This window comes from Ictalurus punctatus, chromosome 22 (genome assembly GCF_001660625.3).
Source record: "Ictalurus punctatus breed USDA103 chromosome 22, Coco_2.0, whole genome shotgun sequence".
NCBI classification, from domain to species: domain Eukaryota; kingdom Metazoa; phylum Chordata; class Actinopteri; order Siluriformes; family Ictaluridae; genus Ictalurus; species Ictalurus punctatus.
Window position 1 is genome coordinate 15,343,442 of NC_030437.2, and position 104,455 is coordinate 15,447,896.

Here is a 104,455-nt window from a genome sequence, read left to right on the forward strand (position 1 = left end):
GGCACAAGGCAGGGCACAAACACATACACATTCACACACCATTCATACACTACGGACACTTTGGAAATGCCAATCAGCCTACAATGCATGTCTTTGAACTGGGGGAGGAAACCGGAGTACCCGGAGGAAACCCCCGCAACTCGGGGAGAACATACAAACTCTTCACACACAAGGCCACGGTGGGAATCGAACCCCCGACCCTGGAGGTTGCTATATATTTCAACTGTATATTGGGACCTCTGGTGTTCAACCAGTGCAGTTTCATTAGGTGCATAATACAATAAATAAATAAATAGACTGCTGATTTCCACACTGTGAATTGTACATTTCACCGATGCAGATCATCAGATTTCTCTGCATTGAGATGCATTGTGTCACTCCTTCTTCCATAAATGCTAAATAAAAATCTCCTCAGAGAAACCTTTAGGCCTACTATAATAACAATTATATGGTTTATTTGTCATCTCTGTCATAAAAGTACCTGTCCGAAGTTCTTACCATTAGAACGAGCACATTTATACAAACCTGTGATTTGCCTGGCAGCCATAACTACTCTCAGAGCTGTTGTTAAGGAAAATGACAGAAAGTCAATACAGAATCGAGAATTCAACAGTGCTGTGGTATCATAATGTTTATTTGGGAGGGATAATCAGAGACAAACGCAGCTGTTTATCCTGCCACTATTGCAACCTCACCTGATGAGGATGCTGAGGTACAAGTCATTCTAGGTGACTAGGTGACATCAAATTTGCACCCCGGATATAATCTGTTCTACATTGTTGCCCTCTTTCTTCTATTGTACATCTGTTTGGAAATTGTAAAATTCTTATGGCTACAAGATGATTGGTTGAGTGAGTGAATGTTTGTGAACATGGTGCCCTGCGATGGACTGGCATCCCATCCAGCATGTATCCCCTCCCCACAGCCGGTGTTCCCGGATTCACCGTGACCCTGAACAGAATAAAGTGTCTATTATTATTATTATTATTATTATTATTATTATTATTATTATTATTATTCATCCATTTTCCACACTGCTTATCCTACACAGAGTCACAGGGGAGCCTGGAGCCTGCAGCGAACAAGGCTGGGGACACTCTGGAAGGGGTGCCAACCCATCATAGGGCACAATCGCACACACAATTTGGAAATACCAATCAGAATAGAACATGTGTCATTTGGACTGGGGGAGGAAACCGGAGTATCCAGAGGAAATCCCTTCCAGGCACACCACTAAGCCATTATGTCACCTATTACATATTGTTGTTGTTGATGGTGGTGGTGGTGGTGGTGGTGCATAGATTGCAGTGGTGCCTCAACAGGAGATTTGTGAAGAGCTTGGATTCTGATAGGGATTACACACACACACACACACACACACACACACACACACACACACACACACAGAGAGAGAGAGAGAGAGAGAGAGAGAGAGAGAGAGAGAGAGAGAGACAGACAGACAGACAGACAGACAGACAGAGGAATAATCGGACTGTGGATCATGGCTCCTCCCGGGCTGAAAGCAATTGTCGGAGAAAGTAAGTCTTCAGCACAGACGCTTTGAAATCGATCAAGGTTTATTTTTATACATATTTTAAGTTCAGTGAAATGCTTTTGAACTTTATTGTGTTTATTATGGAGCCGGAATGGATTTGGAGTAGTGTTCTGTGCGTTTCTGCGCCATCAGAAACCCCAAATACCCGGACAGACTGTCCTAAAACAATGGGTTATTTATTATATATTTATTATATATAATTCGCATGGCAATAATGGAGACTAAAGTAGCATATTTATTCATTACGTGAAAAATTAATTTTTGATCAATTTTATTTGTAATGCGCATTACGCATCAGCACTATTCTGGTGTATTGAACGTAAAAGTTTGGTTCCTGATGTTTCCTTTCATTATTAACGCGTGCTGTTGTCATTGTTCCTTCGCCATGTCCAGCTGATCAAGCGGATGCACACTCGCACTAATCCGCGTGCGCTGTTGCCAGATTGTTAACTTTTCTCCCGGTTTTAAACCACACAGTGATTAGAGTGGAAAAAATAAGAAGAGAATGCTTTTTAATGCTTACTCGTGGTCGTAGATGTAGATTTCGTGGCATGGCATTCAATTTGAAAATGCACAGTTTGGTGTGGTGATTTGAGGAAAAGCTTTAGTGTTAGGTCTTGAAACAGTAGCTCCAACCTGGCAACTCGGATTAGAAAGAGCTCGGCTGCTTTTTTGCTCCAGTACAACACCCAGAGTAGTGCTGCTGGAATAAGGAATAGGATCATAAATAGGAAATAAAGGAATACTTGTTGAGGTTTGACCCTGACTGGACAAGTATTTACATCAACTGTGCAATATTACTTTCCTATAAACCAGGAGACAACATGATGTGGTGCAAAGACATCATTCTTGTCTACAGTCTTAGAAAAAGGGTACTAAACTGTACTTTTCCTTGTTGCTCTAGTGGTAGACTACACATTTGCACATTTGATCTATTTAATATGTATCTTTAATCTATAAATGTGCATATAGTGGCCTAACTTAAAGCTTTACTTTAAATAGGTCCAATTATGTAGCTGCCCTCTAAGTCTTTTTTAAAATTTGTTTATTTATTTATTTTTTTAAAGGTATATTATATTCACACTTCCAGCTCACAGTTACACATTAAAGGTAAATATAAAAATAAAGGTACTATCTCAGAGACAAGGAAAGGTACAGTTTATTGCCATTTCTTTCTGGAAAAAAAGGGCCCTTTTTTTTGCCATGACTAATTAATTCTAACAGAACAATAATTCACTCTTCTATTCAGAAGAAATAGAAGGTAATTCTCGTTTATTCGTTCTTCATCAATGTCCTCAATGTTTCCTCCTCATCTAAGCATGCTCACTATGCAAAGGCGATTAGACACGGGACAAGTTGCTAGGGCGCGCTGCTCTGGACCTATGTATGATAATATTAACGTTGGGAATTTGGAGAAAGATTTTGTCAGCCTATAGTCCTAACTAGTTTGGTATCATGAGCAACCTTTTCGACTACAATGGCTTTGTGTTATGATCAAATGTTTTATCCTCTAGAAAATAAAAACTGCTTTTTGTATAGTCTTTTATCTTGTCCTAAACACCAAAGTCACTGAAATTTAATTAAATTATCAAGTAATTGCAGCATCATACATGTATTCATTGGAGTACCGTTTGGGGTGTCATTTAGCCCTTGTCATTTAGATTTCGATGATTTAAAACGTTACTTTTTAATCATTTTTGTACATGAAATCTAAAAATAAAATAGAATTGTAGGCCTAACTATTCACACCTATGCTAACCCATCTCATTTCATTACAAGGTTTAACAAAGAAATATGTGCTAAACTAGCATCCATGCTAATGGAATGGGGACATTCATTTTCTTTGATGCTACAATTGGGGTGTCACGGTTGTATTTTCAACAGGATCCTGTTAGTCAATATCACAGTATCATTTACAATAAAATAAAATAAAAAAGATTGAGAGAACTTACTTTAATTTACTTCTTCCCATGATCTTCAGGAAATTCACATGATGCGACATCCTGTCAAACATGTGACTTATATTGAAATATTGCAAATATTTCATTGGGGTGAATGTGCTCAGGTAACATGGTTCAGTGAATGGTGTGGGACATTTTTCATCACCTATAAAGTATGGCTCGTTGACTCAATTAACTTTAATGGGAGCCTTTTATTACTAACTATTTATAATAAGTCACCATGTTGCACAAAACTACAACCATTACACTCTAACAATAACAGTCTTAGGAAGAGACAGACATGAGAAAAAGTCTCACAAAGCTGTTCTTTGTGGAATTTTCTCTGACTTTTCAACACTGGAACAATTCGGTAAAAGGTAATGACATAAGGAATGAAACACTTGTGATAATGCTGCTGGAGAGGCTGATTATTTTCCAATAACAGCTACTGTAACTTCTGTTGTAGAAAATGATTCAGCAGCTTCTGACTAATCGGAATCAAGCATTGAAAATCACTGTGGTATGAGGTTTTTTAATGTCTGATTAATTCCTTATTGGTGTCTAGTCAAAAACCAATAAGACCGTGTGGGGTTCAGAAAGAATTACAACATTTTCATAATCTGAGGTCCTCAGGCACGCCATTAAAATATTTAAATAGCTCTAGGTTTGTAGTCCCCGAAGACAAATAATGACCCTATTAAGCATTTCTGGCTTGCATAGTTTGCTCTCCAAAAATTGGGATGTATCCTGTGGGATAAGATAAGATAAGATAAGATAAGATAAGATAAGATAAGATAAGATAAGATAAGATAAGATGGAGAGCTACTGTATACACAAATTGCTAATGTTTAAGCAACCACACAATTATTTTCTTAATCTGCTTCTTTGTTTTCAGCTATTTTTCCCCGCTAATTCAACCGATTGCATCCTGGATCTTAATGGGCATCTATGCCCTTTCCAGTTTGTTCAGCCAGAACGTGTGGGTTGTAGTTTGAAATGTAACCTAAATGAGTCCCTTAGCTCTTGATATTTGTTCTACCCAAAGAGCACCAGTGGAAATAATTATTTACACAAAAGCAGCAACTCAATGCAGTGCTTTCTTTTGTGTATGTCCATACATATGATTTGCAAAGCAGCAGTGAAATGGTTTCTAGAATTAATCAATATATTTAAAATTGAGGCAGAAATGGAAAAAGAGAGAGAGAGAGAGAGAGAGAGAGAGAGAGAGAACAGAAATAACAGACAGATCTGCAAGAGGATTGGAAAGAGATTAGAGCAGTGATTGTTGTGTCTCTCACAGTGGACTAGATAAGAGGGTTTTTAAAAAAAAAATGATCTCATCTATTTGAAGCATTTTAGTGAGATAAGCACAATGGAAATGAAGGAAACTTCATTCAATGTACAAGTGTTCATGTTTTCTTTCCGTATACCGACACTTTCAAATGCCCTACAATGCAAAGTGCTATCCATAAATGTTGGCCATGTCTCAAAAATGACATTCCATTACATATTATTTCATCACTGTAAATGGCCAATGAATACAATACATTCATTAGTTAAAGAGCTTCATATTGAATCATAGTCAAACAGGCACGGGGCAAACACACACACACACACACACACACACACACACACACACACACACACACACATATATATATATATATATATATATATATATATATATATATATATATATATATATACATATATGAATATAAAGCTTGATGATGTACAAAGATGAACAGTGGCAAGACTTGTGGCAAGACAATGTGAGAGTGTTTGTGGATTGTTTATATACTGCTCCATTATACTTCACTAGTGGTCATTCGTGCTCTGCGTGTAGTTTTAGGAGACCCTGGATGTGACATCATGCAAATATCAGTGTGATAACTGATATTCAATATCCCATTGGTGCATCTAATAAACATGCACTTACAATAATACAACGAACTCCAGAATTATCGACACCTTTTTGGTTTTTTAAATGAGCGAAAACAAATGTGCTAAATGAATAGCACATGCAATCAGTGCCATTTTTAACTTCCTGGCAGATGCAACCAGGTTTTGGGCTAAAGTATCCTACTGTGTTTACTTGTATATATTATAATTTTTTGATTTTGATTATGGTCTCATTTTACCACAAGACACAATTCAAAATAACCGTGCCAGCTGTAATGTTGCAATAATTTCAAAAAAATCGTTTTGTTGTTGTTGTTTTGAGGAAATTAGCATTTTATTATTTGGGTTGAGTGGAAAATATGAATCACTGTGTGTAATGTGTATTTTAAGCAATCAATTTTCCCCATTATCTTGATATGTACCAATATTTTGGGACTTGACGTTATGCTGCTTTAATTTAACACAGCAGCATGTTGGCCTTCTGTATTTTTCCTTAATCTTTGTCTTGTGTTAAACAGATTTAGTATAGAATAGTAGAAGTAATTTCACCTTTAAAATCAAGCAATTCATTATATGTAAGTATTCAAAGAAGAGGTGGAATTGGTGCTGGAATTCAGTCACACTTCAGACTCTGTTCTTCCTCACAGCTGGCATTTCAGTCAAGTGACTTCACACATTGCAAAAGTGTACCTGACACACACACACGCACACAGACACACACACACACACACACACACACACACACACACACACACACACACACACACACACACACACACACACACACACACACACTATATTTAGAGTGTGGCTGATGTGCCCTCATCATCACCTGCTTTCCAAATCACAGCAAAGCTGAAAGATCATCTAATATGAACCTCCCACTTCAGATCTAACATATACGTATGGTTGAGTGCAAAAGTTTGCATACCCTTAGGACAAAATGAAGAAGATAAAGATTTCATTTATAGCAACACTTAATTTTTTAGATGTGCCTTTATTATAACAAATACTATATTTAAGATATTAATGCAGAAGAAAACAACACGACATTTCTGAAATTGGCTTCTCCTTTTCTGAATATGATTAATATTTTCTAATAACTAGTATGGCCACCCTTTACCTTTATAACGGTCTCAAACAGAGTTTTATATCCTGACTACAGCTATTAGATCATCTCAATGGTCAGCACAAAACTAACTAACATACTAACAAAATACCTTCTGCCCATTTCAGCTCATTAACATTGTTGTTTCGTTCAAAAACGGCATCTCTTCAATAAATGTACTTACGTCTATTATTTCGTGCCATTTTGATAGACTGTTAACGTGCAACCTGCATTCTCAGAACTGTGCTTTCCTCTTGCAGAAATTATGAACGATGTCATCAAGAAGGTGAAAACTAAAGGAGAATGGAAGGTAAATTTCTCCTCAAGTGCTGATGGGGGCTTTTTGTAGAAGTACAACACTTCATATACTTTGTCACTTGCAGTGAATTTATTATGTACTGAACAGTCTGTATAATAATGATATGTGTGAGATATGTTCTGTCTCAGGTGCTGGTGGTAGATAAACTGAGCATGAGAATGGTGTCATCCTGCTGCAAAATGACAGATATTTTGTCTGAAGGAATTACAAGTAAGTTACAGATAACAGATACACATACTGTACATGGTACAGCCACTTTACTTGGGAATTTATTTGACTTACAGTAGAACCTGAAATTCCAGATTTATATTTATACAGAACTATTTATATTTTACAATTTATTAAGTAAGGAATAAACCATTTGGGGCATGCTGTTATTGTAAAATAATTAACAACGAGATGGTGTCATGTGACTTGAAGTGGAGCTCCTGTTACAACTCCAAATTTGAGCCTCTAGTTTGCAATAGCATCCTGAAGTGTTTTATTCCTCTTATACAAAGCAGCTTGCGAAAACTAAAATTTTTTTCATATGTTAAAGAATATGTTGTGCTTTTTATCCATTTATAGTTACATTTAATTTTGCGGACGGTAGATGAAACAAGTTATGTTTTCCTGTTATCACTTCTGTTATTACAGCTGTAAACAGGCATTCTCTTTTTTATTTATTATTATTATTATTATTATTTTTTTACCAATCTCTTGAAGAATTAGACAAAAATGCAGCTTGCTATGTTACTGAGTACAGGAAAGTGTAAATTTCTCTATCCTGAAGACTTTCCCGAGGTGGAAAACTTACTTTTACAAAGTCAGAAACTGGAGACTCCTTCCATAGATATCCCTTACAAAAAGTTTCAACATATCAATGATTGTATATATATATATATATATATATATATATATATATATGTATTATACCTAATAATGTATTATAATGAGCGCATGAATATAAACCATTGATTTGAACTACTGTCAGAGCTGCTGTTATAGAAAATTAACCAACACCTTGTGAGTGAAGCAACAACACTGTTTTATAATACAGTTAAACAAAACTGTATATGGTGTTAATGGCATATATACACATTTTTGTAGCAGACTCTGAAACCCCCCCCCCCCCCGAGATTTATCCCTCTCTCTTTGGTGCCTTGGTCCATATTTACATAAAATGGAAGCATTTGTTCTCTACAAAGAGAATAAGACAGAATAAAGATATACACAGGCACCCAAACACACACTTGCAGTATTTCTGGAAGACTAATTGACACCCTATTCCCAGTTGCGATATCAAGTATATTTTTGTTCTTTTTCTTCCTCTGCTGCAGTTGTTGAGGACATCGCTAAACGGCGTGAACCTCTTCCCACTATGGAGGCCATTTATCTTTTAACCCCTTCTGATGAGGTTGTTGTCATCAGTCTCATTGTCTTTAATGAGTTCATCATTAAAAAATCTTAGTGTTTCTTTAGCAGAAATTATTATTATGATGGCGCTTCTCAGAAAACAAATCAGCTTCCAATTTACTGGTGCTGTTTTATAATAATGATCTAATTACACAAACTGTACGTGGAAATAGAAGAAACTATAATGTAGTAACATTATATTTTAATACAATGTGTATACTAATGCGTGACAAATTAAAGGAAAATCTTAAATAACTGCGTGAAGATGCTTCCAGACAGGCACATGCATGATACAGTAAAGCAAATAAAAGTGTAATGTGCCCACACATGTACAGACACTGGCCTGTAGAGATGTGGGAAAAAAAATAGTGATATAGTCAGATGAGTCATCCTTCACCATGCTCTTCACAACAGAACAGTACAGGCCTGATTTCTTGAGGATGACTCTCTGTCCCAATCCACAGGACATGAGTGCTCACTGAATGGGTTGAAGAGGATGAAAAATATGTAAATCATACACTGTGGCCTTCACAGTTGATCAGCTACAGGAGAATTTGGAGCGAAGTGTTAGACAGTGCTCTACAACACTATAATCAAAACATCAAAATATATTTTGTAAGAATGTGTACGTCCCTTGAATACCAAGATGCATCGAAGCAGTTCTGGTGGCTTATGGTGGACCAACACTTTACTACTTTATTGGTTTTTCCTTTAATTTGTCACCTGTCTGTAGCTTCCAGTATAAACTATATAATAGTAGTTAGTTTATTCCATTTCCAGTGTCATAATTCCAATAAATGTTTTTTTTATGATCATGTCTATGATTGGTATTTGTTTTTACAGTCTGTGGAGGGACTCATTAATGATTTCAGAGATCCCCGTGCCCCATCATACAGAGGAGCTCATGTCTTCTTCACAGATGGTGAGTGAAAGGATTGATATGTTTTTGTCAGTATCTACAGTATGTGGTACAATTTCAGTCAGCTCACCTCTCCTCTGAATGTACTTGAGATGAGACAAACTATTTCTCCATAATATTAGGTAAGACATAATCTGAGTGAAAACAATAATAGTTCATCTATTGGTTGGCTAACTTTCCCAGTTGTTTTTGTCTCGCTCGCACACTGAGTTCATACATGAATACATGAATGCCACATGATTAAGCAGTCAGAATAAATCATACAAGAGACATTGACTGATATTTACCACCAAATGTGGTTTCTAATGCAGCTTTGACTGTACTGTGCATTTCTGGAAGGATATACCACTGTGCTTGCAAAGGACTGAAAGTGATGGTAGGATTGGAGAGAAGTTTTTTTAAAGGGGAATTTTTCTACAGCTCTGAAAGTGTAATAAAGAAAGAAAGAGATAAGAAAGAAAGAAAGAAAGAAAGAAAGAAAGTAATATGGAAACAGAGAGGTAATAGTAAGAAACAAAGGAAGAAAGAAACTAACAAACAAGGAAAGAAGAAAGGTAGTAGTAGGAATGAAGGAAAGAAGGAACAAATGAAGAAAAGGTTGACCAAACTCTTGAAAGAAATGGATCCAAGGAAAAAAGAAATACAGAAGTGAAAGAAAAAAAGATAGGAAGAAAGAAAGAAAGAAACAAACAAACAAACAAAAAGAGTGAATGAGCAAGATAAAAAAAGAAAAACAGGTGGGGGAATGAGAAAGGAAATGAAAAAGTCACAGAAAGGAAAGAGAAAGAAAAAAGAAACATGGCTGACATCATTGTAGAGTAGTGTGAGAAGAAAATGAAAAAGAAGTTTGAGGAATAAAAATACAGCACTTGTTCTATAAAGCACCATAATTACAGCTGTTTTTGGGATGTTTGTTTTTTAAATTCTCATCTTTATTAAGATCTTCTTGTGTTCTTTTTTTCAGCAATCCCAGACTCTTTGTTCAGCCTCCTCACCAAATCCCGAGCAGCCAAAGTGATAAAGACTCTGACTGAGATTAACGTCGCCTTCCTGCCCTATGAGTCACAGGTTAGCATCTGTGGTGTGAACGGAGGAGCTCTGATCTCATAATGGAATATTCCAGATGGCTTTTCTTCAATCCTTTGCTGTCATCCTCTATAATAAATCCTGCGACTAGCTGCATGGACTGACCCTAACTTACCCCTAATCCTGCATCCCATTGGCTAACATCCTGCCATCAAACCAGCCAGTGACACAGAGTGGGACTGTGAGAGTGTTTAAATGTGGGACAGATTGTGGTCATGTGACCTGGGACAGGGCAGTGTATTACGAGAGTGTGAGAGGGAAGGAGGGTCAGATTGTTCCACACAGAGGGGGGTTTACTGACCATGCGTTAATCTACTACTGCATTAGAGGATTAGGTTGTACTAGTCCAAACCTGATGACTCTGATGAGCAATAATACATAGACCTAGTGGGGGATTTGAGGGCGGGTGAGTCATTGATGGGGTGGTTGACTAGTGGGGTAAAACTGCAGTACATTCACAAATAACTTGTCTAAGGTAGAAACTGAAGTACGTATATACACAGGGTTTTATGGGAATTACCCGGAGCTTGGAGGGAAAACGCTGCCATTCATCTGTTTTAGTTTAAGATGCAGGAGTGTAGTTTTGATCTTTATTCATTCATTTATTTATTTATTTAACATTTCCAGCCAAAAAAATGTGAGATGGGTAAGAGGACAGGGCATCCAGGAGGACACGCCTGCACAACTGCCAATCATTCCAGATTACTATGTGAATTGGTTCATCTGCCATTTTTATTGGGTACAACAGAAGGCTGCACTTTTGGTGTATTTTTGAGTGATAACTCATAGCAACATATTCCAATGTTAAAATGTTTGAATGAATTTCTACTCAAAATGTGTAAAGGCTGGCAGGTCTTCTAGTCTGGTAGCATATAGACCACTCTTCCATGCACAACATTTTAAGCTTCTTTATATTCTTCGATTTATGCATGTGAGCCGGCCTCTTCAATTCCGACCTCAGGTTTTCAACAGGGTTCAAACTCAGAGACTGAGATGGTCATCGCAAAACACTGATTTTCTGTCCCAGTATTTGTGTATCGTTTGGGGTCATTTATGTTCCCATTGAATTCAATTTTCCGTGTGAATCTGCCATCACTTTTTTTTTTTTTTCGCCGTATTGTAACACTTTACAATATTGTTTAATAGCTCAAAACAACTATGCAGGGACTAAGCAGGAATGAATGAATAACTACTAATGTCTAATGGGTAATTACTCAGTAATTAATAATAAAGTGATGGTTTGGTAGTTCCTTATAAACTAAGCAGTAGCCTAATTACAGAGTCTTAAATAGCTCCTGGAGAACTACTAGCCAATTAATTATTACTTATTAGTTTATTTCATGTGTTTCACTTTACAATATTGTTCTAGATCATTATTACCTTGGGAAGAACACAGACACACTTCAGTCATTATCTAACGCAGTGGTTTTCAAAGTGGGGGCCGCGGCCCCCTTGGGGGCCACCAGGGGGCGCCCGAGGGGCCTCAACAATTTGGTGTGAAAAATAAATAAACACATGATTTTTTTACATGATTTTTTTTTCAGACAACCACACACACACACACACACACACACACACACACACACACACACACACACACACACACAATCAATTCCTAATGTAATGTAATGTAAAGATGTAAGATGTAATTATTAATTAAAAAAAAGGGGATATATTCAGAATTCTGTATTTTTAATGTTTTTTAAAGACATCTTGCAAAAGGGGGCCCTCGGTCAAATGTTAATGCCTTTTGGGGGGCCTTGCCTTGGAAAGGTTGGGAAACCCTGATCTAATGTATACAGATAACTTGCTCAGTCGATAATATTTGGGGGAAAAAACTCAGAGACTATTATATAATACTTTAATACTGAGTAATTACTCAGATTTGTTAAGAGTTAATAATAATGACTCATTTCTGTACTACTCATTCATTCTCATTTAGTCTCTATGCATAGTTTCCTAAAAGTGTTGCCTATGTTTAAGCACAAAATATCGCTAACTGTCATCTTTGAGCTGTAGTCATTTTTTTCACCTTCCTTTGGTAGTTCATTCTAAAAACAAGAAAATCTTTGTTGAGTCAGTTCGGTTTCTCTGTGTAACATTAAAACTATTTACTGACAGAATTCATGCAGGACATGTACATCCATGGACTTTTCTATGTGGTTCTGTAGGTGTTCTCTGTGGACAGAGTCAATGCCTTTCAGGACTTTTACAGCCCTTATAAAGCAGATGTGAAAGACCAGATGCTGGAGCGCTTGGCTGAGCAGATCGCCACCCTCTGTGCCACCCTGAAAGAATATCCAGCTGTCCGATACAGAGGGTAAGCACACATACACACATACACACTCACACTTGTTGCCTGTAATGGTAGTTTAATGGAAAATGTTGTTTCTATGATGAATCGAACAGGTAGGTGAATAGATGAATCTGATTTCATTTTATTCATAAAAGAAGGCCAGCTACTTAGACACAATACTAAGCTAATTTTGACTAGGTTACTTATTAATTTAGCCAATGGCACTATTCCAGCTGTTTGCATTTGACATTAGTTGCTAAGTAGCAAGCTAATCATGCTTGCTAGCGAGCTGTTATATTTGCAAAATCTAAATTGGGTTCAGATGGTTTCTGTTTTCACTCACATTCAAATAGCGCATGTCTTTTGTATCAGCTCAGTGAACTGAATTGGTTTTTGATAACTGTATTGTGTCTAGTTAGTGTAACTGATGGCCTGGGTGTGGGTGTGTGTGCGTGTGTGTCCTTTCTCAGAGAGTATAAAGACAGCGCCATTCTGGCTCAGATGCTGCAGGACAAACTGGATGGCTACAAAGCTGATGATCCCACTATGGGTGAGGTGAGTCAGGGAAATTAAAAGAGCCATTATCCTACCACACCAGAACAAATTTGCCCGACATTATGCATATTAACTCTGCTGGAACAAATGGAGTGAGTCAGTTCAGTCTAATCTCTCGATCAATCTCTCATTTTGTAGTCAACCTCTCTTCTATATCTCTTTATCTCTCAGGGACCAGATAAAGCCCGCTCTCAGCTTCTGATTCTGGACAGAGGATTTGATCCTGTCTCTCCAGTGTTACACGAGCTCACCTTCCAGGCCATGGCCTATGACCTGCTGCCCATCGAAAATGATGTCTACAAGTAAACTATCATCCTTATAAAGTCGTTTATAATGCTTCAAGGCAAGGTCATTGTTTTACTAAGAAATGAGGTGATTAGTACACATGTTTCTGTGTGTCTCTGTATCAGATATGAGACATCTGGAATGGGAGACACTCGTATGAAGGAAGTGTTGCTTGATGAAGATGATGACCTGTGGGTCACGCTCAGGCACAAACACATCGCTGAAGTCTCCACGTAAGTCTGAATGTCAGTGCATGAAGCTTGATGGGAGCGTGATGGGAATAAATGAAGCATCCATATTATAATCGCTCTCATTCTCAGCAGCAGCTCATGACCATGGAATTTAGTGGGGAGGGATGCCATTAATAATGACATAGCTTCAAACAAAATTAAGTCGAGAGGCTATCACACTTATACTACAGGCTACTATCTTGTGGATTTTAAGAGTGACCCCATAATACGGTCATCCGGCATACAGTCAAGCAGCTCAAGTGGTTTTAGATGTACCTTTGTTTAACTGTTCAATACGGCAGTGTTTCCTGTCATCAGTGAGGATAATATCATTGACCAGGGTTGCCAGGTTTCAGCAAAGTGTTAGTCTCAAAAATCACACAAAGACTTCATGTCTAAATAATTTAGGCATTGAAATAATAAGACACATTTTTCATACATCTGATGTACGAATCTTATGCAGTCCATAATACCCTTTCCTTCACATTTTCAATATCTTATAATACAAATTGTTCTGTACATCACAGACACATTGTCTGCACTTAAACTTTGCCTCTGCTTGCAGAAATGTAGATTTAATGCTGATTATCTGCTATAAAACAAGATCTATTTAAACTAGCTTAGAGTATTTTTAAACTAGCTGTTTTTAAATTAACAATATGGCCTGGTACTAGCATTTCTATCATTAACTGTCCTGTCTACAGATTCTCCTCCTAGCATGGAGCAGCGTGATTCCTTCCCCAGTGGGCTTCTATTAGTATTTGTTGTAGTTCCCATTTTGACCACTAGGTGCTATAATAACTCTATGGAAGCTAAATAATGTGTACATGGACTTATATCTGTCAAATTAAGACTTTTTTTTTGGGAATTACCCGGAGCTTGGGGGGAAAACGCTGCCACTCATCTGTTTTAGTTTAAGATGCAGGAGTGTAGTTTTGATCTTTATTCATTTATTTATTTAACATTTCCAGCCAAAAAAATGTGAGATGGGGAAGAGGACAGGGCATCCAGGAGGACACGCCTGCACAACTGCCAATCATTCCAGATTACTATGTGAATTTACTTTTTTTTTTTTTAAAAAAAATCATTGGATTCTATATATATGGGGCATGGTGGCTTAGTGGTTGCACATTTTCCTCACACCTCTGGGAATGAGGGTTTGAATCCTACCTCCGTAATGTGTGCGTGGCGTTTGCGTGTTCTCCCTGTGTTTTGGGGTTGCCCTCCGTGTACTATGGTTTCTTCCCCCATTCCAAAGATATGCACTGTAGGTTGAGTGAATGGGTTTCAGTGTGTGAATGGGTGTGCGATTGTGCCCTGTGAAGGGTTGACACCCTGCCCAGTGTATTCCCTGCCTTATGACTCATGTTCCCCTAGGATAGGCTCCCCTGCGACTTTGCGAAGGATAAGCTGTACAGAAAATATATAGATGGATGGACAACTGCCATAAATGGTAGGGCAAATCCCTTATGGATGAGTCACCTCTGCTCATTCTTTCTGTCTGTTTCCTACTCACAGGGCTGTGACAAAATCGCTAAAGGACTTCTCTTCTAGTAAAAAGATGAACACCGGAGAGAAGGTACACCAGCTACTCTTTCTTACACATCTACAGCCACTCTTTTTCAGTTGCCACACTTTGTTTAACCTTTTGTGTGCATTATAGACCACCCTAAAGGAGCTGAGCCAGATGCTGAAGAAGATGCCGCAGTATCAGAAAGAACTGAGCAAGGTAGAGCAATGTTCTTCTAAGCAGCAGTTCTTAAAAGGTACAAATATATAGTATCTAGGTGAGGTTATCCACTGAAGCAAGGGTGAAACTCTTTAGTGTATCCATGTGGCACCAGCCACAGCAGTAGAAAGTGAGCCACAGGTGCAGCTGCACCAAGCAGACGTAAAACATCAGGAGGAATCAGACAGGTCTGATGTTCTGTCTCCTCTCTGCAGTACTCTACTCACCTGCACTTGGCAGAAGACTGTATGAAGCAGTACCAGGGCACAGTAGACAAACTCTGCCGCGTGGAGCAGGTAGAGCTACTCAGCCACTCACACTCTCTCTCTCTCGCTCTCTCTCTCTCTCTCTCTCTCTCTCTCTCTCTCTCTCTCTCTCTCTCTCTCTCTCTCTCTCTCTCTCACTCACTCACTCACTCAAAGCACTGACTGGCACAAGACACAGAAGACTAAAGAACATAATATATTTGGAATTCTCACTCCATCATTAAGTGTAAAGCACATTTTCACCACAGGAACTTTTTCACAAGCTCAGGAATATTAGGTACATTTCCATCAGAGTAACCAGGGCTGAATTTAGTTCCTGGAACAGAGTTTTATGATTCTTTTTAGTTTCCCAGGAACAGAACATCACTGATTTGTCACATGCAAGCTTTGTATTATATAAATGTCGTACACTGTAATGTACTCGACACGTAAAAACTTTGTTTATGTTTGTAGACCTTTTCTTAACGTTTATGGGCCGACAGGCAAAGCAGACCTTTCTGAATGCTTTTACTTTTTAAAATGGCAAAGTAATGAATCAAGAAGGGTTTTATGTACCTGCTTTTAGTGGCATGACAAAAAAAGGCAAAAATTGCTTTATGGTTGTGTAGCTGGTTTAAAAAAACAAACCCAAAACCCCTCTCCACAGCCATTTAGCAATTAATGCAGGCTTTACTTTTTTTTTTTGAAGAGTCAAATATATTGGCGTTTCAGAGACAACAATGCACCACAAACAGATAAACAGAATAAAGTCACCTTTAAAATTTCTTGCCCAATTTTGCTGCTGCAGAAAAAAAAAACACGTAAAATAATTGTTTGATTTTGAAATGAGATGGTTGGACTTAACGCATAATGTGACATTTAGTGCCATTGTGACCAAAGACAGACGACGACAAGGTTCTGGCAGTTTTGTTAAAGTGAGCTCTGCTATGACTCTCATCTAAAAGAATAGGATTATGCAAAACTCACAGGACAGCTACTAATACAGTAGTTGCAACAGTGAAACATAAACGTTTAATGAATATAAAACATTTGCATGATTTAAAATAACGTTAATTCATTAACCACACAATATATCCATATGTGCTAATGGATGATTAAAATACCCTTATTACTAGAGATGCACAGATGAGGCTATTTTTCCCGTTGTCGGCTATCGGCCGATAGTTTAAAAACATTCGATGATCAGGATTATATCCTGTGCATCAAAAGAGGGCAGGAAAACACATTGAATTCCTGCTGTGTGTAAAGAAGATGTCTCTTGTAACCTCTGCACTGATATAAAGTTTACACTGGAAGTGAGCAGCAGTGAAGCGGGAGTTTCAGCGTCGAGTCAAATCCCCCCCATAACCCCCTCCCCCCGTGCTAAATTAAAGCACCAGTACACCGTTGAAAGATTTCAATGAATATCAGTTGACAAAAAAAGTATATATTGCACAGAAAAATATATTTGCAGAGTAGTATATTTCATATCCAGTTAATGTTAATATATAAAAAAAAGTTGATATTATATATGACCAGTTTGATGTTCAGTGTTGAAGAAGAAATGCTTTTGTTTGTGGTGAGTGAATGTGAAGACTAACAGGAGGTTTTTACAATTAGTCAATGTTAATATGAATTAATAACATTAGAGTAATGTGTTTTGTGTTTATGAGACCAGATACTGTGAAACAGCTTGTTGAAATGGAGAGACTAAAGATTTTATTTGCATTTCTTACAGAATTATTTTTATCATTATTAATTTATAAGAAGGCATAAAAGGCAGAACTATCGGGCTTGGTTATCGGTATCGGCCGGTACCACTCTGCATAATTGGTTATCGTATCGGCTGAGAAATTTAGTATCGGTGCATCTCTACTTATGACCTCAAGCTCACTTTGAAGAATGGGTACTCCATGTGGTCCTCTTTTTCCCAGTCATAAATGGCTCCAAAGTCCTCTTCACCCATTAAAGTGCTTTCTCTAGATATGCTACTGTAGATGCTACTGTTATACCTATCTGGCTTGTTTATTTTCATGTGATTTACTGCAAGAGCCCGGATTGTGCTGTATGATGGAAAAAACAGAACGTAGTAGTCTTCTTTAATCGCAGGTCTATCATTAGAGAATCATCATTGTATAATCCAACATGGAGAACAGGTTATCACAGTCTGTTATACAATTCATCCAACATCTTATATAAAAAAAAATCTCTGGCAGGACTTGGCCATGGGTGCAGACGCAGAAGGAGAGAAGCTCAAAGATCCAATGAGAGCGATCGTGCCAATCCTCCTGGACTCTAACATCACCATCTTCGACAAGATCCGTATCATTCTCCTCTACATCTTCCTCAAAAATGGTTAGAGTCCTATTTTCAGGCTACAAATCTCATTTCCTGTATGAATGGCCTTAGTAATGCTGAGCATCAATCAAAACTGACTGTGCTTACATGCACATCAATAGTCTGATATTAATTGGCAATATTCTAATTAGTATCGAGTCATGTAAACGCAGCAATCCGATTGCCAGATTCAGGTTAAGACAATATTCGGATTCTCACCCCTGGAATACACCTGTTTTAATTTGAAATGTGTTGCATGTAAACACCTTATTCAGAAAATCCACTGATAGGAGATATATGCGCATGCGCAGTCAGCAAGGAATTGTGGATAGCAACGGCAGCATCTTGAATCTCTCCGCGGGAAAGGAAAAGCACATGTGCAGATTGGCATACTTACAACAACCATGTATACACTAATATTCCGATGCCTGTACACATATAAACGTTGTATTCGGAATACGGCTGCAACCCGAATATAGATGGGAATTTAAATGGAATTTGATGTGCATGTAGACGTAATCATTGTCAACAATTTAATTGCTTGCCATAGTTCACATCATACCTGGTTATTTGTGGTGTTTCTGTATGTAAATATGTGTGTGTGTGTGTGTGTGTGTGTGTGTGTGTGTGTGTGTGGTAGGTGTAACTGAGGAGAACCTTTGTAAACTTCTGCAGCATGCGCAGATCCCTCCAGAGGACAGCGACATCATCTCGAACATGGCTCATTTGGGAGTGCCAGTCATCTCGGAAGTGAGTCTGACCCACTCTAGCTTTATTAAACATAAATAATTTTTTAATAATACTTGTCTACATACCTTTTGTGCACAGGAGGATTAACTAGAAGCAGGTCAGTCAGGGCTGAAACATCTCTACCTGGCAGGTTTCCATGTCAACTTTTCTGGGCCGCAATGCCAGCTAGTATTCTGGGAGGCATATTTGTTGCCATGGAGAAGTATGACGATGTCATACAAAGGTGGCTAATTGTGGTGTAGTGTCCGTGGTTGTTCTTCCTACCAAGATGGTGCACCTGGATGTCACAGATACAGATACTGCTCTACTGGCTGAAATCTCCCTTACTGTAGCTATGCTACTAACATGAACGTCACACAGAATCAAACAGCTAGATGTCTTGCTTATGAATGAACTCATTAGTTCATTGTTAAATGCAAAAACAAGATAGCCACCTAGCCTAGCACTGTGACTTGTAAGGGTTACACCATTGTTGGGATTTTAATGAGCTGGTCAAGCAGCAGCTTCACATTATGATATACTGACACCACCATTTTGATTGGTCTGAAGGTTGTTGTTTTTTTTTTTTTTAATAGCAGCAGCTCTGAGAGTAGTTTAGTCTCTAAGGCTAATCACATGTTTATACTATTGTGCTCGCTCTAATACATCGTCGTTTCTATAGTAACAATTTACACAGGGACTGTGATGTGGTGTTGTTGATGTGGTGTAGTTTTCTCCAAGTATGATGTGTCATTCTTGGAGAAATATAAAAATGATAGGGTCAGCAAATTGCTGTTGTATGAGAGGAATAAAACACTGCTTACGTATCATCCTGCGGAAAATTATTTCAGCAAAATTAACAAACAAACACAGGATTAGCAGACAGCCCAGTACATGTGGTAAACGTAAAATACGACATAGTAGTAAATCTGGTATGCATCACACTACAGTCCATTATATAACATCTTATATATATATATATATATATATATATATATATATATATATATATATATATATATATATATATATATAGCTTTGACTGGTGCTGAGGGCATGAAAAGGTACTGAGATCACTGCATCTCATTGTTTTTTTTTTTTTTTGTTTTTTTTTTTAAGCAATCCACAACACGGAAGAAGAAAGCTGATCGTAAGGAAAGAATCAGCGAACAGACCTACCAGCTCTCCAGATGGACTCCTCTGGTGAAAGACATCATGGAGGTACATCTGCAGCCTCACAAATTTGAAACATGACTCAAAATGCATATTTATAATATGGTGGCTTAGTAGTTAGCACGTTTTCCTCACACCTCTGGGGTTGGGGGGCTCGATTCCTGGGGTTCAGGGGTTTCCTCCAGGTACTCCGGTTTCCTTCCCCAGTCCAAAGACATGTGTTGTATTCTGATTGGCATTTCTAAATTATCCATAGCATTTTAATGTGTGTACAGTTGTGCTCTGAGATTGGTTGGCACCCCGTCCAGGGTGTCCCCCACCTTATGCCCTAATTTCCGTGGGATAGGCTCCAGGCTTTCCTGCATAGGATTAAGAAAAGCGGTATAGAAAATGGATGGATTTCCATGCCCTATTTTTATAATGTTTAACCATTATTACAGGATGCTATTGAAGACAAACTGGATCCGAAGCAATATCCATACATCTCTACACGTACAGCCTCGTGCAAAACCACAACCGCTACCAGGTAAGATTAAATTACACATATACACACATAGAAGCACAGAAACACACTTTTTTTCCCTGATGCTATCCTTCTCTCGAATGCAGTGCACGGTATGGAAACTGGCACAAGAATAAAAGCCCAGGAGAAATGCGAACAGGTCCTCGGGTCCTCGTCTTCATCATCGGGGGCGTGACCTACAGTGAAATGCGCTGTGCCTATGAGGTCACACAGGCCAATGGCAAATGGGAGGCTCTGATTGGTGAGATCTGTAGTAGAGACTCAGTGCTCGAGTGAATGTGACACGTGTATGCTCTCTGAACTTAAAATGTCAAGAACTACTGCTAAAGTAAAGAGCAATGAGAAAGTGCTGATCCTTTCTGTGACCGAGCATAACAGCAGATCATTTCAAATCTCTGTATTTCTCAAGTGCTCATATTTGCCCTTACGACCTGCGTGATATAAGAAAAGGAAAGGGTAAGAGTGAGTGTCTTGGCAAGAGAAGTATTGTTTTGGCTGATATTTTTATTTACTCGAATTCAAGACTGGTGCAGAGGTTTTGTGGAAAACAATTAATTTTTATTGCTCAGAAAGATTTTTTTATAGTAGCTATAGACAGTCTTTCCCTCGTCCCTCGACGGTGAAGCGGTCGATGAAACCACCAGACTCTTTTCTCTTACAGTAAACAATAAACAAAAAAAAAAAACTTTGGAGTTCAAACATCATACAACCTTTCTGTCTTCACAGGTTCTACACACATCATCACCCCCAATAATTATTTAAAGGAGTTGCAGCACCCAGACTTCCTGGACCCTAACGCAGCTCCAGAGGACCAGGTCACTGCTGAAGACTGAGATATTTTGCAAGCTACACTACATCCTTAGAAGCAGTTAGCCCCTTGATCCTTTATTAGACCTTATCAACTGATATGGAGCTGGTGCATAATTTTGTCCAAAAGAAAAAAGAAAAGCACAAAGGTCCCCCCCCCCCCCCCATCACATTCCAGTGATGTTCAAGATCATCCATAAATCCATTTTCTATACCGCTTATCCTACACAGTTTCACGGGGAGCCTGGAGCCTATCCCAGGGAGCTCCGGGCACAAGGTGGGGGGGGGTTCAAGGTCACTTAATGAGAAATCCAATGTAGCGCCAGAATGCAAGTCAGACAGACTAAAGGAATTAAGTATTGCTGCTCTTAAGATAGAGATCCAGCAAGGGTGAATCCTGCGCTCCATTTACAGGAATTTGGAATGGTGTAATTCTGTGCATTCGAGCTACAAAGTGGGAAAGAGACAGAGAAATCTCTGTTGTTTGGCTTTTCTTAACATCAATGTAATCAGCTAATTATATATATTTACCTCATCAAAACAGCTAATTGTTTGGTCAGTGTGACAAATATAACTCAAATATAAGCAAATATATCTGTATGTCGATTAATCTAAGGCAAATACTTGTATATATAGTATAATTCATTGCAGTTTTTTTTTTTAAAGTGCTATTTTGTTTACTGTTGATGCTGTGAGCAGCCATGGTGATACGATGTCATGTCATGCCCTGAACTCGGGGTTGAGGAGACCATCCCGTGTTTCTGAGAACTAACTTGGAGTTAAAAATTCCAAGAGGTTTAGTTGAACGCAACAATCATCCCAATGCACCACTATTAGAACGTTGTTAAACGGCATTGTGGGTAATGTAAGAAACAATTAGCCAAAAAGTTGTAAAAGCCAGCTCAGAATTGCATTAAATAAATCATGGACAGACGTCATTCAGGGTGGATTTTCTTCTTCTTCCTCCAGCACTATGTCAGTGAGAAAGAGGTATAAATGTCCAACTCAGAGACACACTCCCTTCTGGGGACATAAATAATATTTCAATTTCATTTATGTTCGCTAAAAAGTTTCACAGTCATTCCAGTTTAGAATGCAGTACTATGGTGATTTATTTTTTTTCATAGCTTGTGTAGATTTTCTGTAAGAACATCTATTCTATCACCATCTATAAGAGAGATGTATTCCTGCTGCTTCTGATGATCAGGTCTCCAGCAGACTTTAATTAAAAACCCTGTGTTTATAGATACAGAGCTGCAGAAACGTGTACACTCTCGCTTGATATCTGACATTTATTAAATAGATCTGTAATATGGCTGTGTATTAAAAAAAGCTCTCAAAGGCAAATTGGACAGTGTAGATCTGCCACTCAATGTTTTTCATACACTTACATAACTTGTCACGTAGGGTGAATCAATACTACCTCCACTTTAATCTCGATATAACAATTCAGCTAAATATATCCGTGTGATGAGGTGAGCAATCGTGCATCAGCTGAGTTACTGTGTAGATGAGGAACATGAGTAGATGTCTAGCATTGTTGAATTATATAATTGATAGAATAGTTTTGAATTCAATTGGTGAATTTTGGGTCTGTACATGATCCAGTATATGAGGAAAAACACCTAAAATATGAATAAATTAAATAAAAACAATTTGGAATTATATAGGAAATTGTTCTGTTTTTTTAGTATGTATTAACAGAATTATTTTATAGTTATTTGTTATCATGCATTTCTTGGGATACACTTTTAGTTCACCTTCAGGTTAAATCTTCAGGTTCATTGATTGTGAGTTTGAATACATTTTTTTTCTGTGGTCTCCAGTACCTGTCTTGTATATTTTGTGACAGTGTTAAATGATGTGATGCATTGTGTTTCTATGTCCATCTCAATTCTTACATTTAACACATTATTAATCTTCCGTGATGGTGTTTGTTGAAAGTTTGTTTCTTATTTGCTCTAGTTTATTTCTCTTCCTCAAACATCTGTCACATGATCTGCTTTCCCTTTTGTTGATATTGTCGTTATTTATTCAACCCAAGAAAAGGAATGGAAATGATTATTATCTGTACACAAAGGCAGTGAGAGAAATATCTTCTCAAAGCAATGTGAAACAGATGTCTAATAAAAATGTGTGTTTGTGTGTAGATATGTGTTTAGTTGTTTGTGAGCACTAGATGTCCCCATAATGAGAAGAATACTAAAGAATACTTATTTTTTTCCAGAAATGAAAAGGAAGGGGGGGGGGGGGGGGGGGTTGATTCAAAAGATCTTGAGGTACTGGTATTGAGTTAGATTAGGGTTTGCCAAGATTGAGGGTTGTACTACTGTTAGGTTTATGCTTGGGCTTGGGTTTTTAAATATTAGGCTATGGTTGGGTGAGGGTAAGGGTAAGGGTTGGGATAGATTTAGGATTGGTTAGACTTTCTTGCATTATGACTGGATTTGAGTTAGGATAATAGTTTTAATGATAAAGCTTAGAATTTGGGTTTGGGTAGAGCTTTGCACTACAGGTTTGGGCATGGGCTTGCTTACAGTTAGGGCTAAACTAGGGTTAAGGTTTGCCTAGAATTACAGTAAGGCATAAATAAAACACATCAGTTGAAATACAGTAAAACAAGGTTTATTTTTTCTCTCTCTCTCTCTCTCTCTCTCTTTATGTGTGTGTTTAGTTGTGTCTCTTTTTCTACAACTATTTTGCTCGGTTCTATTTGGTAGAAACAGCAGTGTTGTGTAATTGCTCATATTTAGACACAGGGGGGCACCAAGAACCCATCCAGACCTGCAACACTTCGAGCTAACGTTCACTAACTCTGAGTGCTTAATCCATATCAGGTTTGTTGTGGATCCAGAGCCTATCCCGGGAATACTGGGTGTGAGGTGGGGATACACCCTGGATGGAAGGCAGTCCACTGAGTTAATATTCTGGGTTAATTCTACAAAGCATCATAACAACAACAACAACAACAACAACAACAACAACAATAATAATAATAATAATAATAATAATAATAATAATTCAAATATAGACCACAGACCTCAGTAGGTTAGGTATTAAATCCTTTAATTCATATTTGCAAAGTGCCATAATTCATGAACATTTCAAGCAACAGTAGAATACTGAATCTAACTGCACACTTATTACTGAGTTGTCAGTTCAGAAACTAAAGCCTAATATTCTTAAAGCCAAACCAGTTATAATATCACCTACATCCCACTGAATTAATTATTTTACTCACCTTCTTTTAAGTTTCAGTCAAACATTGCAAAAAAAGCAGATCATCTATTTAATGGATTGCACTGTGTGCATGATGCAACAGTTCTACCCTATTAGATAACGTTTTAATTACATCCATGAACCAAGATCATGTTTTGATAAAGCTATTGAAATCATGATATCATAACATGATACCATAATAGTAAATACAAAAGACTTAATTAAGGTAATTAAAATCATATATATATATATATATATATATATATATATATATATATATATATATATATATATATATATATATATATATATATATACACACACATAGCTTCAATAATACTCTGCATGTTTATATAGGGCTATTTGGGGGATATGACATGCATGTATATCAACAAAACTAAATCATTATTCTTAGTGAATTATATCTCTGATGTCAAAAATACTGATATAAACATCTCAATAATCTTATCATCATCATCCTATCAAATCATTCTAAAAATAGATCTGTCAATACGGTGAGCAGCATGGCAAAGCCTTTGAGGCTAATTAATGATTGTTAGAGATAAACAAGAGCTAGGGCTAGAAAGGGTAAGAGAAGAAGAGAGGAAGAAATTGAGTATTGAATCGCACTACAAATATTTTCTCTTATTATAATTCTTTTCTTTCATTGACTAGTCAAACTGGTGGATAAACAGCCTATAGGTTTGTCTGATACCTGTGCATTGCCAAAATATTCAAAATATTGCTTGTAAATTAAAGATGTATACAAGCATCATTCTATGACTAATGGAGGACCGTAAGGGCTCTTTACTACATGAACAAGGGCTAAACTGTCACCCATTTTGTCACGTTCACCAACTTTCCCATTCTCACCAAACAGTATGGCCTTGTCATTCTCCAGTAAGTCATAGAACCATGGATACATGGTTTGGGCAAGTCCTCATGAAGATTCAGAACATATCCTGATAGTGTACCTCCCAGACAATAACTAAATAAATATTGCCCGTAGTTGAGGATAAAAAAATCCCTCAATATTGTGATATTGTACTCTATTGAGGGTGAGAATTACTCAAACTCACCAATATGGGCTGTGATGAAGTCATTTTAAACTCTGGTGAAGGTACACAGAGAAATTTAATGAAAGAAGTAGTCTCTTGACTTGCGTTCAACTATGCTTGCACAATCACTTCCTTCACCCAATGGGCTAACCTGTCTTCAGATAGAGGAGCCCCTTAATGGTACTCCCTAAAGTGCAATAACACCAGGGAACTTCATTTCCATACAGTGCTTGAGAGTCCGCACTGAATACAGGGCTAGCTTGGGAACATTCATCATCAAGACCAGATATGTTGCTTATTAATATACCGCTGTGTCAATATTTTTCATATCACACACATTTCTAACATTGTTTCCCCTAAACGTGCAGTTTATAGTGTTTGAAAGTGCTTACAGACCTGTAATATTCAAATAATTTCATAAGATACATCAGAAAAGCTGTCATTTCCAAAGTTTCTATGCAATAGAACTGGAGTTTTTCTTAATTTCAGACTTTAACCTTTATCTGGCCCAGAAATAAGCTCCGCCCCCAGGTACAACAGAGCTCCTCAGTCAGAATTCCTTATAATCAGCAGTTCAACATATGTAAATGTTACCCCACGGGGTGGGGCCGGTTTGGAGGAATTGTAAAATCTGTCAATGTTTACATTGCAATTGCAGTTCAAGTTGAAGACAGCAGAGGGCTCCAAACATTACGAAATGCTCCTTTAAGTACGTACAGGACGTTGTACCATTATTCTAGAGCAGTATAAATTAATCACTTTTAAGTATTAGGTCATGATATGTGATTAGTTGTAGGGTCTGCATGAGAAATGATTTTCAAGCTAACAGTGTTCTTCAGCTTTTCTTCAGCCTAGCGTGTTTTGCCATTTAGACATCCAAAGTGCTATAAACTCCCCATCATTATTTAAAATATGGGCCAGAGAGTGAAATGAGGGCAAGCCACCAGCCACCCATATTGCTCATACTCAGACAAAGTGGATTTTAAGCACTATCCATTAGCTCTCTCCATCTATCTCTGGTCTGCACTGGGATGTCCTTGAGCACAGGGCAGAGACAAGTCATTTCAAGCTTTCATTTTACTGCTGCTTCACGAGATGGATTTTAATAATCAACCTAAAACCTCAGAGCTTGTCCCATTATCATATCCTACTTCATAAACACGCACAAATCCTGGATGCCTGGTGGGACACAAATACAGAATGCAAGCAAAGCAGGACCTCATTTCTGTGACCCTGAAAAAGTCTGTTTAATAAGCAGGCAATGTGATTGGGTAAGATGAAAGATATTTTTTCCTTGTGGGACTCCAGCTTGGCCAACTCGTGTATATGTCCTTACTATCCACCGGTGTCCACATATATTAAGGTGCAATGTCTGCGTAGCTTTATGTAATGTTTCTTACACCTCTTATAGGGCAACATTAAAGTCGGCAATCAGGAAGTCAATGTAGTCCTTCTCTTTTGTCTTAAAGGCCTCGGCAATGACACGTGCAGCGTCTCGATGCTCCATGCCTTTGAGAGACATGCCATTGACCTCCAGGATCACCTGACCTACCTGCAACTGCCCACATAGATGAGCCGAGCCCCCTTTCTGAGAGAGAGAGAGAGAGAGAGAGAGAGAGAGAGAGAGAGAGAGAGAGAGAGAGAGAGAGAGAGAATAAAATAGTTACATTTTTTTATTATTTTATTTTTTTATTTTTATTTATTTACAGTTACTCTAACATTTTCCAAATGTACAACCTTTAAAATAGTTTTATTTATTTATTTATTAATAATTATATATTTGTTATTGTAATTATGTAGTTTTATTATTATTATTATTATTATTATTATTATTATTATTATTATTATTATATGTGGAAACATCTGTCACTTGGCTCTTGGCTTTGAAGAAGTTTTTACGTCAGCTGATGCTTTTCAGAATAAATTGTTTAAGACCATTGAGCTGCTGAATTCTCAAATCTGATTGGTCAGAAGGTCTTTATTTCTGTTTATATTAATGCCCTCACTCTAATACGTTGTTTTCTATAGTAACAGTTTACACAGGGATATGTATGGTGGACACTCAATGTAATCTTAGACTCAAATTTAATAAACACATTTAAAAATTTTAAAGGACAATGTCCTTTATTTTAAATGTCATGTTAAAAGAACAATGTTTAATCATTGATATGACATTTTCTGTAAGGAGATGTTTAAGATAAGATAAAAAAAAAAAAACTAAGATAAACTTTATTAAGCACACACTGGGAAATTCCCTCGTTACAGCAGCTCAATTACACAAAAAACAGATAACAATACACATTAAAAAGGATTAGAATATATATATATATATATATATATATATATATATATATATATATATATATATATATATATATAGGAATAGAACACCTCAATGTATGTACAGATGAATACAAATATGAATATATGCAGATGAGTAACACCTCGTTTATATACAGATAAGTCATAAATGGATTATTGCTCAGTTAACAGTAGAGGTTGAGCGACAAATAGTAATAAGTTAATAAATGTTCATATTGCAGAAATATTGTGAACATGTTGGCTGATGATGCAAAAACAACTAGCAGTGCTACATTGTGTTGTTTTTTGCATTAAAGAGTCTGACTGCTGTAGGGATGAAGGACCTGCGGGAGCGTTCTTTCTTATGCTGAGGGTGCAGTAGTCTGCTGCTGAAGGAGCTGCTCAGAAACACCAATGTCTCATACAGGAGGTCAGAGGAATTGCCCATTGACACCAGCTTGGCTAACATCCTCCTCTCCCCCACCACCTCTATGCTGTCCAACAGGCAGACCAGGACAGAGCTAGCTCTCTTAACCAGTTTGTTAAGACATTTCCTGTCCCTCTCTGTGCTCCTGACTCACCAGGAGACTACTGCATAGAAGATAGCAGATACTACTACAGTGTCAAAGAATGATTTTAGCACACACCAAAATACCTCAGTCTCCTCAGCAAGTGGAGACGACTTTGGCCTTTTTTATACAGGAAATCTGGACCAGTCCAGTTTATTGTTTAGGTGAACACCCAGGAATTTGTACATCTCCACACTCTTGATGTCAACACCCTGGATGTGCACCGGTGTAGACCGGGGTGGCTTCCTACAGAGGTTGACCATCATCTCCTTTGTCTTGCTGGCATTGAGGCAATGGTAGTTTAACTTGCACAAGTTGACAAAGTCAGCGATGACCTTCCGGAACTCCTGATCGTTCTCCTCTGATACTCGTCCAACAATGACAGTATCATCAGAGAACTTCTGCATGTGGCAGCTGCTAGTATTATGACCGAAGTCCACTGTGTACAGGGTGAAGAGAAAGGGAGCGAGCACTGTATCCTGTGGTGCTCCCATGCTGCTAACCACCACATCCGACATACAGTTCTGGAGCCTCACATACTGTGGTCTGTCAATGAAATAGATGGTGATCCATGCAGCCAGATGGTGGTCAACAACAGCTCCCAAAAGCTTACCCCTAAGTAGTGACGGCTGAATTGTATTGAAAGCACTGAACAAAACATGATCCTCACAATGCTCCCAGTATTCTCCAGGAGTATTAGTGATCTGTGCATTACATAAATAATGGTGTCATCAACACCAATGCCTGGTCGGTAAGCGAACTGTAGGGGGTCTATCTCTAGGCTCACGAGGGTCCGCAGCTGTTGCAGTACAATCCTCTCCATGGACTTCATCAGGTGAGAAGTTAAGGCTACCGGTCTGAAGTGGTTGGGCTCCTTAGGATGTGCAATTTTGCGTACTGGAACCAAACAGGAAGTCTTCCACAGTACTGGAACTTACTCCAGTCTGACGCTCAGGTTAAAGATGCGCAGGATGACCTCACTGAGCTGAGTCTTTAAGCAGTCTGTAGCTGATTCCATCAGGGCCCAGGGCCTTTCTAGCGTTGATCTGCTTTAGCTCATTCTTCACCTGATTGACTTTCAGAGAGAGACTGCAGGAGGAAGTTATTGATGTTGATTATTACTGTTGAGTGGGATGGGGATCAGGGGTGTGAAACCTCCTTGAGTGAGGGATGGTGAGCGGTGGAGAGGTGTGAACTGTGTGATGCTGATGTCTAAGAAGCTCTGAGGTGTGAATTGGATGATGCCGATATCTTTGAAGCCTGAGGATGGAGGAGGAGGTGCCCAGTGGCCTAAAAGGGAAGGGTTGAGTCACTGACAGGTCTGAGGTCTGGTAGGAGGCCGGGAGGAGATGGAGCCGAATCTAATATATTAAAAAACAGATTTAATTCATTGGCCCTGTCATGGTCACCGGATACAAGGCCCCTCCCACTGTCTTGGTTCTGACCTGAGATTGTTTTCAGTCCCCTCCAGACCTCCCTCTTGTTGTTCTGTTGAAGGCGCTCCTCCTTTTTCCTGTAGCTGTCTTTTCCTTTCCTTATCTCCCCTCTGAGCTGTTTTTGAACCCTCCTCAGCTCATCTTTGTCCCCCACTCTGAACAGTCTCCTTTTTTCATTTAGCAGGGCTTTGAGCTCAGGAGTCATCCAGGGTTTGTTGTTGGAAAACATGAACCTTCTTGTTAGGCACGGTGTTCTCCACACTGAAATTAATGTAGTCCGTTACACAGTGAGCGAGACCGTCAATATAATCCCCGTGCGAACTACATAGCATCTCCCAGTCCTTGGACTCAAAACAGTCTCTTAGTGCCTCACTAGTCTCCTCAGAGCATTTTCTCACATACCTTGTGATTGGAGGATGTTTATTCACCAAAGGTATGTAGACAGGCAGCAGATGGACCAGGTTGTGATCTGAGCAGCCGAGCAGGGAAGGGGTGAAGAGCTGTATGCATATTTTGTGCTTGCATACAGCAGATACAATATTTTATTGCCCCTAGTGTGGCATTTAACATACTGGGTGAAGGTGGGGAGAGTCGAGGACAGGCAAGCATGATTAAAGTCCCCGGAGATGAGAAGGAAGGAATGTGGGTGCGATGTCTGCGGCTGTGACACAACAGTGTGTAGCAGCTCACATGCCACTGCATCATCAGTCGCAGGGTGGGAGGAGGGTGTAGACAGTTATCACCATGACATGCGAGAACTCCCTTAGCAGGTAACATGGCCGCATGCTAACTGCTAGCAACTCAATATCCCTAGTTCACCGCTGCTCTTTAACCCTGAAATGCCCAGGGTTACACCATCTCTCATTCTCAAACATCGCTATTCCCCCACCCTTCCTCTTACCGCTCTCCTTTGCTCTCCTGTCCACTCTCACAAGTTGAAATCCATCCAGTGTGACCAAAGAATCCATACTGAGTTCATTCAACCACGTCTCTGTGAAGCACATGATGCTACACTCCCGGTACACCCTCTGCAGCCTTCCATAAATATAACATTTATGGAAGGAGTCTCCAGTGTCAGTGCTGTGTAATGATGTTTTCCTCTACATAAGGAAGTTTTTAGGACAGATGAAAAAATCGTGAGGCAACAACTGTTACGTAAGTGATAAGAAGAACTTGTTTTGAAGATGTTCCACATTGTAAATATAAATAGATGCATTTTATAATATTTCTTTAATACATAAAGATTGTAATTGTTGCTCTGGTATAAGAGGAATAAAACACTTCAGGATATGTTGTTATAGGAAAATTATCAACTCTAGAGTGGTAACATCACGTTATCCTGTCACTGATTATTTTCCTATAACACTACCATCTGTGTGTTTTATTACTTAAAAAAAAAAAATGATATAGCGTAGTATAAACTAAGAAGATTTAGTTTAAACTCTGCTGTGAAGATATTAACACAGTCACATTGTCAACGATCTCACTGAACATTAAATGTAATTCCGATGTCTCATGAACAATAAGTTTTGACTAACACTGAGGAAGCAGATAAAACATTCTCACTCATACAGACAGGACAAGTGTAACCTTCTCACCATAAAGACAAGCACAAACTTCACAGCCCTGTCCTCCATTGCTCATCCGAGTGTGACCTTATCACTGAACACAGTGTGAGTGAGCCCTAGGGTCGGACAGTTATCAACATTTCATAGCTGAATGAGTAATTTAGTCGACCAGGTTTTGTCTTCTGGAGGCACTTTTGTCCTGGTCAGAGTCGTGCTGGATCTGGAGGCTATCCCAGGAACACTGGGGTGCAAGGCGCAAATACACCCTGGATGTGCCACCATTGCTTTGCACCATGGGCACACACATTCACACACTCTTTAATATACAGCAGAATGCAAGTGCATAAAATAACTCATTTATTTTGGAGTAATTCAATAATCATCATTACTACTCCAGGCAGCGGTCAAATCACAGGCAGACAACATTAACCACGAGCATGGGTTCAAATCAGAAAGTTATACCAGAAACAAAGGCCAGGAAACAAGAAGCAATGCTCAGAAATGCACCACACCATCGACAAGACTTTGCAACAAGACAAAGACACCAGAGGGTATAAATAGATGAACTAATTAAAGGACGAACTCAGAACACTTGGACACAATCAGGCAATCACCAGTGATACCAAAGACAGGGGCATAGTCAAGACTCAAATCAAAACAAAGGCATGTGTTAATGAAAAAAAAAAAAGCTCATAGCAGGAAATCCAAACAAATCATTAGAACAGCCAGAAACGATTTTCAAGAGATCACAAGTTCAAATCCTGAGAATGCCACAGCCATCTGTGGAGCCAATGGAGGGTGGGAGGGATGCAATACCCTTTCCCTGTCAATCACAGTGACACTAGCCAATTGTTAAGCATCTGTGAGCTTGTGTATGCAGAAGAGGGCAGATAGAGCTTTCCTCAAAGTGTGTTACACTGCCCTGTGATGCAGCAGTTCAAAAAGATATGGTTGGCTGGTTTCACGTGTCTCTGAAGAACCATGTGTTGGTCTTCACCCTCCTGAGATGGTAGCTGTCTTATGATTGGGGAAAGCTGACTTGTGGGTGGGAATGGGTAGGTAACCAAATTGGCCACCAAAAGATGGAAAAAACAAACATTCTCCTCGTGCTGAATACTAACAGGAGGAATTCCTGACACACTTATTCACAACTAAGTGCAATTTAGCTACACTATATGACCAGAAGTATATGCACACCTGATCATCACGCCAATATATAAGCCTTCTCCAAACTGTTGCCACAATGTTAGAAGTACATAAGTGTATAGGATGTCTAAGAGGCCCAAACCTGTTCCAGCATGACAGTGCCCCTGTGCATAAAGCAAGGTTCATTAAGACATGGTTTGCCAAGATTAGAGTGGAAGAACTCTAGTGGCCTGCAAAGAGCCCTGACCTCAACCAAACTAAACTCACTTAGGTTGAATTGGAACGCTGGATGCGTGATAGCCATCCTCGCGCATCATCAGTGCCTGAACTCACTAATGCTCTTGTGGCTGAATGGGCAAATCCCCACAGCCATGCTCCAAAGTCTAATGGAAAGGTTTCCCAGAAGATTTGAGGTTATTATAATATAATAAAGGAGGGACTAAATCTGGAATGGGATGTTGAACAAGCAAATATGGCTTTGAAGGTCCAGTGTCCACAAACTTTTGGCATTTGTTGCGTGCCATGTCTAAGCCTTTAAATCTCTGATGTGGAGAGACCTCAGGCCACCTTCCAGTCTTGTTAGAGCAACAGCCTTTGAGGAGGTGTCATTGACTGGATACCACCACATTCACACTTATCTATGATGTATTGGCCCTGGTGTAATCAGTTTGCTGTGCAGTGACCTTGACTAGTGCAAAAGTGGTTTTGTCGCACCCATTGTTCTTGGGGAGGATTTCAGTATCTTCCACTAGCTGGTGGTTAACCACTGCTGTCGACCACTGGTCTCTCCATTGTTCCATTGTTCTGTCAGGTAAAATGTGTCAGTAATTACACGTAGAGGTTGATGGGATTTGAGTCAGTGTTGTATATCTCATTGTGTACTTGGCCACAATGTTTTATTTTTTCTAAGAGTTTATTAGTTGCAAACTGCCTTCTCAGTAAGATTACATGAATAATTGCAAGTGTAAGCAACCACTGGAGTTGTGTAGGTCAGAGCACACCTGATATTATGCACATCAGGTTGTGCAGCTGGACTACTGCTGTGTGTGAGCAGATCTGGCCCACACTGGAAAGCAGTTTCCAGCCATACAATAGCAAAGTGCTAATGCTGAAGTCTGAAAAGTTGAAGTGGCTGCACTCCATGTGGTGTTACCCAAACGCATGATCAATCCAAGGAACGCTGGAGCTGTGAGACGGCACAGCTATCTACTTCTGTTAATTTCTGTAATTAATAAGTGAATGAATTAATTACATCACTGATAGCAAGAGGTTCACTGCTATCACAGCTCCACAATCTGCCAAAGCTTTTCAACACTCCTACAGGAGGAAATGAATTGGAACATTAACCTCATGGCCCAGAAGTTTTACATATGTTTGAGTCCAATTTCCCACAATGTCGTCATGTTTGACATGCGACACATAAGTGGGTGAATAAGAGTCTCTCACAAGAAGCCCTACAGCTCTGTGCCGTGTTCTAATCAGGAAAATGGCATCTTGAGAGCTTGTCGTTTGGGTTCGACACTACATTCAGCACTGATGAAACTCACAGCAATCAAAGAGCAGATTAATTGTAATGCTAATCTTTTTTTCAGCACATTAAACTTGAAACTTGTCTGTGTAAAAAAAAAAGGGTTCCTTCATACAACATTCTTTCTTCTTCTTCAACTTTGTTATAATAATAATAATAATAATAATAATAATAATAATAATAATAATAATAGATGCAGCCCTTCATTTGGAGTCCAAACATGTAAAAGTGGTTTAAATGGAAACTATTACATTATATATTTATGAAAAAAGTACATTGAATAATCCACATAAACAAAATAAAGGATGGTATGGTGTGAATTAGGTTGCTGTTTATTTTTTTATTGCTACTTTTGCAGTTTCAAATAAAAAAAATAAAAATTTATATGTAAAATCTTTGTTCACTTTAAGTCAAAAATGTCATAGGTGATATGACGGGAAAAAAACCCATTACACCAGACTTCAAGCTTTTTCACAAAAAGTAGCAACTTTCACAGCATTTAAGGAATGATCTTTTATTTTGGATGTTCCACAATTGCCAGTCAATAATTAATAAAAATTGTAATCATTGGCAAACTGCTGTGGTATATGAGGAATAAAAGTATGAGTCTGTAACTTCAGGGTGGTAAAATCTCAGCACATTGTCACACATTTCCTGTGACATTCTTTCTATTACTTACATATTGTCATAACACATATTCCAAAAGTCAGTTTTGGAAAGTCTTTATATATTTATATATATTTATGTGGTAGAGCGGGTTGTCCACTAATCGTAGGGTTGGCGGTTCGATTCCTGGCCCACATGACTCCACATACCAAAGTGTCCTTGGGCAAGACACTGAACCCCAAATTGCTCCCGATGGAAATTTAGCGCCTTGCATGGCAGCTCTGCTACCATTGATGTGTGTGAGTGTGCGTGTGAATGGGTGAGTGAGACACAGTGTAAAGCGCTTTGGATAAAAGCGCTATATAAGTGCAGGCCATTTACCATTTATATAAAGAAACTGCAAGGGAGAAAAATCACAAACTTGTTTACCCCCCCCCCCCCCCCCTCTCTCTCTCTCTCTCTCTCTCTCTCACACACACACACACACACACACACAAACACACAGAAAAACATCAAACATATCAGTCCCTGACTTTAGAATATGCTCATTCATATTTTACCACCAGGGACAACTGGTATAAATGTGATAACAAGGTCTCTCTTTCCATCTCCTCTAGACTTTCAAAGATTTTTTTTTTTTTTTTTTAAAAAAGGTCCTCAATACAACATTTCATTTTTGGCACATTCGTTGCTGTTAACAAATATCTCACAGTGGCTTATTTTTTATTTTTTATTTTGTGGAACCAAGTGCAAGAGCACCACCAATGGTCTCAAGAAAAAACACACAGAACGCTATGAACATGAGGCTGGGGCTGATTTCTTTCAAGCCCACACTGTAGATTGATACAGCCTATCAGTGACAGTCACGTCAAACGATTAAACAGAGTCAAACGCCCCCTTTCAGCTAATGTATAATTGGGGTGATATTTTTTCAGCCTCCTTCACTGACACATCCATAACATTAAAACAGATGTAAAATGCAGTTGTAGGTTTATTAAATACAACGGAGGTGGATTATTTATTCACTCTTACTTTTTTCCCATCAAAATGCCTTTGGAAGAGAAACTAAATGTAGATAGACTAAGCATTAACTACTAACATTGTCCAATCAAAGTACAAATTGCCCAACAGGACAGACGACAGAACGGTACATGCTTTTTGGTTTGAACAGAAGGGTTACAGAGCAATGGACTTAAATAAATAAATAAATAAATAAATAAATAAATAAATAAATAAATTTTAAAAAATGAGCAACTAACAGCCTATCTGTTTTTAAGTGCTTGTGGAATAGTTTGCTCCACATCAGTCTTATAATTCCATCTACATGTCTGAATCTCTCACAATATAAAGCTGTGGACAGACCTATCAGTTTCATTGTCTAGCTACTGATGGATATTATTATTATTATTATTATTATTATTATTATTATTATTATTATTATTATTATTATATTTATGAACATAGAAAAACAAGAATGTTAAAGAGACATCCAAAAGTGTTTTATTGCAGGCAGAAGCCTATTACTTCCAGAGGTCAAAGAGGTAAAGTTAATACTAAAGCAGTTAAAAGCCCGTAGCACAAATGATCTGTAGGCTATTAATCGCATGACTAATTGGCTAACAGGCAGTTATACGAGCAATGCTGTTCCACTGACCCACAGCTTAAGTGTCCACCAGAAAATTGCTTTTTAAGAGGACCTTAATGTCTCATAGCACCGTTCCGGCTGAGCTTGTCCGTCTGATGGTTGGTTAAACAGACGCTTTCATCTCATTACTGCCGTCTTAGAGTTTAGGAGTTAAAACTGTCTCAGCTTTCATTTAACATATGTTGCTCTTACAGAAAGGTCTTCCTCATGGGGATGAAAACGATGCTGTTAAAAAAACATATTTTTACATGGAGGTTCGACCATGTCAGTGGTGCTGCTGATACACACCTGTATAGTTGCAATGCGTGGAAGAGGTTGTCTAGTGTTGGCGCCACCTTCCACAGCAATGCCCAGTGTATTAACGCTCTTGGACACCCGTACCAATGTAGGCCCAGACAGCCCTGACTACAACACACAGAGAGGAAGAGACAGAGAAAAATACATGAATAATGAAAGTGTAAAATCTACTCAAACACCTATGATCTACCAGTCCTGCTATTACACTGGATTGCTTTTAATTCAAAAATAATAATTAGGAGCAGAGCGAAGGGGTTAAGTTCAGGACAAACCTGCTGTCTTCTGTATTTTCAAACCCAATTTATTTCTCCATGGTTCTGAGCACTACAACGTTTGACACTGGAAGCTTTCTCAAGCTTTTCCAACTGAAGTTCAGATGTATGTTTTTTTTTTGTTTGTTTTTGTTTTTTTAAAGGAGTCATTGCCGAATCGCTCCGAGTAAAGCATCACACAGCATATACACAATACTGTGAGACTCACCACTCATAATGTATGAAATGTAGATAATATTCTGTAGATCATTATGTTTGTGTCTGTTGTTGTAATGTTGTTGCAGAAGAACAAGTAAGAATTTCATGACATATTTTACACTGTACTTGTGCACATAATAACACGTCAGACGTTTGAAACATAAAGAAGCACTGAAATAAAAAAAAAAAAGAGAATAAAGGGAGGAAAAAAAGCCAATGGTCTGGTTTCTTGGTGCAATGTTTGTCTCATTGTAAGCAAGACAGTCCTGTTTTATTTTGCAACCTGCACAAGCTTTCAGTTTTCAATTTCAAAGATTTACACTGTACAAATGCAGCACAAACATAAACAGAAATACTTTATACGTTTTTTTTTTATTTAATGATTTTATAGTGAGATATTTCTTTTCAAAATCTCTTTAAAATACTTTGAATTTCCTGCAGACCGGATGTTGTTTTTTTTTTTTTTTTTTGTCTTGTTAACGTTTTCTAAATTTTAAAACCTAAAACCTATCCTCAACGAGTCCTTGAGGTGGAAAAAAATCCCGATCTTCAGAATGTTTTTCAGATTATTCATTTTGTTTGGCTTTCTTTCCAATGTCAGCAAATGTGATACAGAGAGGCTAGTTTAGTGCAGAAAATAAGGCAATGTCTAAAACTAACAGATTTAAAACCTTGGCGTCTTTAGTCTATATTCATTTGAAAACAGAATATCCAACATTTCTTTCAACATTTTCAACTTTTTCTCCAATTTCCAATACTTTGAAAGTACATTATTTGAAGAAATTCATTTAGCAGAACCTTGCTGGCTAACCAATCAGGCAAAGAAACAATGACTATGTTTACATGGACAGCAGGAATCTAATTATTGACCTTATTCTGAATAAGACAATATTCTGATTAAGGTGTTTACATGAGTCGCTTTTAGAATACTCCGGTCATGTTCCCGTTTTACATGTTATAGAACATAGAGCAATAAACAGCACACGTCATTACATCACCGTGCCACGCCGTCTGACGTTCCCTCCACAATTTCACGTATCAACATACAGTTCGTCTTCGTTATGGTACCGTGTACAGTTTTGGGTGTTTTTATTTAACTTTTTTACGAACGCTTTAAGTGCAGTTAATTATTTGTCATGCTGTACGTGCAAATAGACGACTGCTTGAAGTCGTTGGCTGCATCCCAAACCGCATACTTACCTACTATATAGTAGCCGAGATACATGTATTTCTCCTGCTACAGGCCTATAGTAGGCAAGTACGCGGTTTGGGACGCAGCCGTGCTCTCTTGTTTGCCGTAAAACGGTTGAGCGCTGCCGTGTGTGTACGTGCCTGTCGCAAAATGCGGTGAAAACTCTCACACGATGTTAATAGTGTGATTAAGGTGTGTACATGTCTGTAATACAGAAATACTTTTTTTAATGTGACTAAAACAGGAGTACTCCACACGTCTTAATTCGATTTGTGTGTACTTCGAGTATGACCTTAATCGGATTAAGGTAATTAAAAATTACTGTTTACTTGGTAGTTTCTTATTCAGAGTATTGTCTTAATCGGGTTAATAGTGGATTATTGTCGTCCATGTAAACGCACTGAATGTTCATCTGGACATTTCTACGTTCAATTCAATTTCATTTGTATTGGGGTTTTAACAATAGATGCTGTCCCAATACAGTTTTACAGAAATCTGGATGTAGTTTTATCCATGTGTAATTTAGATCTGTAACGACTCAAGGAAACCCATCCTGATCTGGGTGATACCTGATAGTGGGATTATAAATCATTACTCTTCTGTATTCTCTAACATCAAACAGTACTAAGTATGCTGAAAGGACATTCAGTATGAGCAGATTGTGAATAAAAGCCATATGCATCATAGTAACGATGCAGGTGTTTTTACAGTCATCACTATCACTGTTCCATTATCTCCCCAGCTCATTTCCTGTTTCTAAATGTGTAGTGAAATAGATATCTGTATTACTTGCCCATGTTGAGCGCTCTGGTCCTCACCTGGTGATTAGGAATCTTTACTGCTCTCTCTGCCCCGTGCGGCTCTCCTGATGCATTGTGGGATACGGCTTTACCAGGCCGAGGACTGCTGTCCTTACACATTCCCCCTGCCTCCGCAATGTCCACGCCGCTGTCCTCACTCAGGGTCTGTCCACTGTCTGAGAGCTGGGATAGAGTAGCCCCTGACAACACACACACACACACACACACACACACACACACACACACACACACACACACACACACACACACACACACACACACACAGATAAGACAATAGCTGTACATACAATGAAAGCTTACAAAACAGTTTCAAACACTTACAAGAAAATAAAAGAGAAATAAAAGTGCAGGCACACATTACACTCCCACACGTCAATGAATATAGACACAAATCCATAAACACACAAGCATCGATGCACAAATTTAATTACACACGTTTTAGAAGTAAATTTACCCTGTCTTCACACATTTTGACTCCAAAGAGCAAATAAAATTGCCCCTTCTATTTAACCCATATGTTGTGTTCACTACTAAGCAATTCTTATTCAATCAGGACATCTGATTTAGAGTTGTAGTAATACAATAGTAAAATATTACTGAAAAATGCCTATCTTCATCTCAGTAATTGAATATGTAACAATATTGAGGCCAAAGACACCAAAGCATAATCTATTTTTAAAAAGCTAAAAATACAATACAATGTTCACAACATAACCTATAATAAAAGTTACTTGACTAAAGTTTGATCAGAAGCTTTGTAATGCTCCTCTCACCTCGTGGTTGGATCCGTGTCTTCTCCTCCATAGTCTCCTGCTCAAGGTTGAGTCTGTGGTGGCAAGCCATTCTGGGGCTCATATCGGGTGCGGAAATCGTGACCTCGGGTTTTTCCGGGCTGCAAGGTGGCGGTGCAGGTATACGCAAGGAGGGCGAGAGGGACGGAGAAGAGCGAGCTGATCGGCTGGGAGTCGGAGTCGCAGCTCTCGAGCGACTTGCAGATTCCAGATGGGGTGGCAACATGGCCGCCTGCTTGCTCATCAGAAACTGGACGAGGTCTTTGGCTGGCGGTTCAACTGAAGGTCCGGAGCGATGGAGAGAACATGGAGAGCAGCGATGGAGGGAGCAGGGTGGAGGAGAACGATGGGAGACACAGGGGGAGGAACTGTGGTGGACAGTGCATGGGGAAGTGTGAGCTGAGCAGGACGAGTGCATGTGTGGGTCGATGTGGTTAAGAGTATGACGTTCCTGCTGCATCCTGCAGGGGGTTGTAAAGAGCAGGTTGGATTGGCACAGTTTAGATGTAGGGCGTTTGAGCTGGACCTTCGGACTTCCGTGTCCGGGTGGAGGTGGGGGTCTGAAATTAGGTGGAGACTCGATACGAGCTTGCACTTCATCCTGAAATGGTATTAGAATGTGCAAAATTCATATTCATATTCTGGAAGAACCAATGAAATTAAACTTCCTGTAAAACACCATTGCAGACACACAGGGGCCTGAATTATGTAGCAGGATTAATGTTTTAATCAACAAGCTATGAGCTTAGGTTAATGTTACTCAGGATTTCTGCCTTCTGACTGTAGCTAACTCTTGCCATGGTAACATGGTACCGCACATTTAATCTGCTCTGGGGTTCAAATTCAGGATCACAGAAGTTGCTTGGCTTTCCCTGATTACTTTTTATATCAGAGATACTATCTTGCATGTTTACCACCTTCTGGGTGTGATATTGCAAATTCCATTCACAGCTGTTGCTCTCACTTTTTCTCAACCTTAAAGTTTTTTTTAAAAATGTGGAATAAAACATATTCCTTTTGATGCTGAGAATCTCAGTACACATACACCTTTTTACCTACTCTGGCCATAAAAAGGCACATCTACAGAATAGTACGTAGCCTAAACTATATTTATCGACTAATTACCAGTAATAAATCATCAGTCAATCATTAAAGGCTTGGCTTATCTTCTAATAGGATTCTCAGGAGTGATTTGTGTTATAAACAGCATTATTATTCCAGCCACTTGTCCTGAAGCTATTTTACTTGAATGTTCAGGTATTACCACCTGTTACCATTTGAGTGATTTGTACATAACGTGTAGTAACATCACACTTACACAGTGGTGTATAAGAACATGTATAAACATTAATCAAAACCTCTCACAATGCGGCTGAATGCAGACCTGCTACTGTAGAGGAGTGATGCGTGGTCATGCCAGGGTCTTTTTTATCCTTTCAGAAACCATTTATCTAAGGTAGAAACTGGACATACAGTCTCATCTGTGAGTGTTGGAACAGCAAGGACATTTTTTTTTTTTGCGATACACTGAAGACATTTGGATTTGAGATCAAAAGATGAATATTAGACGATAGATGGGAATTTCACCTTCCATGTCCTGATATTTACATCTAGATGTGTTAAACAACTTAGAACATGGCACATTTTAGGTGAGCAAAAGTATAGGAATAGGAAGTCTTAAAGTAAACGAACATCAATAACACTTAATATTTAGTTGCATCTCCCTTGCTTGCAATAACTGCATCATGCAGTGATTCACAGACCTCGCCAAACTGCTCAATTCTTCTTTTGTGATAATTTTTCAGGCTTGAAGCACAGTTCCTTTAAATTGTTGCTTGTTTCAAGGGGTTTCCCACTTTGGTCTCCTTTTCAGGAAGTGAAATGCATACTCAATTGGGTTAAGGTCTGGTGATTGACTTGGCCAATCTAAAACCTTTTTCCAGTGATGAAGACTTTTGTTGTGTTGGCAGCGTATCATTGGCTTGCTGCATGATTAAGTTCCAGCCAATTAGATTGGATGGATTTTTCTGTAGACTTCTGAATTCATTCTGCTGCTACCATCACGAGTTACATCATCAGTATAGATTAGTGAGCCTGTTCCAGAAGCAGCCATGCACGCCCAAGCCATTACGCTACATCCACCATGCTTGACCGATGAGCTTCTATGTTTTGGATCATGAGCAGATCCTTTCTTTCTACACACTTTGGTCTTTCCATCACTTTGGTAGAGGTTAATCTTGGTTCCACTTGGTTTGGTAGAGGTTAATCTTGGTAACTTTTTTGGCTCATCTATGTATTCCTTTGTGAATTTCAGTCTGGCCGTTTGATTCCTACTGCTGACGAGTGGTTTGCATCTTGTGGAATGGCCTCTATATTTATGCCCTCAAAGTCTTCGTTGAACAGTAGATTGTGATACCTTCACCCCTGGCCTGTGGACGTTGATGATGTCACTGACTGTTGTTTTTTGGTTTTTCTTCACAGCTCTTACAATGTTTCTGTCATAAACTGTTGTCGTTTTCCTTGGCCGATCTGTTCCAAGTCGGGTTGTTAGTATACCAATGGTTTCTTTTTTTTTTCAGGACATTCCAATTTGTTGTATTGTCTATGCCCAATGCATCTGCAATGACTCTGATTTTTTCCCCTCTTTTCTCAGCTTCAAAATGACTTGCTTTTCTCCCCTAGGCATCTATATGGTCTTCATGTTGGTTTATCCTTTTTAACACAAAATGCGATCTTCACTGGAAAATCCCAGGGCCCAAACCAAGAGTAGACATTCAGAGCTATTAATTGTTTAAACACTGAATATAACAGGGCACATTTGATCAAGAAGAAACACCTGTCAGTCACATGTTATCGATCACTTGAACAATGGGTGAGGTCAAACGGAAAGTGCCATTTTCTAAGTTGTTTAACAGATCTTGATGTAAATATCAGGAAACGAAAGCTGAATTTCTGATCTATGGTCTCATGTTCATTTTTGATCTGAAACCCAAATGTCTATTTGATATATATCTATTTTATATATTTAGCTTCATTGTAGGCCTCATTTGGATAAAAAAAAAGTGCCATTTTGGGGTATTTTTGGCCAAAATTATTATCTTAACTACATACTTTTCAAATGGTAGCAAGTCAAACATATGCTGATTGATTTAATTTCACATTAATAAACTAAAAACCATTCTCCATTTACATACACAGAAAACAAAGCTACACCCTTCAAATATTACTAACATGAGATGGTGGAAAGGGGCGGAGCTTCCATGGGGTCAGATAATATCAAGTTCAAAGCATTTGCACAATGGTCAGTTGTTCTAGATTCATACTGTCATCTGCTCTTTTTTATTGGGAGCAAAAGAAAACCTACTGCATATTTTTCAATAATAACTTGTAGCGTACTCTGATTTAAATGGATTCAAATGGATTTTGCGTACAGGTCAGCAAGTCTGCTGCATGCAGTAGGCAAGGAAGGAACCTGTTAATCACTTGTAAAAGTTGTAAAGTCGTTGGCTTTAATGTAAACGCTGTTGCGATTTTCTGTCAACCAACTCATTCGCCGTGATCGGTCCTCGCTAACAATCACAAGGGGTTCTGGGTAAAAGATTGCTGCTGAGTCCACTTTGATACAGGCTTCGCCACAGATTGCATTAAGGGTGCTCATAAGCATCCTTCTGAAGCGTAAAATGAGAAATGGGACACCCTACGGCCTCGAAGACCTCATAGACATGTGTAAAGAAGTATATTAAGGCTGCAAGTGTGCCATTTGGTACAGGACATATGTGGAGCCTGGTTTAATTGCCTGGTTTAAGATCATAGACATGCCTTTGTTTACAGCATCCTCTAAAACCCTGCTGTGGACTGTGACAGCGATTTGAGTAAAATCCTCAATTAAACTCTGCATTTGCTTCGACATCACTCTCCCGAGTCCCAATTTTTACAGCTCCTGTTGTGCATTTCAGATGTGTTTTCATTCACAATCTGTTACAGCTCAACGCTAACCTGTCAAATGCACTGAATCCTGACTGGTGCATTAAACGGACAATGTAATTACAGGAGTACGTGTTAGACCATAGGGAAACCATCCTGACATTTCAGAGGTTGATATTTCATTTCAAAATGTCACCACAATATGAAATTTACTCATAATGCGCTGCTGTCCGGTATCCTTAATATTGGTATGCATAAAGTGTAGTTACAACTACGAGCGCATGAGTGAAATGAATGATCCTGAAAGCAAGTAGATGAAAGTACTTTATTGTGAATACTTCACACATTTAGAGCTTTTCCGTATCAGTTACGTGGTGTGAGACACGTGTCTTTGAACTGGAATTAGATAGAATGCTTTTGAGGTATATTCAAATATTAAATTTTTTTTAATCGTTTGCTATTTTCGATTACATTCTAATAATTTCACAATGATATTGTTTAAGGCAAAGGTGGAAAACGCAGGTACTAATGTGTAATGGTTTCCTCAGCTGGCTTTGTCATGCATGATGGCTTTCAGTGACAGCTCTCTCTCTCTCTCTCATACTGTACTCACCAAAGCTATTTCCGGTAGGGAGTTAAAAGCCCCCGCAGGTCCTGCCTCCACGCTTCCATCCATCCTGCACTCATTCTGCAAAAGCACAAATCATTTGCGTCATCCTACGAACAATTCAGCGGTACTCATACAACATCAGTCTCAAAGAATTCTAACTTACCTTTGCGATCCTTATATCACTGAAACCTGCAATACCAAAATGAGCCGTCTAACAAACTCACAATGTATGCACTGTGATTTGAGAGCATTCCGACCATTCCCTGCCAGTTAACCCTTTTTCACCATGAAAAGCATCAGAAAATTGTTTTTGCATTTCTTGATGTATTTGAATAACAATGTTTTTTTTCCTTCAATTTTTCCTAGACTTACTGAAAGCTATTCTATCAGATGGTTAATTAGACTATGTATGTTTTGGTACATAAGGAACTTTAGTAAATAAAACACTTAAGGGGAAGTTCGTTTCCATTTTCACTTACATTATAGAAGCTATAAACAGTAGCTCTATCCCCAGCCTTCCTTTTTCTTTCCCTCGACATCAATAAGAGCAAAAAAAAATGTCATATTACCAAGAAACCTCAAACTCCTCAATATCTTGAAACCTTAAGGAACCTCTGACTGTTACAAAGCACTGACACTGGAGACTCCCTCCAAAAATACTAACGAACTTCTCCTCGTCACCATATCTACTTTTTACACACTGTCAGAGTTGCTGTTATAGAAAATTAATCGACACCTTCTGACCAATCGGATACAGTACAAGAAATCAACAGAACTGCAACGGTGGAGTACATTTTTCAAGTACATGTACTTTATCAGAGGATTTTCATTTTGGGAAACTTTTACTTCATTACATTTTAATGTGTAATATCTTACTTTTTACTCCATATGCCGATCCACGCTACTTTAAAGTGAATACATAAATTGGATTAGGCATTCAACAACTGTATCCCCATGGTTCTTGCGAGAGTTTCTGCAGAGTACGGGTTACTGGCTAGATATTTCTACAGTAGCGTATTTGAGCCCCAAAGATGGCAGGAGTCTATCACCCTTGTCCTTATCTAAAAAATATATATTTTTAAGCACTGACGAGCAAAAGCGATGTCAACGTGTCATTGTCAAATATCTTCTATACTGACCACAGCAGAGTCACCACACCACATCAAACTTAAGAAAACACGTTGAGGTAAGCCAATTTTTAATATTATTTCATTCATAATGCGTCTTTACCTGTTACATGGTGCTTATTAGTTACAGCACACACATACACACACTTACTGATATTGTGCACTGTAGTTTTTCTTAATAAAAAGGAAAATTTGCTAAACCTGCATAATGTCTGTATATAACTCCCTAACTGCCTCACTGTTTGCTTGCAACAATAGAAAACTTCCTTCTTAAAAAGGTAGGAGATGCGCAGGAGAATGGAACATTGAATTACATCCATTATTCAGATGTAGTTCTCATAGATCAGTAGTTTTTGATAAAGATTTGATACTTGAGTACGTTCAAAAGCAAGAACATTTGTAATTTTACTCAAGTAGTAATATAAGAGGAGGACTTTTACAAAAGTACAGGAACGGTGCACTTCGTCCACCACTGCAGAATTGTGATATAATTTTTTTTTTTTTTTTAAATTAAATCCTAATTATTTTACTCAAAATAATGCAAGTTAAATTTTAACAAGTTTGTCTTAATATATGGACAGTCACCTGACAATTTCAGTGTAGCAGTATAATCACTATATGCTAGTTTTGTCCATATTGTGCAGCCTTAAAACTAACTACCCCAAATCACCATAAAATACCCCATACCTTGTTGTTGTTGTTAAAGAAACGTTTGTGAAAAGCTTAAAATGTGTTCCAGTGTAGCAAGAAAAAGGAGCTGTTAGTCTAATTACTTGACATTCACGTGGAAAGAATTTACAACCCAGAATAATGACTAGCAGACATTGTCAACTCAGACAATTAACCAGCAAGAGCATGAGACATGAATATCAAAGTCCAAATAAAGCACACAGGACGTCATTCGAGTGCCCCTTATGCCACCAGAAAAGCATAGCAAATGCACGCTCAGGAAAGTTAAAACCCATTTGATTACAATGTGAAGAAGAACTAAAGAAAAAAACAAATACTTAATGCTTTTTACATTTCCCTGTTTACATTTTTTCTGTGTGCGTGCCTCTTTAGAATAACTCAAGTGTCCTAAATAATGTACAGTAAAAGCACCTGAATTTTCCTTGCAGTACATCATGCTGCTACAGCATCAGAAGCATGGCACCTTTGACATGTTAGAAACCAAACCAATCAGAGAGAAGGTCAAAACTATCTAGAGGATTTATCCACACACATAGTGACAGACAGATGGGCAGATACACACATATATACACACATATACACACACACACACACACACACACACACACACACACACACACACACAACAAAGCAGAAATGAATCAGCCAAATACTTGGCACACACATACAGACAAGGTTCACTGGGCTAACACACACACACACACACACACACACACACACACACACACACACACACACACACTTGCCTTAGCATAGCCCATTGCCGAAGCAGTCAGCTGGCAGGCAGTTGGGACATGACCCTCAGGATGAGAGCTGCAGATGGCTTTGGCGTGGTGCAGCAGGCCCAGGCCTCCATGTCTCACCCTCCAAGCCTCCATCTCATGGAGAACGACCTGGCCATCAAAACGCTCCAGATCCTGAGGAGCAATAAGAGCACGCACCTCTGCCAGCAAGGTAAGCTGAGGAGTACACAAGAAAACACGCACAGTTACACACATCACAAGCAATCAAACAGCACAACACATAAAACCCTCGGTGCTAAATTTACATTTAAACTTCATTCAATTTCTGGATGCAGCTGTCCGTCTCATTAAACAGAATTTTCTCCACAAAGGAAGACATCATGTTTTGTAGCACCAGTCTCATTCCATGTTATATCTTCGAGCATGCTGTGTGTCACATTATTTTCATCGATTTGAATTGCTGCTGTAGTTCTTGTTAGTATCAGTCAGTGTACTTTATGGTTCCTGAATGAAGAACAGCAGTTTACTTGGTATTGAACACAACTTGACTAGGGTTGGGGGAATCATTTCGAAGCTACTTAGCTAACTAAGCCTGACTAGCATGTTATCCACATAAGCTAGCTAGAGACAATTGTTTTCAATTAGCTTACATTAGCAAGGTACCCTAACAAAGTGATTTCTAGAAATTTCCAAATGGAACTATGAACACAAATGTGCATATTAACTATTAGACAAGTATTTTTAAACATACAGCTTGATTGGAGGAACTGCTGAGTCCTAAATGGAATCCAGGTCTACTGAAGGTTGAATAGAATAATGGGATTGTCCATAAAAATACATGCATTGCATGATTCTTAATGAGACAGTCTATATCTCATCTCATTACTGTGCAAATGCTGCAAAAAAAAAAAAAAAAAAGCTAGGTAGATAGGTTCACATGGACCTGAATAAACATGGCAACATTGAATCCAGTAATCCATCCATCCATCCATTCATTTTCTTTACCACTTATCCTTACTGGGTTGCAAGGAACCTGGAGCCTATCCCAGAGGACATGGGGCACAAGGCGAGTGACACTCTGGACAGGGTGCCAATCCATCGCAGGGCACAATCACACATACATTCACACACCCATTCATACACTATGGAGCCTTTTGGACATGCTAATCAGCCTACAATGCATGTATATGGACTGGGGAAGGAAACCGGAGTACCTGGAGGAAGCCCCCGAATCACGGGGAGAACATGCAAGCTCCTCACATAGGTCCATGTCAGAAATAGAACCTTCAACCCTGGAAGTGTGAGGTGCTAACCACTAAGCCACCGTGATACTGTAAATGTTTATTCAACTTTGTAAAAGCAAAGTTTTTTTTATTATAAGCAAATTTTCCAAAGCAACTAGCAGGTTAGTGTAAGTGCTGAAACAACAGATGCTTACAAATAATAAAACCACAAGACGGGCACCTGTAAAATGTGTCAAAGTGCGTTCATCATTCTCACTAGTCATAAACTCAGAACTATTTCTAGCAACGCTTCTGTTTCATGTCTCATTCAGCACTTTTGCCAACGCTCTGTTGGAATCCAGACCCCCCCCTCGTTGTTAGTTCTAGACTTAACCTTGGCGTGTGTGTTGAAGAGCTCGAACAGGGCCATTGCGAGAGGCTCCACGCCAATGTGGCCACACTGGTACTCCTGGATGTAGTAGGTCATGGTCTGGTTCTCTGTCTCGGTCAGCAGCAGATACGCCTGCTCCTCCAGAGAACTCCGAGCCCCTATATGTCCTGATGCCAGCGCCGATGACGACAGGCCCTTCCAACACACAAAGAGAAGACATGTCAAATCAGGCTGAGGTTCTGTAGCAGCATATAACTGGAATCCACCATTCAAAATAAACAAGGTTTATATTAATATTCTCGTTCTAATATGTTATTGTTTGTATAGTAACAGCTAATACGAGGATTTCAAAAAACAGATTTAAAAAAAGTGTTGATATGTTCACATTTTCTGTGAGGAGATGTTAACATTTATGGAAGGAGTCTCCAGTGTCAGCGCTTCATAACAGTCAGAGGTAAAGCTGTAACTAAGTTTTCTCTCATGGGAAAATCTTTGTTCACTAAAAATGAATAAAAAAGCATGTCATTGAGTAAAGGCGAGTACTTTGGTGCATGCTTTAATTTGAAAAAGATCAACTTTGTTTTACTGATTTGTTGCTCATTACTCTTTACATAACATTATTTCCCTTTCTATATGCATGTGATACAGTGCAATATGCCTCTCAGCAACTTTATATTGCTATGTTGAGTCACTATAACAGTATTATGATTACTTGAAGCACATCTGATCAAACAGCTGCTTTAGTGAAATGAAGTGTGTGTTCAGATCAGTGTGTAGGCTTTAGTAAAACACAGCAAACAGATCCTGGATCAGGTGTATGGACAGACTTCTGAGGTCTCTCCACTCAACCCGAGCTAATATTAAGTACCACAAGCCCTGGGGAATGAAAGGTCTCTATGAGTCACTCTGTGGCACTCATTCACTCGCTCTCTTCCTCTGCTTCGGTGTGTCATTAACCCACTGTCCACTGCCTCTGCACAGAAACGCAAGTCTCACGCCTTCTCCTCTTTGACATCCTCCTTAATCAGAAGTACATTAGAACCAGCCGCAGGCCGAGACACACAGAGAGAGAGTGCTTTCTCATTCTCTGGCTCTTTATGTCTCCTAGTGTTGCTGTTATTAGAAAAAGCAAGAGGGAGCAACTGAAACTATCTTTAGCAACAAAGCAGAGGAATAACTTGTACCGGAAAAATATGTCAGACATCAAACTACATCTAAAGAAATAAAACTGCAAGTGGAAAAGGTTGGCTTTGATGTTTTTATTAATTAAACTTGTGTCCCCATAGCCTTGCCCTCTAGACTCCATTCCACCACAACACAATCCATCTTCAAAGTAAAATCTCTTTGAATACTTTAACATTCCTTTTCATTTCGTTTTCTCCTAATTCAATTGGAGGAATTCTTCTTACAAATAGTGCAGGTATGATGTAAAGGGTACAAAGGACTGACAGAGAAGGGTACTGCTTTTACTCAGCTCACAAAAATCCCTCCTCATTCAATTCCCCAGTGAAACAGCACCCGATCCAGACGTCAGCGCTCAGCTGGAATCAAGGCTAAGTAAGGTCTAATAACCCATCTTCTGTCATACCAGTGCGTGAAACATTCCAGTGTAATCCCAGAGCAGATGTGCACTGACCACAGGCCCATCAAAGCCCTGTCTCATGGGGGTCGTTCTTCGCACTCCAAACTATAAATGAATAAATGAATGCTGCTATGATAAATGCAAAGTGCAATCCTGACACTCATCACACATGGCATAAAATCTGTGAAATTTATATGCTGCTCAAGGGGAAAGTGCTGAGATAGAGACAGAGAAGAAGGGGATTGTTTTCACTACCTCCATTGCAAAATCAATACTTTATAAGCATTTGTGCACTGTATTGGTCCCTGAAAGGCTCTGAGCCAAGTTACTGTTTTGGCTCCACTCTGGTTATTGGGGGAAAATAATGAAAAACAACAACAATAATAATAATAATAACAATAAAAACAATAATAAACTGAACACACCATGATAACTGTGGAATTTAGCATTTAATAAAAAAAATATTAGATAGCGCTAAACATTCCGAGTGAATGTTAAATATAAAAAATACATTGTAAAATTAAAATTGCATTCTTAATTAAAATGTGATTATTATTTTAAAAAAAAAAAAACTACTAAATTCTAATTAGCTCATAATATTACACTGCCTCACAGTCCATGTGTTAGCAGTAGTACTGCAATGTTTATATACATAAAAGCAATCAAATTAATGAGGTAATAATTTAGTTCTTTTAATGATTAAAACTATATGTTTCAAATGAATTTGCATTTGTTTACCCACGGTAATGTTTTTTTTTCTCTGATATTTAGCTATTTATTTCATGAATCTTGTCTGTTGCAAAATACACATCACATATCATAAATTTTATGATTTTACTGTGGCTTGCATAAATATTCACCCCCTTGACTTTTCCCACATTTTTCTTTTGTGTTACAACCTGGAATAGAAATGGGATTATACATAATGAATCTATACAAAACAGCTCATACAGTGGTGCTTGAATTTATATTTATGCATAAATATGACCTAAAACACCATCAGATTTTCAAATACTGAAATCAAAGCTTCATATACTTTTGCTACCAACAGATCTGTAATATTTGATCATTTTCCTCAATAAATATGCATAATATGCATATTTATGACCTAAAACATCAACAGATTTTTAGAAGTCCTATTTATGCATTATATATATATATATATATATATATATATATATATATATATATATATATATATATATATATATATATATATATATATATATATATATATATATATATATACACATATACCTATACATATATACACACACACACACACATATATAAGATTCCAAAGGGTTCACAAACTTTCAAGAATTACTGTAATATTGAAGAGGGAAGAAAAATTAATATAGTTTTTTAAAATTATTGATGAATAATTATTATTCCAGGTTTAATCCCGCAGCTGCCCTCTGTGTGTGCGCAGTTTGCATGTTCTCCCTGTGCTGCGGGGGTTTCCTCCAGGTACTCCGGTTTCCTCCCCCAGTCCAAAGACATGTATGGTAGGCTGATTGGCATGTCCAAAGTGTCCGTAGTGTATGAATGGGTGTGTGAGTGTGTATCTGATTGTGCCCTGTGATGTATTGGCATCCCGTCCAGGGTGTACCCCGCCTTGTGCCTGATGCTCCCTGGGATAGGCTCCAGGTTCCCCATGACCCTGTAGGATAAACGGTATAGAAAATGGATGGATGGATGGATAATCACCCCCACTGGTATGAAACACCTGCATATAGTCACATAATATTACCTGTGGGTTATGAGCAGCAATTTCTGAAATATTCAAACCACACTAACAATCATGCCACAGTCAAAGTCCCTGAGATCATATTTTCTCCATATCTGATGTTTGATGTGAACTTTAACTGAAGCTCTTGTCCTGCATCTTGTCCTGCATATAGGTGTTAATATTAAAGTGGACAATGAGTGTATATAGAAACCTGTAAATCTCAGATGAGGGTAAACATCATTTAAGAGCCCGATAAAAAGTTGTTTTTTTTTGCCTAGACGTTGATGGATCATCAGGGTTTTAAATGCTCAGTGATACCATTGCTCTCTTGCCATTACTGGGTAGCAGGGTTCAATGACAGACTCTGCACACTCACACTTTCCTAATAAAAGAGCTCCATGGGCGCAGGTCCCAAAGGGTTGGGGTGTGTGGGGGCCATGCAGAGAGCGGGGGCTGATTTACGGGGCTATACTCTCCAAGGTTACTCCAACTCTAATGCAATCTGCGGCCTGGCAGCCAGGGAAGAAAAAAAGACGAAAGACTTCCGATAGCAACCTTCACTCCACTTCTACCCCCTCCATTACTTCACCAACCCGCCTATAGCCCTCAATCGAGTCCAGCATTTAGGGTCCAGAAAACTGCTGATGCAGCATTCCACCACTGCAGTAGCCAAACTCCTGCAGCGGGACTTCAACCCATGCAACAACAACACTAGAACAGTTAATAGTATAATTATATAAGTAAGTAGTGTATATAGTATAAGTATATAAGTAAGTAGTGTATATAGTATAAGTATATAAGTAAGTAGTGTATATAGTATAAGTATATAAGTAAGTAGTGTATATAGTATAAGTATATAAGTAAGTAGTGTTTATAGTATAAGTATATAAGTAAGTAGTGTTTATAGTATAAGTATATAAGTAAGTAGTGTATATAGTATAAGTATATAAGTAAGTAGTGTATATAGTATAAGTATATAAGTAAGTAGTGTTTATAGTATAAGTATATAAGTAAGTGGTGTATATAGTATAAGTATATAAGTAAGTGGTGTATATAGTATAAGTATATAAGTAAGTAGTGTTTATAGTATAAGTATATAAGTAAGTAGTGTATATAGTATAAGTATATAAGTAAGTAGTGTATATAGTATAAGTATATAAGTAAGTAGTGTATATAGTATAAGTATATAAGTAAGTAGTGTATATAGTATAAGTATATAAGTAAGTAGTGTTTATAGTATAAGTATATAAGTAAGTAGTGTATATAGTATAAGTATATAAGTAAGTAGTGTATATAGTATAAGTATGTAAGTAAGTAGTGTATATAGTATAAGTATATAAGTAAGTAGTGTTTATAGTATAAGTATATAAGTAAGTAGTGTATATAGTATAAGTATATAAGTAAGTAGTGTATATAGTATAAGTATATAAGTAAGTAGTGTATATAGTATAAGTATATAAGTAAGTAGTGTATATAGTATAAGTATATAAGTAAGTAGTGTATATAGTATAAGTATATAAGTAAGTAGTGTATATAGTATAAGTATATAAGTAGAGTGTATAGTTAGGGTGTACTTAAGCCTGTGACTGGCCAAAAGTATAGAAGCAAACAGTTATCTATAAAGTTACAGATATAGATTACAATTAAGTAATTAAATCAATTGGCCAAAAAAATCAACACAACAAAAATATTTCAGTATTTTAACAATTACAGTCCCATACAGCTTTCTATCTTTCTTTCTCCATTCTCCCTCTTAATTTCCACCTTTCTTCTTTTCATTCCCTTCTTTCTTCCCTTTCATCCCTCTTTTCCTCTTTTCATTCCCTTCTTTCTTCCCTTTCATCCCTCTTTTTTTCTTTTCATTTCCTTTTTCCTTCCAATAATTTTCCTCTGTTCTTCCTTTAATTTTCCTGTTTTATTCCTCACTTTTTACCTCCTTTCTTCCTTTTCATTTCATCCTTTCTTCTTTTTCATATGTCCATTTCTTCCTTTTCATTTCCTCCTTTCAACTTTTCTTTCTTTTTCTCTTTCTTTCTTTCTTTCTTTCTTTCTTTCTTTCTTTCTTTCTTTCTTTCTTTCTTTCTTTCTTTCTTTCTTTCTTTCTTTCTTTCTTTCTTTCTTTCTTTCTTTCTTTCTTTCTTTCTTTCTTTCTTTCTTTCTTTCTTTCTTTCTTTCTTTCTTTCTTTCTTTCTTTCTTTCTTTCTTTCTTTCTTTCTTTCTTTCTTTCTTTCTTTCTTTCTTTCTTTCTTTCTTTCTTTCTAGCCAGTTCTTCCTGTTCATTTTCCTTTTACTTTCCATTCCTTCCAGTCTTGCCTTGTTAAGTTAAGGTTAAATCACACCTGCTAGCTGAGACTGCACCATTGCATGGCAGCTACCAATCTGGGAGTGTGAAAGCAAACGCAGGAAGCCACTACATCTTTTCCGACTGCTAACACAATGTCGTAGAGGTGAGCAGTTACACTCTCTTGGACCTGCAGCCATAGACAGCTGTGGCTTCACCTAATCAGACTTGCAATCTCCTAATAGGAGGAACAAACCTCATGATGCAAGACACCTGATTCCTGTGGGTGTGAGAATCAGGTGTACACGATTAGGGTTACAATAAAACTCTGCAACTGAAATGCAAAATATAGAAACAAAGAATCAGTTAGCTGTAAATGATTGCTGTAGACAGTACAATTCAGGGTTTAACAAGTTCAGATTTTTTTTCAGGACATGCAAAAGAAGCACATTGAAAACAACAAGAAAGAAAACAGATGCAGGGGTAAATGAAGTGAGAAAGTCTGCTCTGAAATTGGTTCCAGCTGTCGAGACTGATATCGTCTTGTACAACCTTCACTCTTACTCTTCACTGACCACGCACTCATTACTGAGAAATTAGTTTCCGTCAATTACAACAAAGTCCATTAATATACCTGGCAATAAATGAGAATCTCCGAATATGAACACCACCCATCTTTTTCTCTTCTTTTTCTTCTATGTTAGACATCATGTTATTCCTGTTTTTTTCTCCAAGTATCATTCGGTGATTGAGCCTATCCTGGGAATACCGTGTGTGAGGCAGGACTACACCCTGCATACATCATTCCATCACAACCAGACTACAGCTGATGTGTGTAAATCATCTCAGGAAGAACACAGAGCAATGTTACTTAATATGTTAAAGCACTGTTTTAATGTGTGTGTGTCCCTAGTGTGACATATGACGGAATTTGTGCCTTACCTTTCCTGAGCTCCCAGCACCAGCGTCTCCTGACACACTGCAAGGAAGAGAAACAGCTGTCAGGGTACTGCCTTGTGGCAGTGATTGATATTGTGACACCAACTGATGTCTCAGGGAGGTAAAACGCAATTTTGCAATCATAAAACAGGTTTTTATGTGTCTGGAATGCTCCTAGACAAGAGTCCGCTGTCTGCCACGGGCGTTACAGCACATGCGTTACAGTAGAATGAAGAGTGGCACGAGGAGCACTTTGGAAACAAGCACCTCCTGGGGTTCTCAAACAACCCAGCTCCATTAGGAACAAAGGAGAGCTAGAGAAGGAAACATAGAGCGGGAGAGAGTTCAGAGTGCTGTCAGTTCACCATATATAGCCGTCAGCTCACCATCTAAACCCCCCCCCCCCCCAACACACACACAAGCACGCACGCACAAACACCCACAAATGCGCATTTGACGCAGGTGTGTTCTTGTGTGCAGTGAGTCATTCAACAATATGGCATCTAAAACTACCTAAGAAGCAGCCGGCAGCTATTCTGAATTGCTTCTTTTTCAGAACCGGACAAAGAACAGCAGCTGGCGCTGACCCAGATTTCATTTCAGACAGGACAACGTGGCTTTAACTGAATGTCGGGGAAATTTGGGAATATATTTAAGCTCTTACCATAACATCTCCACATAATTCCGTAAACTAGGCATCAAATTCAGAAATCTGATGAGTGACTGAAAGCAGAGGCAACGTTCAAAAAGTACATTTATTTATTCATTTATTTAGCACAAGTGTCTTGGTGTTTTAGTTAATGATGGAACATTTACATGCAAAGTGTGAGAGACTGAAACTCAGTCCTAAGGAGAATTGATACCATGTTGTTGTTCAGTAGATAATAATCTGGATCTGTATTACATTGTAATTCATTACTAATTACTGAAACGTTACTGTTTGGTTATTTATAAGTAAATTATTCATAACTAACATAAATATTCATTACTCATTGCTACATTTACATTTATATTTTAGAGGCACTGGAATAGGTTGAGATATATTAGCTAGGACATCTTCAGGAGCAAGATAAGGCTTAGCTGTTGGAAATGAATGTCATTGTGGTGAGGATTTAATCAGTAGTGATTATAAAAGAGCCATAGGACAAATCTAAGATTCAGTAATTACTGCAAAGTTAATAATGAACTCGTACTAACTGAACTCATAATTACTGAGCCTCTAACTTCTAAGTTCTTATTAGTTAACAGGAATGAGATAAGGGTTAATGAAGAACGACTCATTCATTCCTGATTAGTTATTGCATAGTTAACTATGAGTTGTTGAACGGTATTGTAATGTGTTAACGATTTCTACTACTGTATCTGCAGGTTGTGTGAGAATACCACTGACAACAGTCATGACATTTATCTGTACTGAGAAAAGAACAGAAAAAAAATTGTTTACTTCATACACACTTGAAGCAGAAGTCAAGCTAATTAAGCTAATGAATTTTTTTTAAAATAAGCGAAAATGTAAAATTATAACAATAAAGGTGTTAGGATCATACAGAAATGTATTTTCTGATAATCCAATTTTGTCCCCCGATAAGGTTTTGGATCTGGAGCAAATTGAGACACTATAGCATTTAATTTATGTTGCACTGACTATGTTGGTAAGTAATAACTACAAAATTCTCTGGAAAAAAAATCTGGAAAAGTAGTCCTATTATTAAGAGGTTAAATTATGCCTTTGATTGTGTTAAATTGTTGTCTGTTGTAATTACACACACACTACAGATGTAAAACACAAGAGTATCATGTATCATGTAACTACCATCACCCTATGTGATTGTGCCCCAGTGTTCCTCTATAGATCTGGAAAAAGATGCAAGGAAATCAGTAAGGGATAAAAAAAAAAAAGCTAATAGGCTGAGAAAAGCAGAAGGACCTCAAGGTGGCGCTGGCCGAGCTCTCAGCGATTTGTGGGCTGGAGATCCACTTGGTCTCGTCCACTACGGTACGGGCATGCGGAAGACGCCCTACGTCCTTTATGGTCATCAGCATGTGGCGGGAGCTCTTGAGGATCTGCACAGCCTCGTCGTGGGCAATGCTGCGGAAACTGTGCCCATTCACCTCCATGATCTGATCTCCAACCTGCATCCCAGGAGCGAGAAGACATGGAGTGAATTTTATGAAGCAGCTCAAACTGTGAAGAAAGACTATACCTGTGTTCCAGGAGTTATATTTACCATCACCGCACTGAGACATTTCATTGTTCGTATCACTCTACTCGTCACATAAAATTCTACTTCATTGCTCTAAATGGTTACTACAGTAGAGTTAGTGACATCAGCGGACTTCCCAAACGTTTTACACATACATTTTTCATCAATGTAACTTTAGACTTCAAATATGAACGCTCATCAGATGAAGATGAAAAGAAAGAAGAAGGTAAAAGATAAAAGAAAGGCAGATAATTACACTCAGTGATATGTACCAAAACTGAATGTACACATAATCGTGAACTAGCTAGCCAATTAGCTGATGGGCTATAAACTTATAATTTCTTCTGGAACTATTTCTGCATGTGGGGCAAAAATATGTCACGTATTAGATATTAATGTCTTGTTTATACTGTAGAACTGTTGTATAAATCAATATCGCACTCGCTATCGTGTGGTTATTCAAAATTCAGTATAACCATACTCTTGCATTTGCACTATTGCTTTTATACAACAGTTCTATAAACAAGAAATTAATATCAAGTAACTGGTTATTAATATATGGTCAGAAGGTGCTGATATTAATCAACACCTTTTGACCAATCAGAATTGAGAATTCAACAGATTTGTGGTATAATGATAAAATAATTTTTCCTATAGGTCTGGCTCACACAATTTTTGCTACCAAACCCAGATATACCCTTATGTACAGAACATGGGTGTTAAAGAGAAAAAGCATTAACACACTTATTATTGCTTTGAGTATTTTTGTTCCAATCACAGCGCTTTTACAATTTTCAATTGAAATGTGTGTGGCATTAACGCAGGCTGACATTTAACCATGGCACATCACAGGTTCCCAAGATTTTAAATCAATTACATAGCATATCGTGATTGCAGTGTGCAGCGATATAATCGCATACTGTTTTTGTCCATATCCTGGAGTGTTGCATTATAATAGATGAACTAAACACATTCCTGCAACCATTTCACACAATCAATGCACCTCTAATCTAGTGCAGTGTCAAGAAAATAGGGCTCAAGTGGGAAAGTTACCCATTCGATAAACAGTGAGAGAATGTGACTTTAACTGCAATGCAGCTTCTATAAGACCTATAAGGATCAGAGAGCACCGTGTAAAGCAGTAATCAGCTCTCAGAGTTAGCGGCACTCAGTCTCACGACCTCACGAGGACACGGAGACTGCTTTAGGGAGCTGACGCTGCCTTCCCACAGGGTTATCCAATCACACGCCACAGACAAAAGCGCCCAATCTCAGGCTTAATGAAATGCAAGCTGCTAAAACAGCACAACGCTGGAGATGCTCTAACAGGTCAATAGGGAAATCAATGAAAGGAGAAGCATTCGTGAAAACCTCTCACAGGCAGAGGATAGCAGTCGATGGTCCAGATGGTGTTTATTTCATAAATATTAAACAAATTCAATAGTTCAGACATTTCCGGTTGAAGGCTCATCACTCTTGGAATTTCCCCAGCCAAGTAAAAGATAATGTAAAAGTGTCCTGATGAAAGTAAAGGCATATACCATGGTTGCTTAACATCATTTAAAAATGGTTCATTTGCATATCTTGCATGTTGTGCTTAACTGAATGAATATATATATATATATATGTTGATGCCAAAGCACTTCTGTAGCTCGCTCCATAAAATGTGTTCATGCAGTTTAAATGGCATACCCTTATCCTTTCTGTTTCTTTGTTGTGCTTGAAAATTCTGATATTTCTGACAGCAAGTCGTCCCTGTGAGCACCGTGACAGAGGATATGAGACTTTTTGTCACTGCAGGATGAGGATATGCTGGATATTTCTGGAGTGTCCATCAGGATTCTAGCATTAATCCTAATTAATTATGGAGACAACTGTGCAGTTTACAGGTCTCGTCTAAACAGTTATTTATGCTTGTTCCAACATTGTTACATAATATTAGGACATTTGGTCTGGATCTACTTTATAGTGTTTCCCAATATAAGAAATTAATATGCACCTGTCAGTGTGCCTTTTTGTGTGCCTGTGCTATACATAAAGAATAAAACACTTTGGGTTGTGATGTAAACAGCCATAAGGTTGGCTGCAGACCTAATGCAAAGCCCCAGAATACGTTTATTTTATTTTATTTTTTTACATTTTGTTCAACAATTACATTTATTAGAGAGAACAATGTCATACTTTTTATCCTTTTATGTTTACATTTGATGTTATGCAATGTCCACACTTCCTGCTAATCACTTATATTACAGCAGTGATAAACAGTCATTCATTCATCAGTCTCTCTCTTTTTTCTCTCTCATTAAGAAAATGACGCTTGTCATGCTATTGGAAATCATATACCCTGGTGACTGAGAAGAACTTTTAAGTGTTGACACTGGAGACTCCTTTCATAAACATCCCATAAATGTTTCCTTACTGAAATCTTTCCCAGGGCAAATTGCTTTTTACAAATTAAAACAATTACTGTATACTGTATGTTAAATAACAACACTTTTTTTTGGACCAGTAGAACGTGACACCGACAGCCTTGACACGGGTGCCTCTGCCATGAACAAGTCTTTTTCTCACAAATCAAACACCTCAAACACCCTTAACATATAGTTCAAACAGGAAGGAAGCCGTAGAAGAAAAATTGTTTCTTTGACCTTGCTGTGATCTTGATTCTATTTGGATCAGTTCCAAAATTTAAATCAGTTCATCGCTCATTCTTGAGTTATTGCGTTAATGAGAATCTCAGACAGAGACACAAGGACGTAAGGATGGACAACCTGAAAACATAATCCCTCCACCATCTAGTAGCAGAGGCATAAAAACTGTTTACTCTTAGTTTAAATTATGTGAGCATCCACCACCCAAATCCCTGTGAACGAGCTGTTATCATAGAATTGATAATGTATTAAAATGATTGCATTAATACTGTACATACCTCCGATTTGGCCTTGTCAGACCTGCTGACCCGTACGAATTGAGAATTCTATAGTGGTTTGAAGTGAGATCATGTTCTGGGTTGGATCCACATCCAAACAGACTTTTCACTTTTCTGACTCGGCATAGAATTTTATGAAAGCCCAGGATGGATTGCATGGACATTTACCAAAGGTCAATATTACTTTCATATTGAGTCTATCAAATAATTCCCAGGTGTCAAATTGGCCTTTCAAATGGATTCAGGAAGAGAGCAGAATGAGCAGGGAATTATCAAAGAGAGGACAAAGCAGCTATCATTTTTACACCGGGTGGTTACTGACTCGCTTTTATTTTCCTCTTTGTTCAGCCCTGTGCAGAAAGAAGACCAAGAGGAAGATTAGTTATCGATGTATGCATGTTTGTTCCCCTTTTTTGTGCTAATGCAATGGAATCACTAAGGAAGAAAGCTTTGATTTATTGGTATACAGTACAGAAGGATGAGGAGGAAAAAAAGAGAGAAAGAGAGAGAAAAAAAAAAGAGCACCTGATTTAATGCTCCCAGAATCTCATCATTGTTGGTTTAGAGTGGACAAGCTTCTTTCATCTTTTGTCAAACCTCTGCATATGTATACACCCACCATCTATATACATGTACAAGGGTCGATTGCTCTTAGTCTAATCTCTGTGCCATTTCCACTACTCACTCCTGCGTCTCTAAATCCCTTTCTGTTGCAAAAGTGGAGCGTCTGCTTAGGACCAATCCTCAAGGACACTCTCTCTTTTCTCTACAATAGCACTAACTTGATTCAAGGCAAGCTTCAGCTATCCTGAGGAGAAGCACAGCAGATAGAAACTACTCGATTTTCCCCTCTCGCTGTTCTCCAGCAGGTCATGACACACACAGGAAAGCACATTGGAGATCTCTCACGCACAAGCGAAAAAAGCCTCCGTCTCAGCCCTACATCCATCTCGAGACTGGCTCAGACGACGGCGGCCGCGTCTGACTGATAAACATGTCTACCGAGACGCGCCTGCAGTCATATCCAGCTGGGTTGTGATGGGGCTAAATGTTAATTAGACCCAGCATAGGGGCTTGCAGATGGGACAAACACTGGGAGCATCAGTCAAGATAAGTTGACACACATTGAGCTGTCAACAAGGGCTGATGGCAGGCTGTTACTTTCCTCTGGACACATCGCACTCTCGGGTCAATCCATTTAACCTGACTTTCTCCATCAAATCCTCTGGCCTGTGTTGTTACTTACCATTTTCATGTGAGTTCAATTGAATGGTTTATTCAACACTAGTTCTCTCCAGCTAATCAAATGTAAACTTGAACACAACGCTGCTGCAAAAAGCAAATAAATCCGTCCTTCTGATAGAAATGTAATGCAGCCTGCCTTCGCAAACTCTCCATTCATCACTACATATTTTTATGCATTCTGCTCAAATCTGTTTGGTTAGAAGGTGTTGAATTATTTCCTATAACAGCAGCTCTGACAGGAGTGCAGGCTGGAATGGAAATCACAGGTTAATATTTATGCACTTCTTCTAATACATTAAGAACTCGTTTACACTCAACATAATCTATACATCATCATACACATTTATAAAAACAACAACAACATGTTATTTTAACAAAAAACCCACATAACTGCTGATTTGGTGAAGCTTTCTGTAAGGAGACATTTATTTATCATTAATGGAAGGAGTCTCCAGTGTCAGCGCTTTGAACATAACTATATATAGATATAAATGTGATGTTCTTTATTTAATAGAAAATTGCTGGCAAATTGCTGTGTTATTAGAGGAATAAAACTTTTCAGGTCATGCTGTTAAAGGAAAAGAATCAGTGGAGTGGCAACTATAAATTGGGCTACATCACACCACCCAGTCATTCATTATTTTTCAGCATAACATGTACAGTTTCGTTGCTCCAAAAATGTACACTACACACTGTAGCAGCACAAGCTGTATGCTTTCGGTACAAACAGCAAAAGCTGAACAAAGTATTGACATTTTCCCATTAAATGTGGTGAGAACCTTAAGGATTAATCGATAGTCATTCCATTTTCGTCAATTATGATTCATTACAATTAGCCTGGACTCAGAATTATGCTTAACCAAGCAAATAAATTCGGTCATTAAGAATAGTTTTTTTTATCAATTACGGATTATTTCTAAACGCAAAACATTTTTGTCTTTCCAAGATTTGGAGAAGGTTATTCATGCTTTTGTCACATCGCGCTTAGATTATTGTAATTCACTGTATTTGGGTCTTGCTCAGTCATCTCTTGCTCGTCTCCAGATGGTTCAGAATGCAACTGCAAGGCTGTTGACCAAGGCAAAGAAATTTGATCATGTTACCCCAATTTTAGCATGGCTCCATCGGCTCCCGGGCCATTTTACGATTCAGTTTAAGATTCTGTTGTTTGTCTTTAAAACTCTTAATAATCAAGCTCCTTCTTATCTCAAAGATCTTCTCACACCGCATTCATCTAACAGATTTTTAAGCTCTTCTGATAGGTTTCTTCTGTATGTCCTTCCATCCTGTTTAAAAACTAAAGGGGATAGAGCTTTTTCAGTCACTGCTCCTCGTTTATGGAATCAATTGCCCCTGGACATCTGCCTTGTACCTTCTATTACCAATTTTAAAAAGAGTCTGAAAGCACATCTCTTCTCCCAGGCGTTTTAATCTCATTTTTTATAAATTTACTATTGTCTATTGTCTGTCTTTATTTGGTTTTATTCTGTTTTCTATTTTACTTTTCTTTACTCTGTTCAGCACTTTGGTCAGCCTCGCTGTGTTAAATGTTCTTTATAAATAAAATTTACTTACTTAGTTATTTACTTAGCATTGCAGGTAATAACAGTGAAAGTTTTATTTCAAACGTTTCATATAAATGGTGATATCTACAAACCCCACTGATAAAATGGTGAAACAGTGCTCATAGGTTCACTTTAGGTAAACCTTGGTGCAACTGCACCATGAATCAATCTGCTCCCTGAGCTGAGCATCGCTAAAACGGTTGGTTGAAATTTTTACGTGACTTCCTGCTTCAAGTTTGACAATAGCAGCAAAGCAAAATGCTATTGTTTCAAGATAGAAGTATTCCCTCCAGGATTTTGCAAATTTTCAAAATTACCGCAGATTTTCCACAGATTTGGGCCAAGACATGTCATGTGACGTCATCACAACGCACATTCAGTCAAAGCCCTTTTTGATTCACGTGCGTCGAACATGAGTACAGCTAAAACGTCTCATTTACCAACGAGTATCACTGCGAAAGACCGTACAAAACAAATTTCATGCAATTGCAATTTTGCCAATTCAAGTAGTTTTCTGCAAAATAAGCACAAAAAAACTCCGCAAATTGCGTTGCAAATTTCTTTAAAAAAGCTGCAGCAAAATCACGCATTTTTGGAATTTGGAATAAAGAATAACTACAACTCATAAAAGCTAAATTAGAGAGTCAAAGGCTTTACCTGAGCTTTAGGACTAATTAATTATTTAATAATATGAACAATAAAAGTTGCAGTACTGTGCAAAAGTCTTAGGCACCCAATTTCTTTGGTACAAATTTTGTTATAGATGTTCATTTTACTTTATTTTATTTCCAATCATTACTTTTCCAACAACAAAATGACATTTTACAGAAAAATGTTTGTATGTCAGTAAACAAAGCAACATATTACATAACAGACCACTTTTCAGACCCCCAAAAAAATAACATAATGAAGGGATTTGCATGCAAAAAAGAGGCAAGTTCAACAATCAGAGTCTCCAGAAGAGCTCTGGCAGATTCCCCAAAATAAAATAAAACCTACATGCTAATTTCCTTTTAAAACTCGAGGCTACAATTTTTTCCCTTTAAAAAGCAGAGTTGTCTCACCAAATATTGACTTACTGTGTACTTCTCTTTATAGTATTTTTTTTCATGCAAAGAGGTAGAATTATTTTTGAAGGCATCTTTGCATTTCCTCGGATGTGTCTAAGTCTTACTCCTTAGATTGACACCGTACTGTAAATCTATTCTCCTCATTTCTGCCAAATGTTCCTGCTTAGCAGAAATAATATATACTACTGCATAATCGATCTGTGCGTTCAGAAGAAATTCCGATGTGTGAAAACAAACCTGCGATGACGACACCTTTCTCCAAACTAGCCCTGAGTTTTTCTCATGGTACAGACTTGTTTGTTCAGACCACGTCCCACAAAATCTCACCGTGTGACCATGTGTATTCTAGCACCGCAGACACATTGATGAAATGCTGGGTATCGACCCGGGAGGTTCACATTCCCACTGGGAGGGCAAAGCCAATCAGACACCTGTCTCAATTCTCACACAAATAGAGTAACAGCGGAGAGAAACACCTCCACACAGTCAGGTAGATCGTTATTACTACCACTTTGTTTTATGGCACAACATCACAGAGTCCAACATCTTACTAAAAGCATTACTCATAGCTGGCCGAGAGGGAGAGATTTACACTGCCTTAAGGGAGCAGTTTGTAATTCTGAGCTCTCTGCTGGCTGCAAGACGAGTCACAGTTGTAACTAAAATCATTGCGCTTTTTACCAATACTCTTCTCAACACCTCCTCGACTTGTCAATCCTACATCTTTTATCCCTTAAACTGAAGCTCAAAATATAAAGAAAGTGCGTAAATGGTTTTTTTAATCGCTCAGACAAATCAAGGAGCTTGATGCGAAAATGCTTGAAATGTCAATTGTCCTTTCATCTGGAACAATTTTGCAAGAGCAGCACACTTTCATAAATACAAGAGCTTGTCAGATTAACTCACAAAATCAAAAAATAATCAGCAACGGCTTGGTACGATGCGACACACGTGAAGAGGACATGCTACCACCTCAAAGTTGATCGTTTTCCATTAACAACATGTCCCAAAGTGTTTTATTCCTTTACACTACAGCAAATAGTTTTAATCCATCTATTAGTACCTGTTGGCACTTATTTCATAGCAGCTATCAACAGTCATTCCCTCACTCGTAAGACAAAAAAAAACGAGTCCTTGTGAACGACTTGTGACGATCTAGCTGGAACGATTATTTGCAGTGCAAAATTGGTCTGAAAGGATAACAATAACGGTTCATTTCCATTAGTTATTTCATATGCGGGTCGCTAGATCTAGAATTTCACCCGCTCTAAATCATACACGGAGATAAAGTAGTGCAATAAGATTACATTTATTTGAATGAATTACAACAAATAGTTATTAGAGAGAGAGAGAGAGAGAGAGAGAGAGAGAAAGAATGACCTGCGTCTGTGCCACGTCTCTACTAATAATGAAGCTGTGAGTTTAACTGTATGTTATTATGGTTACAACTGTCTATAATTTAGAAAGATGATTAAACTGACTAGAACTACATCTGCATTAGATGTGTTTAACGCACACCTTCCAGCCAATCAGAATCGAGTTCAGAAAATGGTATAGAAAATTAATCAACCAATTGGAATCCAGAAGCCAACAGGGCTGTGGTATTCTTTTGTCAATTCTAGCATAAATTTCTCAATGGAAACATTTTTTTCTCTAATAACATGGCCATCTTTTGGCTTTAATATCTGCCTCCAACCCCTTCCTCCTCCTCCATCCTCTCAGTTCTAATCCTGATTGCTCTAGTGTCTGTTAAAACTCATCTGAAATTCTTTTTATATAACCCCACACTAAGGCACTAAGTGGCTTAGCGGTTATCACTGTTAACTCACACCTCCAGGATTGGGGGTTCAAATCCTGCCTCCTCCCACTGTGCGTGGAGTTTGTATGTTCTCTCCAGTGCTTTGGGTTTCTTTCAGGTACTCTGGTCCAAAGACGTGTTGTAGGCTGATTGGAATTTCCAAATTGTCCATAGTCTACGTGTGTGTGATGAGTTTGCACCTCATCCAGGGTGTCCCCTGCCTTGTTCCCTGGGATAGTCTCCAGGCTCCCTTGTGACCCTGTGTCGAATAAGCAGTATGGAAAATGGATGGATGGTTGGATAACCTCACACTCCTCACAATTTTTCTCCTCAATTTTGTTTACCTGCCAATTCACCTGAAGTCGATCAACTGCTTTTCTTTTTTTTTTTAAACTTGCTCATGCTGTATCACAGGACAGCGTAACACTCAGAGGACACACCTGAGCTCACAGACACCCATGATTGGCTAGTGACTGACAGGCGAGAGAGAGTATAACATCCTCCCTCCCAGACAGTGTGGCCAATTTTGCTCTCTTGGCTCTCAGCCATGGATGGGTATGGCATCAGTGGGATTCAATATGGCTAGCACTTTTCAGTCATGCTACTCTGTCGCTGGAATTCTAGACTTTTGGAATAAACTGTGAAGTACAGCTACATTTTAATCTAATCCAATAATCTAATTTGGCTATTCATGTAGATTCATGATTATTTATATTAGGGTTGCTGCATTGGGGTTGGAAGTACATTCACTAGTCTAGGATAACAGTATTAAAAGTACAAACTGCAGCTTTAAGAGACAGTGCAGTTTGTAGGACAGGCATATAATGAATGGCCTAAGGAACTACACTATGCAAATAAAGTGGATTATGTTTCCCAGCTCTTAGTGCAAAAGCCTTGCAGTGCTGTATTAGCGAGTTTGTGCAGGATTTGTGTGTGTGTGTGGACTGTATATATATATGTTTTATATATATATATATATATATATATATATATATATATATATATATATATATATATATATATATATATATATATATATGTGTGTGTTCATGTGTGAGTCCATGCATTCTGTATCCGAGTGTGCATTCTGTATCAGTCTATTTAGGACTGCATTTCTATGGCTTTATTTCCAAATATCAGCTGCAAAAATGTCTTTAACACAATATTATTCTTTTGCTTACAGGTTCCTTTTTTCAGATTTTGTGTTACATATTTAAAAAGCAACCTTAGGTATAAAGAATAAATAAACAAACACATCTAGTCTCTCCTCATGACCTTGTGCATCATCACACCGCGCAGTTCCACCATTTTAAGAATCAGTTCTGGGTGTGTGGTGTTTTGTTTTTTTGTTTTTTTCCCCAGGTCCACGGTGACTTTCCCAAATCAGAACAATCGCACCAAAATAACATAGGGAAGAGAAAAACAGCAGCTTTTCATTAATATTTACATAAAGACCTGGAGAATGTTCATGTCTGTTTCCAGACCTGAGAGATGTGCTTCTGCATTAGCAGAAAAACAGTTAAATATTTAGTTGTTTTCCTCCACACAAGGAAGCAGCTAAAGCTTCAGGCCCCAAAACCCTATTTACAGGAGTCTAGAGAAGAGAATGACGGGAGAGGAAATGGAAATGGGCTTATTTGCCGCTCCAACGTTTCATCTGTAATGAGCTGATTATTCCATGGAACAGATCAGCTCATGAAATGACACAGCGATTCACAATGAGCAGGGAATTACGTCCTCTAATAGGCAGCAAAGACACTCTGTGTTCAGATAAAAATAACATGAAAGTTCACTATTAGGAAAAAGTTTCATCGAGCTCTATTAGGGTTATTCAGTTCCTTCTAGGGCAAAGGGTTTCGAACTCATATTCTCCCAGGCCACATTAGCATTTTTGTGAACCCTTGGACCATAAACTAAGGGTATTCATTAATTATTCGCAATTCTATCAATCAACACTCATATTGAACATTATGAGAGATTTAAAATGACAAAAATAAATCCTGATGTATCACCCAAGGTAATGTGGTGGGTAAATCAATTGTTGTGTTTTTTTTGGTTTGTTTTTGTTTTTTGTCAAATCAAGCCCTGGCCTCATGAAGACCATTTTCTAATTAGCTAATGGGTTATATCAGCTGGATTAAATACGGTCTCAGCTCAGCAGTGCTCTCTGGTTTGGACGTCTGGAGTTCTGGAGTCTGACACCTCAGGCCTCTTTCTCACATTCAGTCAGCAATACCCTGTATTGTGAAGGTGCTCAAAACCTTGCCTCACTCTCACTTTTACAATAATCAGCAAATTGACAGAGGCCAGTGCAGCATTACCATCATCACTCTTTATGAATGTTTTGGCAGCATTACACTATAAACTGTCACGCCAATAAAGCACAGACATATACTCCAACAGTGGCAACACTGGCAAAACTGTTGAGTTCTCTTCCCACGTCAAACAAACAAACAAACACATAAGAGTGGGACTATGTCAATGCCATTTTAGGTGTATTTCAGTGAAGGATATAGCTGTTGCACAAAGCAGAGGATGTAATAGAGCAGGGTGCTCTATGACTACATCAGTAATACTGTGTCCATGTTTGCTTTATTTCAGGTATTTTTTTATTTTTTTTTTTACTGTTTACATTTCTCTTACATACTGTAAAGAACTTTCACTTGTATACAAGTTATTATTAATACCCGACAGATTTATTTTCATTCAGTAACTGCCATATTTTGTTGTTGGGTTTTACCTTTAAACCTCCACACTCTGCTGCTGATCCATGGTCCACTCCAGCAATATAAATCCCAAGGGAATATTCTGCTCCTCCACGTATCATCAGACCCAGAGGACGTCCGTCGTCCAAGGAGATGGTGACCTGGAGGGACAAATACATACAAAAATAAATCAGACATAAACATGAACCAGTTTTACAAATCCTTGCTCAATCCATCAGGCTGCATTAGTAAGAGTTATTGAAGATCTTTTCTGACGGTTTCTATTAAGCTCTGTAATGCCTCCTCTCCAGTCTTTCAGCTATCCATCCATCCGTTAATATATCAATCCATTTATCAATCTATCCAGCTAAAATCATCCATCTAACCATTTAATAATCCATGCATCTAACTATCTATCCATCCATCTGTCTGTCAATCCAACCATTCATCCATTAATCTATCCATCCAACCATCCCTCTATCATCTATAATGAACATCCATTCATGTATTCATCTATCCATCTCCCCATCCATCCATCCATCCATCTACACATCTAACCAGCCATCCATCTAACATCCATATGTCTATCCATCAATCAATCGATTCATCTATCCATTTAACCTTCCATCCCCCTAAGCATCCATCTATCCATCCATCTAACCATCTAACTATCTATCTGTCCTTCCTTCACCCGTCTGTCCGTCCACGCATCTAACTATCTACAGTGGATGTAAAAAGTTGACACACCCCTGATTAAATTGCAGGTTTTTGTGATATTGAAAAGTGTTATGCGATTATAGCAGCCAACAAAATTCAAGTGAAAACAAATTTATTTACAAATTTAAACGAGTTAGATTTGAAAAAAAGAAAAAGAAAAATCTTAGAAGAACCTGGTTGCACGTGCCTTAACTAATACTATGTTAAAGCACCTTTTGCTTGTAACACAGTATTCAGTCAATTTTTAAGTAAGAGTCTTCCAACTAAGTGCATCTTGATTTGGCAATTTTATTACACACTTCCTTGTGCAAAAATAGGATTTTGATATGGCCTCCGACTGGGTGTTTCATTTGTTGACTTGGATTTGTGCTTTGTCATGCATGAAGGTGACATTTTTCTTCATATTTAGCTGTCTAAGAGAGCCCCAGCTTTTACAGCCCCGGTCCCAGCTGAAGCGAAGCAGCCACAGAACATGATGCTGCCACTACAATGCTTCACCACAGATATGGTGTTCTTTGGATGATAAGCTCTCTTGTTTTTGTGCCAAACATATCTTTTATTCTTGGATGTAATGGGAAAGGGCAGTAGCCACACTGCCTCATAGCCCAGTCGTATGAAGAATACAAGATTGTTGTCACATGCAGGGAGTGACCTGTTCTAGGCAGATATTCCTACAGTTCCTTTAATGTTGCCGTAGGTCTCTTGGCAGCCTCCGTGATAAGTTTTCTTGTCCTTTCATTCATTTTGGAGGGACGTCCTGCTCTTGGTAATGTCACTGTGGTGTCCCATTTTATTCATTTGTTGTTGACGGCCTTCACAGTGTTCTATATTACATCTAATAGTTTGGAAATTCTTTCGTACCCCTCTCCGGATCTATATCTTTTGACAATGAGATCCCATACATGCTTTGGAAGCTCTTTGTGGACCATTGCTTCAGCAGTCAGATGAAACCAAGAAGATGTCAAGCAAATACTACAGAAACAGTTGATCTTCATTTGTGTTGAATCAGAGTCAGTTCATTGGTGACAGGAGTATAATAATTACTTTTTGAAATTGAGGTTAATTCTGACATGATTTATCCTGGATTGTAGCAGGGATGTGTAGGCATTTTATATCCTTCCTCTCTATCTATCTATCTATCTATCCATCCATCCATCTATATATCTATTAAAAGTGACTATGCTTTGTCATGCCATTTTAGCTCTGCATAATTAGACACCAATCCTAAAGTGTCCAATCTCAGAGACCTGAGCCATTGTTTTACATAAGTGAGTCAAGCTCTCTGAGTCATCGCCAAAAGCTCAAACCCTTTAGCATCATGAAATATTTTAAGAATATGTTCCAAAAATGCTATTTCAGTGCACTTATTAGCTGGCAATGACATAAGAGAAAAAATACCAGGCGATTTAATATTTTAATAACTTCTGAAATCACTGTAAAATCCTTAAAAGTCTAAACAGCCAAACCACAAACATCTTGAGATGCAGGTGCAATGTTCGTATGATAAACGACTATAGATCTGTGTGGTTCAAATGGGGAAATAAATCACGCTGACAGACAGAAAGGATTGTTGCCTGGGCTGGACCTAGACTCATATCACTCATCTCCCTTTGGGCAAAAACAACATATCATCATACACTGTTCTGAAACGCCTCTCCTGCTAGCCACGAGTGCCTGCGTCTAAACAGAGCACATGGCTGTCATTTTTAATTAGGATTGCCTCACATCATCACAACATCACAAAAGTTAAGGAAAAAAAAACATCTTGTAGAGAAGATCTCGTAATTGGATTCAGTCCTGCCCTTCTCGAATAGTATTCTGGAAGTGAGCGTGTGTGTTTGGGGTTAAAATCTGAGTAGTGTACAAGACAGAGTCCGGATTGGCGGGTGGGGTGAAGGAGGGTGAAAGACTGAAAGAAAAACTGACAAAATAGAGTTCAGAGTTAATTGACTAAAAGGGCGAAGCAGTATGAAAGAGAGCGAGTGAGACAAAAACAGAAAAGAAACAAGGATATTAGAGAGCACATTTTGGAATAATAGAAATGGTTAAAGGGGTCTTGACATGAGAATTTTCCTTGAACTTTTGACATATAAGAGGTCTTTGAACCATTAAAACATCCTGCAAGTTTCATAGCTTAATACGTCCTCATCGGTAGCAAAAGAGCATTTAATTAACAGAGCGCCAAATACCAGATAGCAAAATTTGTCTGGCCCACTTGTGGGCCACATACTTGCTTTAGTTCTGGCCCAGTATACGCCTGGGTCCCCGGCCCAAAACTGTCCCACACACTGCAAACCGACACATATAAGATTGGCCCACATAGCAAAACCCGTCTGTCCGCCAGAAGTGCTCTAAACAGTCGGCAGGGCTCTGGGCAATTACATTCTCACCGATACTGGCATTGAGCCGACAGTGGCGCATTTCTACCGGAATTGACTCAAATGTGCTTGCTATCTGGGATATGGCTCGTTTGGATGTGGTGGGATTTGGGACATCACATGGGCAAATACATTTGCATATGATTGCCCCTACAGCAAGGCATCGACACCTACTTTTACATCATCGCACCGTCACTAAAAACAGTTCAGCAGGTGTTACGGCAGAGGACGTTGATAATTAATTCATAGGCAAAGATGTTAGCCAATCATAGCAGCAGGTGGTTATGTTGAAGGCTTAAAGGTAAAGGACACAAAAACTGATCGTTTCAGTCAGAGTATCAGAGACAGGGTGGAAAAAGATCATAAATTACAAAATTTTGTATGTTTTTTTGTACAAAAAAAACTTTATTAATATTATAATTACACCACAGGGAAGATAATAAAATAAAAATGTAAAAAAAAAAAAAAAAATACATGATCCCTTTAAAGTAAAACAAATAAAGTTGACTTCAAATTGTCTTATTTATCGCTCTGAACTAATTTTTAATAGTTAAGCACTGCAAGGGAACTGTTATCAACAGTCTTGCTAGTTGCTTATCCAGACCTTTGTATAGGCAAATAAATGATAATCGGAGGACAAAAAAAAAGCAGTGAGAAGCACACTCACCCTTCTCTCCGCCCCCTGTTGTTGGGCGTGTCCGCGGCGCTGGCTGTTAAAGTGTCGTCCGCCTGCTGTATGCTGCTCCAGCAGGTCAGGGGGCGGAGAGATGCTCCGGCCCTGAGGATCTACCCATGTGTACACATGATTGGTCACATAACCTCCCGGGATCCGCCCCATCGAACACACTGATAAGCAGAGCTTCTTGCAACCCTTCAGCACCTGTCGAGGAGGAAGAGAAGGATGGAAGGATATGAGAGTAGAAAGAAATGAGGAGGAGTCGGTGGAGGAGGGAAAGAGGTATGTTTTCAAGAGAGCAATTATTGAGGCCTTATCATTTCACTCCACATCTGGAGTTAATGTCTCGCTGTTTATGCAGATATCATTAATCACAGCACTTAGTCTGCGTGTTAATTTAATCCATCAGTGCGCACACAGGCAAAGTCAGTCAGATAAATAATTACTGCTCTTCATCACACTTTAATTTCAATAAATGTTAACGTCACATTCAATTCAGACTGACGTGCGCACAAGAGGGCGTAGGTTCAAGTAACTTCCTCTGCATGACATAGTGTAAAGGGATGGGTGACTCCAAACCCACTCATGTACAGGACCACTGTAGACCAAATAAACTCTCAGAACTTCGCTGTCCTGCTCTCTGAGCTCCATTCATCCCTAGGAAACATCCACAGCCATCCATCTCACATTCAATATGAAAGCTTTATAGGGACCGGGGAGTTTTTTTTCATGCTTGTATATAGACACTTCCTCAGTGCTCAGTGGATGAAGTTCATAAGAGTCTGGCGCTCTTGTTTTTACAGATGATGGGGCCTTTATTGACTCTGAGCCTCTGAGCAAGTGGGAAGGTGAAAGCAAAAAAAGAGAGAGAGAGAGAGAGAGAGAGAGAGAGAGAGAGAGAGAGAGAGAGAGAGAGAGAGAGAGAGGCAGGAGCAGAATAAAAGAGTGCAATGAGTCAGAGGTACACATGTATCAATCGCACAAAGACTGTCTGGAACACTGTGGAGCCTCTTGTTAAGCCTCTTGTTCTACCTGACTGACTGACACTGACTCGGTTATGAATACACCGAGACGAGAAGCACTTGCGAATTCACTTCCTCAAGGGAGAAGAAGTAAGCAGCTGTAAGATCACAGAGTGTTTCTCTAAAGAAAACTGTACAGAACAGAAATATTCCATGATACAGCACTGAATTATCTTTACAGTAACTGCAGGCTATATACAGTATATACAGTTGCTGCTATTAAACAAAAAAAATAATGATAATATGAATAATTATTAAAATAATAATAAATAATAACATACACCTCCACTGTATTTGGAACACCTATACACGTGCTCATTCATGCAATTATTCAATCAGCCAATCATGCGGCAGCAGCGCAATGCAAAAAAATCATACAGGTCAAGAGCTTCAGTTCATGCTCATATCAAATATCAGAATGACGAAGAATCTAAACTCAGAGACTCTAGCATAATAGTTGGTGCCAGATATTTCAAACACTGCCGAGCTCCTATTATTTTCATGCACAACAGTCTTTAGAGTTCATACAGAATGGAACAAAAAACATCCAGTGAGCAGAAGTTCTGTAGAATGGTCAAACTGGTTCCAGTGAGCAGAAAAGCATCTCAAAACGCACACCACACCAAACCTTGAGGCTAATAGGTTACAACAGCAGAAGACCACATGGGGTCCGTCAAGAGCATGAATCTGAGGCTACAGTGGGAAGAGGATCACAGGAACTGGGCAATTCAGGAAAGGAAAGCATCGCAAGGTCTTTTCAATCTTCAACTGTCTTGTTTTGGTGAATTATTATTATCATTATTATTATTATTGTATACACACTATAAACTATATATATATATATATATATATATATATATATATATATATATATATATATATATATATATATATATATATAAACATGCAGTTTGCGGATTCCTTACTGCAGGTGCTGCCTTTTAGAAGAAGAGATTACACTTAATTTAGGAAAAAGATTTGACTGCACCTTTTAGACAGACTGAGAGGAATAATAGAGAGGCAGAAGCACCCCTAAATAGGATCTAGAATTGGGTATCAGTAAGAGAGCAGCTTTGCAAGGCAGATGAATCAAATTGAGCTCATTAGTGTCCTAGCTGTGCAATTTGACTGTCCAATCTCAATAACCAAATCTTTGGACAGGCCTCTCTCTATAATACAGTCTTTGTGTAGACCAGTGTTTGGAGGTATTTATACATTATGTAATAAAATTAGATGAATCCAGAACTTTATGTGTGCGTCAATGCTCAGATTTCAGCTGAGAAGCTAAAACACTGGAAGTATGTGGCACAGACTTCATGAAGAGTGAAGTGTCAAGTGTGTGAGTCAGTACTGCATCAGAGACCAGGTCATTTCCATATATAAATACCACATTCCAGAAATAAATACTGCCTTTCTTTGGTAAATACCATCTGACATCCTGAATAGAATATCTGCCCTGACTGTGTGTGTGTGGCTCATGTTTAAAAATTAACAAAGCGACATGACAGAAGCAGAATTGCTACATTTTTAAATACTAAACTCTGGTGGACACCTACCGAGAACCACCTGTCAGATTTAGCCATTTATCCCCAGGGCTAAGACACCAGTCATGCACAGAATGACAGGAAAGGGAGAGGAAGTGACAGAAAGATAGTGAGCAATAAATAGAGGGAAAGATCTAAAGAGAAATATTTCAATATTTTGACAGGCCTTCAATGAATAATCCATAAGCCTATGGGCTCGTCTTGTCAGTAAAAGATTGCAAAGCAGATGTCTTCATGCATGAACACAGCAGACCTGCAACCCTGTGTGAAGCCCCTAACAAACCAAACAAAAACTCAGTTTGTAGTATCATCCAGGGTAAGAGTAAGAGTAGTATTGCCAAAATTCAATACTAAACCCAAAATCATGAACATGCTTTATACAGAGATGGCGCTGTGTTTTTTCTAAATTTATGCTGCTCCATACATAAACGTATGCTGCTATTAATGCATACATAATTATGTATGCGTTATAACCAATTATAACACAGTGGGAAAAATTTGAAATTTATCAGCTATTGTCTTATTCACTTCAAGAAAGGGTGCTGAGCAAACAAGTGTTTACAGCTGCTATAACATGAGTGATAACAGGAACTAATTTGTCTTTGTGACATTCAACAACATTAAAGGTCAATATAATTAGTTGAAAAAACACGATTTGTGCGAGCACTTCTGGGGTTGGGGGTTCAAATTCCGCCTCTGCCTGTGTGTACAGAGTTAACATGTTCTCCCCGGGCTTCAGGGGTTTCCTCCGGGTACTCCAGTTTCGTCATCCAATTCAAGGATATGAGTTGTAGGCTGACTGGCATTTCCAAATTGTCAGTAGTGTGTGAGTGTGTGTGTGTGAGATTGTGCCCTGCGATTGGTTGGCACCCCCAAAGTTCCCTGGGATAGGCTCCAGGTTACCCTGCGACCCTGTGTAGGAAAAGCGGTATGGAAAATGGACAGATAGATGGATGTATATGTCATTCTGTAATAAATAAATAAACAAAAAAATGTATCATTGGCAATCACTGTTGTGTAAGAGAAATGACCATTTCAGCGTGTATTATTTTCATATGAAAGCACAGTCCTTTGTATGCTTTTTCTTATTTATAGTACACCACTGTTGAATTAAATCTGATTCTTCAGAAGCTGTTGATTAATTTTGTGTAACAGCACAGCTCTGACAGCAAATCACAGCGGTATAACCTGTTCCGGCAACGGCATGTGGGACATTTCGGTGCCATCATTCCATGTGGCATGTGGCCCAAAAGAAAATGCCAGCAGCGACCCACATCTGGGCCACACCAAAATTGGTATTGCTCGCTCGCCCCTAGTTGCAAACCTTATTCAGATTGGTCGGGTGATTAAAAAAAGCTTACAGTTTACCGAAAAGATAAACTTCTTAAAAACTTTTAGAAGTTCTCCACTTTGCCAAGAAAAAAGCAACCACATTTCGTTCCACATTCCATGTGACTGCTTCTCATAGGATTACCAGTAATACATGTGGTGAAGTTTTAAAGGAAAATAACGCCTAGCGCGAAAGTGTTTTAAATGTCATTTTCGCTTTACTATCAGAACACATCTTACCATTTTACATTTACATTTAGTGGCATTTAGCAGACACATTTATCCAAAGTGACTTACATTTATATATCTGAGCAGTTGAGGGTTAAGGGCCTTGCTCAAGGGCCCAATAGTAGCAGGTTGACCTTCTGACCTTCCGATCAGTAGCCCAATGTCTTAATCACTGAGCTACCACTCTCTCACCATTAACAGAAGCTTCTGAGCTGAGCTGCTCAAGTGTGTACTTGCTCAAGATTTGTGTCTAGCTTAACTAGATAAAACATGACGCAGATTTACCTGGATCCTAAACAACTACCAATGCTTCTGGTCCTAAAATATAAGTATATTAATTATAAAATATAAACTTGGGAGATGTGGGAAAATGTGCATTGCCGGGTAATACCGACAATGCTGACAGTCTTATCATATTTATATAAACATGGATGAATATGAATACATAAACAATGGGACCTTTTCTGAGACCCAGGACCAACAATCTGACGTACAAGACAATACAAATCCTTTACACCCATCTACATGTTGTGCGAATATTATGAGTGTCAGACAAGAGTTCTACAACAGTAGAGCATCTTTAAGAGCTCCTTACTTGTCACAGAGCAAACCCACGAGCCATTAACTCCTGCTGTGATGTATAGAGTTCAGTATGGCAAACAGCGTGTCATCTTACTGCCAGTCTCAGCCTCAGGAAGAGACAGCATGTCCAGACAAAAGGCAGAGGCAGTTCAGTGCACTCATTCTGTCGACATAACTGTTATGTGCCTGTTGGCTTATACACAAGACTATGTACTTTCTAACTGTTTTGCTGAGGTGAAAATGATGGAAAGAAAGCTACTAGGGCCAATGCAGCAGTGATGTGCAAGTCAGAAATGACTTATGTGGGTGTGCTGTGGTATCTGGCACCAAGAGGTTAGCAGCATCCCTGAGCCTTGGGTGCCCATGACCCTGTCACCGGTTCACCGGTTGTCGTTACTTGGACCATTTTGGTAGGTACTAACCACTGCATAACTGGAACACCCTACAAGACCTGCTGTTTTGGAGATGCTCTGACCCAGTTGTCTGGCCATCACAATTTGACCCTTGTCAAAGTCGCTCACATCTTTACGTATCAACACTGAAAACTGACTGTTCACTTCCTGCCTAATATATCCCACTGGAACAAGATAATCGATGTTATTCATTTCACCGGTCAGTGGTGAATGGAAATAGTAAAGAGAATCCAAATATGAAGAGAATCTAAGAATGTGATGTTATTTTGAACAATCAAACATAAGGGTGCAAAAAACCCCTTCACCAGATGAATTGAGCAAATTTGCATATGCTTAGGAACAGATTTTGCAGGTTCATGTCCCCATTGTTGCTTTTTTGTTTGGCTAAAAGCCAAATGTTTCATGTTTGCACTCTGTTGCTATTTTTGTGAACATAAATTAGCCTATTTTAGTCCAAAATGTGCATGCCTTACTCCCTCCAGAGACCCCACCCCCACATTCGCACAGACACAAGGGGGAAAAATCCTATTTCCTTGACTTCAGGTGCAAACGTAAAGGTCATCTCCCATTGCTTACAGCTGTTTTGTGGATCTTTACTATTTGTGTCACATATGTTCAACTTCACTAAACTCACAACTAAATACAACATACATAATTCCGGTGCCAGATGGGCTGGGTTGAGTATTTCAGAAACTGCTGATCTCCTGTTTTTCCACACAAAACAGTCTCTAGAGTTTACACAAGATGGTACAAACCAGTAAGTAAAAGTTCTGCAGGCAGCCTATCCCTGGAGCCACAAGGCGGCAGACAGACACAATCTCACACACACACACACACCCATTCATACACTATGTGCAATTTGTAAATGCCAGTCAGCCTACAACGCATGTCTTTGGAATGGAGGAGGAAACAAGAGTACCCGGAGGAAAGCCCCGAAGCTCGGGGAGAACATGCATACTGTCGAACCCCCAACCCCAAACGTGCTAACCACTAAGCCACCATGTCCCCGGAGATAATGGTGTCGAGAATGTTTTCTCGGCACGCACTGGGTCTCTTAATCGAGCATTCTCTGAATGCCACAGCCTATCTGATTATCACTGCTGTCCATGTACATCATTTTATGGCTACAATTTACCCATCTTAAAACGGCTACTCCTACATGCCACGTCACAAGGTCATCTCATACTGGTTCCATGAGCAAGACAATGAGTTTGATGCACTTCAATGTCCTCCCTAGTGACCAGATCTGAATTTAATAGACAGAACATGTGATGTGATTTGATAGAACAGGAGATTAGTGGTATGAATGTGCAGCTGAGAAATCTGCAGCAATTATGTAATGCAGTCATGCCAACATGGACCAGAATGTCAAAGGAATGTTTGGAATCCATGCCATGAAGAACTGATGGCATAGATTGAGCTTTTCTAAAGGAAAAACAACCCAGTTGTGGCTACTACATGCCACACTTTAAAACTTTATGGGATGTCTTTTATTCACACACAAGCTTCTATTTTAACTGGATGTGAGGTGCTATGAGAATTGGCATGAAATGTTGTTGTTTTTTTTTATAGTCTTTATACTCTAGCAGGAAACCATGCCAGGCGGACTGCAGCACAGCTGGTGACCACTGTGTCATTATGTCTACATTCATCATTTACCGTCTGAACAGTTGAATACCCTTCCATGTCTGTATTAGCCTAACATCTGTATATTAACCCTCTTGTGTATTGCAAATTTTGGACTGTTGGCATTTTGAAGTAGAATGTACGCACTTGTATCTTATGTTTCTGTGTTTATTTGAACAATAAAACATCGATCTTAAAATACAGATAGTGACAGAGAAAACTGAAAATATATTTGTGATAAATTTTGTCAGTCTGGTGGATAAGTAAACCATGAAAAAATGACTTTTTTTAAAAGTGTATTTGCTTTGTATCAGGAAGAATCTTTATAGCTGATATGTCCTATTACTAATGGGTGTTTTAGTGGCCTGTCTGTTTAGTTGGCACTGGAACAGGAGACCAGTTTGAGTAAAGCAGGATACTGTTTGGTGAACGCAACGCAGCAAAGACATAAATCTGAGCGAGTAATAAAAAAATAAAATAAAATAAAATGTATAAAACTGAACCAGGTTGGGTTTCTTTGCGTACTAAAACAGTCTGAAACCCATAAACATATACAACCACCACATGCTCATGCTGTAACAATCATACCCATGCCAAAGTGGAATTGGATTTTTTATTAACCCCTCCTGATCTTTATTACGCTCATTACCACAAAATGTGGTTCTCTCATTTCTGCTGCATCATTGTAATCTGGAGCCAAATGTAAAGTGAGTGACGATTGGACTCACACTGTGATGCGCTTGAACATGCTCAAAGCAACGCCCTGCCAGAAAATCATTTTATGGGTTTTTATTTTCCTTGTTTCAGCAAAATCATAATTGAACGCAAGCTTCACTAAGCTGCATCATCTGCGTATAATGCATTTTATATGCATTCGGAATCAACTGATATGAGCCTGAGTGAAGCTGTAAGGTTTCAGTGATAGACCACACGCAGCAGGAATATGGGAAACTATAAAAACCTTTCGAGACAAAATGACAAGCCAGGTTTAAAAACACGAAGCATCTTGAACCGTGAAGCTGCTCCTGTCCTCTTGCCCCTGAGCACTAGAGTGAATGCATCCGGAGCAATCCGTACTAACCTTATGTGCACTACACCCCCTGTAGATTACAGACCCAGAAACACGGTTTAACATGCACGAGGAGAGAAAATTAGGTCTGGTCTGTTACTACTTAAGACATATTCACCTGTTTCATACTTTATATTATGTTTAGCCAAGTTTCACAAATAATATAACATAATTGTGGTGTAAATGGATGTCTTATGGTGGCTTCGTTTGGGATTTCATTGGGTGTGTCTCCATCAGCTCCCTAGTTCAGTAGAGAAGGTCATGAATCAGTATATCGTGTACACAAGCTGGCTCACTACTCATTGAGACACTACTGACTGAATTTCCGGGTTCATGACTATGTGCCCACGTTGTAAAACGTCACAGGAAATGAAAAACTTAAAAGTATTTAAGTTTCATATGTCATATAAATTCGTTAGCTTAAACACGCGTTTTTGTCATAATATATGAAGTTAGATCATAGGCTAGCTAGTGAATCATTTTTTTTTAATCATTAAACACTTAAAAGTCATTAGACTTATACAAACCGTATATAAAACGTCAAATAAAGTTAAAATCAGCAATCATTTCAAAGCTAGAACACCGATAACAAGTTACTTACATTTGTAGACAAATTTGGCTGAGTACTCGTCCGCCATTCTTTTTTTTCTTTTTTTTTCAAGCTGAGAGACTTCAGAAAACATGACGTCATTTCCAGTAAGTGAACATAGTGAGCATCGATACTCCCTGGTTTTTGCGGTGCATTGTGGGATTTTTTAGGTGCACTGGAAGGATTGTACAATTGAGGCAGCCCATAAAATGGCTGACTCCCTGATCAGTGCTCTGACTACTGAACTAGGGAGCTGGCTGAGACATACCCATTGACATGGCAGCTGGGAGAAGGAACAAGGTACACAACAAAGCCTGTTATTGGTCATTGCAAACAAGGTGTTCCCAAACAAATTCCTTCCAACGAAGATGCTTTTGAGGAGTGTCTGTCAGCGTCCTAATCAAGGGATTACAAAGGCCCACAAATAGTTTTAAATCGAATGGTCTCACATACCACGTGTGTCCTCTTTTTCTTTTCCATTACTCTTTGTAACGATGGAACAAAATAAGCTTCTTTTTCCTTATATTCTATCATTTGTTTTTGTACTTCAACAACTTCGCTATAATAATAAACAACCGTCAACTCTTTGCAGCAGGCAATCTTCATCTTGTAGTCATGGAAACTGTCATGAAACTTTAATAGCGCCACCTGCAGCACTGGAGCACTTGTACGTGACCGCCAATACAAAACCTCAGAGCGTACGAGTGCTTGTTAGAACGTCTTCATGCAATCTCTGCACAAGACAGTGAGACAGAATAGCAACAGTTTACAGCCTGCTACATGCATGAATGGTGGTAAATATGTTACATAACTGCCTCTTCAACTATGGCGTAACATTCGGGCTGTCAGGAACAGTCGATGAAAGACAAATAAATCACGCTACTGTGTTTGGTTCTGTCCTTCTTTGCACCCTGTCTCTGAATCCAGCGTTGTTTTCTCAAGTGCCTGCTAGTTTGCATTTCGTTCTTTCTCTTTAGAGAGAGTGTGCACTACATGCTGAGGTTACGGCTGTAAAATGCTGTGGCCTTTCTAAAATAAAAGCACTCTAGATCAGAATGTGTGCCTTCAGGGACAGTGCAGGAAGAGATGACAAGCTTGAGTATAGTACGTGATTCAGAGCTATGAAAAGAAACTACAAATAAAACTTTGAACCGCCAGAGCTTTAGAATGAATCATGTGGGTTATAAATTGGTATTCAGATACGTAATGCTTAATATTACTCGCATATCTGACAACTTAAATGTCAGTCCTTCCTGTTCTATGAAGCTGACGACATGAGAAGTACAATAATGAACGGACAGGAATACTAAATCAGCAGTGTTCTTTACTAAATTATTAAAAGATATTTTTTGCATACAGATATTTTTGATGTTATTTGTCTGATCGAATGCAAAAGTAATCCATGCATGAGTGTGGTGTTGTATATTCTTGTGTTTTCAGGGGGCAAAGAGTAGTGTAATTACAACAAAAAAGGGGGGGGGGGGGTCACAGTGGTGTGATTAGACTTGCTGCTGCAGTATCCAATCAAATCAGCTTCTTTCACTGACTTGAAAAAGCGAGTGTGTTTAATGATACTAGTTTGTAATGTGATATGGTTTGACCTTCAAATGTTCTATGATTTTACATCAATATTTGGTGTCAGAAAAATAACCAGCTTACTGACAGAACTTATAAGAAATGTCTATCGCGTCTTCGTGTGCAATTTCCTGAGTGATGACTCAGTTGTGAGCCTCTAGCATGTAGCATTGATATCAGCTAATTATTTGATAAGGAATTATGCAAAAATGAAGGAAGGAATGTACTGATAAATTATTTCAATTAAACTATGTGTGACTGACATGAAGCGGCGCAATGTGTGCCATGAAAACCAATTCTACACATCATTATACCACCACCACCAGCCTGATCGGTTGGCTCCGTGAACACTGGATGTTTTTTCGTTTTCGCACCACTCTGTTTACACTCTACAGTCCATTCAATTCTTTAAACGGAGTAAATAAATAAATTAATTTAATTTAATTGTTTATTTAAATATTCATTCTGATGTCTGAGGTGGACTAAGCGTCTGAAATGTATCTGCATTATTTTCTGCACTGCACATGATTGGTCAGTGAGTTTATATTACAATGCAACGTACAAGACTCTGAGGCTCTGTACACTGCATAAACGTGTGTGTATCTGATGTGTTTGTACTGCTCAAATTTTTATTCCACTATTTTGCGCTAATTTTTTACTGTACTGCAATGTAAAGCGCATAAAATAAGCATTCAGGTTTAAAATACTCCTAGCAGCTATTTCTGGCTATAACCTGAGAAAGTTTTTTTTTTTTTTTTTTTTTTTTAAAGAGACTGACCTAGAACAAAATCAGCTCTATTCATCATTATGGAGAGAAAGGTTTGGAATTCCCATGTACTTGTCTAGATTTATTTTTTTTTTTTAAAGAAAAGCAGTGTCCTTGTCCACAGGGCCACTAGGACAGATCGAGGACAAGTTAGATAGATAGATAGATAGATAGATAGATAGAGAGAGAGATTGGTACTCTGTGTCAGAGAGAGAGGGAGATGAGTGCCAGTCTTCTATAAATGCACTGCTGTATTTCAGCCCCACACAGCCTCTCTAGTGGAGTGTACCTAAACAGAGATCTCCTGGGTGTTTTGTGAGTGTGTGAGTGTGTGCGTGAGTGTGTGAGTGTGTTCTGAAAGAGTGTGTGGGAGTTGTTTTGCATGTGTAGAAGGTAAATGGCAGAGTTCATTCCTAAGCTGAAGGTGGAAAGGATGCTGCTGATGGGGAGGGAAGAGCCTCAAGGCTTCACACATTTTTATCTCCATGTTACCCTGCTAGGACACACACACACACATACACACACACACACACACACACACACACACACACACACACACACACACACACACACACACACGTTTGCCTTACTATCCTTATGAGGACCTTCCATTGACGTAATTATTAATGCAGCTAATTAATGGTATGCCTACTCCCAAATCTAACCCCAACCTTAACCTTGGTAACCAAATGAAAGCCCTTAGCTCTTTTAGTGTTTTTGTTTTTGTTGCAGATTTCCAAAGCAGTTGTCCAAATCTGAACATTTTCCCCATCATAATTCATGCAACCAGAACAGTCAGTAAGAAATATGTTGTAATTTTGCACAAGCAGAAACAAAAAATAAAAAAAAGAAAGAATGGTTACTGTCTTGGATTTTGGACTATTTCACCAATGAATCATTCAAATCTTGCACTCAGTATCCATGTCATCACAAACATATAGAGAACATGTAAAACTCCAGACAGACAGTAACCTGACCTCGAGCTCAAACCAGGAACGCTGGGGCTGTATGTTAGGAACGCTACCCACTGTGCCAAAACACTGCCCACATGTTAAAGTATATATAAATCAATAATACATCACAAATATGTCCATAGTAAATTATAGCTGCTTTCCATATATGGTAAAATATATGGATAATAATATACGGTGTCATGCAACTCCATGTATTAAAACATATTATATTCATTTTTATTAATACTTTAATATATGGATACATATATTAATAACTTTAATGCATTTACTGCCTTTGGCAGACACGCTTTTCCAGAGCCACTTACATTTATCTCATTTATACAACTGAGCAGTTAAGAATTGAGGGCCTTTCTCAAGGGCCCAGAGGTAGCAGCTTGGCAGTGCTGGGATTTCAACTCACAACCTTCCAATCAGTAGTCCGACATCTTAACCACTGAGCCACCACTGCCTTTCTTAAAGACTACACTTCTTCAATATTCTAAAACTGTCTGGAGCTGTACTGGAGTGATAAACACTGGTTTTCAGAAAAGATATTCTCTCATCTGGTGTTATGATGGTGGTGGAGAGTTCTATCTAACACATCACTATAAAATATCCCATAAGTATTCATTTAACTTGAGATCTGGTAACCATGAATGATTTACATCATTTTGAATGATGCAAAAAAAAAAAATATCTTATCTAAGTAACAAGTGATGTAGTTACTCCCAGTGGTAGTTCCTACCACTGGGAGTAAGGAATGGTGGATATTTTTCTCCCCACTATGAAATTATCTGTATTTTCCACATATTCATTTTTTGAGTAGCTCCCGAGCTACAGTATTTGGTGAACCTTAGCATGCCAGTATGGGTTTGTTTGATGCATTTGAATTATTCAAAATAAAATAACATTTTAGCTGTTCTTTTTGGGTGGATTAAAGTCCATCAAATATTTTGCAGAAATAATGAAGAGTGAAACGATGTCTTAGGGTCATTCGGACTCGTATGAAATTAAGAAGAACTCTGATTTGTGGTCAAATGGGTGGTAAATAAAGAAATGCCCACTAGTTGGAGATAGTACTCACTGCAGAACCAAAGGTCCAGGGGGTGGAGCTGAATCTGTTCTGACTCCTCCTATAAGCCTACCATTAAAACTAACCCTCACAACGCTGTACAACATGAAACGACACATTAAAGACACTTATCAAGCCTGAAACATACTCCACACACTGGACATCTGGCTCAGCTGTGCACAGCTCTGCCCAGGTAGGAGGAGCTGGATCATGTCTGACTCCACCCAATGGACTTTTTGTTTTACAGCTAGGGATACTTGACTAGCAGCCACTTTAAAGTGATTTGAGCAAAGTAAGGCACTTTATCCTGGTTAGGCTCATGGTGGATCCGGAGTCTATCCCGGGTACACTGAGTGGGAAGTGGGAATATAGACCAGTGGGACACTGGTCCAAATCCAGGCACCACGCACACACAGATTCACACCTAGGGGCAATTTATTATATCCAATCCATCTTGGGCTGTAGGAGGAAACTGGAGAACCCAGTGGAAACCCACATAAGCATGGGGAGAATTCTCGAGCTCTGGATCGAACCCTGGGGCTATGAGTCAGCAATGCTACCCATGACAATTCTGTGTAACCTTCTCATATTTCCAGCATAAAAGTCACATTTTAATATTCATCAATTAGTCCCCACTTCTCTTGGGCCTCATCGTCTCCTAGATACGCCACACACTTTGTACATCTCTGCCACAATGACCAAGCAAATCACCGCGATCCATATTCAACAACTGAAAAAAACTTCAGCACTTCACTGCATTAAAAGTAAAAAAGTTCTCTTTCAAACATCAGACCAATGTCAGAAGTTTTACGCTAAACAAGGTCAGCATTTTATAAAGTGCATCGTTTAGACCTTTCAGCTTTGCCTTTCAAAAAGTGTCAACAAATTACTACTTTCTCCTTGATCTGACTTGAGAAGACATGCACACTCTTCATAAATTGGAAAAGGAGGCATTGCTTTACTTTAGCTACGGTATATGTAGTGTTAAATGGGATTCTGCTCCGAGCAGCCAGAGAGGACTGATCGTTGCGCTCTGGAGAGGACAGGTAAATTAGCTGTCACTTTTAATCTGCAAGGAAACGCTGCTCTCCTTTGCTTCACTTTCGCTCTTCCTCTCCTTCTTGGATTCTGTTTTCATCCCATCTCTCTTTGGCCTTGGACTGTACCTTAGGTGTTCCTTACTGTCACTCAATTTTCTCACAGGTTCTTCATAGAAACAGACAGGTCTATTCTGCAAAGTCATAAATAGAAACTACGGCCTGGTAAAAGCTTGTCCTACTCAGTTAATGCACCTGGGTAAGCACATTCAGCTCCATAATTATTGGCACTCTTTCAGAAAATGCGTATAAATAAAATACATACATACATACATACATACATACATACATCTAAATAAAGTCTGTAAGTGACAATGAATGGCATGCTTTGCAAATAGTGCCTTCAGTGGCCAGTTCTTGTCAAGAAAACAAACAAACAAACAAACAAATAAAATTACAATGGTTGATTTGTGGGGCCAAGCACCCTTTGCAAATTGTGCCCACAAAGGTCAGTGTTTACCAAGATATACTAATAATAATAATATTAATAATAAAATTAATCATGATGATGATGATGTTGATTATTATTATTATTATTATTATTAGAAGTAGTAGTAGTAGTAGTAGTAGTAGTAGTATACATGGGAAAAAATGTAATGAAAAAATTCAAAAACCTGTGTGGCAAGACTATTAACATCCCTAAAGAATGTTGCAAAAAACGGTGTTGTTTATTCATATACCCATATAGCATACATTTATGGACCAGTGTTCTTACATGATTAAACAACCATACTACATGTATGAATTCTGGTGCCCAGACCAAAAGTTTAACTTCCAAACACATGAACTCAACATCAACCTGAACAGGATCTAATTCCTCTATTCACATAACTGCAGAGGAACACAGAACATTACAGAGAACATCTCTATATCAAAAGAGCACCATTAATACAATGAGAGGCTGAAAATAGAGCCTCTCTGAATCATAGGCTTGAAGAAGGCACAGGCTTTCAAACAAACTTTACTCTGTGACCTGTTCTTCATTGATTAGGGTCAATCAACATGTAAAGGTTATTAAATACTGCATATGGATTCATCGTCATCATCATTATCATACATCACCATCATCATCATCATCATCACTATCGGTAATCATCTGGGCTCGTCTGTTCATCACCCAGCTTTAATTTGTATGTCTAGCAATTGAACCCAACTTATCAATTCAGGTATAATGTACAGCATAATTACATTATAATAATGTACATTCTTTATGATTAGCATGAATTAAAAAGCATAAAATGTCAAAACCAAATACATGCATTACAATTATATCAGAATTATTCATAGAATGTCGAAACAGAAGAACTTATGTGTGGAGGCCTAGGAAAACTTTATACATGGTGACATTTTGACATCTTCTACTATAAATCCATAGTATGGCAATCTTATTAATCACCGCACACTCAAACCCTGATATGCAAACTAACAATTCAATTCAATTTTATTAACAACATGCTGGATTCCCAACTTTCCATTTGCATCATGGAAAAACAACAGACACTAGGTACTGCAGTGGCCTCCACTAATATTGACACCCTTGCTAAATATGAGCAAAGAAGGCCCTTTGAACCTTTTGAGCTTTTGTTTAAAAAAATCACAAAAATACTCTGCTCTCATGGATATCAAACAACTGCAAACGAAACACAGGTTTATCCAAAAAATATGTTTGTTAAATATAGGAGTGCATAATTATTTTCACCCTTTTAGTCAATACTTTGTGCTACGTCCTTTTGCCAAGATAACAGCTCTGAGTCTTCTCCTATAATGCTGATGAGGTTGGAGAATACATAGCGAGGGATCTGAGACCGTTCCTCCATACAGAATCTCTCCAGATCCTTCAGATATCAAGGTCCACAGTGGTGGACTCTCCTCTTCAGTTCACCCCACAGGTTTTAAATGGGTTTGCTAGGATGGCCATGGCAGGACCTTGATTTTGTGGTCAGTAAACCATTTTTGTGTTGATTTTGATGTATGTTTGATGTATGTTTTGGATCATTGTCCTGCTGGAAGATCCAACCACGGCCCACTTAAGCTTTCTGGCAGAGGCAGTCAGGTTTTCATATAATATCTGTTGATATTTGATTGAGACCATGATGTCATGTATCCTAATAAAATGTCCAGGTCCTCTGGCAGAAAAACATCCCCAAAACATTAAAGAGCCACCACCATATTTAACCGTGGGCATGAGGTACGTTTCCATATGGCTACCTCTCTGTGTGCACCAAAACCACCTCTGGTGTTTATTACCAAAAAGCTCTATTTTGGTTTCATCTGACCATAGAACCCTGAACCCAAGTTCCAGCAGTGTCTGGCAAACTGAAGACGCTCGAGTTTGTTTTTGGATGAGAGTAGAGACTTTTTCCTTGAAACCCTTCCAAACAACTTGTGGTGATGTAGGTGACTTCGGATTGTAGTTTTGGAGACTTTCTGACCCCAAGACACAAATAACTTCTGCAACTCTCCAGCTGTGATCCGTGGAGATTTTTTGGCCACTTGAACCGTCCTCTTCACAGTGCGTTGAGACACTATAGACACACATCTAATTCCAGGTTGATTCATAACATTCCCAGTTGACTGGAACTTCTTAATTATAGTCCTGATGGTGGAAATGGACTTTTATATATATATATATAAACCTGTGTTCTGTTTGCAATTGTTTGATATCCATGAGCGCAGAGTATTTTTGTAAATGTTTTGAACAAAAGATCAAAAAGTTAAACATGGAAATTTATGCTTTATGGAAATTCACTATAAATACATTTTTCCTGAATAGATTATGTTCAGATATTGAGGGTTGCTTAAATGTATCTTTGAAACACTATGTATATTACTGGATTAGAAATAACTGAGCAAATTACAAACCACAGCTTTAACATTACTACTACAAGAGTGCTACTACAAGAGATCATAAATGAACCTTGCTGAATGCTGGATGAACAAAATACAGAGGAAGAATGCTACACTGAGTGTGTTAGATGCAAAACTAGTAGGCCACTGACCCAGAAAACAGTGAGATAAATATTCACAGTGTGATGGAACTGGAAACGATGCCCTCCATAAACATTTTAGCCTTATAAATGTTGATGAGTTCTTTGCAGGTTAGTAGCAGAAACATTCAAAGCCAAAACATTACCAGAAATTCTTGACTTGAAAATATTTTCAATACTTGCAAAATGCATGATCTCAACCTCACAGCCTTGGCTCAGGTTGAGTTCTTAGTAAGCACCAGGGCAGAATAGAACATTTGGAAATGTGTAGAGGGAGGCAGAGACGGAGAAAATGTTGAGTTGATATTCTGAATGAGTACTAGGCGAGCTATGCGACTGATCTTCAGGGATGACAGGAGACAAAAAGGAGTGAGCAAGGTATCTAGATTGGCATTAAGTTTCATAGCGGAGTCAGAACGATGGCGTTTATCTCTCTATTCTGAAACAAGAGAGACGTGCTCAGACATTCAAATGATCCCTGCTAACAAGCCATTACATGCTCCTGGAGAAATTAATTACAGATAAATTAGGAGCCGATAAAGATTCCAAGTGTAAGGGTTTGATGGGTTGATGAGAGTCAGAAGAGTGGACCCTTTCCATGTTTGAGAAGATAACGTCAGCGGATATCTTCCTGCCTTTCACATGTGCTTGTCTTGAGAATTATACGCACTGACCAAACTGCACTGCTCACAGCTGTGCAAGCAAAGTTTGAATCATCCACGCTTAATCAAACCTACACAGTGTGTGAGTGTATGTTAGTGTGTGTGTGTTTTGATCATAACATATGGTAGGTATACTATCAGAGCACCATGATACAGCGCCACTGGAGCAGAGATGGTTAAGGGCCTTGCTCAAGGGCCCAACAGTGGCAGTGCTGGGGCCTGAACCCCTGATCAGTAACCCAGAGCCTTAACAGCCAAGCCACCACTGCCCTTGTAGGTCTGGCTATAATTGAAATCACAGGTTTACACTAATGTCACTTATATCGCTTCTATAGGAACAGCCTGTTCACAGGGACTTGTATGGAGTGAGCTCCACTAAATCCAAGTCTAATAATAAACAGATTGTTATTCAACAAAGAAATATGTATAATCATTGTATGGTGGACCGTTCTGTAAGGAAACGCTTACTTAATATTTACAGAAGGAGTCTTCAGTGTCAGCGCTTTAACGTTTCTATCATGGGAAAGTCTTCAAGCCAGAGGACTTTACACTTTCTGTTTTCTTGTTAACATAGTAAGCGGCTTAGTTGTTTTGACCAGGACATGACAGTTATTGACAGGGTTGCCAGGGTCGTTTTTTTAATGCCAGATCACAAACAAAGCCAAAGTGCAATTACAGGCAGTGTGTCCAAGATGAAGCGAACCATTACTGTTGTAAGATACAGAAGATTGGGAAAGTGAACGGGGGATTATGGGATGGATAATGCCCGTACAGAAATGCATGTGCACCACGGTGACCATGTTTCCCACTTCTGCAATGCCTGAATTGTTTGGAGCTAGTTTCAGGTCTTTTGTGTGGTTTTTGAGATATAGTTAGACTGGAAACTTTGCTGAAACCTGGCAACCCTGATGAAAGACATTAGCTCTTCTGTGTGCACCTTGTACACTGTGACAGGAAACATACCCGCTGTTGAACAAATTTACATCTAGATGCTGAATGACTGTTGTCAACTACCTATTACAGAGTTACTCCAAAAAAGATTCACTAGATAGTAGCCTATAGCATAAATCAAGTATGACAGTCTCTCAGCTTAATTTGAGGCTATGTCGTTATTAATGTTATCCTGTATAGCAAAATCTATGGTCATAATCCACTGCAGTATAAATGGCTAAAAAGCAATACTTTATTCATTAATAACTAAAAACTTGTAATCATTAGCAAATTGCTGCATTATAAGAGGAATAAAACACTTCAGTAGATCATATCCCAAAGTGTTATATTCTTCTCATGTCACAGTAAAAGTCAGTTAATCATGTGCTTAGCAAATCTCGAAATAACTTTTCCGAGCTACATGCTGACGTAGTGTTTGGATTTAAGTAGCCATCTCTGAACACGGCCCATGCTGAATAATTATTTCAGACTTTAATTTAAATTTATATTAGTAAGCCCATGGGAGATCGTAACCTTGTAGGCTGTGTCACTACCGTAAACGATTTCTTCAGCTAAGCCAAGGTTATTTAATAATATCTTCATAAGAAAAGAAAAAAACGCTTTATAATAGAAAACTGTAATTATCGACTCTTGCCTTTACACAGAGACTATCATCATAGGACCTATGAACAACCCTGAAAGCATCACAACTGAACATCTGTTCATTTCAGCACAACAATAAAAGCAATCGTGTTGTGTTTTGGGAGGTTTATTAATCAACCACTGCACAATGCACACCACCCAGAAAACAAGCTCTTTGTATGACTTAAGCTGAGCTCCATGAAAGCTAAAAGACAGGAAGAAGCATCAAATCTCCTTGTGGGCACTGTATCTTAAAAACTGGCTGCTTAATTAAACGCTGTTATGAATTATTTATTTCCTGATGAGAAACAGAATAGACCCGATGAATAACTGAGCGTAGCGGTTCCCACCAGGAGCAATGCTCTACACCTCTATTAGCTTAGCGTGGCAACCCAATTACACAGAAACAATTAGACTCAGAGGCACAGAGGCAGGAGCTGGACAGGATTCGACTTCTTCTTTACAGCTAAAACAATTGTAGTTTGGATTAAATTAAGAACTTAATTTAATCCAAACTAAGAACTTAAGAACTTAAATTAAGCAAGTCCATTCTAGCATCTGCTCATGCTACTAAAATGTTCTTCCCTGATGCACAATAAACTTACAAAAGGGCTTTTGAAGAGACATGAATGTTACAAGATTAACCTAGCTCTTTAAGTCATGGAGTAATATTTAGTCACTGCAACAGATGCTCACTTAATTTAATACCCTTTATATATATATATATATATATATATATATATATATATATATATATATATATATATATATATATATATATACACTTCATTTTTCATAAGAAGAGTAAGTAACCACTAAACTAGCTAGTCGTTTTAGCTATTTATGTTTAGCTACATCACTGACCACCTCTTGTTGTCACACTACTCAACAAACTATATTTAATACCCTTTAATTTCCTATTAAGTAATAACATTTCATACCTTGTTGTTTAACTAATGTACTCCACAAGCAGCACTATCTAGCTTTAATTAAGAAGCGAACACTGGTTAGCTAGCTGAAGTGAACATTTTACCATCTTTAAAGTATTATGAAACGATTTCTATTTATTTTAATCCAGCACATATGTAAAATGACACAATGTGGGACTTTGTGTACTCAATGTAGTCAGCTACTGGAAAACAGTGAATGAGGAAAGAAGCTGTTTCTTGGCTGTTTTTGTTTTTAGGAGCTAACTGCTAAACCTGACAGTTATTTATGATTGAGGAAGTGAAATTGTAACTGTGTAACTGTACGGTGTCCACTGGAGTATATTGAATAATGGAAATACGGCACCAGCCAACAAATTAGCACCAGAATTGCTAAATTTCATAAACATGTTTCATGTGTTCCAGGGTGGATACAGATATTAAGAGGAGCCGGCACTAATTGAGCATGAAAAGTCACTCTTAATCCCATGTACTTTATACAGTAAGCTAAGTCAAGGCAGCTTGCAGTCTCCTCAGAAAGTAGTGGAACAGCAAGGACAGTTCTTCTGTTTTTACTATACAGAGAAGACATTTGGGTTTGAGATCAAAAGATATGAGACCAGAATTTCAGCATTCGTTTCCAGTTATGTACATCTAGATGTGTTAAAAAACGGCAGCTTTTTGTTACAAGACACCCATTTTTCAAGTGATCAAAAATATTGGAACATGTGACTGACAGGTGTTTCTTGTAGCCGAGGTGTGCCCTGTTAAATTGATTGTTTACTCAATTAGTAGTTCTGAACATGTACTCTTGGTTTGAGCTCTGGGTTTCACCTGTAAAGACTGCATTTGTTGTTAAAAAAGGATATGGCAACATGAAGAACAGAGAACTGTCTATGTAAGAAAAGCAAGCCATTTTGACCCTGAGAAAATAGGGAAAATCAATCAGAGCCATTGCACAAACATTGGGCATATCCAATACATCAATTTGGAATGTCCTGAAAAGGAAAGAAACCACTGGTGTACTACCAGCCAGACATCGAAAAGGTCAGCCAAGGAAAACAACAGCAGTTATTGACAAACATTGTGAGAGCTGTGAAGAAAAACCCCAAACCAACAGTCAGAGACATCACTAACATCTTCCACAGGGCAGGAGTGAAGGTATCACAATCCACCAATCGAAGACTTCAAGAGCAGAAATATACAAGCCATACCACAAGATACAAACCACAAATTAGCAGTAAGAATCGGAAAGCCAGATTGGAATTCGCAAAAAATACAGAGATGAGCCGCGAACATTCTGGAACCAAGATTAACCCCTGCGAAAGTGATGGAAAACCCAAAGTGTGGAGAAAAAAAGGATCTGCTCATGACAAACAGCTCATGAGTCAAGCATGGTGGAGGTAGTGTCATGGCTTGGGCTTGCATGGCTGTTTCTGAAACAGGCTCACTAATCTATATTGACGATGTAACTCATGATGGTAGCAGCAGAACATTCTGTCTGATCATTTACAGAAAAAATGCATCCAATCTAATAGGGAGGAACGTCATCATGTACAAGACAATAACCCAAAACATTCTAGATTTCACCTCTTGAAGAGTAGACTGAAGGTAGAAACCCCCCAAAACAAACAACAACTGACAGAGGCTGTGCAAAAAGCCTGGAAAACCATCACAAAAGTATAATATAACCGTTTGGTGGCGCCAGTGGGTCGCCATAATGATGCAGTTATTGCAAGCAAGGGATATTTACTTTAAGACTATCTCTTCCAACACTTTTGCACACCTAAATATTTGGTGGTCTGCCACCAAAGGTTGTTTAACACATCTAGATGTAATATAGGAAATGAAAGCTGAAATTCTGATCTTTGGTCTGATCTCATCTTTTGATCTGAAACCCAAACGTCTTCAGTGTATAACAAAACCAAAAGACCTGGCCTTGCTGTTCCAATACTTTCAGAGGGGACTGCAGTTGCAAACAGAAAGCTTGAACTAAGTGGCAAAAAAATGCAGGAATATGTTTTTATACAGCAAAGTCATGCAAGTTTACAAATTGGTCTTTTTCATTGAAAGTACGATTGATTTCCATTAAAAGTGATTTTTGTGACTATTGTGAGCCAAGCTATTAGTAATGAATTGCATTAGCACCAAGCATTTTGGTAATTGACATATTCTCTACAGCATTAGTGCTGTCCTGCTTTGTGCAGGCTGAGGACTGAGTTCTGACTGTGAGGTGGCGAGATTGGCATTACTCACACACACATGGCAAAAATGCCAGGAGAGAGTGAGAGAGAGAGAGAGAGAGAGAGAGAGAGAGAGAGAGAGAGAGAGAGAGAGAGAGAGAGACAGAGAGAGTGAGAGAGAGAGAGACAGAGAGAGAGAGACAGACAGAGAGAGAGACAGAGAGAGAGAGAGAGAGACAGACAGACAGACAGAGAGATAGAGAGCATGACAGAGAGAGAGACCATGACAGAGAGAGAGGGACAGAGGGAGAGAGATACACTTCTCAGAAATGTCGATTCAGTGTTCGAAAACAAGCACACTGCTCCCAGCCCACACATACATAAAAAAAGACAGAGAGACAGAGCGAGAAGGGATGAGATGCCTATCATTATTTCCCTCTTGAACACCTTACTATCTCTGACCGTTATGTAATCACACTCTGCTTTAAGCTCACACCAATATCTAACATTAAACACAAGCACAGATTCCATCATAGATAGAAGGAAATAAATATCCACAGTCATGTGGCGCTTCTAGATGATCTCATCTGAGAGGGTCAGGTTGGGACAAGATTTAGTCCTCACTTTTGTATCATTCAGCAACGTCAGAAATAGGACAAGGTACAACAGAAAGAGAACAAGTCAGTAACTTGTGTAGGAATCGATTCCGGTATTTATAGCCCGGGACACGCTGATTCCCAGGTGATTAGTGTATATATACACTCACCGACCACTTTAGTAGGTACATTCATGCAGTTATCCAATCCGCCAATGACGTGGCAGCAGTGCAAAACATAAAATCATGCAGATACAGGTCAAGAGCTTCAGTTAATGTTCATATTAAACATCAGAACAATGAAGAAATGTGATCTCAGTGACTTTGACCGTGGAATGGTTGTTCGTGTCAGGTAGGTTGGTTGGAATATTTCAGAATCTGTTGAGCTCCTGAGATTTTCATTTACATAATGTATTTTTCCAATCTTCAACTGTCCAGTTTCTGTGATCAGGATAAGATTCCTGTTCTTGACTGGCATGGAACCCGATGTGCTGTTGTAGCACATTTGCCTCAAGGTTCAACTGTGATGCGTTTCTGCTCACTGTGGTTGTAACAAGTGGTTATTTGAGTTACTGTCAGCTCCCTGTCAGCTAAACCCAGTCTGGCTATTCTCCTCTGACCTCTCTCATCAACCTGGTGTTTCTGCCTGCAGAACTGGACTGGACAAACACAGGACATTTTTTAGTTTTTCACTCAGTTCTGGGTCAACTATAGAGATCAGCAGTTTCTGAAAAACATCACATTTTACCCAATACGTGAATGAGCAGTTGTACACGTGTTCCTAATAAAGGAACACTTTTACAAAACACACCACACACTCAAACCTTAATTCACCAATAATAATCATTATTTCTTGCAGAAAACTCTTCACATGTTATTCAGGGCTTGGTTATTTAGACCTGCTAGGCATATTAGAAAAAAAAAGATTTTTCAGTAATAGCATTTTGCAGAGTATAATTTCTTAGCGTGGTACATAAATCTGCTTACGTTCTACTTCAGCATCAGTTCACACAAACATCGCAGTGAACGTATCCTGTAGGCAGTATATCCAAATAAAATCATCTTTTTCTCTGCTTTTACTCTCCTCACTAGTCTACTCTCCTGCAAGCTGGCCATTAACAGAAGGAGCTGCTACACTGAGCTGACTGCTTTAGCACACTTTGTTTTTTTTTCTCTCTTATTCTTTCTTTTCTGGGCATTGTACTGCAACCAGCACATTAATACCTTAGCAAAATTAACACCTGGCAAGTTCATCATTAACGTTGGGCCTCCAACCAAGTGTAGACTTGGACCACAAAGCTACCACAGTGTTTCCATTAGTCATCTGTAACTGGGCATTCAACCTAAATCTGTCAAGACTCTATCAGATCACTATGCAGTACATACTGTGAATTATACACTATCTGATATTCATTACAAACGTTGAGAAAATTCTAGATAAGCAGTCACAAACTGAAATGCCCAATGAATTAGTCGTTTTTCTGGAATGATTTTGATTTCCTGTGAAGGATAAGCGGTACAGAAAATGGATGGATGGATGGATAGATTTTCATTTTGTAAGATATTACATACGTACTTACATTCCATAAAGTAAGTTAAGCTTATTGGCAGACACTGCATTTTGCCTTTAATTGCATACTATAACTGTATTTTAAATTAATATTAGCTTCATATTTTCCAATGCCTAAAAGTTTACTACACTTCACATTTAGTAAACATCACATTTTTGCTTTTAGATCTCAGCTGTAGATAAAATAAAATTATTTCAATTTGACGACTTCTTGCTTTATATACACTGACTATACAGTATTCCCATATTTTCTAAGCTGTTTTGCATAACAAAGTTAATTCATAGACACTCGTAACCAATTGGACGAATTGATTCATTGATTCAATAACAATTGAATCTTTCTCAAGATGACGAGATTAATTTTTCCAAAAATGTTTATTTTTATTTCGTATTTTGCTCCAGAAGACCTTTGATTTGTCTAAGTTTAAATGTTCTAACTGCTGCTTTCAGGTCGTCCTGCAACTTTATTCATCCCTATCAATGAAATTTTTTAAACATCTTTGCTTATCTTTTGTGACAGAGACCAGATCAACTGAGTGTTTACTTTGCAAAGGTATAGTGAATGAACAGTCTCTTTTAAAGTGTGATGTGATTGTGAGTGTGACTGGGAACAGGTGTGCGTGTGATTAGTATTCTGGGGAAGGTGAACATGTCTGGGTGTTAGTTTTTGAGTTGTAGTCATTGTTGGCCATGTTTGTAGTTTGGAAATGCATTCTGGGAAATGGAGTCGCTAGTTTGCCGTGACATGACAGAGACACCACCCCACCCTGAGGGGGGGAGCGACGTTCACCATGCAGATAGAGGGGGGAGTGACGTTCTCTACCAGGCCAGAGGGGGGAGCGATGTCATCCATGGAGCAGGAAGGAGGAGCGACATACGATGCAAAGCAGAGAAAAGTAGCAACGTCTTCAGCGAAGCATGGAAGCAGAATGACGTACTCAGCGGAGCAGGATGGCAGAGTGACATCTTCAGCCAAGCAGGAAGGCGGAGCGAGGAGGAGCCGTCTTGTTGGCCTCTGACTAGAACATGTTGTGGGAGGTCGCCTCGTTGACTTCTAGCAGGGGCGTGACTTTTTGGGTCTTGATGAAGATCACTTCTTGGGTCACAGGGTTGGAGATTTGGAGCCAATGTCGCCACGTTGACCTCTGGCAGGATCTCTGCAGGTGGAGACCGTCTCGTAGTTCTCAAGCTGGAGCTCTGCTCTTGCTCTCTTGTGGAACTGTTTGTAGGTACACCAGCTGCCTTTGAAACATTCCTGAGAGCAGAAATTTCATCTGTGTATCCCGAGTTTAATGCAGATGGGACACTGTAGTTTGGTTTCTTTACTGCAGCCCTTGGTCTCGCACGCCTGTGTCACCCTCACCTCTGCCTTGTCAACCTGGGGCTGGAGCTGAGCTGTGGAGGCCACCATGTCAAGTCACTCATAAAAAGTGTGGAATGGCAGATCAGGCTTGCTCGTCCCACTGACTCTCCTCAAAAGTTCATCCAGGTTGTAGTTCTGCCCTGGACCCCCAAACTCCTTTATAAATAGTTCCACAAACTGAGTGACATTGTTGAGTCCACTGGACCCCATACTGGCCAGACACTCTGCCTACTGGTGGGCTGGGCCGAAGAACCAGGGCACAATGAATCCAAGCCACTGCCTCTTGTCAGGACTGGGGTTCACCAGACTCAAAAAATATCATTGGCAGTAGAACAGGATCGGCCTTGGGTAGTCGAAAGCTCCATCGTAAGGCTCTGGGGATCCATGGAAATCCACTGAGTAAGCTTGATTGAATTGAGTCTCGGTATGGTGTTTTTCATTACCTTGGCGGGACGTCACCTTCGCTTTCCTGCTGCATCCATGGTGTGCGTGAAGTAATCTGTCATGTAATGAGGTTTTGGATGGATGCAATTGCAGTTAAGAGCTTTATTGAATTTATTATAATTCAGAGGCCAAGACAAAAACAAAAACAAAGACAGGCAGAGTTCAGGCGATCAATAAAACAGGCTAGAGCAGGTAAGGCAGAAATCAAGGACAACGGTAAAGCAGAATCATAACCACAATAACAACACAATAGCAAGGCTTGGTAAACAATAGAGACAATAGCAACTGAGCGTAATACTTCGCAAAGGTATAGCGAAAGAACAGTCTCTTAAAGTGTGATGTGATTATGAGTGTGATTGGGAACAAGTGTTTGTGATTAGTATTCTGGGGAAGGTGAAGGTCTCTGTGTGTTAGTTTGGGAGTTGTAGTCATCGTCGGCCATGTTTGTCGTTTGTGGTGCATTCTGGGAAATAGAGTCGCTAGTCTGCCGTGACATGACATAAAGTGGATATGTGCATTGGAAGTATACTAAATAACAAAAACAAAAGTGTATATATACGTATTTCCCTCACTGTACACATATTCATGCATAGAGGTAATTTAGGATAGCCAATCAACCTACTGGAATGTTTTTTGGGAGGTCAGAGGAAAATAGAATACCCACACTGATCCATGTGAATCTCCATACAAACAGTGACCTGAGCTCAGAATCAAGCTATGATGCAGCAATGCTACCGGATGCACTGTGCTTCCTATAATAATAACATGATTTACCTGAGTATGCTGTGATATGATTTGGGTATCGTTACAACCTGTAGTCACTGAGGCACATATAAGCTATATCACTAAATCACAGGGGGTGCCGAATAGCGAGAGAGCTCTTGGAACCCAATCTGATCAAACCCAATCTATTATTGGATGAAGCTGAGCTAATTGTGCCTTGATTTTGTTCAGCAACAAAAATTAATCCCCAGTCACAGATACACTCCAGGCTAAATCTTTGTTCTGGGAGCCACCAAAAAACTATATAACTAGCAATTATTATACACACATAAACTCTAAGGGCAAGGGGCAGGGGTTCAAGCCCGCTCTTGAGGTCTGTGCGCACAAATGCCTGAGTGTACCACTTTGGATTGGATTTTAGAGCTGATTAAATTCCTCATGTTCTAAAAACAGGTCTTTTCAATGCAATGGTCCATTTTAATTCAATTATCCAATTATCTGAAATTAGGCATGAAAATAGAGAAAAAAAGCCAGTAAAAATTCAAAGACAGGAAAAAGTACTATGTGAGAAAGCTTCTAATCTGCCTGTGGCAGAACACTGGGTCATCAGGTGGCAAGAATGAAGAAAATATTGATTGTTGTCCTGTGCAAGTTAGTCACCAGGACTCGGACTCAGACCTAACGTCCCCCCTCATGGCTATGATACAAATAGCTCTTGTTTTAACAAGTTCTCTAGAGGTACCAGTGTAGAATGGAGGGGAAAAGTGGACCTGAAGCTTGCTATTCAACCCATCATGAACTTTGCCATGTTGTATACACAATACAGGAATCAAGTGTGACCATGAGAGAGGCTCATTCAGGTGTAACAGGGGGGTTTTATGCACTGTGTCCTTGGTGAAGAAGGATGAAATAACAGCACAGCCAAACACAGATTGCTTTTTCTTCCCCTCTCTGCCTCTCTTTTATTCTGCATGCACGTGTTCTTTTTGAGAAATGTTTTCAGCTGGTGCACAAATTAAGCTTTCCAGGAAGGAAAACAAGTATAATAAGTACATGGGGGGAAACGCAAGAGGAGACTGAAAGGACAAAAATTCAAATGCAGTTGCGCATCCCAAAAGCAAATTGTACACAGTAGTTTTATGGTGCAAGTGGTGATGCAGCAGTAATCCGTTAGAAGTATCACCCGAAATGGTTGTTTTCCATACATAAGCATAATTTGCTGATGGAATGGAGATATATTAGTGATTTGGTTAGGTTTTTGCCCATTTTTTACACTTTGCATGTAGTAAATATGGTTTTTAGCTATTAGACCTCATATCTAGGTAAAATAGAATTATTTCTACAACCTTACAAGAATGGGGGTGACTAGAAGGTCCATTACACCGACTAATTTGACAAAAAGTTTCCTACACTGAATATTTGCAATTACATTTGCATTAAGACTATGAAAAAGAGGGCCAAAGTTACACAATCCACTTTGCACAATGTGTCACACTTCTACTTGACCTCTCTGTCGCCTGGTCTTCCCCAGCAATTACAAACCTTTCCATTTAATAGCATTAACAATTTCTAAGAAAATGAAAGACAGAGGCATTTTATCCATCATACACGGCCTCAATCTTTTATCTGTAATTATATTCCTTCGAAATTAAATAGTAAGAATTATGATGTGTTGTTTTTGTGTGTAACCACATTTGTGCAGCCGATAATTAATTGCATTCATATTTACATGGATATACATGCATTATATATATATATATTTTTTACATTTTAATTGCATTAATTTACTGTATTACATTTGTTTAGTCAATGAATAGATAATATCACACATGTGAAACATGGATGCTTAGTACTGTATTGGTGCAAGCCACTAGGAGCCCCATAAGAATGCAGGACTTTATATCGATTTATATCACAGCTCTGCTGAATTCTCCAATCTGATTGGTCAGAACGTGTTGATTCATTTTCTATAACAGAAGCTTGGACAGTTGTACTGGCTGCAAGGCAAATTATACGCATGCGCTCTTTTTAATATTTTAATGTTTCTATAGCAACACCTCATTCACAAGGACTTGTAGGGCTGAAGCACAATAATGCAAGGCTAATAATAAAATGTGTTCATATTCAAGAAAAAAAAAAAAGTATAATCATTGATATGGTGAAGCTTTCTGTAAGGATTCATTTATTTAACATTTAACAGCATGTAAGTCTTTCTGTAATAATCAGTACATGTCCTGCCCTTTCAGAGAGGACTTTCAGCTTTCTGGTTTCTTGGTACAATATTCTCTGCATTTTTTTTTATCTTATTAAATGGGGGAAAGAGAGAGAGAGAGAGAGAGAGAGAGAGAGAGAGAGAGAGAGAGAGAGAGATAGAGAGAGAGAGAGAGAGAGAGAGAGAGAGAGGCTGGTAAGGAGTGTTTTTGGCTGCTAAAACTAACTTGTCTCATAAACATTGCACAACATTAAACATAACTATAAATGGATAAAAAGCATGACAACTCATTCATTAATAAATTAACAAAATTGCAATAGTTGGTAAACTGCTGTGGTTTAAAAGTAATAAAATAGTTTGGGATGTGCTGTTATTGGAAAACTTTGGAAAGGTTATGGCATCACACACACACACACACACACACACACAGCCCTGACCTTGACTGCCTCTCCATGGGTGACCCGGTCAAACACCACGTCATTGACTCTGATGATCTGGTCTCCCACGCGGAGTCCCTCTCTTTCTGCTGAGGAGCCCGGCTCTATCAGAGACACGTAGATCCCCACTCCGTGCTCTGCGCCGCCCCGGATGCTGAAACCGAGGCCCTCGTGGCTCTTGGAGCGTTTCAGAGTCACGTGACGCGTGTCGTCGTGCGCTGTCCCTTCAGCCGCGGTGCTGAAATCCGCCGCGCCGGCAAAGTGCACTGAGGGCGCGCGCGCGTGGGCGCTCATAACGGCGTTTGCGTGATTGACTTCTCCAGGTGCGTGGTGCGCGTCCACGACAGACGTAGGCGGCTCTGTTTTCAAGTACAGGCCCTCAGACGTGTACTGGTCGAACAGCAGCTGGTCCGCGCGGGGGAGCACGAGCCGCAGCATGGGCAGCAGTTGGCGTTTGCCGGGCGTGTCGAGGATCACTTTAAGCGTCTGCACCAGGTCGAAGACGTTGCGCTTGGCGTGGTACACGCTCAGGCAGTGCGCGAACTGCTCGCGCTCGGTGTCGCTGAGTAACACGTGCAGAGAGTCGTGCAGCCGCTGGACGTTAACGGAGAGAGAGCGACCGCCCGAGCCCACGGAGTTCGCCCGCGACTTGAGCGACACGCACTCCAACTCCGAGCTCATCGCGCGCGTACGAGCGAGCGTGCGTGCGTCTGTTCGTGCGTACGTCTAAAACATCCACTTAATCACGATATAGCGCACTTGTTAGAGACTTTTGCCGTTTCATATTCATGTCTGCAAGCGTGTTGCAGAATATCAGGCGCAGTCCTTAAGTCACAGTGTCCAAACGGTGTAGCTTAACGCATGCAAACCAGCCAGAGTGCACTTCGCCGTGTGTAGGGAATAAGGAGTAGGGTGCCATTTCGGACACAATGCAGAACAGAAGCACCTTGAGACCCTGGCATGCAGTGACTCGACATCCTGCGCTTCATTTCTTATTCTTTAGTGTGTTTTAAACAGGTTGTAATCTATTATATGACCAGTAAAGGAACCTACATCAACACCTTCCCCAAAATTATTAGGCTCAATATCTAGTCTGAAGCCAAGCCGAGAGATTTATCCCTCCTAACACAATACAGAGTGAATTCTGATCACAGCCTATCACCAAACAAGATGCATTTTAAGTGTCAGTTGTTTTATTTACAGTTTTATAAGCCAGTATTAAACTATCAACACACCATAAAATACTTCAGAACTGGAACTGGCCGCTTCATTTGTCCCAAATGTACACTTCAGCACTGCAGTGGGAAAAAACCAGTCCAAACGCCTACTCGTAATTAAAATAGAAAGCAGTCATATTAGCTGATATAGCGTATATTTCAAAATAGATATGCATTACACATATACATTAACTCTACATTAACTGAAGCGTTCACTTTTTTATATATGTAAAGGTTACTCACTCATAGAGCATGTCGATAATAGGTGCCTTTACGCAAAAGTTTCCCAGAGTATTTAAAGCAGTTTAACAACGCAATAAACTCTGCAAATGATTTTTTTTTAAAAACTGTTCGTTCTAGAAGGATGATGTTACGCGTTTAAAAGGAAAGCGAAATGGTCCTGGGAGAAGAATCTGAGAATCTGTGCCAGACCAAACCAAGTTCCGCACGAGCTCCAAGTTGAATGCAGATCATTTCAATCCCGTTATTACGGAGACGCAGTGATACATGAATATATAAAAGAGCCTCAAACGGTGGAGGACAACTTTCCTCCCGTGTTCAGCACCGGAGACAGTACCGGAGAGAGAGAGAGAGTACCGGAGAGCGCCTGCCTGCCCATCGCTCACACACCGCACGCGCGCTACTTCTCTCCATAAGAAGCTGGAGCAGGGGCTCGCGCGGTCCAGCAAGCTCTATTCGTAGGATATGACGCAGACGCTGCGCGACTACGTCGCCTAGCGACAAACAACACTGTGCTACAGTTAAGGCGAAAGGGGAAATTTTTTTTTTTATAAATATATGAACGGAACTGTTTTTTGAGCACACGGCTGAATCCCAAATGGCGTCTTGCTCCCTATACAAGTGCACTACATAGTGTATGAGATAATGGCTTCAACGCTTTGCATTGCGCCATTTATGTGCAACAGTGAGCCGTTTGGGATTCAACCCGAGTTATTTTTAGTCCTCAAGGTTTACTTCGAGAATGACGCGAATCAGGTCTTAAATGGCCTCGTTTATGCGACTTAGTAAGATTTCACACGTTGTCATGAAAAAAAAATTAAATAAATGACGTAAAAAAAAAACAGCTTAGGAGTGAGCAAAAGGGAAAGAGACACAAAATGGAGAAAGACTAAGGTTTATTATTATTATTATTATTATTATTATTATTATTATTATTATTATTATTATTATTGTTGTTGTTGTTGTTGTTGTTAAAATCTTGAAATATATTGAAAATGCATACAGGGGGGTTTGTAATTGTATAAGTATAACACCTAAACTTTAATTTTGAAGTAGTATGAAGAACACACAGAGTAGAAAGAACTACTTGACTCCATCCATCCATCCATTTTCTATAGCCTACCGGTTATCCTACAGGTTCACGGGGAAC

The 104,455-nt window shown here is 38.8% G+C and overlaps 2 protein-coding genes across 2 annotated transcripts; one reads left to right on the forward strand and one right to left on the reverse strand.

Annotated features, from left to right (window-relative positions):
- Positions 1-1,286: 1,286 nt before the first annotated feature.
- Positions 1,287-23,282, forward strand: stxbp1b (syntaxin binding protein 1b). Its single transcript, XM_017451319.2, has 19 exons — positions 1,287-1,538; positions 6,766-6,815; positions 6,953-7,034; positions 8,144-8,220; positions 9,063-9,141; positions 10,103-10,206; positions 12,396-12,544; positions 12,991-13,075; positions 13,247-13,377; positions 13,486-13,593; positions 15,109-15,169; positions 15,254-15,319; positions 15,535-15,615; positions 17,781-17,919; positions 18,542-18,651; positions 19,750-19,851; positions 20,244-20,329; positions 20,413-20,567; positions 21,053-23,282. Exons 1-19 carry the CDS (start codon positions 1,502-1,504, stop codon positions 21,157-21,159), a joined length of 1,809 nt encoding a protein of 602 aa, XP_017306808.1. The 5' UTR covers positions 1,287-1,501; the 3' UTR covers positions 21,160-23,282.
- Positions 23,283-24,698: 1,416 nt separating this feature from the next.
- whrnb (whirlin b) lies at positions 24,699-103,708 on the reverse strand. The gene is made up of 12 exons (XM_053674665.1): positions 101,849-103,708; positions 72,301-72,513; positions 68,574-68,699; positions 56,950-57,155; positions 55,026-55,062; positions 48,492-48,683; positions 46,878-47,090; positions 44,318-44,392; positions 39,763-40,381; positions 38,987-39,168; positions 36,498-36,614; positions 24,699-26,998 (listed from the first exon to the last, which is right to left on the reverse strand). Exons 1-12 carry the CDS (start codon positions 102,527-102,529, stop codon positions 26,816-26,818), a joined length of 2,844 nt encoding a protein of 947 aa, XP_053530640.1. The 5' UTR covers positions 102,530-103,708; the 3' UTR covers positions 24,699-26,815.
- Between the last annotated feature and the right edge of the window lie 747 nt (positions 103,709-104,455).

What these genes read in the sequence shown, in the direction of transcription:
- stxbp1b (XM_017451319.2), top strand. Translation starts at nt 1,502, where the DNA reads ATGGCTCCTCCCGGGCTGAAAGCAATTGTCGGAGAAA. An exon ending in CTACATCTTCCTCAAAAATG is followed by an intron (nt 17,920 to 18,541) that starts GTTAGAGTCCTA and finishes TGTGTGTGGTAG; the next exon opens with GTGTAACTGAGGAGAACCTT. An exon ending in GAGTGCCAGTCATCTCGGAA is followed by an intron (nt 18,652 to 19,749) that starts GTGAGTCTGACC and finishes TTTTTTTTTAAG; the next exon opens with CAATCCACAACACGGAAGAA.
- whrnb (XM_053674665.1), bottom strand. Translation starts at nt 102,529, where the DNA reads ATGAGCTCGGAGTTGGAGTGCGTGTCGCTCAAGTCGCGGGCGAACTCC. An exon ending in GTGCTGGGAGCTCAGGAAAG is followed by an intron (nt 48,684 to 55,025) that starts GTAAGGCACAAA and finishes GTGTGTTGGAAG; the next exon opens with GGCCTGTCGTCATCGGCGCT. An exon ending in CGGCAATGGGCTATGCTAAG is followed by an intron (nt 44,393 to 46,877) that starts GCAAGTGTGTGT and finishes GTGCTTTTGCAG; the next exon opens with AATGAGTGCAGGATGGATGG.